General features: G+C 37.7%; 7 protein-coding genes, 1 non-coding gene and 1 pseudogene across 15 annotated transcripts; all 9 read right to left on the reverse strand.

The window, feature by feature from the left end:
* Positions 1-2,747: 2,747 nt before the first annotated feature.
* Positions 2,748-2,856, reverse strand: LOC140856738 (small nucleolar RNA R71). Its single transcript, XR_012140342.1, has one exon. It is a non-coding gene; the product is annotated as a small nucleolar RNA R71 (small nucleolar RNA).
* Positions 2,857-13,105: 10,249 nt separating this feature from the next.
* LOC105040665 (GDSL esterase/lipase At5g45910) lies at positions 13,106-16,326 on the reverse strand. Its single transcript, XM_010917307.4, has 5 exons — positions 16,038-16,326; positions 15,734-15,949; positions 15,485-15,633; positions 15,133-15,409; positions 13,106-13,805 (listed from the first exon to the last, which is right to left on the reverse strand). The coding sequence occupies exons 1-5, from the start codon at positions 16,309-16,311 to the stop codon at positions 13,579-13,581; spliced, it is 1,143 nt and encodes a 380-aa protein (XP_010915609.2). The 5' UTR covers positions 16,312-16,326; the 3' UTR covers positions 13,106-13,578.
* A 3,939-nt stretch (positions 16,327-20,265) lies between these two features.
* LOC105041482 (GDSL esterase/lipase At5g45910-like) lies at positions 20,266-22,947 on the reverse strand (annotated as a pseudogene).
* Positions 22,948-27,838: 4,891 nt separating this feature from the next.
* LOC105040664 (GDSL esterase/lipase At5g45910) lies at positions 27,839-30,199 on the reverse strand. Its single transcript, XM_010917306.4, has 5 exons — positions 29,896-30,199; positions 29,585-29,800; positions 29,330-29,478; positions 28,868-29,144; positions 27,839-28,437 (listed from the first exon to the last, which is right to left on the reverse strand). The coding sequence occupies exons 1-5, from the start codon at positions 30,128-30,130 to the stop codon at positions 28,208-28,210; spliced, it is 1,107 nt and encodes a 368-aa protein (XP_010915608.1). The 5' UTR covers positions 30,131-30,199; the 3' UTR covers positions 27,839-28,207.
* An 18,431-nt stretch (positions 30,200-48,630) lies between these two features.
* Positions 48,631-52,700, reverse strand: LOC105040663 (GDSL esterase/lipase At5g45910). The gene is made up of 5 exons (XM_010917305.3): positions 52,418-52,700; positions 52,094-52,309; positions 51,852-52,000; positions 51,469-51,745; positions 48,631-49,124 (listed from the first exon to the last, which is right to left on the reverse strand). The coding sequence occupies exons 1-5, from the start codon at positions 52,650-52,652 to the stop codon at positions 48,868-48,870; spliced, it is 1,134 nt and encodes a 377-aa protein (XP_010915607.3). The 5' UTR covers positions 52,653-52,700; the 3' UTR covers positions 48,631-48,867.
* A 6,618-nt stretch (positions 52,701-59,318) lies between these two features.
* On the reverse strand, positions 59,319-62,364 carry LOC105040662 (GDSL esterase/lipase At5g45910). Its single transcript, XM_010917304.4, has 5 exons — positions 62,086-62,364; positions 61,645-61,860; positions 61,409-61,557; positions 61,029-61,302; positions 59,319-59,766 (listed from the first exon to the last, which is right to left on the reverse strand). The coding sequence occupies exons 1-5, from the start codon at positions 62,312-62,314 to the stop codon at positions 59,549-59,551; spliced, it is 1,086 nt and encodes a 361-aa protein (XP_010915606.1). The 5' UTR covers positions 62,315-62,364; the 3' UTR covers positions 59,319-59,548.
* A 5,730-nt stretch (positions 62,365-68,094) lies between these two features.
* LOC105040661 (malate dehydrogenase, mitochondrial) lies at positions 68,095-78,033 on the reverse strand. Its single transcript, XM_010917303.4, has 7 exons — positions 77,682-78,033; positions 77,405-77,578; positions 77,143-77,311; positions 76,964-77,025; positions 76,706-76,830; positions 74,704-74,821; positions 68,095-68,524 (listed from the first exon to the last, which is right to left on the reverse strand). The coding sequence occupies exons 1-7, from the start codon at positions 77,937-77,939 to the stop codon at positions 68,384-68,386; spliced, it is 1,047 nt and encodes a 348-aa protein (XP_010915605.1). The 5' UTR covers positions 77,940-78,033; the 3' UTR covers positions 68,095-68,383.
* A 1,922-nt stretch (positions 78,034-79,955) lies between these two features.
* On the reverse strand, positions 79,956-89,545 carry LOC105040660 (uncharacterized). 5 transcript variants are annotated; one of them, XM_010917301.4, is made up of 8 exons: positions 89,051-89,545; positions 88,729-88,970; positions 86,949-87,045; positions 86,552-86,735; positions 86,364-86,445; positions 86,246-86,291; positions 86,056-86,158; positions 84,378-84,981 (listed from the first exon to the last, which is right to left on the reverse strand). In XM_010917301.4, exons 1-7 carry the CDS (start codon positions 89,459-89,461, stop codon positions 86,096-86,098), a joined length of 1,125 nt encoding a protein of 374 aa, XP_010915603.1. In that variant the 5' UTR covers positions 89,462-89,545; the 3' UTR covers positions 84,378-84,981; positions 86,056-86,095. The 5 variants fall into 5 exon arrangements, with proteins under 5 accessions (XP_029119082.1, XP_073110664.1, XP_073110663.1 ...); XM_010917300.4 differs by lacking the exon at positions 84,378-84,981 and having other exon boundaries at positions 85,117-86,158; positions 89,051-89,544; XM_029263249.2 differs by lacking the exons at positions 86,246-86,291; positions 86,364-86,445; positions 86,552-86,735; ... (1 more) ...; positions 88,729-88,970; positions 89,051-89,545 and adding an exon at positions 79,956-81,304 and having other exon boundaries at positions 84,572-84,981; positions 85,724-86,094.
* Positions 89,546-91,734: 2,189 nt separating this feature from the next.
* On the reverse strand, positions 91,735-112,764 carry LOC105040659 (transcription factor GTE4). Of its 4 annotated transcripts, XR_003800192.2 has the most exons (6): positions 110,839-112,764; positions 110,694-110,739; positions 110,486-110,608; positions 110,287-110,363; positions 102,224-103,532; positions 91,735-92,258 (listed from the first exon to the last, which is right to left on the reverse strand). XR_003800192.2 is itself a non-coding variant. In XM_010917299.4 (5 exons), the coding sequence occupies exons 1-4, from the start codon at positions 112,435-112,437 to the stop codon at positions 110,302-110,304; spliced, it is 1,791 nt and encodes a 596-aa protein (XP_010915601.1). In that variant the 5' UTR covers positions 112,438-112,764; the 3' UTR covers positions 91,735-92,258; positions 110,287-110,301. The 4 variants fall into 4 exon arrangements, 3 of the variants coding, with proteins under 3 accessions (XP_010915601.1, XP_010915597.1, XP_010915598.1); XM_010917299.4 differs by lacking the exon at positions 102,224-103,532 and having other exon boundaries at positions 110,486-110,569; XM_010917295.4 differs by lacking the exon at positions 102,224-103,532.
* Between the last annotated feature and the right edge of the window lie 31,415 nt (positions 112,765-144,179).

A 144,179-nucleotide genomic window follows, 5' to 3' on the forward strand; every position in this document is an offset into this window, starting at 1 on the left:
TGAATTTTCTAAAAAAATAAGTGATTTTGAAAAAAAAAAAAATAGATATATTTATAAAAAAAATATTAATTTAATTGAGTAATTTAAACATCAAAATGAAGAAAAATTTTTAAAAAATTTAATGTATATTTTTTTCAAATTTTCAGATAAAAATCGGAGCAAAAATGGAGCTAAAATACTCTAAAAAATAGAAAAAATAATCTTCGGTATACGGTGGACCGACCGGTCGGTCCACAGAGCCAGGATGTGGTCCATGGGAATAGTTACATGGTCCACAGGTGCAATTCACAGCGAGAGAAAGATCTTGAGTGCGATCCAACGACTGAAATTCAATCCGACTTAGATCCAACGGTTGCTGTTCATTGCTGGTTTATAAGAGGAATCTTTTGCATGATCTGATGGCCAGAACTTCATCAGAACCCAGATCCAACGACTGTGATTCGATCTGACTTTGATAATGATTAAAACTATGAATTTTGATCAGATCTGGACGGTCCGTAGCTGATCCGATGGTCAGGAATATTTCTAAGGAGATTAATATGATTTCTAAAGATTTTAGGACTCCTTTTCCTATCAAAAAATTATGAAAAATTCATCTATAAATAGGAGGTCTAAGAATAAGCTTTGAGAGCAGAAAAATTGAGTAAAAAGTATAAAAAAAATAAAAAAAATTAAATAACTTTAAGGATCCAAAGAAAAGAAGAAGAAAAATCGATTCGCTCTACGGAGTACGATGGAAGACGGAGAGATCATCAACCATCTTCCCAACGAGGCTTGGCTGATCAACTTTAGATTCCTGTTATAATTTTATTTTTATTTAATTTTATTATTTCTTTTAAATTTTTTGTACTTGAATTTTAATTTTAATTAATATAAAATTTATTTTCCTACACTTTAAATTTTTGTCTTTTATTTTTTGCTTGTAGATGCTAGGATCTAATTAGTAGATCTTAATACCAATTTATTTTTATATTTTTAAATTTTTTATTATTTATTTTTATTGTAAGTAGATGTTAGGATCTAGTTAGTAGATCTTAGTATCTGATTTATTTTTTATAATTTTAATTTTTATTTTCTGACATAAATTACTTTCTCCAAAATTTTATTTTTTTTTTATAAAATCAAAGATTTCAAATCAAAATCTTGCCTTCTCGTGGATTCGATCCGACTCACTACTTTCTATATATTTTTAATTTTTATTGAAATCAAAATTTGATTGATAATCACGGTGTCCTAACGACAACATCTTAATCGTATCAAATTTTTGGCGCCGTTGACGGAGAAGGCACCAATTTTAATGTTTGATTTCTTTGATTTTCTTATGACTATTGCTTCCTAATTTTTTTTATCTTTTTATAAAAAAAAATTTAAAAATTCAAAAAAAAAGAGAGATAGAAAGCTTCCAAGTTGGTGAGATCAATCCTAACCCTAGCCTTAACTTTTTTTTTAGTATTAATTACTATTTTTTTAATTAACCTAAAATTCATCCACATAAACCTAATAAAAATTACATGACAAGAGTAGAAACTTAATTTTTAGGAGCATTCATCATTGTAAATTTATTTTTGGTGATTGCTGGAGACAAGGTAAGCTTTCAAGTTTTATTAGTTTCATGCATCAAATTTAGTTGCATAGAACCCCTTGTTTGAAATTGATTATGTATATTCATCTCAAATCAATTTAAGGACAACACCCATAACGAGATAAGGTGGAGATTTCATCACCCTCCCTTGGCCCAAAAATAACTAACCAGCATCCCACATAAACCTTAGTCTAACTAAAATCAAGTAGACATTGGCCCGTAGTATTAATCGAGTTTAGTTCTGAGTATTATGGTCAAGTCAAGTGCAAAGTAAGTCTGGACTCACTCCTAAAACTAGTCTCTAAGGTTAGAGGTTATAAAGACTCAGCCGAAGTGAATTTGTGGTTATTTAATTAGTTCCGTTAGCTTATCTGGCCAATTCAATTGGTGTCTAAGGCAAGCAACGGGGGGACCCCCACAATCCCACCTCTTACCTGGCTAGTTGAAGGAAGTGAGAACAAACCCAATTTGCATTTAAGCTAAGCCACTCTACATCGAATTGTTAGGTCTAAGAAACCCATAGGTGTCTAGGTTTAATTATTTGCTAACTTGATTGTAATTAACACTAAACCACAACTAATTCTTCCCACCTTACGTATCTAGGTCTAAGGCTCTTTCTTTTTTCTCTCTTCTTTTTCTCTTAAAAAAAATAAAATAAAAATAAAACTTGAATCATACATTAGGGTGTGCACTGGTATATACATGGTAGAAGATCTCTCTATCCTGACCTAGTTGAACCCAATCCTGAGATTGAACGGTTGATTCATATTAAACCTGAAAATCAGATGGCTGGAGATCCTAGAGAACCACCTAGGCAGATGAAGGAATATTTTTATTCCTTCCACCTATAACTCATCGATTTGTATCCACTTACCTGATATCCCTGCAAGCCACTATGAGATCAAGTCGACCACAATCCAGATGCTTCCATCTTTCTATGGGAATACTAATGAAGATCTTTACAAGCATCTGGATGAGTTCTTAAAAATTTGTTCCATGATGAAAATTCAAAATTTTACTAATGATGCACTTAGATTGACCTTATTCCCCTTCTCAGTTAAAGACAAAGCCAAGTACTGGCTTGGCACAATAGGGAGACCAATCCAAACTTGGACTGAAATGTAGCACGAGTTTCTTAAGAAATTCTATCCCATAGGTCGAACCAACACCATGAGATGAGCCATCACTGGATTTGCTCAGCTTCCAGGAGAACAAATTCATGAATCATGGGAGAGACTTAAGGAACTTCTTAGAAAATGCCCACACCATGGTCTATCTAAGTGGCAAATTGTTCAAGCTTTTTATGAGGGTTTAGGTGACCAATACACACAGATGGTAGATACATCTTGTGGAAGTGCATTCATGAGTAAAAATGAGGATGAAGCCTACACTTTATTTGAAACTTTGAGTGAAAATTCAATCAATCATGTTTCATTATCTTCCTATAAAAGATCAATCCTTCACCAAAAGTGGACAGAAATTTTCGAGATCAAACAAACAGACTTTAGTCCTAAGGTCAATCTGAACCTAATAGCCCAAAGATTAGATAAAGTCGACCTTCTTGCTCAGAAATTTGATCAGTTCCTAGCATTAGGTCAACAATCTCCTGCACAATACACACCACCACCTAATTATTAGGAGATTTGTTCTATCTGTGCTAGCCCGACCCATCATGTGAGCGAATGTCCCACGGCTGTACAATTTTCATCTTTCATTCAAAAACAAGTTCAAGCTGCCCAAGGTTACTCCAAACCTGTCAATGATCCATTCTCTAATACATATAATTCAGGCTGGAGGAACCATCCTAATTTTTCTTGGAGACCCTAACAGACTCAGGCTCAGATCCAAATTTTTTCTTTGCAAAACTTTTAGAGTAGGCCTCCATACCAGAATTATGCCTACAATAGAGGTCAGCCCAGTCAATCTATCCAGCCACCATATCAAAATCAGCCACCATACCCACCTCCTCAACGGACTAATCTAGCTGATGATAGATTAAACCAACTACAATAATTGATCATGATCCAACAACAATCTATCGCTAGACTAGAAGTACAAATAGGATAATTAGCTGAGTCCACCATGAGGAGAGAATCAGGTCAACTCCCAAGCCAATCAGTACCAAATCTTAGGAACAACCCATCCACTCATCAACCACCTGAACCTAGTCATCAATCCAATGTCCCATCTAAGAATTCTCAATTTGAAAATATTAAAGTAATTACTGAACTTAAAAGTGATAGGATTCTTAAGGACCCATATCAAGTCCAGGTGAGTGAGGCTAGTACTGATGCTAGCCAAAAAGAGAATTTAGAAGAGAAGATTAGTACTGAGACTAGCCCAATAGAAGAACCTGAGCCCAGTACTGATATTGATCTAAGTGATAAGGAGAAGAGAACGGATAAGTTACCCAAGATATATTTACCAAAAGTTCCGTTCCCTTCAGCCCCAGAAGCCGGTTCTTTCATTTTAAAATTACCTCTTCCAAAACTGAAATTGCCCTTGGTCACATCTGAGTATACATGTTTAAAATCAACTGACACCTTTTCAGCACCGATTACTTCAAACTCAACTCCTAACCTAAAAACTCAATTCATGAGCATTTTAGAAAAATAAATAGGAGAAATTCTCAATAAACAAGGGTCTGTGAATGGGTTTGTGAACTATCTTTCTAAAATTAAGAACGGAGATGTGAACTACTTTCTAAAGATTGATAATAAAATATTAAAATTTATTATAGACCATCTTTCTGAGATTGACAATCTAAAATCATTAGAATTTATCAATCCAATATTCGATATGAGATAGGTGAGAGAATTAGTATGGTCTGGCTGAAGACGGTAAACTTAGCGCTTCCTGAAAGGTAACCCAGTTTTTAAGTTTTCAATTTTTGCTTTTGCCTTTGCTTTCTTTTGCATTTTATTTAGGATAATCGAGTCTTGCTTTGTGTCTTTTGTAGGAATCTGAAAATAATCTTGGCTAAGTTGGGGAGAGAATTAGTTTTGAAAAGACTTATGGATCAGGTGATATCTCTCCTTTTCTTTCTCTTTACATGCACCGTTCATTTTTCCTACTCCATTGAGGACAATATTGATTAAGTTAGGAGAAAAAATAAAAAAAAAAAATTTAAGTCCTCAAGTAAGTTGGTATTTAGTATTTAAGCATTTGATTATACTTAAGAATCAAGTTAAACCAAAAATTTTTAAAAGAAAATTGATGTACAGATCAGAGAGTTTGTAAGATATTGAGAGATCAAGTATTAAGAAAACTCAATAAAGAGTTAAGTTTAGAACTTAAATAATTTTTTTTGAGTATTTCTAATTTTTTTACCAGCAATAAAGAAGAGTTTACTTCTTATAGGCTTGTGTAAAGTAACTATACATTTCTTCGTATATTCAAAAAAAAAAAATTTCAAGTACTTCATACTGAGTAACCGGGCCTCTTTGCCTAAGCAAGTATTGAGTTTCGCGTCAAAAAGTATGAAGGGCAAAGAAGCTTTGTTGTAAAGCTAGTTTTAACTCATAGCCTGTTTGATTCGAACAAGTAAGTTCGAGGGATATTTTATACCTAGTGCCCTAAAGCCATCTGGTTTGAGAGTCATTATCTGAAAACTCACTACATGGATCAAACAGAAAGCTTAAGGGGTTAAGACACTCAATAGCAGTATAATATTTTTTAAAAAAAATTAATCAATAAATAAAAGATAAAAGTAACAATATACTTGTCCATATGAAGATGAATGATTTGAAGATAAAGGTAGGGATAATTTAAAAAATTTCAAAAAAAATTTAGTATTCTTAGTTTAACTCTCATATTGACTAGTATTAATACCCCAATGACATACCTCATTCATATTCTACTGAACATCAGTGGTCTTTTTAAAAATTATTTGATGAAATTCGAGATTTTAAGTTAAATAGTATATAATTCTAAATTCTTTCTTTACTCGAGGACGAGCAAAGTTCAAGTTGGAGAGTGTGATAAGTGGTATATTTTTATATTTATTGTAGATATTTTTGATAATTTATGGTACTAACATCTTCTTAAAAATCTTAATTTCATGAATTTATTAAATTTTCTTAAAAAATAAGTAATTTTGAAAAAAATATGAAATTAGATATATTTATAAAAAAAGATATTAATTTAATTAAGCAATTTAAACATCAAAATAAAAAAAAAATTTAAAAAATTTAATGTATATTTTTTTCAATTTTTCAAGTAAAAATCGGAGTGAAAACGGAGCTAAAATATCCTAAAAAATAAAGAAAATAGCCTTCGGTGTACGGTGGACCGGTCGGTCGGTCCACAGAGCCAGGGCACGGTTCATGGGAATAGTTACGTGGTCCACAGATATGGTTCACAGCAAAAGAAAGATCTTGGACGCGATCCAACGGCTGAAATTCAATCCGACCTAGATCCAACGGTTGCTGTTCATTGCTGGTTTATAAAAGGACTCTTTTGCACGATTCGATGGCCAGAACTTCATCAGAACCCAGATCCAACAGCTATGGTTCGATCCGACTTTGATAATGATTAAAATTATAAATTTTGATCAGATCTGCACGGTCCGAAGCTGATCCGACGGTCAGAAATATTTTTAAGAAGATTAATATGATTTCTAAGGGTTTTAGGACTCCTTTTCTTACCAAAAAATTATAAAAAATTCATCTATAAATAGGAGGTCTGGGAATAAGCTTTGAGAGCAGAAAAATTGAGTAGAAAGTATAAAAAAATAAAAAAAATTAAATAGCTTTAGGGACCCAAGAAAAAGAAGGAGAAAAGTCAGTTCGCTCTACAAAGTACGATGGAAGATGGAGAGATCATCAACCATCTTCCCGACGAGGCTTGGTTGATCAACTTCAGATCTTTGTTACAGTTTTATTTTTATTTTATTTTATTATTTCTTTTAAATTTTTTGTACTTAAATTTTAATTTCAATTAATATAAAATTTATTTTTCTATACTTTAAATTTTTGTCTTTTATTTTTTGCACGTAGATGCTAGGATCTAATTAGTAGATCTTAGTACCAATTTATTTTTATGCTTTTTAAATTTTTATTATTTATTTTTATTGCAAGTAGATGTTAGGATCTAGTTAGTAGATCTTAGTATCTAATTTATTTTTTATATTTTTAATTTTTATTTTTCGACTTAAATTACTTTCTCTAAAATTTTATTTTCTTTTTGTAAAATCAAAGATTTCAAATCAAAATCCTGCCTTCTCTATGGATTCGACCCGACTCACTACTTTCTACATATTTTTAATTTTTATTAAAGTCAGAATTTGATTGATAATCATGATGTCCTAACGACAGCATCTTGATCCTATCACCTCCTCAGCGTTGGCAGAAAAGTTGAGGAGAAGATCAGGGTGCTGGTCTTGCTAGCATCGCTTTCTCCTTCGTATAAATCCTTGATGACTGCTCTTCTAGTAGGGAAGAGCACCATCAAGATGGACGAGATCACCGCGGTGATTCTCCAGAACAAATTTCTCAAGAGGGAGAACCTAGCTTTAAGCTCAGGCGGCAACACAGCTTTGATAGTTTCTGGAGAAGCAAGAGGCGACAAACAGGGTGACAGAAGATCGCGACGAGGGTAGTCCAAGTCCAGGATAAGAGATGTGAGCAAGATCAGATGTTATCGGTGTGACATATTGAGGCATCTAGCCAGAGATTGCTCTCAACTCAAGAATCGAACGAGGGCTACTGCAGTGACGGTCAGTAGCGACTTAGAGGGTAATGCTCTGGAGATATCTGACAAGGTATCTACTTCTTTCCAACGGTAGATTTTAGATTCTGCATGCACCTATCATGTATGTTGTAGAGATGAGCAGTTTGATTTTCTGGAGAGCAGTGAAGGCACTGTTTATCTACTAGATGGATCGAGCTGAGCGATTAGAGGCATCGGGATGGTCAGCTAAAGGACACATGATGGTGCAGTGAGAAGATTGGGAGAGGTCTGATACATATCCGATTTCAGATGCAATCTGATCTGACTGAGTAGACTGGATTCGAGAGACTACAAGAAGGTAGCTGCTGGAGAAATCCTGAAGGTGTTCCACGACGATAGGATTGTTTTGGAGAAAAAGAAGAAAACGAGAGGACATTACTATCTGACTGAAAATCTAGTGCGAGGTGGAGCTTCAGGAGCCAGAGGAGCCCAAAGTGAGGTGGAGCTCCAGATGGAGGTGGATCGAATACGAGATGCGAGACTCGAGATAATGAGAGGCGATATCGCAAGGTGAGATTTCTATTACTGTAGGATAATATCCCAAGTAGATCTTTGTTCAGAGTGGACACAGTCCATGATGGAGGTGGGATCGAGCGGCCTAGCTTGACTCCCATATTTGTCCATCCATGAGATAGTAAGCATGCCCCAGGACATGGGGGTGAGACGGATCACAGGCTCTTAAAGATAGATGAAGGCCGAATATCGAGTCGAGGTAGAGATTGTTAGAAAATACGCCTCAAGATTTGGTCCACATTGAGCCCACAGTGAGATCCAAGATGAGGAACGGAGTCCAACGAGCCCAAAAACAGTCCAAACGGAGAAAATAAGCACACAAGAAAGCTCGAAGAGATGGCACGACACACGAGGCAATGGTGGCCGGTGGCGAGCTGACGGAGGCAGCAATGGGGCCACCGAGCTCGACAGAGACGCGCGCGCGTGCAGGCATGCACGACCCAGCATGAGAGCAGACCCAGCACCGACGAGCGCGTGGGCCGACCCAGCACGCATGGGTGACTCAGCACCCCTGCAGGGTCCACCGTGGACCGTGGGGCACTGAGCGGTCCATGGGACTGGCATGGACCGAACACGCGATCCATGCATGATTCAAACTATTTTTTGCATGATCCGATGATCCAGATCGCAGTCGGTCATGATAGGATGGCTGAGGTTGATTCTGGATTTGATCAGGTGATCTGTGGTCCTAATGTTTGCAATCGGATGGCTCTGGTGCGAGTCGATCACGATCGAACGGCTACGGATGATTCTAAACTTGATTGGGACTCTATTACCTAGTATAACAGTATTTTAAAATTTTTTGAGTCTATAAAACTTCGATTGATGAGTCGTTAGGTGCGTTGGGAAGCTGGTGACATCTTGGTTGTATAAAAAGACTTCAAGAGAGATTTCAGAGAGCTTTTGTAAGGATTTTGGGACTTTTTGTTGAGAGACTCTTGTACAAGGGTTGAGTGGTGAGTTCTTCTTATATTAATTTTATTTTATTTTCTTATAGTAAAATGTACATACCCTATGGAGATAGGCTTAAGGTTGATCTACGTATTTATATTGTATTTTTTATTTTATTTTTTTTCTTCTTGTTGCATCTTATGGTATCGGATCCTGACGTAATATAGAGAGTTAAGAAAACTATATAAAAAGGAAGTGAGGAGTAGAAATGAGGTTATGAAAAATTTACTGAGGCAGTGATGTAGTGAAAAAAAGAAAAATATATTCATAAAAAATAATATGACGTGATATATATATTTTTTCATTTACCAAATCAAGGCATCTATATCCTTTGTGAATAATGCTATATTTTAAGAAACAACATTTGGATGGTTGAAATTCTAGTTTATTAGACTTGTATAATCGAAGTCAAGAAAAATATTAGCAACCAAGAGCTCATAAATCAGAATAATTTAGAGATTTTTTAAAAAAACTTCTCACATGGTGAAATTTTAAAATAAGAAACAACAGACATTCAATTTTTTAAATATACGCAGTAGAAAAAATTGCTAACCAAAATTTATAAAAAAAAATTTATGAGCAAGAAGTGTAAGTCTGTTTTTAACTATATGATAGTATTTTCTTTCGATAATATTATTTTATTCTAGAGTATGAGGGTAAGAAAAAATTGATGCCTTATGCCATATAAAGATAAAAAATACTTAAGAGTATTGCTCTTGAATTTACCATCCCAAACGGAGTAGAAGATTTTAATTTTAGTATTAAATAATTTTTTAATTTACTTTAAAAGAGATAAAATTATCAAAAAATTCAGATTAATAGTGCATAGGAAACAATAATGAATAACATAAAAAATCATCAACAAATAACACATAATAAGAAAAATTTGAGCATGAAAGAGCATGGGAAAGCCCCCAAACATCATAATATGTTATTTTAAGAGGACATTGAGAAACTATAATAAATAAATAGAATGATAATTTTTTGATTTTTTCTAATTGGCAAGATGAACATAGAGTTTGTCTTGATTTATTTAAAATTGAAGGAGAAGACAAAATTGAAGATTCGATATCATGAGATGGATGGCCAAGACGACGATGCCAAAGATCAATAGAGACACGATGGCTAACATGGGCTGCAGGTGAATGAACTTTTACATCTTCTATAAGAAAATGGAAGGGATAAAGTCCATTCTCAGTCATTTCACGATATAATATCATTCTCGATTTCTTGTCCTTCACAACAAAGTCAAATTCATCAAACAAGAAATAGCAGTTATTATCATGAAAAAATGATTTACGGATAAGAGATTTATAGAGGCTTGAGGATAATGAAGAACATTAGACAATAATATTTATTTTTATGATTAGTGATGGAAGATAAACCAACATGAAATATAGACAAATCTTATCCATTGCCAATTTGGATGCTGTCAAAACCACAATATTTGGATGAAACAAATAACTTGTTAAGATCAACAATGATATAATGAGTAGCATCAGTATAAAAATATCAAGTATTATCATTAGTGAGTGAGAAAGCAATAGCTATAGCTATAAGTTTCTCTATAGGATGGCGATCTTAATATGCATAATTCATAAGATGATAGCAATCGATGGCAATATATCTAATCTTATTGCAAATTTGACAAATTGGTCAAGTAGACTATAAAGAGCGACCATGTGAGAAAAAGAAACGAACATACTCGTTAGGAGATGACAAAATGCCATCACTTAAGGGGTGGTTGGGTCATCGACCATTGTTATAATACTAATTATTCCCATGATGAGTAGAACCACAGCTTGGATTGAATGCTTTAGTAAATCTTGAGGTAATAAATGCAATTATAGGTTGCATGAAGACCTCTTATGTGAAACTAATTTTTTCATAGATTAATAAAGTATAGAGTTCTTCAAGAGAAAGAGGATAGATGCGAACGCGAACTCGAATAGAAGAAAAGAATGGATGATAAGATGAAGGAAGCCCATCTAGAATATAGATAAGCAAATTATCATCATTTATTGATGATCCATATACAGCTAACTTGTCAGTAAGAATTTTGAATTATTGGAGATAATCTTGCATAGAGGATTATCCCTTCTTAATATGATGCAATAGCCATTTCATAATCATAATATGAGAAGGAGCAAGGGATACAAAGTGATGAGAGAGAAAATCTCAAGCTTGCTTAGTTGAGATGACTCTAACTATATAAAGAAGAGCCGATTCTGATAATGTAGCATTGATCCAAGAAAGAATATCTGATCACATTCATACCATAAAATATAGGTTGGATGCATTGGGGAAGGTGATGGAAGTGAACCATGAATGAAGGGCATAAGCTTATGTCCCCGTAGAATTAGTTCAAAGAGGGACTTTCAAAAGAGATAATAATTGCCATCAAATTTGATTGGGATTAGATTTGAGATATTGGATATGACAAGGGAGGTAGCAACTGAGGATTCGACTTCGGATGAAGAATGTGATGCTACCGATAATGTTGGGATAGAAAATTTTGATATGAAAGGAAGGGATCACAAGGAAGACAGTGATACCAAATTATGGCTCTGATACCATGAAAGAAATATCATAAAATGGCTAAAAATCTCAATTGATTTCTTGGTAATTCTTTGAATATATATTAGTATTTCTTTGAATATGTATTAAATATATATAGCATATACACGTGGAAAAAAAGAAAAATATTTTAGCAATAATTTTAGCAATAATTTAAATTCAAAATTTGAATGGAGAAAAAGTATGAGAAAAATAAGGAATGGATTACAACAGTAATTTAAATTCAAAATTTAAAAATTAAATTTTGAATTGAGATAATTTTTATTATGTTATTACCAAGGATATCAATGACTATAGACGAACAACTCTTGCAAAGGCTTTGTTCCTAACTTTTTTTTTTTTTAATGAGAAAGAGACTAATGGGAAGGTAGTCTCATTAGTCACCTTTTTTTTTTTTTTTTTTTTTGTTAAAAAAGAATATGTACATACAAAAGCACCTCCCAAAGAGGAGAAGGGATCATGGAAGGTATAATTAGAAGGACCAAAAGGCCCCAATATCATAGGGCTATAGAAGAGGAAGGAAAAAAAGTGAAAACCTTCATCTGAGAGAGTAAAAAATACTCGTTGGGTAGAGATAAGAAGAGTAATGGAGACTCGGAAGAAGAACAAAAGCAACAGATGTTATCCAAAGCTGCAAATCCCCATCATTATCTCACAGACGGGCAGCAAAAGAAGACTTCCACCTTCAGCTTGGAACAAGCAGATGCACAGGATGAGAAACTCAGAAGCAAGCTTAAGGCATTCTTAAGCAGGAGGTGTCAAAGAAATAAATTTTCAGTGCTGCAGAACTCCATCATCGTCTTGCAAAGAGAATTGAGCAAATAAATTTATTATTGTAGGATTCAAAATCTGGAGTAGAATGAATCGAGTTGTATGAGATTGGACTGGAGCGATCTTTGCAATCTGACGAAAACTTCTTCAATCTACAAAATCAGTCAAAAAATTAGATAGAGATTCTTCAATTCTTGATCCTCCGATATTTAAATTAGTTCGAACCTTGAAAACAGAGATGGAAAAGAGTAGAAGAGCAAGAGAGATTGAGTGGAACTGGAGGAGAACTGGATGGAAACTAAGAGTCTGACCTAATTTCCTATCGATAAAGTCTCCCCTAGTTTTAGAGAGCAAAACTTATCGATGGAGGATCCCTGACCCTCTATTTATAGAGGGGCTGAGGAGGCCGTTCCAGAATTTGTTAGGCTATTGGAGGAATTTATTGGGCAATTAGAGAACCACCTGTAAGTGAGCTGATGTACAGCTGTGTATATGAGCTGGACATGAGATCGTGGTCAGTTGTGGTTTGATTGAGGAAACCATAGTGGACATTTGTAAAACGATTATGTCCATCACTATAATAGTTCGTCTCGGTAGATGATCGGAGTGAAATAGAGATGTCATAATATTCATCCCTGGTAGTGAAGTATCGGGGTTCAGGTCGGTAAATATCCGATCTAAATATTTCTTTATTAACTGAGATGTCATCCGGACATAATGCAAGGGCGTCCTTCATTCAGGTCGGTAAAAATCCGAGCTGAATATGCTAACTGATCAATTAATCTGCTAGGACCTGGCATTTTCAGATTGATGTTTTTTTGATCTCATATGATTATGCCATATGTCTCGAGGCTGATTTAATGCACCAATAGAATTAAACTTGAAATTCAATCAGCTCAAGGGTGGTCTATCAAGTGGCACAATCAATTTTGAACAATTGAGGAAGCAACAGAAGAAGCCACCAGTCGAGCTGACACGGTTAGAGATCTTAACTTATCCGACAATTTACAAAAGCTTGATAATTCTTTGTGACTACAAAGAATAGACCACTCATTGAACTGATGAAGAATTTTGAAGATCAGTGATTGAGGCTAAGAGGTCTTTGTTTCGGCATTCCCCTTGCTTTACCATTTTTTTTAATTGCTACAGTAATATAAATTTGATCATTACATGTGCTCGGTATTCATTGTAGGTAGAGGACCACGTGGACTAAGATACAAAATAAACAGAAACAAGACCATGCGGTAAGCACGGTATAGGAACTTACAAACTTATTATCATGCGTCACTTCGCCGTAACTAAAAGAAAGTGTAGTTCATCAAGCCTCATGGAGCAAGCCGATCGAGCCACATGCCAGGAGAAATATGAAGAATATAGTCGATGCCAAATGGTGTCACAATTTCTTGTTTATTTTATTTTAATTAGCTAAACTCGTATTAATGTCCATACCGGTTCTAATGGAGCCGAGCACTCATGATGGGTGGGTCAGTATAAGGACCATGGAGCAAACCCATTGCAATGGAACGGTGGGCAGCTTCTGTTGAATGGATGCCATCCCAACTTACGTAAGTTGAGGGATCTTTACAAACGTTATAACCTGGTTGACCACAAATAACTGTTGAATTAAAATTATATGGGCCGCCACCTCCACAACAGGCTCTTGATACTCCATTGCTGAATCCTGCAACAGGATAAATAGTTAAGAGAGGATATTTTTGCTAATAAGATTATAATAATGGTCCCTCCCTGTTTTTAAGAGGATGTTTTGTGTTTAAACATTTGGAGTAACTTATTTCTACAATAGTTTGACGTGGACAAACTTTTAAGCATGCATGTTTATAAAATGATGCAATTTAGACTGCTCTAACGGTTGCACCCATACACCAAATCATGCGTCTGGTTTCTCTTAAATGTGAAAGGCATATTTTATAGTACGTAAGACTCAAGCACCATTTTGTATCATAACACGACAAAAAATAAAAAATAAAAAAATAAAAATAATCAGCTTTTATGCCACGTTTGTGTCTCACAGATCGATCCAATTGGCTCTTAACAAGTGCTATTAAGCATAAAATGACAGCTAAAGCTTTTCTTGGGGTTAATCCACCTAGCCCACTTGCACCAGCGCTCATTATGAACAAGTTAAGCCAGGTTATCAAGCATAGCTGATCTTTTACCAAAAGAAAGCATAGAATTATAAACATAGCCCAACATCATAAAATATGACAGCACAAAGAGATGGGCCACATCAGGGAGCAATCTGTCATGATGCTAGCCCGGCCCAACCCAGCCCTTGTATCATAATAAACATGTCCAATAAGACAATAACAAAACAGACGTTCATTTAAAATTCTACGCATTTAGTTTGATAATTTTTATCGATATATAAAAAATACTGACATTAAAATTTTAAAGACACTTATATATAATAGAATTAAAGGCACCTATATATATCATTAAAATAAAAATTTTATCTATATTTTTCTAAAAATATTGGTCTATAGCGATATTTAAGAATGCCACTAATGATCATTTTTGTTGTAGTGATGTTTAAAATTTTACATTTAATTTGAGAGTTTATAATATACTCTCTATCTGTTAAATGCTAAATGAAGGAAAAATAAATTAGTTTTGATATGGTTGCAAGAAATCTAAATGAAGAGGGTCTAGTTTTCCATTTGGTCAAATATTAAATAGTTTTTCTCCACAGAGAAATCTAGCTACAGATTTTCTTTCAGTCAAACATCAGCTAAAATCAAGGTTTTGTTGGGCTCTGATTGGGACCGTGCTGACCTTTCACTTCTAGCAGTTACGCCCTAGAATGACTCTGGCATCCTAGCCACATCATGTCTACCTTCTTTCAGTTTTTGGTTAAAAAAAAAAGGATGTAATAATAATGAAAGCACCACCTATCCCTTAAAAAAAGTAACCAACAAATCCATCCATGCGATGATGATTGATGAGGATCTCGATTATAGTCTAGTTTTTATTTCTACCGGTGGACGCACCGTAGCGTTTTGGATGGCGAGCCAATCGAATTGCCGCACCATAGTAATCCGCGTAAGTGAACCTTAACCGTGGGTATTTGATCCGAAGCTGTTCCAATAACCGACGCAGCAGCTTGTTGTGGTATCTCATCAAATCGTTCAACTTCTTCAGGCATCCAGTCCGGGGGTCGTAGTCTTCTTTGTTAGGACTCTCGTAAAGCGTGAGAAACGCCCCGTAGCAGCCAATGGGTGGATTCCCGGGCACCACCAGATCCACTGCCCCATGTTCGATCAATCTCTGTACGAAAATGTGATATAATAAATAGCCATTTGGTAAGTAATATCAGTCCCGTAGTTGAGAAAGCCTACGTACCTCGATGGCCATCGAAACTGTTTCAATGACTTTGGGCACGTATGATCTCACTTCCTTCAAGCTCCTCTTTACGCTCAAGGGAACGTTGTAATCATTCCCTCCAATCTCTCCGACCATGAAGAGAGATTTACTGAAGTAGTCCTTGCAACCTGCAACCATGTCATATACAGCAGTACTATTATGAATCCAACCATGAGAGTAACATATATATATATACATAGGTGGTGCTGGTTACAGAACGAAGACAACTTCTAGTTGAGTTGCAGAGGGAAGGCTTCAACTCTTCGAACCACCGAAGCTGGACGCCCAGGGACTGATTGACCCTAGCGACAGCACCAAGGCCTCTCCGTCGGAAGAATTCAATGTCAAGTGCTGTGGCACCCGAGACGGCAAAATCGGCTCCATGACGGAAATCTTGGCCGCGAGCCAAGGATGGTGGAAGGAATGGGAGCCCGAAAGCCTCAGCTGCATGATAACAACGCAAACGTGAGTTCGGTTCCGGGACGACTCGTTCTGCTACCAAGCTACTTAAAACCAATTAAGATGGGGATACCAATGAAGTCTATGATCAACCGTCCATCAGAGAAACGACCCGTAGGGCGACCAAAGAAGGTCATGCCATAAGGGAGCCTGCCGATCGGTGCACTAGCATTTAGGATAAGCAAGTTGCCAGTGTCGGATAGGGAGTCCCCAAAGTTAAATATTGAGGTGTACGGTTGTGGGACAGAGAAGGAAAAGTGGAAGTATGACAACAAGTGGAAGAAGATAAAGATGGAGAGGCTCATGGTAACAGTTGAGAAGAAAGAAAAGCGCTCACCTTTGTGCATGGCTTCGTTCAAAAACCGTGTCCTTAAAAAGCCCTTTCTTCTAGTTCAGCTGTCGCCTTCTATCCTTAGCAATTGGAACTTTGAGGATCACGTAGTCATTATTTAATTTGATTCTAACCAAAGATTGGGACTCACCATCAGTCGCCCAGTAGACCAACGTTCTTCTACACGTCCATGGTTGCTCCACTAGTGTACGTGGTGGTAATGCGTATTTCAATGACAAAGCAATTAGCAGATAACAACGCAGGCGCGAAGATGTGGAGTAAATTAGCCAAGAAGAAATGAGTTAATAATTGATACCCGATCGCCTTATTTTCGAGAGAGAAGGGGATTGGGTAGGGTTGGAAGGGGGTGCCAAGAAACGATAAAATTAAGCAGAGGTTAGAGAGTAACATTCGATCTTCCTACTTTCAAGAGAATTGGCTTAAAAATCCGTATTCAGAATAAAAGAGCCAACCAAAAAGCTGCCAAAACCTTGACAAATAACAAACTACCATTCTGGATTGAAAGCGTATCTGTGACATGAATGCCTTGCGTTGATGAACCTTCAACACGGTAAGAAACTCTTCTTGTGCTGGTCAGATGGTGTTGGTGGCGATCGATCTCTGTGTGTTTCTGAGAAATCGGGTAGGTCCCAGCCACTCCGCCCAGCCTGCCCCACCCCACCTAATTAGGCTCTCTGTCTTTTTAACTTCTTGACTGAGAACTGAGAAGGTGATCTGGCTCTTTTGAGTTCAAATTACGGGACTGTTTTTTCCACTATATGGGTAGCTGGCTTGTATTTTGGGAGAATTACACGGAAACCACCTCAATTTTAAAAAGCTTCAAACGGTCCTTCAAGTTTAAACTGTTCCAAACCATCCCTTTCAAACAAAAAAAAAATAAAATAAAATAAAAATAAAAAGTTTAAACTGTTCCAAAACCATCATGTGGAACCTCCATTAGCAGACGTTACCTTATCATGACACCACCAAAATACTATTGCCCTCTTCAAAGTGCAGATGAATAAAAAGGTTTGGAATGCTTTGAAATGTATGCAGTGGATGATTTTTAGCTATGAGCCATATGCTAAGAGTGCTTTGAGATCTGTACAGATAGATGAATATTTTTAATGCTTTGCAATCTGTGCAATTATGGTGATTATTAACTATAGACCATATACGAAGGATACTTTGAGATCTATACAAGTGGATTAATAAAGCAATTCCGTATACTTTGAGATTTGCACAACGGGTGATTCTTAACTATACATCATATATTAAGAATGCTTTGAGATCTATGTAGGTGGATAACTTAAGATGTTCGGAGTGCTTTGAAATCTATGCAGTGGGTGTTTTGTCACTATCGGCCATATATTAAGGTTGCTTTGGGATCTATGCAGGCACATGAATGAAAGAGTCTGAAATACTTTAAGATCTATATGATGGGTAATCTTTTAATCTGGATCATGTTTGAGATCTGTATAAGTAGATGAAGGAAGGTACTCAGAGTGCTTTTACTTTTGTATGGTGGATGATCCTTAACTATAGGTCATATATTAAAAATGCTTTGAGATATATACAGGCAAATGAATGAAGGTACTCAGAGTGCTTTGAGATCTATGTAGTGGATGACTAATTGCAATAGATAAGAAGAAATTTAAGTATATTTAAAGCATACAAGAACCAATGAAAGTATTGGCTGTGCTATTCTTGTCAATCCAACAGTATATCACAAATTCAATTGTCGAAGTACAAGGAAGGTGATGCCATTGTCTTTTTAATTTTCTATCCACTTTGAAACCTAGTTGGTTGAGACTCGAATCGAATTTTGAGAAAGCTACAAAAATGATGGCTGCTATAGTTAATGTAGACGTAGAGATTAGATCAAGCTTAGAAGATCCAGAAGGATCATCAAACTCAATATTGACTACTCTAGTTATTATAAGTATAACTAAATCAGGTGCAAGAATGAGATCCGTCGCATAGGAAAGTCAAATTGCACATCAAATTTTTGAAGCCTATACAACTTGGCTATATAACGTCCGATTAAGATAATATTTTTAAGTCAAATTATCTTTTAAACTCTATAGTATAGCACTGCTCTTTAAAAGGTGTAATACACTAAGCAATTAGCTATAAATTTCAGCATTTGGGCTCCAAAATGAATCGATTAAATAAAAAAAATTATTTAGAATAGATTTGACTAGATATATCTCCCAATTTGGAAAGAATTAGATAATGACAAAGTTATAATATAGAAATTAAGATCTACTTCTTGCAAAAAAAAAAATTAATGTTTATTTCCACTAGTTACATCTATTTTAAATAATTTTATTTATATTCAAATTAGAAGAGAAATTTGATTCGAACTGTACAAAGGTAGATCTCACTACAAATAAAGACTATTTGTCTCAATTTACATTTTACCTATGAAAGCAATAGAGACCTAGACCGTACTTTTATTATTTTTTTTAGATTTTTCTAAATCTTTTTTTGAGAAATTCAAATTAAGCGAGTTCAGAAAATTCTTTCTTCTTTTAGATTAGTTCATTAGAAGACTCGAATGATAAAATTAATCAACTTGAAAATCAATCAAATTTAGAAAAAAATCTGGAGCAGGAAGAGTTTCATCAGATGGATGTTATCTCAAGTTTTAGAAGATTGAGGAGCTAAACCATGTAGGAGAGGCTTATGCAAAAGTCACGGTAGAAGTGGATGTCCATTGTGATGATTTAGTCATCTTTGAGACTAATGAGTAAAAGCATATAGATATGGCCTATGAAAAAAAATGTGCAGCATGTGGAGGTTCCTTGCAATGATCTAATTATCCATAAGCTAGTTTTGGGGCTGCCTAAGTGAAGGCATGTGAATGTAGCTAAAGTTTTGTCACCGATTTCACTTGCCAGCATGTCATAACTTATAACATGGCGAGCAATAACTGCAACTATTAGCTTGATATGAGATGGTATCAGCTTAATATATACTCAATGAAATTTTAGTATACTAACCATGAAATCAATGCTAAGAAAAAGCAACAATGGTTTCCTTTTCTAATACATTAGACAACTTTGTCTGCCACAGAAGAACAAAAAAAAAAAACGGTTAGGGCGTGGTGGTGGGGCTAGGAAGAAAAAGGGAATAAAGTTTATTCTCCACTGTGAACAAGTCCAGTAAGTATCCCTTTCTAGCTGATCCGGTATTTTTTTTGTTAAGTATTTTATTATCTTTTTTAGGAAAGGTGGTAAATCATCAATTCATTAGAAAAAGAATTAGAATAGAGACGAGAATGCTGAGCAATTAGATGGGCTGGCTCCGAACAAACGGGGGGAGAATTAGAAGGACGTACGGGGGATGGATAGCAGGATTAGAAAATATACGAGATTGGTAATACTAACTATTTGCATATCCATCTCATTTTAGGCTTACGAACATAGACCCAACACAAAACAAATCATTTTCTTCCCACGTTGTCATTGTTCATCTCCATATTGTGACTTTCTTAACCCATATGTAGATGGGCCAACAATGATTCTCGAACGCATGATTGGAACATAAAAAGTAAGTTATTAAGTATCAGTTCTGACCATTTATTTTAATTTATGCTAGTAGCATAAAAAAGATATGTCTTGTCCTTTGATTTTCTTTTTTATATTTTCTTAAAAGGCAGCCACAACCACATGCCAAGGACATCAATAACTACAGACGAACAACTCTTGCAAAGGCTTTGTTCCTAACTCGTTTTTTGTTTTGGCATTCCCCTTGCTTTACCACTCCTTTTTTTCTTTTAATTGCTAAATTAAATATCAATTTGATCATTACATATGCTTGGTATTCGTTGAAGGAACAGGACCATGTGGATTAAGATACAAAGTAAATAGAAACAAGAACATGCGGTAGGCACAGGAGCTTACAAATTTATTATGATGCGTCACTTAGCCAAAACTAAAACAAAGTGAAGTTCATCGAGCCTCTTCGTGAATTATTATGAAATAGGTCCACGGCAATCAAGTTTATGATAATTCCACTTCTGATCGAGCCACATGCCCGGAGAAATATAAAGAATATAGTCCATGCCAAATAGTACAACAATTTCTTATTTATTTTATTTCAATTGGCTAAACTCGTATTCATGTCCGCACCGGTTCTAATGGAGCCGAGCACTCATAATTGGTGGGTCAGCAAAAGGACCATGGAGCAAACCCATTGCAATGGAACGGTAGGCAGCTTCTGTTAAATGGATGCCATCCCAACTTACGTAAGTTGAGGGCTCTTTACAAACGTTATAACCTGGTGGACCGCAAAAAACTGTTGAATTAAGATTATATGGGCCGCCACCTCCACAACAGGCTCTTAATGCTCCATTGCTGAATCCTGCAACAGGATAAATAGTTAAGAGAGGATGTTTTGGCTAATAAGATTATAATAATAGCTCCTCCCTGTTTTTAAGAGGATTTTTTGTGTTTAAACATTTGGAGTAATTTATTTCTACAAGAGTTTGACATGGACAAACTTTCAAACATGCATGTTTATAAAATGATGCAATTTAGACTGCTCTTTAGCGGTTGCACCCCTGCACCAAATCATGAGTCTGGTTTCTCTTGAATGTGAACGGCATATTTTAGAGGACGTAAGTGTGCATTGTCTGAAGGACTAAAGCACCATTTTGTATCATAACACGGCAAAATAATAATAATAATAATAATAATAATAATAATAAACTGCTTTTATACCATGTTTGTGTCTCACAAATCCAATTGGCTCTTAACAAGTGCTATTGAGTATAAAATGACGGCTAAAGCTTTTCTTGGGGTTAATCGACCTAGCCCACTTACACTAGCGCTCATTAGGAACAGGTTAAGCCGGGTTATCAAGCATAGCTGATCTTTTACCAAAAGAAAAGCATAGAATTATAACATTGTCCAACATCATAAAATATAACAGCACAAAAAGATGGGCCACATCGGGGAGCAGTCTGTTGTGATGCTAGCCCGGCCCAAGCCAGCCCTTGCATCATAATAAACATGGCCAATAAGACAATAACAGAACAGAACGTTTAAAATTCTACTCATTTAATTAGAGAAGTAGTGATATGCTGTCTACCTTCCACATGCTAAATTAAGGAACAAGAAATTAGTTTTGATATGGTTGCAAGAAATTTCTTTCAAAATGAAAAGAATCTAGTTTTCCATTTGGTCAAATATTAACAAGTTTGCAAAGCTTATAATTAGTTTCCTAAATAGCATTTTTCCGCAGAGAAGTCTAGATACAGTTTTTCTTGCAGTCAAACATCACCTAAAATCAAGGTTTTGTTGGGCTCTAATTGGGACTATGCTGACCTTTCACTTTAGCAATTGAGCTCAAGAATGACTATGGCATCCTAGCCATCTCACGTCTACCTTCTTTTTGTTTTTTTTTAAAAATAAATGTAATAATAATGAAAGCACCACCTATCACTTAAAAAGAAATTAACCTAGAAACCAATCCAAGCGATGATGAGAATCTTGATTATAGTCTAGTTATTATTTCCACCGACGGACGCACCGTAGCGTTTCGGATGGCGATCCAGTCGAATTGCCGCACCATAGTAATCCGCATAGGTGAACCTCAACCGTGGGTATTTGATCCGGAGCTGTTCCAATAACCGACGCAGCAGCCTGTTGTGGTATCTCATCAAATCGTTCGACTTCTTCAGGCATCCAGTCCGAGGGTCGTAGTCCTCCTTGTTAGGACTCTCGTAAAGCGTGAGGAACACCCCAAAGCAACCAATGGGTGGATTCCCGGGCACCACCAGATCCACTGCCCCATGTTCGATCAATCTCTGTACCAAAATGAGATATAATAAATAGCCATTTGGTCGTTGTAAGTCATATCAGTCCCGTAGTTGAGAAAGCCTGCGTACCTCGATGGCCATCGAAATTGTTTCAATGACTTTGGGCACGTATGATCTCACTTCCTTCAAGCTTCTCCTTACGCTTAAGGGAACGTTGTAATCATTCCCTCCAATCTCTCCGACCATGAAGAGAGATTTACTGAAGTAGTCCTTGCAACCTGCAACCATTTCATAGACAGCAGTACTATTATCAATCCAACCATGAGAGTAGCATATACGCATAGTTGGTACTGGTTACAGAACAAAGACAACTTCTAGTTGAGTTGCAAAGGGAAGGCTTCAACTCTTCGAACCACCGAAGCTGGACGCCCAAGGACTCATTGACCCTAACGACATCCCCAAGGCCTCTCCGTTGGAAGAATTCAATGTCAAGTGCTGTGGCACCCTAGACGGCAAAATTGGCTCCTTGACAGAAATCTTGGCCGCGAGCTAAGGATGGTGGAAGGAATGGGAGCCCGAAAGCCTCAGCTGCATGATAACCCGGGACGACTCGTTCTGCTACCAAGCTACTTAAAACCAATTAAGATGGGGATACCAATGAAGTCTATGATCAACCGTCCATCAGAGAAACGACCCGTAGGGCGACCAAAGAAGGTCATGCCATAAGGGAGGCTGCCGATCGGTGCAGTAGCATCTAGGATGAGCAAGTTGCCAGTGTCGGATAGGGAGTTCCCAAAGTTAAATATTGAGGTATACTGCTGAGGGACAGAAGGAAACGTGGAAGTATGACAAGAAGTGGAAGAAGATAAAGATGGAGAGCTTCATGGTAACAGTAGAGAGAGGAAAGAAAAGCGCTCAACCGTGTGCATGGCTTCATTCAAAAACCATGTCCTTATAAAGCCTTTTCTTCTAGTTCAGCTGTTGCCTTCTACCCTTAGCAATTGGTACTTCGAGGATCACGTTGTCATTATTTAATTTGATTCCAACAAAGATTGGGACCCACCATTGTCGCCCGCTACACCAACATTCTTCCACGCTTATTATGTATCTGACTTTCGCAGATGGTGCTTGGTTGCAACTTTTGGAGACGGGACTGAGATGCTGCTCTGGCTTCCGTGGGTGGTACCCCATTTTAAATTTTGAATTCTTCATCGTTCAAGAGTTTGACCTGGTAGCATTACTTCACAAACATACACGTTCGAAATTTATTTTAATATAAATTAGATAAAAATTTTTATTTCATATTTTAAATTAAAAATAATTTTTTATTTAAATTTAAATTAAAAATAATTTTTTATTTTAAATATAAATTAAAAATAATTTTTTATTTCTAATTGAAATGATCGTTATACCATTAGACGCTCGTACAGTTATACAACAAGATAGTATTATTTTATAATAATATAATATTAATTTATAATATAATAGTATTGTCTTCTAATATCGTAGTATTATTTTATAATATGTAATACAGTACTAATTTATAATAAGACAGTACTGTTTTCTAATATCGTAATATTATTTTATAATACGATAGTATTATTTTATAATAAAATAATATTATTTTATAATAATATTATATTATAATAAGATAGTACTGTTTTATAACAAGACAGTACTGTATTATAATAAAAAAATACTATTTTGTAATATCCTTATATCATAATAAGATAGTATTATTTTATATTAAGACAGTATTATATTACAATAAGATAATATTATTTTTTAATATCATAATATTATTTTAATATTGATTATAATTATAAAAATAATTTAATTATTTATATTAATTAAAAAATTACTTTTAAATGAAATTCAGTTGGAGAGTTATTTTTGAATTTATACTCAAATGAAGAGTTTCCGCATTTTACCTTCTGTTTTAACTTTGTCTTGACGATAAAAGAATTAGCGAGTAACAACTGGCATGCTCGAATATCTTATCGAGTAAATAAGCCTAGAAGAAATAAATTAATAATTAATTTTTAATGTGCCACCTAATCTCGTGAAGGCTGAAGTCAACTTTATCTTGGTATTGGACGCAGTGCCGAATAGATCCAACCGAACAACGGAAGAGCCACGTATCTCCCCTTCAAAACATTTAAAAACAGTTAACATCCATTTAGGGCGTGCCCACCTTATCAATTTAGGAGCTGGTACATCCAACCTCTTCGGTCATTATTGCACAATCGAAATGATTATCACCATGTACGCAGCACAAGATCCATTATCAAGTAATTAACATGGGGCACTAAGCCCACTCTATATAAAGGGATAAGCAGGGACCTTCGGGTACGTTCTCTCACCCATTCACTCTCTTAAAATTCCTCATCTCTCAAACTTTCCATTGTTTCCCTAGAAACTAACTGATTTTAGCATAAAAGGATCCTTTGCTGAATAAACTTCAGCAAGGAGACTTCCTTTTCTTTTTTCAAATTGGCTAGGCTATACCAAGCGATCCATCCATTCCAAGCTCAATTTTGTTTGCCACCAGTAGTTTCCACCAACTCTATAGCCCAAGTTCCAAACTTGAAACCTAGTTACCGACCTTACCTCTTCACCTCGATCTTTGACCGACCTCAACGCCTCAATTTGGATTCTAGCGATAGCAATACTTATTTGCCTTTTTGAAAGAGAACGGGCTTGAGGGAGTGGGGGGAGGGTGCCTAGAAACGATAAATTTTAGTTAAGATAGCAATATCTAATCTTTCTATTTCCTAAAGAAGCTGCTTAAATTGGTAAAGACATGGATACAAAGTTGAGAAGGTATGATCTAGCAGGGATCCAAGTCCATCCAATCACCCTCCGAGCAAATTAGGAAAGGTGATGATAAAGTTTGAGAAGATTCGAACTCAACAAAAAATTATATCCTATGCCACGTGCATTACATAGTTTGTTACTATGAGCTCCATTCATCACATGCTTGTCTCGTGATTGGTCCAATATGCTTGACATGATGCACGTCGATGCATTAGGTGTAGGATATAATTTCTCTGACTCAATACTATATAGGATTGCTTAAATAAAAACTTCCTAGATCATAAATTTGTATCAGAGTATAACTCCATGGTTCCGTTAGTTGGCCTAAAATAATACTAGAACATGCCATGCGTTTCACGTGGTATAGAGATAGAGGACCTCCTAGCAGAGCATCTTGCACCGGTTAAACTTTTTTATGATGAAAGGAGATCGGACCCCTATTAAGTGCTAAAATCGCGAGGATATAGCTAGAAAACCAAAGGTGGAAGCAATTGATGCTTTGCTATTATTAATCTAGGCAGTCGCAGCAAACAATCTCCCCTCCAACTTGTTTTGTTGCGTATTCAAATGATCAAAATGTCGAGCAAAGGCCTACTTCTAATTTTGCTTGTAATAGTAGAAAATCATGAGTTAAATAAACAAAGATCATACTATTTTAAATCAATCCAAGAAAGCTAAACTTATCCTCTTGAAAAATCCAAAAATAACTAAAAAATTATAATCATAGGAAGCCAATAACCATTGTCGCAATATAGAAAAAAACTATATTTGCTAATCAACCGCCAGTGATGAGAGGCTATCTATATCATATATCTTTTTGGTGAAGGCAAGAGAAATGAACCCCAAATATGACAGTAACCATCCAAAAGCTATACAATCATTGTTCTTATCTTTGATCCTTATATCTTTGATTATCCTTAGACTATATAAAAGTGTCTTGTTTTTTTAATTTGCAATACACAAAGATAACCCTAACAAGATTACACTTTTAAATACGTTTTTCTATAACAATTCCAATTAATTCTTTTTAAAAAGCTCAAAAATGCAAGATAAAGTGATTCCAATATTGATGGCTTAAGAAAAATCTGATTTAGTAAGAAAAAAAGATCTCAAATTTTTCTAGGAAAAATATTTTCGTATGACTAGATTCTAACAAATTTCAAAAAATTAGGTAGAGATACTTCTAAATCAAAAGAAAATTATGAGATATAATACACTAGAAAATTAATATTAGTTACAAATTAATTATTTCCTAGCTTTTAAAAAAATTAAGACTACAATATATACTTTTTAAATTTAAAATATTTATCATTGATATGTATTTGCTTGTATATTCTAACAAGCAAGAAGAAAAATAGTGGTTGAGAAATTAAGAAACAGTTGTGAAAATTCAAAAGCAATGCTATACGGTTCCATTATGTGCACACAGATAATTTTTTACCATACAGCCATAAAAAATTGGTGCTGTTGGAGGGTGGTATATCATCCAGGCCGAAGACATAAAACGACGAAGCATACTGGGTTGTCATCACAGCACTGTCAGGATAAATGAGTATAATCCCAACGGCACATATGTCATCTCAGAATTGTGAAACTTCTGAGGGGAGTCATAAAGCTACATCGGAAGAGGTCATTCAATATATAATAAGGCAACAAAAAATTCTAAACTCAACCTTCTAGATAGAGCTTCTTAATGAAAAATCCTGTCGAACCTAACTTCAATCATCGATCCTAGCTTCGATCGATCCCAATTTCGGAGGTTAATCCAGACTGTCCATCAATTTCTATTTCAACCACACATCTTAATCACCAGCATCAGAATGATCCTCATCTCCACTTACAATGCCACTTACCAAGTCAAAGCTTAGCGGCCAAAACATATCCCATCTGAAAGTTCCACACATTTTTTCAAATTCAAAGCGGTCCAACTGACTCCGAAGCTAATAGGGCAGGTATTACCGCCGCATCCCGAACTCTCGATCCCAAATCTCGCCATGCCACATTCGAATCAGGCAGAACAAATTAGAAATTCCACGCCTAAATAGCTCTTGCCTCTATCTATGAATAGAGGCCTCAAAGGGACCCTCTAGGTACGTACCTTATCTTTTTGATATATATTTTTTTTTTATTCCTTAGATCTGACTTGAGAGTTGAAGGATCTCCGTCGGAGCCAACTCCGGTCAGAATTTGTCTTGCTGATCACTTCTCTGAAAGGACGCACTTCAACTCCAACCATCCCAATCGATAGTCGAATTTCGACTGCAATAGTGCGACTTACAAATTTTTTGCTAAATATAGCATGTTAGTAACTATGCAACTATCTTATCAAAAATTGTGGACTCAATTTACCCAAACAGTAGATTGTGGATTCAATGTATTTTTCATCTGCATCTAACAAATACCTTGAAGTATTTTGTATATACAATTCTGTTTCTTCGAACAAAGAATAAGAGAGAACTAGATTTAATCAGCACTTTAAAAAGGATGCCCATCGAGGAAGCGGGACGAGAGATAATTAAGTTTGCATCATGATTCGTTGTTCAAAAGAAAATGTTCTACCTCACAGAACAGTATGAGCAGATGTAGGGGTGCAAACCCAGGACTATTTTTTCTCAACACTTCCTATCATATGTAGAGCCCAGGAGACGAAATCCAAAATGAGAGACGACATGTAGATTACTAAGTGGGAGCATAGAAGTTTCGATAAATAAGAATTGGATTTGTCAGCTCTAATATCATCATGATAAGATATATTCTGTCTAAAAATCCAAGTGTTTAGATGAATTGGTCCATGAATGTATAAGCACTACAAGAGTTCTTAACCAATTCAATATGAAATATTATTCCATGTCATCAGCTAGAAGATGTGTGACTGTTCCAAGATGTCTTGGAATTGTGAATTTGTAAACAAGAACTATTATACGGCAGAAAGAGATAAATTTTTCAAAACCTTTTTTTATTAAATAGACTATCATAATCACCAATTGGTGGAGAAGATGCAATGATATTGCACATATATATAGAAATAGTAAAACTCTAAACATCAGAAAGAAGCATGAAGCAACAAACGTGCCCAGCATTAAAAGATCAAACAATATCAATTCGTCATAATATCACTAGTGGACGACAAAAGCAAAATACATTAGCAAAAGTCAACAAATCCAACAATACAACCAATAGAAGCCAACTACTTTCTTCATGAACAACAAGTAGACAGAGCCTAATGATTTTATTTTTCGATGCATCGATGTTTGCAAACTGAACCAACGTGCTTTTTTTTTTTTTTCCCTCCAAAACAATTTGCGCCCAGGCATGGTTGATATAGCTTTCAGTTTGGGAGCCGAGGGCTCATAATGGGTGGGTTGGCGTAGGGACCTTGGAGCCAACCCGTGGCGATGTAGCGATAAGCAGCTTCGGTTAGGTGGATGCCGTCCCAAAATATGGACTTGGATGGGTCCTTACATACGGTCGCACCTGGCTCAGCACACCTGGCTCGTGGATTGAAGTTGTAGGGACCTCCACCCCCGCAGCAAGAAATTAGAGCCCCATTGCTAAATCCTGCAGCAACTGAATGCCTCAGAAAGCAGGGTATATATCTTCGCTCAAAATGTTTAGAAGCACGCGTGAGTGAAACATCGAAAGTATATACTTAAATTGATCGAAAATTTAAAACTCAAATCCTTGTTTTCATGAAAATTTAATGCTAGCCACTTGCCTACGTGTGAAAAGCAAGAATTACTGTCTATAAATTATAATTTTATGGAAAATGAAGATGAAATACTTTCAAGACAAAATAGAAATGTGCATAAAATTGAAACAGGGACTTAAAACATGAAGAAGTCCTAATGGTTAATGTTTGCCAAACGAGGGACCAGGAATTAATTTCCCCGATGTATATAAAATTGGGTGCCTTTATGCACCAGACGTGTCATCTTGTGGAGTGACAGGATGGTCTAAAAAATTATTTTGGGAATGGAAGGAGACTTACCAAAGCGTTCGGGTGACCGTACAAATTGAATGACTGGTTCATAGAAGTCGGCATAGACTATTCTGACCTCCGGATATTTGCTCCGGAGATTTTTTACCGTCCGACGAAGCAATTTGTTGTGATATCTTGATAATGCATTTAGTTTCTTGAGGCATCCAGTCCGCGGGTCATAGTCTTCTTTGTTGGGACTAGGGAGCAACGTCAAGAGCAACCCAAAGCAACCCGATGGTGGCGACCCAGGCAAAACTAGGTCGACAGCTCCCTGGTTGATTAAAATCTGCATAAAGTTTGCCACAATAGCCACTCAATTGACCAAGGACTACAAAATTGAGAAACGTCCTTTTTCTCCTAAAAAAATGCAACCTCCAATAAAATTATCTGGATCAAACTCTCATGAAGGAACACCACCAACGTTCAACCTAAAAAATTATGGACCAGCTTTAGAATCTGTCAGGCACGCACCTCAGTAGTCTTCGAAATTTTTTCAATGACTTCAGGCACGTATGTCCTTACTTCCTCCAAGGTCCTATTGGCGAGAAGGGGAAAGTGGTAATCATTCCCTCCAATCTCTCCGACCACAAAGAGGGATTTACCGAAGTAGTCCTTGCACTCTGCAATGCATTTCGTTTAGCTCCATCAGGAGTACTGCCGAGTATGAGATAAATCATAGATGGATAGCATCAGTGAGAAAACTTTCATCAATTACGCGAGTATAACCTTTGAGCGTGGTGCAAAGGGAAGGCTTCAGCTGCTCGAACCATTGAAGCTGGACGCCCAGAGAATCGTTGGTCCAAAATATGCCGGCGAGCCCTCTCTGTTCCCAGAAGGCTACGTCAAGTGCCGTGCAAGCCGTGACGGCGAAGTTTGCTCCCTGTCGGAAGTCTTGGCCGCTTGCTAAAGATGGCGGCAGCAATGGGAGTCCAAACGCCTCAGCTGCAATGGAACAAAAAACGCGAATAGTTTAACACATGGGGATGGTTTGGGGACATGGGGGTCAAGTTATCAAGGTATAAATGATGGAGGGATACCGATGAAGTCGATAACCAAGCGTCCGTCGGAACAGCGGCCGGTGGGGCGGCCAAAGAAGGTGATGCCATAAGGAAGCCTGCCGATGCCAGGAAAGGGCTGGGCACCGGTGATGAGAAAATTACCGGTGTCGGCGAGGGAGTTGCCGAAACTGAATATTGCATTATAGCGTGCAGGAAAGGAGTAGGAAATCTGGAGGCACGAGAAGAAGAGCAAAGTCAGGACCGAGATCTTCATGGTTGGGGGAGAAAAGAAGAAAGAAGTGATGGGGATAGAGGATTGATGGGCGTGCACGGTCACGTGTTGCTTTTATAGCCGCATCGCGTACTGCTATTTATTCGTCTCGTTCCATGCCAGCGGCAACTACAAAAGTACTTTGCCCGTGGCTAGTTAAAGTCGGTCCCCAAGTTTGTCAGTTGGAGAGCGTTGACTTTGTATTTTAGGATTACTGCTCAGAGCAATGCGAACGTGGAGTCGCTGACTTCTGGTTGAAGTTTTTTTTGTTTTTATTTTTGGGTACAGCTGGTAACAGTTTTTCACTCGACGTTTTATATGCATTAGAAACGCATCCAAAGTCACAGTCCAAAAAAAAATTTATAAAACCTATGTACACCCATTAAAAGATTTACAGCATACGTGCCGGAGTATTCCCTATAATTAAACTATTATTCTCAAAAATGATGTTAGAGCCCCAAGACGGCATGTTGAAGAAAAATCAACACAACCGCAAGATAGAAAAAGAGAAAGTTGGACTTAACTTATAAGATAGAAATATTCAAATTAATTATATGATTTTTAGTATATAAGTAATATAGATAATTTAGAGATAGTACATTATGTTCGATGATTTGGATTATTGTTGTGAAATTTTATTATTGGATATAAATCTGAATGGATTTAAATGAAGATTCATTTGAATATGGTCAAATCTAACTCTCCCTCTCTCTCTAACCCCAAGCGTTTGCAATTAGACAACTCTTGATCTACCACGTGCACTCTTGAGACAGCGAGTCTTGAGGTTGTGTCGTGCACTCTTGAGACACCAAGTCTTGAGGTTGTGGTGGACACGTCTCCATCATACCCTACGCCTAAGGGTCTCCGCAGTATTTAATAACAACGTGCTGCGTGAGGCTGCGTATGTACGAGACTATCCATTGAGCGTGCCGCGCGTGCATGGTGATGGGACACTGGATTTGGAAAAAAGAAGTTTTTGAACGCTAAATATTAATGCATAATTAAGTTCCTCTTGGACCTCGGCGTGGTATCAAGAGGCTGTGGGTTAGATTAGCGAAATAGATGGAAAAAAAAATTTATGGTATTTCAAAAATTATTATAATTTTTTTATTATTTATTTATTTTTAATCATTAAATAAAATTTTAATTATTAGATCAAATATAGATCATTTAAATTTCAATCAGTCAAAATACTGATGTACGTTGCTGGTGCGGTAAAAACTTCAAAGACTATGGTTATTTCAAGTTTCATAATTAAGTCGATCTTCTATTAAAAAAATGCTAAAAACCTCTTTTGTGCACTACGAAGGTGGAGGAGGGGATGATGATGGTGGGATGGTATGTGGCATAGAAAAGCCACATATAGGACTGTTCATTCGATTTTAATCGATCCAATCCAATCCAAACCAATCCGATCTGATCCGAAAATAGAATGATAGAAAAATAAAAATCAAAAACCAATCCGAATAAAAGAGGAACTAAATCGAAATCAAACCAAAATTTCGATTCGATTTCGTTATTCGATTTTTTTATAATTTTTTTTATTTTTAATTATCTATTTTTGATACAACATATTCAAATAATTATTGCTAATTCATTGTGTGTTTGTTACGTTATATTTAATTAAATTCAAGATCTGTTAAATATGTTGATCGTTAATTTTTTATATTAAAAATCAACAATTGATAAGTAATAGTATATGAATAATTGATAAATAATAAATAGATAATAAATAAAATATAATATATCAAAAATCACATCATCTACAATACAAACAAGCAATCAAGCATCACAACAAATTATAACAATAGAACAAATCTAAATATCCAATTATCCATCTATATAGCTAACAAGTTCTCAACATAGTAAACAACATAAATTAAAATAAGAGTTAGTCATCATTTTATAAAGTTGACCTAGGTTGACTTCGATTTTTGGTTTGATTTTCGAGATTTTTGATTTTTAATCGAATCAAATTGAAAATGAAATTCTTGAAAATGAAAATCAAAATTCGAATCGAACTATATTCAGTTCGGTTTTGGTTCAATTTTTCATTGCGGTTTGATTTTTTGATTCGGTTCAAGCTGGTTTTCAGTTTGAAACTAAATTATAAATAGCCCTAGCGATGGATGCTGGGAGGCTGGTCGGGAAACTGTGAGATCAAAAGCGGATGAGCGACATCGGGGTGGAGGGGTGGGGTACGGAGGCATAGAGAATCTGCAAGCACTGCGATGGGGGGGGTGATCGAGTGCGGAGGAGCGGCATTAGGTGAGGGGGGGTGTGGCAGCACGGTGGTGTGGCATGATGAAGTCACAGGCGCAGGGGTGACTGCAGGACCGACGATAGAGGAGCAGTGCTAAGGGGTTTAAGGGGGGCAAGCGCAAAGAAGCCAGGAGCACCATGGAGGGGGGGAATCGAGTGCGGAGGAGCAATGCACAAGGGGGATCATGGGATCGAGGGCAGAGAGGCGACGTCGAGGGGGTCAGTTTGCAGGGGGTGGTGGCACAGAGAAGTTGCGAGCACCATGGAGGAGGGTGGGGAACCTAGTGCGGAGGAGCAGGGGGTGGGTGGTACGGAGAACCCGTGGATATCGAAGAAGAGAGAACCGCAGGCATGCACGAGTGGTTGGGGATAGGAGGATCGAGTGTAGAGGAGCGACGCCGAGTGGAGGGGGGATGGAGGAGAAGTGGGCAGGGACCACGGAGGAGATGCGGGTGGCACTAGGAAAGAGGGGTGGCATGGAAAAGCCATGGCCATCAGGAAAAGGATGGAGGAACCATGGATAAGGGCCCATAGGGGAGCCGTAGGTGGTACTGGGGGTAGGGGTGGCACAAAAAAGCCATGGAGAAATAAAGGAGAAAAGAAAAATAAAAATAATAAAATATATTTTTTTTTAAAATAATAAAATATGTGAAAAAAATAATTATTACGGTCAATCTCCTGCTGCGTTTGTCATCGGTGAAGAGCATCTGCAAAATAAAATTCATACTGACAGAAATTATGTCTGGCGGAGATCCTTCGATGCTTAAGTTAGTGAAAAATGATAAACAGCAGATAGAATTTTGAATGATAGTGTCTTAGTGCAGAATTGCCTTATAAATATTATTCATTTACTTCTCTTTTATAGGTGATTCAGATGTAACCGTTGAGTATATGGTCCATTTTTTATGGTACTAAAAGGCAATTATCCCGATTATCGGGCCATAATCATGAAATCAATGGACTGTTTATGCCCACTAATGATCATGACTAGTTGATAACCGTTTAATATGGTTAGACACGTGGGTTTCGCACATTCCGGCATTATGTGATTATGGAATGGATGGTCATATCCATCACTGATCATGTTCTGACCATTATGTACTTTCTGCGCTGGCAGTTTCAGATAAGCCGACTATATGTCGGCAATAATAGTATGTCGGTAGTCGTGAAGATCCGAATGAGCATCGATCGGAGATTAACCAAGTTATCATGGTTATTCATTGATGGCTGAAAATAGCCGACTATCGGTCGGTCAACTAATTTTAGTTGGCATATTGTGTTTATGAGACCGATCTAGAGTCAAAATTGAAGGTCGATTGAATTGTCCCAATAGTTGCCCCCTACTCTCAAGTCCAAGATAGTCTGACGTGCATGTTGTCGCATGATCTATTACGTTGGATGAAGAGAATTTTCACGTACTGTTTCAAGCTCTGATTCGACTGCTGGCATTAATAACTTTTTGAAATACGAGAGATCTCTAGTTATTTTATCATTTCGATAACTGTGAGGTCATCATTGGGCCACCATTTCGAAAAGATAATTTGACGTTTAGAAAATTCGAATGATTTGATTATGACTAATAGATTTTGATCACGTATCCAGATGTCATTGGCTCTGTACTATTCATGCAGATAATGATGAGATGGCATGATCTGAGAATAGGTGCGTCGAATCATCCGATCAATGGTCGGTCTTGATGTAGCCACATGTCGACATCCGAGGAGATCCTGATTTGAATGATTTCATCTGGACCATTAAGGGATCCTACATATACAAAATCACTTTCATCTGGACTCTACTTTTGTATTTATCACTTTTCTCTGCAACAGAAGGTTTTGCCCCAATACTAGGAGCTTTTCGAGTTCTGTTCATCTTTGGCTCCAGGTCGAGTTCTCCTTTCCTTCTCTCAGGATTTTTCTTCTCCTAAGATTTTTTTTTTCTTTTTTTTTAGTTCTCATCTTCAATGGCCAGTAAGAAGGCTTCATCTTCTCGAGATAGTCGATCAAAGAATCCAACCGATGAATCTCCTTCAAATCAAGAGACAGAAGTCTCTTCTCTATTTAGGTCCAATGTTGAACGGCTCCGAGAATAGTACTGTATTCCAGAGTAGTATCAACTTTTTGCTTCTGATCCAGACGGTCGGGTGAACTCTCCTCCTCCGGATTAGATCACATTTTATGTTGAAAACCTTCGGACCGGTCTTCGATTTTTGATTCTGGAGTTCGTCCGGAATCTTCTTAATTATTATGGTCTCTGTTCTGCTCAGCTGACTCCAAACTCTATCCGACTGATCATTAGTTTTACTTTGTTATATCGTCTTATCTCGACTGATCCTCATCCCTCTTTATTTCAGACTTTCTTTATTCTCCATCCTCACCCTAAGGCTAAGCGTTGGTGGTTTTTCAACCCGAGAAAGGATCTTTCTTTTATCTCTGATCTTCCATCGTTCATTCATGGATGGAAGAACCAATTTTTCTTTACTTCTTCTTCATCATCTTGGGGTTTTTCTTTGTGCTTGGGTGAACCGAGAATCGGCCCCAACGAGAATATTCGGATGGATTCTGTCGATCAGAAAGATTTTCTCCGACTAAAAGATATAAAAGTTCCACCACAGCGAGAGCTGATGACCGAATAGGCTCTTTATGATACCGGATTTAGTTTGGTAACTTCTTTAGGTATAATATAGTCGATCATTTCACTCTTCCTTCTATCCGTTTTTGAACTTTGTACTGATCTTTTTCTTTTGATTGTAGCTATGTGGACAAGGACACGAGTGTCAACTGGTGACATCCATTTACATGCTGCTAAAAAGAGGGCAACGACCGACACTGGATCTTTCCGACAGTCGAGAAAGAGTCAGGTTGATTCTCCATTGGTACCGGTAAAGAAATCCGACATTCCGTCTGAGACAGCTCCCAAGCCGATCTTAGCATTGTCGGCCCCGACAATGCTTCCTCCGACTGAAGCACCATCTATTGGAGTTGAGATGGCGAGAGATAAAGAAGCCACGATAGAGCCATCAGCAGCTCCATTAGTGGAGGTTCGGGCCGAATCAGCAGTCACAATTGAACCTGAACAATTTGCTACCGCACCTGCCGTTCCTCCAATAGAGCGATCTCGAGGGCAGTCAAGTACTGACTTTTCGATGGCCTCAAGCACGCGTCCGCCGACTGGAGATCGGGGGAAGGTGCCTGCTATTTCTGCCGACAATGGGTTGTCTGCGGGCCTCCCCACCTTGTTTGACATCAGAATCTCTGTCGATGAGTCGGCCTTGGCCAATCCAACATTGGCCAAGCAGCTCATTGAGGCTGCACTTCTCTCTCTCTCTCTCTTTTTGATCTGACTTATCTTTTTTTTTTCAGTTGGCACACGATATGTATGACTTAAAAAGTGGATATCGAAAAATCATCGATCTTCGTTGGACGTGGATGGATAAGGTGGCGGTCGTCACCGAGGAAAAAACTGCTACTGTCGAATAACTTCAGAAGGCAAATGAATGGAAAAAGAAGCTTTAGGAAGAAGTCTCCTATATGACGGCCAACCTACAATCCTCTAGAGCCGAACTTGAGTCGGCTCGCCAGAACATCACATCTCTCAAATCTTGGATCAGGAGTAAAAAGCACTCTATCAGTCAGCTCCAGAGAAAGAGAGATAGATGCATTGAAGAGCTGAAAACGAAGTGCAGAAGGCATCAGGCCACCATGGAAAGGATGGCACTGGCTGATGTTGAGTCAGCCTCTGCGAAGGCTGAAGCTGAGTCAGCGAGAGACGCCTTGAGTTTGGCTATCAAGAACTTCAAGAATTCGAAAGAATTCAAGGAGAAGAGTCTTGAGGATGGATTCACCTCCTACCGTGTCGGATACGAGGACGGTCGAAAAATTATATTCAGACTTGGACTTGAGCAGCATCATTCCTCTTAGTTCGGATGAAAAGGCTATTGAAGAGAGTGCCACACTGACTGAAGAAGATGCACCGACTGCACCAGAGCCTGCTCCAACTATCAAAGATGTATCCGAGCAAGGTGATGAAGAAAATGACTGGTGATCGGTGTAATATTTTTTTTTTCTTTTTGTAATCAGACAAATTTTGTAATCGAACTTTGATTCAATTTTGTGACCCTCTCTTCAATGAATGAAAAAAAAATTTTAAATACAAACTCTTTTTGATATTTTTCTCTTCGTACTTTTAGTGTTGTGGAATCATAGTCAGACAACCGATTATCCATCGGTAAATCGGATGTTCAGTAATAACTGTAGTAGAGTTTGTCTATTAGCGAATGTCGGTCGACATACCTAACCTTTGGGGTATTTGGATAAATGGTAATAAGTCGAATATCCTTCGACTGACCGTAGTCAAATCGATATGTCTAAATATTTGATAGATAGTGGTTAGTCGAATATCATTCAACTGATCATAGTCAAGTCGGTGTATTTTTTATTCGATCGAGGTCGAATCGATGTAATATTTCACTTAGTTAAATCTAAGTCGACATAAGTAGTTATTTGACTGGAGTCAGTTTTTACAGTGAAAAACTGAGATATACTCGGTATGTCAATTTTTGTAGTGAAAAATCAAGATGTAGTCAGTAAAAATCGATCGATTATTTGTTGGCTTGATGTCATTTTGTAGATGTAGTTGATCGAAGCTTTCATGATTCTGAATTTTAATATTTTATTCTAAATATTATACATATAAATAACTTTATTGAAAATATATCTTTAAATTATCGGTATTCCAAGTCTGAGGGATAGTTGTTCCATCAAGAGTTTTCAATCGATATGCACCCGATCAAAGTGTCTCGGTTATTCTGTAAGGTCCTTTCAAATTTTGAGATAATTTTTTCAGATCCAGAGGCTTTGAAATTTCTGCCTTTCTTAGGATCAAGTCTCCTAGATGGAAGACCTTTGATTTAACTTTTGCATTATAATACCGAACTATTCTTTGCTGATATGCTGTCATTCGAACTTGAGCTTGCTGTCGAACTTTCGAAAGTAAGTCTAGATCGGCTCTCCGATATTCTAAATTGCTCGGCTCATTATACTGTTCAACTCTTGCTGATAGTAATTCGATCTCAAGTGGAAGCATCACTTCCATTCCATAGGTCAGGTTTAACAGCGATTCTCCAATCGGTATACGAGGAGTTGTCCGATATACCCATAAGATAGGATACAATTTTTCTATCCAGAACCCTTTAGCTTCATTCATACTGGTCTTGAGACTATGTAGGATTGTTCGATTTGTCACTTTCACCTCATTATTGGATTGTGGATGGCCGACTGATGTGAATTTATGCGTAATGTGAAATTTTGCATAGAACTCTTTGAAGTTCTGATTGTCGAATTGTCAGCTATTGTCAGTGATGATGCTGTGTAGTAGACCGAATCTGCATATGATCAACTTCTAAATGAAATCTTCTATCCTACTTTCAGTGATTTGTGCCAAAGATTCAGCTTCCATCCATTTGGTGAAGTAATCAATGACAACCACTATAAATTTTCTTTGATCAGATGCCAGAGAAAAAGGATCGAATATGTTGATTCTCCATTATGCGAAGAACCATGGTGCAACAATTGATGTCAGCTGACTGACCGGTTGATGTTGTATATTTACATACTTTTGATACGATTCATATCTTCAGACGAGTTCAGCTACATCTCTCTTCATGACGGGCCAATAATATCCTTGTGGTAAGACTTTATAAGCCAAAGATTTATCCCTCAAGTGATTTTCATAAATCTCTTCATGAACCTCTCGCAGTGCATAGTCGGCATCTACTGGTCTTAAATACTTCAGTAAAGAAAAAAAGAACGATCTCTTATAAAGTTGGCCACTCATCAAAATATATTGTGAGGCTATCCATCTAAATCATTTGGCTTCTGAAGAGTCAGTGGGTAGAGTTCTATCAGTCAAGCACTAGATGATCAGATCCATCCAGCTTGGCTCATTATTAACTTGTAGCACTTTTTCAACTTTATCGATGCTTGGTTGTTCCAGGCATTCGATGAATATTCGACCTAGCAAATTGAATGAAGTAGTTTCAAGTTGGAAAAGTATGTCGACTCGAGCATTCTCTATTCTTGGAATGTGAGAGATCTCAAAATATTTTAGAGTCGATATAAGATCTCTCACCTTCTGAAGATACTTCATCATAATGGGATCTCAGACTTCAAACTCATCCTTAACCTATCCGATAATCAACTGTGAATCGGTGAAGACCTTTAGGCTGTCAATATCAAGCTCTTTAGCAATCTTCAAACCAGCTAGGAGAGCTTCATATTTGGTTTGATTATTTGAAGCTTTGAAATTAAATCGAAGAACATATTCAGTTACAATCTCTTCAGAATTGGTGAGAATGAGACCGGCTCTACTATCCTGTGCATTAGATGCTCCATCAATATGTAGCATCCACGCTGATGTCAAGTCGGACTTGGGAGTTTCGACTTGCTTTATTTTATTGTTGGATTCATCTTCAGGATTATTATCAGGTATGGTACATTCGACGATGAAATCGATCAAAACTTGTGCCTTCATCAATGGATGTGGACGATATTGAATATCAAACTCGCTGAATTTTATTGCCCACTTCACCATTCGTCCTGAAGTATGAAGTCGATATAAAATCATCTTTAATGACTGATCTGCCAAGATGACAATGGGATGTGCTTGAAAGTATGGACGAAGTCATTGCAATGATATGATTAGAGCATAGAGTATCTTCTCCACTTTTGAATATCTTATTTCGATATTATGAAGTACCTTGCTAGTGTAGTAAATAGATCGTTGAATTCGATTTTCATCCTCTTAGACGAGTACCGAACTAACTATCTCTGTCGAAGTTGTCAATTAGAGATACAAAATTTTTTCCACCTTCAATTTTGTAACTAGTGGCAGAGATGCCAGATATCTTTTTAGATCTTCAAAGGACTGTCGACACTCGTCTGACTATGAGAAATTTTTTGCTTGTCTCAAGGTCATGAAGAACGACAAATATCTTTTTGCCGACCTTGAGATAAATTGACTAAGTACGGTGATCTTTCTGTTAAGTTGTATCTCTTTCTTGAAGCTTGGATGCTTCATATTGATGATAGCCTTTATTTTCTCGAGATTGGTTTCAATTCCTCATTGTGACATAAGAAATCCAAAAAATTTTCAAAAGTTACTCTGAATGCACACTTGGTCAGATTCAATTTCATCCGATGTCATCGAAGTATGCCGAAGACTTCTTCCAAATCTTGGATATGATCAGAAGTTTGGATATTTTTCACCAGCATATCATCCACATAGACTTCCATATTTCACCCGATTTGTGTCTGGAATAGCTTATTGACTAGCTGTTGATAAGTAGCTTTGGTATTCTTTAAACCAAACGGTATTACTTTATAACAGTAGATGCCTGATAAATACATAAATTTATCTATAGAAATATTAATTTATGGATCAAATTATTTTTATTTTTTAAAATTGATACTTCTTCATATATTTTACAGGAAAGAGGTAACCAATATGAAGAATCCAATCTGTAAGTTTAAAAAGATCAAATGAGATCAAATATAAAATTAAAATAAAATCAAAATCAAAATTAAAAATTTATCGTATCAATTCATAAACTGGTGGTCATAAGAAGCTTGGGAATTTGATGGGCTGCTAGCTGGCGCATTAGGTGCAGCTTCATACAAATGGGTGATGGTTCACGTGCATCCATCTACATGGGCCATGGTGCATTTAAAGCAAGTGGAAAATAACAGGATGCTGACTGGGCTTCTTCATGCGAATGTGGGAGCTGATGCAGGACCAAGCGAGCGGTCAGAATGAAACGTGGAACCGTGGGCTTCATGCGAGCGGGCGAATGGATGCGCGGCTTCATGCACTCCACGCAGAAATAAAGTCCGAAACGTCGCAGTCAAGATTAAAATATATATATATATATTTAAAAAAAAAATTTAAATTTGAACAGCTTGCCTTATCCTCTTTTATCCCTCAAATCTCATCTATTTATCTCCTAATTCTTATTTTTTTTTAGTCCCACATCTAAAACTCATAAAAACCTCCTACCTTCCGATACTTATAAAAAGACCTCAATACTTTCACTCTAAGATATCTCTCTCCACTCCATAATTCTTGTAGAAAATTTGTGTGATAGACAGACATATTCATCTTTTAAACTTTTTACCTATCTTGTTCTCACTTTTTTCCATCTTTCAAACGCACGAAAAAGAGAGTCAGTCAGAAGGAGGTTGGCCACAAGCCAAGAGAGGGAGAAAAGCTAGGTTCTGCAAGAAATTTTATTTTTTGTTCCAACTCCAAACCTTGTTAATAGCTTAGGAGTTAAAAATTTTTGTATCAAAATTTTTATTTAACAATAAATTAGTTGTTCTCTTTCTATTTAATTTTTATAATTTTAATTTCTACAATAGGATAATTTAAATTTTTGTATCTTTTAATTCTATAATTTTAAATTTTTACAAGTTAAATTTCAGCAAGTAGAATTAGATTATATTTTAAATTTTTCTTCAGGCTAAACAATCCCTCTGGAATCAACGATGCAGCTAGACCATGAATAAAAGCTTTCTTCTTTGAATTTTTCTTTTCAAGTTTGTAATTTTAGAGTCCTTCTCTCTTCATCTCTCTTCCCAAGAGACTTGATGGGCTATTATTGGGTCAAAATTTTTTCATAGTCCATACTTGATTCGGTGCAAGAGTAGATGATTGACAGAATGCTCATAATTTTCTAAATCATTTCTTCTCTTTTCTTATGAAAACCTTGATGGATTATACTTGGGTCAGAATCTCTTCATAGCTTATACTTGAACAACACAAGAGAAGTGAAGAAAGGAAGAGTCTCTTAATTAGGATGAAAATAAAATGCTTGATGGATCATAGTTAAGTTAAATCTCTTCATAATTCATGCTTGTTCATATTTTACACCTTAATCAAGGGACATTATAAGAGAAACCATATGAATGCTCTTTAATTTATTGGTCTAGTGGATTCAAAAATCCTAGATCTTTTAGATAATTTACCTTTTATATTTGATTAGTTTACTGCTTTAGTAGTTTGTAATTCAACAAATAATCTCTCTTCTTTTTCTTTAAAGCTCGCTTGAGCCGGTATTTGAATACAGTTTAAAACTCAATTCCTCGTGGGATCGATCCGTACTCATTGGAGGTACTACATTGCACACCGTACGCTTGCGGTAAATTTAAGACACATCAATGCCTTTGTCAGTTATGAAGGTTATGTGCTCCTCATCTTCAGACACCATTCGATTCTGATTATATCCTGCAAAGACATCCATGAAACTTAAAAGTCAGTGTCCCGAAGTTGCATCAACTAGTTAGTCTATCTTCGGCAAAGAAAAACTGTCCTTCGGACAAACTTTATTTAGATTCATATAATCGATATAAATTCTCCATTTTTCATTGATTTTTTTCACCATCACTATATTAGCGAGCCAATCAGAATAATTAGCTTCTTTGATGAAGCCAGCCGTGAGGAGCTTGTCGACTTTTTCGTCGATGACCTTCTACCTTTCAGAAGCAAAAGACCTTTTCTTTTATCTCACCGACCTGACTTTTGGATCAATATTTAGCCAGTGGGTTATTATCTCCAAAAGAATGCCTGGCATATCAGTAGCCGACCAAGCAAAAATATTAGCGTTTGCTTTTAGTAGATTTATCAGTTGTTGCCGCTCCGAATCAGACAGCTGCAATCCAATTTGAACCTTCTTCTCAGGATCTTTTTGTTTTAGCAGGATGAAAATCAGTTGTTCGGCTGGTTTATCCCTTTCTTCATTTTCTCTTTGGTCCAATTTATCGATGGATAAAAAGTCTTCAAATTGATTATTTTGTATAGAGATGAAGAAGCAGCATCGAGCAAGCTGTTGATCTCCATGTATTTTTCTGACTCTATTTTTTTGTTGGGAATTGAATCAGCAAATGGTATGTTGAAACTATTGCTCTCAGGGCATTAAGTCCAGGTCGTCTGAGTATGGCACTATAAGTCGAGGAAACTCAGACAACTGTAAATGTCAAGAGAATAGTACTCTATTGTAGATATGTTCCTACGATTAATGGGAGAGTGATTTCTCCTTCCACAGTAACTGTATCTCCAGTAAAATCGACTAATGGCATCGAGACTCTTCTGAGTTGATTAGTTGGTAGTCATATTTGGGAGAAGTCGAATAAAAAAAATATCAGTTGAGCTTCTATTATCAACTAAAATTCTTTTTACATCATAGTCTGCTATCATCGTCGAGACAAAGACAGCATCATTATAGAGAGTTTGAATTCTCTGGATATCGTCCTTCAAAACAGAAATTACATTATCAAGTCATCGTTTCTTCGTCGACTCTTCTTTGAAAGTTGTCCTCCGATTCTTCTGTCGTCCAAAAATCATATTGATGACTTCCGTCTTTGGTCGATTGTTGATCATTTCCTCAACTTGTGGCTAAGGCTGTTGGTCGATGGGAGGTTGAGTCAGGCGATCTCGTCGTCACTTTTCGAGGTAGCCTCATCAAATCAAGACCTCTATTTCACCCCTAAGTTGGATGTACTGTTCGATATTGTGCCCGTGATCATGATGAAACCGATAGTATTTCTTTCTGTCATAGCTCTTCGGTGGTGCTTTCATTAGTGGGGGTGTCGAAGATACCCCTCTCCTTCGATCTCCATCAAAATCTACGTACAGAGAGCAGAAAGAGGAGTATAGAAGTTATACCTATCATAGCTGTTTGGCTTTGGACTCTGTCGTCAAGGTGAAGCTCGTTTGTTGGTGGTTGACCGATTTAATTCGATCGGAGCTCCATTTTTTTTCTGCTTCTTTTTCTGATCTTTTCTTTTTGTTTGGCACCGGTCAGAAGCACCCTCATAATAGGTCCAGAAGCTCAGCATAGGTCCAAAGGAGAGTTTTATCTAGAGAATAAATGAATCTGGATCTCCTCAGATCCCTCTTCATGGCCGATATGGCCATATCTTCATTGAGGTCTCGGACTTCAAGTATGGCCGCGTTGAAATGAGCCACAAAATCTTTCAACGTCTCTGTCTCACCTTGCTTAATGGAGAAGAAACTGTCTGATATTCGTGGCACCTTTCGGCTAGTGCTAAAATGGGTCACGAAGGAATGCTCGAACTGCTCGAAGGAGTTAATGCTCCCTGGTTGAAGTCCAGAATATCAGGCTCGAGCAGACTTTCGAATAGTCATCGAGAAGTCGATGCATAAGAGAGTGTCGGTTGTCCCCTGGATCATCATTAGAGCCTTATAGCTCTCCAAATGGTCGATTGGATTAGTGGAGCCATCGTTTGGCTCCATCTGCAACATCTTGAATCGAGACGGAATCGATTTGTCCGGGATGTGTTGAGAGAGAGGTTGGACAGTGTGAAAGTCGAAGTCGTTGGAGGACTTCCAACCTTCCACCTAAAGTCGGATAAGTTGGTGGTCGATCTCCTTGAACTTGCACTTGTAGTCGTTGAGCCGTCGTTGCTGGGACAATCCGGAGGTAGAGTCCCCAGAAGAATTTGAGGATGGAGAAGCAGAAGGTGTATGCGGTCTTTTCCCCTTCTTGATATTATGTACACGAAAAGAAGAGGGACGACGCCGCGAAGGATGGGTGGCACGATGGGAGTGCCGAGAACATGATTGTCCGTCTCAATGAGAGTGCCGAGACGGTCGCCGTTCTAGAGACGAGGAGAATAAACGCCATGGAAGACAGTGGCTGTGCCTAGATGGCACCGAATGAGCCACCGGCTTCTCCACCGATAACTGCTGCTGCTGTTGTGTTTGTTGCTGTTGGAGGCTATAGATCACCTCCGTTAATACCTTCATTTGCTGCATTAAGACAATAATTTACGTGTTCATAGTGACTATAGGATGCGAAGAGCTGGACTCTGCCAATGAAGGTGGGAGAGGAATATCTTTCCGATAGAAAAATTACCTCACAGATTCTGTTGAATATTGAGCTCTAATTTTTACCATGATTGCTCATATTTTTTTCTTCCTGGCACGTCAATCTATTGCAGCCAATCCCCTGCTGCATCTGTCACCGATGAAGAGCACCTACAAAATAACGTCCACACTGATCAAAATTATGTCCGACAGGGATCCTTAGATGCTTAAGTTAGTGAGGAGTGGTGAACAACAGATAGAATTTTGAATGGTAGAGTCTCAGTCCAGAATTGCCTTATCAATGTTGTTTATTTACCTCTCTTTTATAGATGATTCAGATGTAACTGTTGAGCACGTAGTCCCACTTTTTGTGGCACTAAAGGATAATTATTTTGATTATCGGGCCATAATCATGGAATTAATATGCTGTTTATGCCCACTAATGATCGTGACTAGTTGATAACAATTTATAACGGTTAGACGCGTGGATTCCGCATATTCCGACATTATGTGATCATGGGATGAGTGGTTATATCCGCCACTGATCATATTCTTACCATTATGCACTTTCTGCGTTAGCAGTTTCAGATAAGCCGACTATATGTCGATAATAATAGTATGTCGATAGTCGTGAAGATCTAAATAAGCATCAGTCGGAGATTAACCGAGTTATCGTAGTTATCCGTTGATAGCTGAGAATAGCCGATTATCGATCGGTCAACTGATTGTTAACCAACATATTGTGTTTATGAGGCCGATCAAAAGTTGAAATTGGAGGTTGGTTGAATTGTTTTAATAATAATATATAATATTTTAAATATATTTTATAATAAAATATTATAAAGAAGTGCTACAATAAAATTCAAAAAAATAGTATCCCAATAGCGTCCAACCTGAATTTGCCTATTTACAAGAGCCCTGGATAGATATATATATTGTGAGTATGATATCGGGTTAGGGTTAGACCAAGGCTCTCATGACATGCTAAAATTGGTCCCAAAATACTTCCCAATTCCCAAGCGTCCGGTTGGGGCCAATTTGTATATAAAAATGTTCAAGCTGGGTTTGCTGTGGCATAGGCTCGGGGTTGAATTGAAGGTTTGCGCTTTATTTTTCTTCCATTTCCCTTTTCTGCCAAAGTCGCACCCACCCACTCGGGATAAAACTATGTTCTTTCCCTCACGGCTGCTAAAATGTAAAAGAACATCCAGAGAAATAGATTGACCTGTTTTAAGTGTGTACTCGTTATCCACCTGTACGTACGTTTCTTTTTAAAAGAAAAATTTGTGCTCATATTTAATGACTACAGTGTGTGCAAACGTTTACATTTATTTAACAATATGGGTACAACGGTTCAATAAAATTTAAAATAATTATTTTAGGAAAAAAGAGTTCTCTATACAAAAACAAAAATAAGTCGAGTTTTCTTCTGTGAGTAAAGCAATGGAAAACCAAAGGACATCTCCATTGGTAAAAAAAAAATAAGGGACAAGGCCTAAGCCAAGCACGAGAAGGGTGGAAGCCTGAGATGGCCCATCTTAGATCAAAACATGTTTGATGATTTTATTAATCTCTAGAATCTGTTGACTGCAATCACATCTTAACTATTTTCCAAGCATACTTGCAATAAATGAGAAGCACGTACATCTTGTAACCCTATTTGCTCCACGTTTAATGTCAGGAAACCCATGTGCATGCATTCAAACAAACAAATCTAAAAAACGAACAGTTTGTGCATCTTTCAATCCCATTTGATCCTCGACCACTCTTAAACCACAACTTGCATTCAAGTCTAAACAGATCCTAGATTGTGACCATTCCGTTAGATCTACTCTAATCCACAAGTCAATATATATATATATATATATAATGCCATAATGCAAAGTCGTGTCTTGATCTCCAATCCATCTATTGGATGCTGGCAAATCAAAGAATCATTCAACACACTTATGTGCAGTATGCTACTAGTAATTGTTGCAACCCAAGTTGACAAAATTCCTCATCCTGTTGCAGCATTTTAGGGGTTTAAACTTTAAAAATCGCATAGGTTCATATTGCACATGGGCCCTTGCAAAGCAAAACGGAAGATCAGCATGGCAACTCTGAGTTCCGCTTCACATCTTGTGGCACCCATTAGTAAACTCCGGATAATTAAAACCTGCATCCTCAACTAGTTTTCACAAAAGACTTTCTTTGGGAAAGAGTCAAAGCTTTAAAATATTACATGTTAACAACAAAATTTTAAATTTTAGAGGTTGTTTTTGATAAATAGTGAAATATCAAAATGATAAAAGATTTGCTCATAGAGTGACATTCGGTAACCTCCTTTGAATGGTAATGAGGTGCATCGTAATAGCCTTATAACTTTTCTTTGAAAAGTATGTGGTATTGATAATTCTAAATAATCTCATCAGATACCTATCATCGACAGCGACAGCATTAGAATTGCCCGCTTTTATATGGTCCCATTGGACGTACCAAACCACCATGGCCACTATTTGTTTGATGGCAGAGATATCCCTTCTTCACGCCACACTCAACATGGTACACAATAATAAAAATCATGACGAGTGCGTAGCACAGCTTCACGTGCACAATGAAACTGTTGCACCTGTCTTCCATTTTCATTTCAACGAGCAAGCAACCTGCGCTAGTATAGCGCACTCTACTTAATTCTTAAATGATGATAAAAAAATTAATAAAACACTAATCTTTGATGATCGGGAGTAAAGCAAGTAGAGATTGGTGGGAGGTGGCAGCGAGGAGAGCGGGATGAAGAGCCCAAAGCCTCCCACCTGGTTGAGACTCCTGAGAATGGATAGAGGAAAAAATCAGAATAAAAATAGAAAAAATCAAGGGGATCAAAAAAAAAAAAAAAAAAGTGGAAGAATTAAAAGGCAAATTTTTTTCCTGTATAGATTGGTCATTTTTTTTTTCTTCTTTTTTTTTTTTTCATTTCTTTCTCTTTTTCTGAGATATGTAGGAAAGAAGGCACTTAAGGAAGATCGGAGAGGAGAGCTAATGCCAGTGATAATAGAAAGGAAGGCGACGGTGAAGACCGATAGAAAGTAGTGGCAAGGAGAGCGGGGAGAAGATGGACATCTCTCTTTTTCGGAGATCTGTAAGAAGGAAAGTACCTAAGAGAGATTTGAGAAAGAAAATCGATATCGGTGACGATGAGGAGGAAGGTGACTGCGGAGACCGACGGGAGGTGATAGTGAAGAGAGCAGGGCAAAGAGTCTGGAGCTTCCGATCCGATTGGGACTCGTAAGAACAAAAATAGTAGAGGAAACATTAGAAAAAAATATAGAAAAAATTAATAAAAATAAAAAAAATATGAAAAATTTAAAAGAAAAGACCTTTTCTGACAGATTGTTTAATTTTTTTTTTTTTCTCTTTTTTTTTCTTTTCATTTTTTTCTCTTTTTCAAAGACCTATAAGAAGGAAAGTATCTCAGGGAAATTGAAAGAGAGGGTCGATGCAGGTGATGATGAGAAAAAAAGTGACTGTAAAGACTCATGGGAGATAGTGACGAGGAGAGCAGGGAGGGTTTGGAAAGATTTGAGAAGCTCGAGAGTAGGGAGGTGGCGGTGATAGCTCGAAAAGTTTTGAAGAAAAAACAATCAGGAAGATTTGGGAAAGGTTGAAGAAAAAAAAAATAAAATAAAAAAATTATCTGGAAGCCCCAAGCCCGACGCATTGAGAGGCCACTGGCTTCGTCTTTAATGCACCGTATAAATGCCATGGACATGTTTGTATGGGGACTTAACTACGTCCGCGACATATATTGATTAGCATCACCTAGTTTTTCTTGTGTTATATCAAGCTTGATTTGATGGCTTATAGAGTATAAGTAATGCAAGGAAATTGTAAAACATCTCATGCGGTACATGACTTGATCACACACACGACACAAATGAAGGCATTGAAGCTCTGTTAACGACATTCAGTGAAACAACAAATTTAATTGGTCACCCAACGGGCTTGAGCATTGCTTGTACGCTTTTCCTTTTTTTTTTTTTTTTTTTTTTTTTTTTTGTGCTTGCTTCGATTTTTGCAGAGCCAGAGTGGCGGACCCCGAGGAAATGGCACCTTATACTGGAAGGAAATTATGGATCAAGGAGACAAAGTGAGTGGAAGAAATGAGAGGCACAAGATAGCACGATGGCTAGAGATTGCTGTGATTTTTGGCTCAATCTGACGTCCGGTCAGCCTGATCTCATGCACTGGTGAACCCTTGTCTGGCCCAACGAGGATAGTTAAGACTTGTGATTGGGTTTTGGTACGCCAGGGAGCCCCCTTGGCAACTACAAACACTGAAATACCAGGACCAGAATATCTCGCGAGGACTACAACAACAGTGGTGACAATTAGAATTCCCCTGTTAAACAAGTAAATAAGTCACCAACACTTACAGTCTTATTATGTGGATTACAATTCTACTTGGAGAAGGGGGAAAAAAAAAATTGAGCCAAGGTGCTTGGCTTCAAAATTTATAAAATAAATACAAAAAACAAAGAACATCGGATACTCTTTTCTAGAAGTATTTGTTTTAAAAACATTTTTGCTTCGGCTGACTAATTGATACATAACATGTTTTATTTTTTTGATGAGAAGGTTGCGGAAGATTTTGGAGAGCGGAGGTTCATAATTGGTGGGTCGGCGTAGGGACCTTCCAGCAAACCTTTGGCAATGAAGCGGTGAGCAGCTTCGGTATAGTGAACTCCATCCCAACTTGCATATGTTTCGGGATCATGGCACACGGTTGCGTTCGATGTGCCGCACCTCGCATCCATGTTGACATTATATTTGCTGCGATCCCCGCAACAAGCTTTCATAGCCCCGTGGGTAAATCCTGCACCAATCAAATAAGTTAGGATGGTCTCTCTTGCACGCTACAAACAATTTGTTGGGCTAAAACACTAAAAATGCAAATAGGACTACATACCAAGGAGATGTCCCTTTTAGGTTTAAAAGCCTAAGGACTAAGGAGTTACCTTTCCTTACTTTCTTTTTTTAATAAAAATAAGTCATCTAGTTTAATATCTTCTAAGCTACTTGCATCTTGGAATGTATCGTTCTTAAAGTTCACTCTTCATTGAACCAAACAAAAATAATTCTTGGAAACATATCGTATTTGCAAGCTTGGAAGGAATTTTTTTCCTTTTATTATAGGGTTATAAATAACTCAGTTGGGCTTGTAACTTGATCAGGTCTCAATCATTTTAGCAGTCAATAATTAGACTTGATCCAAAAAATTGGGCCGACTGACCCAACCCAACCCAACCCATCTGAGCCCATATATCATGGAAGTCCAATTTAGATCAACAAAAACTAGCTCATTCTAAATATATTTTTCAATTCATTGAACGGACTCTCATTTTAACTAATTCCTCTCTATTCATCTAAATAAATCCATCTCCTGTCTCCTACTGTCACTTAATTATACTTAAAAACTTCATTACATATTTTGGCGGATTTTCTTATACTATTCTCAAATATATCAACATATATTTTGAAAATTGTAGTTTGTAAATTTAAAGCTAAAGAATGATCAATCTCTTTGATAAAATCAAAAAAATGAATAAAAATTCATCTTTAAATTATGTCTATTTTTATTGAAAACTTTTAGTAATTTATATTTTAATTATCAACTATTGTATTTTAAGTTATAAAATAATAGCTAAATGCTTGATCCAAATATCTAGCCTAACTCGGTAACAACACGAACTTAAATATTACTAGTTGTGTCAGATTCATACTTGACGTTAACTCGAGCCAACCCAATCAATTAATAGGTTATATCAATTCAAAATCGAGATCTAAACATAAAATCAGATTATGTTGGGATCAAATATGCGTCGATCCAACTTGACCCCTCAACAACCCCACTTAATTTAGCTGTGAATGACATAACGTAACTACTAAAAAAAAGTTAACGTCTATTTGAGAATTCAACTATTGAAGAAAATGATTGATGCCTAGGTATCACCATATATCTCTATGTCAAGAAAAGGAAGAATATGCAAAAACTATGCTTTTTAGCTATGGTGTCACCCTTCTTCCTCAAAAAGCTATAGAGGAAAACTTAGAACTCTCCACCCTTGCAAGGAAACTAAAAAGCTATGGCGGCACCTTTTCTTCCTCAAAAAGCTATGAAGGAAAGCATAGTACTCTCCACCCTCGCAAGGAAAGTAGGAAACTGTCCCGTTATGGTAGGTGGGGACAACCGCATGTGATGTTATTTTCCACAACGTATGACATTCGGGACTTTTTGATTTCATACAGCTTGTTGTCGCATCATTTCTACGTCTACAATTATTGATATGTTTTTATCTTCTTGAATCTTTTCCTATATTATCTGGTGGTACTTTTTTTTTTTTTGGGGTTAGGTTATCTGGTGGTACTTTGGTAGACATGGAAAGCATGAAACCTTATCTATTTTGGCCATGATGTCTTAATTTGTGGTATGTTCCGAAAGTTGGTACCAACTTGAAATTGGTCTGCAGTGGATCATAAGGCAATTACTGCCACCCAGCGGGAAGTCTATCCCCCAAAGTTTTGCGCTGAGGATGTTGATCGAATCCTCATGATCCATGAGGGTGTCGATCGAATCACAAAATGCATTTTTTTTTTCCCGTGAAGCGTGATTTCGCTGGTCATACATCCTGTATTTTATAGTAAGTAAAACGTTCATCTAATTGTTGAAAAATGATAGAATAGATGTCTAAGCTCATCCAATAAGATGCAACGATGTTATTCATGAAAATAACCGTTAGATGTACCTAATAATTCAATTTTTAAGAAAAAGAATAAAAAGGAAAAGGATAGGAGGAGCCTCTAGGCCCCATATCATCTATTAAATATAGGAAAGTTTTGTAATATATTACGTTACAAGATTTGTCTATAATCTATGTTATATCATGGGATTCTATGAGCTTTCCAACTTGGTATGTGAATATTTGTTTTTTGTTTTTTCATGAATATATTTATACGAGAATGGTTAAATTTTACTCGATTTAGCCCCAAACAAATTTGTAATGATGCAGGCAGTCCCAATCGGTGTACCATGTGGTCCATGTCACGTGATACACGCTACACGCATACTAGGCAGTAGGTAGCCAGAAAGGTAATCATGTCCAAACCCCAAGTAACGAGCTCGCAAAATTCAAAACGGAAATCTAGACCGTAAAACTTACCAAATTTATTAGGAGAGAAATTAAATCGAATTGCTGCACCATAGTAATCCGCATAGACAATCCTCGTCCATGGGTACATCTTCTGGAGCTTCTCCAATTCCATCCGGAGCTTTTCATTGTGGTGCCAAGCCAAACTGTTAAATTTCCTGATGCATCCGCTCCGGTGGCCGTAATCCTCCTTCTGACCGGTACCATACAGCTTCATGTACAACGGGAAGCATCCTATGGGAAAAACCCCCGGCACCACCAGATCCACCGCCCCGTGGTTTATCAACCTCTGCATAGTTCAAATTTGATGAACCAAACAACCACGATTAATCCATTGCCAAAATTACATCTAGATGGAGTAATTAATTAAGCCATAGTCTATGCTTCACCCTTACCTCCACACCCTTTATAATGCCTCCGACGATTATGTTCACGTTGGCCCTCACGTCTTGGATGTCCCTGCCGGCGAAGAAGAAGGCGTTGTAATCGTTTCCTCCGAACTCGCCGACGACAAAGAGGCATCTACTGAAGTAGTCCTTGCATTCTGCATCCAGTTTAGATATAATTTTGTCAAATCTGAGGATCGAGAAGAACTCAAAGATGCAATTGGTAGCAGAGAGGTTTTATGGACAACAACCTTCCGGTGAGCTGCAGAGAGAGGGCTTCATGTCCTCGAACCAATCGACCTGGTCGCCGAGGGAACCGTTGACCCATACGGTGCTGTCGAGGCCCCTCTCGTGGAAGTAGCCGAAGCTCATAGCCGTGCCTCCGGTGATGCCAAAATTGGCTCCCTGATGGAAGTCGGTGTTGTGAGCTTTAGATGGGGGAAGCAGTGGGAGCCCAAAGGCCTCGGCTAAATGATTAGAACACACAAAACAAAAGATTAGCAATTGGTTTCGTGACAATCATTTGAGCCTAAAGAAAAATATAATTATGAGAGGGGTAGAGTTGGAGTATATACTGATGAAGTCTATCACCAGGCGTCCGTCGGAGCAGCGGCCGGTGGGGCGGCGAAAGAAGGTCATGCCATAAGGGGGATGGGTGGTGGAGAGGATGGGATTGGGCCCATTGACGAGGTGGTTACCGGTGTCGGCGAGCGAGTCGCCGAAGCTAAAGATGGCGGTGTAAGGTTCGGAGACGGAGAAGGAAAGATGGAGACAGGAGAAGAGGAGGAAGAGGAGGATTGAGGGATTCATGGTGAGGGAGGAGTAAACGCAGGGCAATCGTGGAGACGGTTGAGCCAGGCTGGGGGACTAGCTCTTATAGCGCTCCGCGGGTTTTGTTCCAATGTGTATTTTTTATTCCCACCAACTCAAGTTCCAACTTTACTTCCAGTTGTACCGAAAAAAAAACAAAGAAAACGTAGCTCCTAACCAATAATTTCCCCTTGATTAATCCCACGTTTCCACCAAACCTTAGTTTAGAAACTCCGGCAGGTAACGACCGAGGAGGTCGCCAGTTGTCATAGTGATTTAACTACAAGCTTGCTTGAGAGTTAGGGACTCTACGAATCACATGCTCCACAGCTTAACCGGCGAAGTACTTGACTCGATCGCCGCCACTTACGACCCCCCCAATTTTTTTTTCCTTCTTTTGGGGGAGAAAATGATGGTTGACTAATCAAACTTCAATTTTTTGAAAAGGACAGTATAAACTTTAATCGTTAGTAAATATATTATTGCTGCTAAATCTGTATTGAGAATCTGAGGACGGTTTGTTTATGACCGAGGTGAGATCCAGGCTTGAAAGTTGGGATGGGAAATTGGTGGAAAAGATTGATAGCAACTGAATCCGAGCTCAAATAGTTTACTTGGCATCATCTGATCGTTCTGAAAATAGGAAGGAAGGTCTGCTTGTCAAAATTTATTGAGCAAGATCTTTCCATGCTTAGGCCAATCAAATTTTACAAAAACAGACAAAAATTTAAAAATGACAAAATTTTAAGAACGAGAATGGGTGAAAAAATATATTTGGAGATCTCTCCACCATCTTCTCACAGAGAATAAGATTGGTGCCCATTACCAAGATTGGCAGAATGTGTATTGACTGTTCTTTAATGGTTTATACATTCCATATGTGGGGGATAATAACTGCTCTAATCATACAATAATGACCAAACTGCCTAAAAGGATGGTAGCCACTCTTAAATTGGTGGGATTGTGGTCATGCCTTCAATAGGCATTAACCATCTTTAAATATGTTTGAATCGGATATACATGGCTCTTCTCCATTTTCTTATCAATTGGATCAAACCGGTATTACAGCCAATACCCAGATCATGTTAACTTCAGTTAACAATGGGATGATGTTGACTTCAGCCAAAGCTGAGGTCAGGTTAATTTCAGCCGATACCAAGATCAAGTTGACTTCAGCCAATACCAAAGTTAGGTTGATGAATATTTACCACATCATAGGTAATCAACAAACATATGACCAAACATACATGAAAAAGCGAGAAAAAAAAAAGAAGTTGAAGTTTTTTAGGCTGCTAGGATTTGGATTTGAAAACAGATGAGTTGTACTACAGGTGCAAACTTGAACTACTCGTAAGCTATTCGAGCTCAAACTTAATCCAACATCGACTAGATTTAGTTATTATTGAGCTTGAATAATTCGAATAGTTTTTCGAGTCAAACTTGAGTAGTGGGATATTCGGCTCAAAAATTCACGAACCTATTCAAATTTATATATTTTTTTATAATATTATTTTTTATTTATAATAAATATATTAATATATATACTATTAATAGGATATGGTTCAATTTCGAGCTCAATCAATCTCAAATCAAATTTCGAGTTTAAATATTTTAAATCAAGTTGAGCTCGAGCTTCCAACTACTCGATTCGACTCGGCTCAATTGCCCCTCTAAATTGGACCACTCACTTGCTTGAACCTAGCACGATATTTCTTTCAAGCTTTGGATGGAATCTAAGCCCGAAATAATTAACCAATCTTAATCTTGCTTGAGCCCCGCACGAATTATTTATCAAGCTTTGGATGGGATCTAAGCGTGCAATAATTAACCAGTCCTGACCTATGCCTAAAATAAACCTAACCCAATTCAAACATGAATGATCTTGTCCCGAATAAACCTGAGTTTACCTTGATCCAAATAAATCGAGATATCCAAAGAGGTCAACGGGGATGGTGGTGCCAGAGTTATAATAGTGAAGGTCGTGGAACTGGAGGAGGAAGACCAGGGCGGACTCGCTCTCGAGGAAACAGTGAAGGTCAACAGGCCATGAGTTGATGTGGGCCTAATGCTATGGGCTAGGCATGGAGTATGGGCTTCAAAGCCTGGCCAAGGCGAGGCATGCCAGAGGTGGGTTAAGAAACAGTCATCCCAGGCCCGACCCAAATTCTTTTGGTCCAAGCTCAAACCCCAGCATAGCGGACTTTGTGTCGGCCTAGGCCTATGTACAGTTTTAGTCCTCCTTGGCAAAACTAATAGGCTTCCAGAATACAACAGGTCTTACAGAACACAACAGATCAAGTTTTGATTAGGGTGAACAAGTTTTGATTGCGTAGGAGATGAACATAGATTTTCCTTGTCATCCAGTTCACGAGGGCCTTTGATTTTGAAGCAAAGAGAAGGGCCGTGTAGTAATTCACAGGCATCCTATTCGGCCTTATTAGTAGTAAATCATGCACCCAAGCTTTAGACAATGGATCTTGGAATCCTTTGTTGATAACGTGTCCTTGCTCAATTTTTAGTTTTAATCTTTGAAAAAAAAAAAAAGATGCTCTTCTTTCGATTCAGTAGACTGAAGATTTTTCTTTGCAAGCAAAACAACTTTGTTTCATTTTTCCCTGACAAATAATGTCAATATTTTATCAGCAATGGCCCCACTTTTAATTTTATAAGATCATTAGGCATATGCTCTTTGTTGTGGGCACATTATTTTAGCCAACGTACACTTGATGATAACGGTTGCAAAATAATATGAGTCCTGCACGCTTCAAAAAAATTGTGTAAATTGTTCAAAATAATATAAGTCCAACCTTTTTGACTGCCGGCTTTCTAATACTAATTTTACGATGCAAGAGAAATGTTAGCATCAGCTATCCTACAACATCTTTGTTCCTAAAGCTGCGGCGAAACCACGGAAATACGTTTTCGGTCCGAGTACGGCAAATGAAACGTCAACAAGGCTATCCTTTTGGTTTTATTAGGCTTTCTACAGTTTCACGGAGATATTTTGGGGAGATTATTGCGGACAAATTTCTCCAATTCCAAAGAATTTTCTACTTGTTGTACGATCCATTTTCCACACAGCTAAACCAAGGTTTTTGAATGATAGCTAGACTAAGGTTTTTAAATCTCAATATATTAGTTATCCATGTGAATCACTGAGATCAAGATAAAGAGATACTTTGGTTTACCTGAGCCGTATAGCGAGGGAAAAAATTAGAGAGAATGAAGATCTTCATTTTTTTTTTTTCCTTTTTCATTAGGAACGATTTAGAAAACCACATATTATAATCGGTATATAAGATAAAAATATTGATTAGATTCCATGTCAATCACAACCGCCCCATGTTAGACATTTATCTTTTCTTAAATTGGGATCCAACTTGTTTCAATTTTGTTTGAGCATGAGATCTCCTTTACATATGCATATTCGACATTCATAAGGCATTACAATTGCCATAAAATCTTATTTTGTAAAACCTCAAATAATGTATTTAAGTACCGGTTTCAAGATTTATTAGTCACAAAATCTACTTCAAAATAAAAATTTCAAAATATTAATTGATTTCAATATATCTTATCGGGGGATGCCTGATATTGATATAAAGGAAGATCTCAGCCAAAATGAAAATCTTAAAGTAGACCTAATTTTTATATCAATTTGTTAGTTTTCTATGCTTACATACATCAGTAAACAATCGAATATAAAATGGCATAAAATTTTCAGCCAGTAGGTAATGAATAAAGAACTTCCGTACATACTCTCAACTCTCTAATATCAATCTCTCAATAAGAAATACACATCCCTCATAAAATCTCTTAAAATCCTTAAAGAGACACTCCAGCTGCTGCAAACTCTACCGTCACATTGTAGAGTTCGTCGCAAGCTTTTTATAAAGCTCAAGAACCCCTAAAAAGGATAAAAAACCATCAAGATACACTCACTTAAATTGGAACCACTCTCAGCTGTCCAATCGCCATTCTGATGCATAGATACCGTTGATCGCCGCCTTTCTTTCGCTGGCCTACGCATTGGATCCAGTCTCCACAATAATCCTAGCACGCCCTTAATGCCAACCATCCGATCGCGGCGATCGGATGGTCCAGATGCCTCCTGCCTTAGTGCTCTGGTCCAGCACTAGTTTAGCCTCGATTCGGGCTGGTTCAGCCCAATTCACATCGGTTCAGGGCTGGTTCACAATAGTTCAAGGTTGATTCAGCTAATTTTTTATCGGTTCTACATAGGTTTTTCATCGGTTCTTCACTAGTTCCATCCAAGTTTGGCCGATTTAGCTCCAAATTAATCGGTTCACCTCCGATTCAAATCCAATTGAGCTCAATCTTGTGATTTCTCTATCAATTCTTGAGTCTTGGACTTCCATCAACACCGCTGCAGTAGTCTTCATTCGATCTTTGAGTCATGGACAATCTCTGACTTGATATCCCAATTCACCACATCAGTAGCATCTGATCTTGCTCAAATCCCTTCATTTAGACTTGGACCGCCTACCATGCGATCTTTTGCCGTTTCATCCTCTGCCACCGCCACGTCCAATCACCACCAAAGCCGAGTCACTGTCTGAACTCGAGGTTCGATTCTCTTACTTGAGAATCTCATTTTGAAGAAGTGCAGAAGTGACCTCATCTATCTTGATGATGCTCTTCTCCACAACATGAGTAGTCACTAAAGACTCAAATGAAGGGGGAAGCAACGAAAGTAAGACCAATGTCTTGATCTTCTCCTCAACCTTCTCACCAAAATGGAGAAGATCAGTGAGGATCTTCTGTAAGTTGCTGAGATGCTCTAGCATGCTCTATCCATCGCTCATCCGTAGCTAGTAGAACTACTTCCGAAGGAAGAAAGCATTGGTGTGAGTCTTCGTCATGTACATCTGAGTTTCGATCATATCGCTGTTGGAGAAATCTTGCTAAGCACATGGATCACCATATCATCCGTTAAGTACAAGCGGATCGTACTTATCATCTGCATCTGGAGCCACTTCCAATCCTTCTCCTCCATGGTGGTCGGCTTTTCCTTATATAAGAGAGCATCAATTAACCCTTACTAGATGAGCACATCCTTTATCCTTGCTTACCATAGGAAGAAATTACTCTTTCCATCATACCAATCGATCTTTACCTTGATTGAGTATGTTTTCTCCATCTTCTCCAACTTTGATCAATACCGCCACAATCCGAACAACTCCATACTCTGATACCACTTGATGGAGAATCTTTTATGAGTGCGGAATACAAATCTCCGCTCAAGATCACAGTGCCAATGATAATGTCAATACCAAAAGAGAAAGAATGAAGAAAGAAGTATAAAACACAATCAAATAATATGGATCAACTCAAAGCTTATCTCCACATGGCATAAACTTCACTATGAGAGAAATCCACTAATACAAGAGAAGATCACACATTCTTAACTCTGATACATCAATCTCTCAATAAGAAGCACACATTCCTCACAAAATCTCTCAAAACCCTCAAAGAGACCCTCCAACCGTCGCAAACTCCATCACCACATTGTAGAGCTCGTTGCAAGCTTTTTACGGAGCTCAAGAACACATAGAACGAATAAGAAACCATCAAGATACACTCACTTGAACCAAAACCACTCTCAACCATCCGATCGCCGTTCTGATGTACAGATAATGTTGATCACCACCTTTCTTCCACTGACCCGTGCATCGAATCCAATCTCCACAGTAACTCTAGTGTGCCCTAAATGCCAGCTATCTGATCATGCCGATCGGACGGTCCAGATGCCTCCCGCCTTAGCCCTCTACTCCAGCATCGATTCATTCTTGATTCAGACTGGTTCAGCCTGGTTCAACCTTGATTCGGACTGGTTCAGCTCGATTCACATCGATCAGTGTCAGTTCACCGCGGTTCAGGGTGATTCAGCTAATTTTCAACCAGTTCTACACTGGTTCTTTATCGGTTCATTTTCAAATGTGACCGATTCAGCTCCAAATTAAAGGGTTCACCTTCGGTTCAAATCTAATTGAGCTTAATCATATGATTTCTTCATCAATTATTGGGTCTTGAACTTTCATTAACCAATCAAAATTGAATTTGAGATGTCAAATCCAACAGTGATCGCATCTGATTTTTGTATTCCTCCCTTCTCTGATTGCGGTCCTTTTTCTGAAGACGGCCTTCCTTTCCTTCATGCGTGTTTCATGCGCTTAGACTCTCATAACAAGATCTTAACTGCATGCCAGATTTGTTTTGGGTTCTGGCAGGAGCTTTTTTGCATCAAAAAAATTGGCTCAAAAGAAAAAGAAAAAAAAAAAAGCAAGAAGAAGCTTAGATGCAAGCATAAGGTATCAAATAACTAAACTAATATCTTTACGACAATATAATGTGAATTCCTGCAATGTACCAGCGTGCGAGTTGCGTCCGACCGTCCACTTTTTCCCTTCGTTTCCTCCCCACTCCCCCATTATAAGTTTTCATTACAAGAGCAAAGATTCGAGTCCATTTTCTAACATTTATTTAATATATTTTTATATTTTTTATTAAAATATATAGAAGATTAAAAATTTATATGCTTCTTTTAGTATCTATTCACTATTTATTCATATAAATTTTATTATTAATTAAAAATAAAATAACGCGTGTGATATTCTAGTTTTCCACATACAATACAACGCCATGTGCAATGAGCCCAGACTTTCCTGACAACCTGAACAATTTACACGTTATTGGTTAAATGAATTCCATTCTCAGTGAACGAATTAAAAAAAAAAAATTACTAGATAGATTTGAACAAAACCTATATCAATAAATAAAAGAAGATTAATAACTGGGGATGCTTCTCCGAGATCGAGCAACTCTTATTGTTTTCCCCTGATGGGTTGGCATGTTGATCCCATGCGACCTCAAAGCTAGCTGCTCATGATGGGTGGATTGGCGTAGGGACCCCTCAGCAAGCCCGTGGCGATGTAGCGATTAGCGGCTTCGGTAAAATGGATTCCATCCCAACTCGCAAATGTGGAGGGATTCTGGCATACGTTCGACCCCTTTTGACCGCACCTGCGGTCTAGATTGACGTTGTAAGGGCCACCTCCCCCACAACAAGCCTTCAGAGCCCCATTGGTAAATCCTGCATCAATTATTGTACAAGAGTCAGAAAGGAATATCTTTTTTTTTCTTTTGGGTAGAAAGAAAGGAATATCTTTGCACTATACAAACATGCTTTGCTTGGGAGACTCAAAAGTAACATTTATTTACATAAGAGGATTCCCTTTTTAAATGTCCAAGTTCATGGGACAAAGACTTATCTATCTAGCATTCAACAACTTTATTACCATCAATTTATTTTAAATTATGTTCTTCATCTGTAAATTGAGAAACTTATCCGAAGCTGATGGACTGTGGAGGGTTCAGAGGAGTCCTCTGTATTCATTGATGGTAAAAATGGTATAACAAAAAAAAAGCCAAGACTACGTAACTTCGTGTCCAAATATATCTAAGAGTTAAGATGAATGTAGAAATTTTTTTTTTTTTTAATCATCGATGAACATGTCTGTATGGAATATGTCTAGAGAGATGCATGTATGCTCACTGGTCTAGGATGACGGCCAGACCTAACCGAGACCACTATTTTTCACTGCTGGACCACATAGGCCAATTTAACTGGGTGTCAGGATCAGGTAGACCTGACCCCTCTGCACGCCTCGCACCCCTTATAAAAAAGACCTCCATTCTTTTGGTTTTTTGCGCCTACGTTCGGGCAAACGCCCTTTTCTCGGCTAAAATAATGTTGATTTGAGAACCCAAGGAACTTGGTTGCCAGGATTTTTAGCATTTTGGTTCTTGTCTGGATGGGGCCCTTGCAAAGTTGGTATTATGACAAGTAGTACTGCGATGAGGACCATTGTGAGGAAAAAAAAAAAATGTCAAGAATCTTTCTTTCTGCAAGAAATAAACAAATCCGGACTGCTGGGGACCATGAGCACATGACGGTCACATGCATAACACAGAGAGTTTTAAGCTGCTCTGCTCCTCGTAAAAGTCGTCATCATGTCATGCAATTGTCTTTTTTTTTTTTTTTTTTGGTAGTATGCAATTGTCTCTTTCATTGGCTGTATATAGACTTGGATTCGGCGTTCTTCCGAGACACAATTGTACCAAACCGGGCAGACAAGGACCCAATGTAATTAATAGCTATGTACGTCGTGTGAGCTGCTGTAAACCAAAACCTGCTCCCACTAAATGAGATCTCGCCATGACATCAGTTTTATACTTTTGGTTGGCATGGTCACATCATATCTAGTGATCTAATTTGTTACGCTAGAACCAAATGGGAGCTTGCCACGATCATGAAAAGGGAATAATGTGGAAACTATGGAGGAAAAAACTCACCATATTTTAGCGGATTCATCACAAAATGCATGGCTGCATTATAGAAATCTGCATACATGATCCTCGTCTGCGGGTATCTTTGCTGGAGATAACGCAGTTTCATCTTTAACACTTGATTGTGGTAGAAGGCCACACGGTTGTACTTCGTCAAGCATCCGAACCGGTTGTAGTCATTTTTGTTATTACTTTTGTACAGCTGCAGGTACAGTGGAAAGCATCCGATGGGTAGAATTCCAGGCACCACCAGATCCACAGCCCCATTGCCGATCAATCTCTGTATACAAATTCAACAAACACTTGAACAAAATTAAAGCAAGCAATAGTGATTGCATTGCTTGGTGATCAAGATGTGATATTCTTTACGTTTGGAAGTCATCTACCTCGAGACCCTTTACAATGCCATTAACGATTTTGGGCGCATTTGCTCTCACTTCAGCCATGCTTCTGCCCGAGAACAAGAAAGCACTGTAATCATTCCCTCCAAACTCTCCAACGACGAAGAGAGATTTGCCGACGTAGTTCTTGCAGGCTGCGTTTCATTTCCATGTTTATGATTTTCTCAGTGAAGAGAGCTCAAATACGCAAAATTGGTGAAAGAAATTTCACGAGTCATCACCTTGGGGCGTGCCGCAGAGGGAAGGCTTCATATGCTCGAACCACGAGATCTGGGTGTCCAAGGAACCGTTGGTAAATATAGATTTTGCGATACCTCTTCGCTGGAAGAAACTGTAGTCCAGTACTGTGCCGCCGGTGGTAGCGAAATTTGCTCCTCTACGGAAGTCCTGGCCAGGCTTCAAAGATGGTGGAGGCAGCGGCAGCCCAAACGCCTCGGCTACATGATTAGACCAAAAACCAAGTTTATAATCAGTGACCAACCATCACAGTCGGTCTCAATAAGCTAAATTAGAAATTTTAGATTTAAAACCAAATAAGTAGAGCAAGTTGCAAAGAGGGAGGTTTATCCTCCGGTTAAGAGGAGGTTTTGCCATCATTTTTTTTTAAAAGAATTAGAAGAAGAAGAAAAAAAATAGATAAGAGGGAGAACTTTTAAGTATACCAAGGAAGTCGATGAACAAGCGTCCATCAGAACATCGGCCGGTGGGTTTGTGGAAGAAGGTCATGCCATAAGGCCACTTGGCCGTGAGATAAAGGCTGGGGTTTTTGACAATGAGGTTACCGGCATCAGAAAGGGAGTCCCCAAAGCTAAAAATTGCATCATAGCTTTGGGCACAGTAGCAAAGATGGAAGCATGAGAAGAGGAGAGAGAGTAGGAGCGAAGGCTTCATGGCAACAGAGGAGGATGGGACAAGCTTTCTCAACAATGTTGTGGTAGGCCTGGGGTGTCCTTTTTATAGCGTTTTTCCTGTCCTACATGTCCTCCCCTCTGCACCTTTTTCTTTATTCCCACCGCCTTGGCTTGGAAAACTCCTGTCGGCGAAGCTGGCGGATCAAGTTACCATCTTGAAGCATTTAATAGATGTCTTATATCAAAAAATGAATTAAATAGATTTCCCCTCACCTGCGCAACGGCTAAAAACATGCAAAAACGGTAAAATTTTGCCCATACTCCGAAGGACCATTTAGTAATTTAGTCATGACCGATCTCAAAATTTGGGCTTAGATTTTCAGAGACGGACGTTAGGCAGGAGTCTGAGTCTCTTTGATTTCTTTTGCTTGGATCCTCCAAAGCTATATCTGTAAGCTTCAGAAGGTGTCAGGATCATTTTCGAATCTTTATTCTCTAGCTTTCGCGATCTGATCAGTTTTTAGGAGGTTGCATCACATGCTAACGTGTGGGCGGTGGTATGCTAGTTGGCTGCGAATATATCTCACCTTGATGGACGCAATATTTTAAGCAAAAGGTTACGGCAGCAGATAGCTCTCGCTGACGAGTCAAAATGAGGCTGCTCTTCCACGGCCCCGATGATTGCCTGCCTTCTGTGTGATTTCGTGATGATTCGACCGTGGAGCAGGGCCCACACGGTATAGGCAGAACTAGAGACAAACACCATGACGGTTCAGTCTTGGATTCACGAAGCCTGGTTGCACATTGGATTTCTCATGCACAACCACTCATCCCCAGCTACTGTCGCACCAATGACTCACCGACGTATGAGCATTTTCATGTTTGCGGACTTGCAGCCTCATTTAGATTTTGAAGAGCAAACTTTGACATGCCAACAGGCAGCCGTGGAAGAGTTGGGATCCTTTGAGGAATGTGTTTTGCACCTCATCGAGCAAGCTGTATACTACTTGACGACCATAACGTTATTCAATCATATGGATGGACGGTGTTGCTGCAGCTTTTCTGGCTTGGATCGGTTTGACAAGAGGCAGATGGCGATAGCAAGATAGCGATACCAGTATTTATAAAACAAGTTCTGGATCAAAGTTGATTCTGATGGAAATCTTTTAATGCTCAGTAGAAGTGTGGAATAAATGAAAAGAAGTAAGCGAGAAGGATATATATATATATATATATATATATATATAAAAGTGTGTGTGCGCGCGCGCATCAGCTTACTTTGAGGATCTCCTGTGGATCTTCATTTATATATGGAGGTTTGAGGGGCCATGGTTAAGGCAGGAGTACGGAGGCACTACTCATACCTTATTGGATGCGATATGCCTAATATCACTTGTCTGATTTGGCAGGATGGAGGAGTAGTTCACTGCCTTATCTACTTGCTGTTAGATATTTACAATGATTATGTGATTTAGAAATCCATACAGGACTGAAGGTCAACTTTGCCCGTTATATTGACTAAGATCGACCTCCGATGATACATTGAGTCAGTTAGGTTCAGAGATCAGCCCATCCAAAATTAGCATCATTGTAATTGGTCCGAAACAGAATTTTTTTATCTCCATAACAGTTGCCCTTCACTTTCAAGTCCGAACTTAGATCAAGTCAAATAAAAGAGTGTAGAGCAAGTCGGCCTCTTTAGTCTTTGATCTTTTGCCTAGCTCCCCAAGATCTTTAGATTCTCTACTATAATGCCCTCCAGTGGTTTTTATCATCCTAGCTGCTAGTCAGCTCTCCGTGGGTTCTTCTTGCTTAGATAACTCTAGTAGTTAAGGTGGTCCCAACTGAGCCTTATGCTGCTCCCTCCTATGTCTAAGGAACTTATCCAGTTGTCTGATACTAAATAAACTCCTCAATCTTATTTTGGAGCTAGATACATTCTTTGGTATTGTAGCCATAGTCGCGGTGATAAAGATAGTACTTGTTCGGATCATGCCGATCTGGCCTGGCCTGCATCCTCCATACGCTAGGTCATTACTCTTTTATTTCTATTAATGTCTATGCCCTAAGGGCGTTTAAAGGGTGTAATTGGTAAATCTTCTTGACGGCAACATATTCCGCCAACCCTCGAAAGAACTCTTGGGTCGTTGGTTCTGCGGAGGAGTTCTGGATCATTGACATCAAGGTGGAGTCTCAGGTCATTATCGACCCTTCCAATGATCTTCTTGCCTTGAAGATGCCTTCTTTTCTTCTTCTTTCTTTTCTTCGGCTGCAACATCAATCAAGGTCCCATACAACTTGTAGGCTTCCTCGATGTTAGCATACTTATCTGCTCATGCTAACATCTCGATGAAGTCTTTAGGATACCTTTTCTCTTCGATGAGAATAGGGACGAACACTTGAAGTCCGCCTTTTAGGACGGTCAAGACGATCGATTGATCTAGATCGTGCACCTCAAGAATAGCTATGTTGAAATGACTCACAAAAGATCAGAGGGATTATCCTTCGCTTTGCTTAAGATTGACAAAAAAATCAGGTCCCCGATGTTGTCCTTCTATTGCTTATAAAATGAGCAACAAACAACCTACTGAGTTAGTCGAACGAGTAGATAGAGCCCGGCTTTAAGCTTAAATACTTGTATTGAGCTATCTTTTTTAGGATGGAGAGGAAGGCTCCATATAAGATCCTATCAATTGCCCCATACAAAAGCATCATAGCGTCGAAGTTTTCTAGATGATCTATCAAGTTAGTAGTCCCATCGTAGGCTTCTAACTGCGGCATCTTGAAATAACTGGAGATTGGGTCATACATGATCCTAATACTGAAAGGTGAGTCGATATTGAAATCAAATCCATCATTTTGAACTAAGACTTGATTATGCAATGCTTTGATTCGCTAGTTCATTTATTGAAGCCTATGGTCGACATCAGTGTCTCAGACCGTATAGGCTTCTGAGTGCCATGATAGAGATTGGCTCGAGGTGGAGCCCTTTCTAGAATGGGGGATTGGAGATCATCTCCTTCCCCATTCAATACTCCTAGGCCAACTGAGTCGAATCTGCCTTCCTTGCTCTAGGCTATGCGGGGGAGGTTGAGATGGTTCCAACTGTAGTGCATCCTACGGTGTGAGGTTGGTTTACTACATTACTTGGACCGTCATGGTTAATGCTTATACCTATTTAATTAATAGACTAAATTGATCGAGATCTACCCCCACAGTCGATTGGAGTGGAGGAGGTGGAGCTTGCGGCTGCTAGGCTTAGTGTGGGTGTTGGTCGGGTTTTCAACTAGCCTAGATGTGGCGGTGATGGCACGGTGTGATGAGGTTCCTTTACACGGTGTCATGATTTTTGGTCTCTTACTCCTTCCTAAAAATGGGTCTGTCCCTTCTTCTATCACTAATCTGTTACTACAGGTCTCCTGGTTCAGGTTAGCTTGGCTGGAGGTAGACAATGACAACAAGACACTGGTAGTAATACCCGCAAAATAAGTTCCAAACCAAAGTTGATTTCGACGGAAATCCTTCGATGCTCAAGTTAGAAGTCTGAAATAGATGAAAAGCGGTAAACGTGAGGGATATGGTCTGCTCACCTTGAGGATCCTCTGTAGGCCTTCATTTTTAAATAGAGATTTGAGGTGTCATGAGAAAACGGCAGTGTGGGGGCACTACTCCTGTCTTATTGGATGCGATATACCCAATATCACCTATCTGATTTGGCAGGATTCAGATGGTGGTTCACTATCTTATCTGTTTGTTGTTAGTTGTTTTCAATGATCATGGGATTCAAAAATTCATGCAGGATCGAGGGTCAGCCTCGTCCGTTATATCAGCTAAGGTCGGCCTTTGGTGATATATCGGGTCGATCAGATTTGAAGACCGGGCTATCCGAAGTTACCACCACTATGATTGGTCCAAGACAGGATTTTTTTATCCCGTAACAGATGGCTATCGAACATTCAATGCATCGTGCAAAACAAGCACCGCATAAATAGAATTCAAACCCACTGTGGAGGATAAGGTTAATTGTTGGACCATGTGGCCCTATTTGCCAAGTAATCATCAGCAGGTGCCATGGAAGCCATTTCAATGACGAAGATACGGTGTCTCACAAAGTAAGTCGAGCCTCGAATAAGATTTATGCCCATAGGAGCCGTCACACCGAGTAGGTGGCCCTCACCTTTAAAACCACAACTACTTGGACGTTACCAAGCTTTTAGGCTAACATGCTCCATTTGGAACCATTCAGCCGAAAGAACATAAAGTTTTGATTGTCCGTCCCGTTGTCATGTTGGGTAAGGACATAATGTTCTCACTTGCCACAATTATTAGGATTTCAAACAATGACGACTCATTAGATTCTGATACACTATGGCCAGAGATGGGCAAATTGAAACTTTAAATCCAACCTACCCATGTTACTTTTTGAAGATTATTTGCCGTCAAATTATTTTGTTTTTCGCGGGTGCAGCCAACCACTACAGGAATCCACAGCTAATGCATTCTTATTAGCATATGCAATGCTCATGTATCCCGTTGACTATTCCTTCACTGTTTTCGCTGTTTCTTATTAATCTTTTATTTTCTTCTAAAACACAAAATAAAAGGGCCTGCGTGGAAAGACTCTGCATGATCCTCACCCGGAGAGAGTGCATGAACGGAGGAAGTTGGGGAGCGACGGAGGAGAGCGCCTCGTAGCAGGGCCCCTTCGATTTAAAACACACGCAAAAAGAAAAAAATCGTGGATCTTTTTTTAATCCAGTGGGATTGGGGTCCCGTGAACTACCGCCCACCCAACTCTCCTTTCCTGCCCCTCCATCCTCTCTCCTACTGCCTCTGTTTCTTCCCGTGAACCACCCCCCCAACCTCTCTGCCTTTTTGCTCCCCCTCCTCTTTCCCGCCCCCTACGTTTCTTCCCGTGAACAGCCCCTACCCTCCCCCCCTCCCGGCTCTCCTTCCTCTTTACCGACCGGGTCTTTGAATAAAAAGGGAGAGTTTGACCAGGAGCAGTCAGATTGAGTACAACAAGACTTGCTGTAGCTGACCCAAACTAAGCGCACTCAAGCAATAAAACCATATAGCCATGCCATTTCCGCACCTGATCTGACCTTAACTGAATCGAGCAGCGAGTCATCAAACCAGGAGAACGTAAACCGAACCATAGCAACAGCAAAAGACCCATCATGAACCAACCGCCCGTGTTGATCTGTTCCATTCACTTACCTTCTTTGCAGAAAGCCAAAAACCAAAAACCCAGAAGGATGCCACATTTCCTCAATCAGCGCCACCACGGCACCACGGGGTCTCGCCGGAACGCCCCCGGTCTCTTACAACGGTGATTTATTCGAGTGGCCACCGTTGCATGATTTTTTAATAAGGTGTCTTATACTAGGAAATTTCATAGCGCAGACACCGACAAGCATGGGTGAGCAATAACGCACCGTTAACTGTAGCAACCATCACGTCCACAGGACCACATCCAAATATTAATACACTACTCGACAAAGGATAACAAGCACGTCAAGGATCTAAATAAAAGAATGCTAAAACAAGACGCAACCCAGAAACTCAACAGCACGGCCGAAGAAATCCAGTCAGCCGCGAGAAAAGCAGGCCAGAAGGGGGCCGCCGCCCTGAGACACGGCCTCACGTAAGAGCTTTAAAATGTGTTCGTTTAAAAGGTCGTTTTCCATGTAACCTAATACTCCAATAGTCCAAGCTTAGGTGAACTAAATTAATAGGCTGACAACTTGGACTTCAGAGTGACAGGTTCAGAAAACATCAAGCAAAGTTTGAAATTCAGGCTGGCAAACAACCAAAACCTTGAACGAGGGCCCATACCTTAGCACCTTTCTTCAATTTGCAAGACTTAACTGACATAATTAGATCCCACGGAAGGCCATGAGCCTAACTGAAATATTTCATTGTTCCTTTTTCGCACAATTCGCATGACTTATTGACTAGTCAAAATCTAAAATACTAGTTGGCTTTGATCTGACACCCAAACCAAACACCAGAGTAACTGGTGAGATAGACATGTGATGATGACCTTCCATTAAGGCACATGAAAAACCGATGGGCTTAGGAGAAGCTAAACCCCCGTATACATAGACTAGTTCTCCTGGACGAACTTAATCCCCTTCTCTATGGACGATTTGAGCTCAGGCTTGAGACTCTCTAAGCCTTGCTTCTCGTAATCAGAAAGGGATCCCAATCCAAGTACTTCCTCTGCACCATTCTTTCCCAGCCGCACCTGTAAAACAAAAAGGATGGAGCAATTTTTAAGAGATGCAAGTTGGCTCAAATATCATGACCTCACAACCGATAGCAAAGATTATTTCTAGTCATTTTAATCACCATAAGTTTGGTAAAAGAACGACATAGGCATAGGTGCATTAAAACACGAACTGGTTGTAGAAAGATCGTAGTCTGCATGATAAATCGCACAGAAGCATACTTCAATGAAACTAGAGGATTTATAAGTGCAATTTGTCATCAAGTATTTAAACAAGTGCATCAGGAGTTGGGAATCAGGTCCGTCAACCTGTTTGCTTCAGTGCTTAAAAAGCTACTTGGAGATGATTGCGCCAATTGTTGTATCATTGCACTAGGTCAATGGTTAGAGTATATGGCAACCAGAAAGGACTAGATGACAACTAATACACGTATTGTTTCATAGAGAACTACAAACTCCTAGTTACAACAAAAGGAAAGGGAGGTTTGCAAGGATTCCTTTCTGGGGCAAAAAGCAAGAAATCAGGTCTAAAGGAGATTCGATGGGAAACTATTTTAACTGGTTAGCTGTCTATGCATGCACGTGTTCAGATAATAGTTGCACGCTGTGTATGGCAACTGGTCTAGTGTAACATGCAAGCCACTATATCAAAAGTAGTATGAAATTTTGATGCCGGCATATTGCTGGTGAAATTAACCTTTTCATGGCTAACCACAAGGGAGAAATATCACTGAACTCTATACTTTATGCATTGGAAGCCTAAAAGGCAAAGTGCAGAACATTGTTTGGCTTTAGGTTGAAAACTGCCACTTCCTATTCTGGATTTTTTAGACAAATGAACTTTGCTCCAGAATCAAATCCTATCACGCGTACTGCACCATATTGGTAGGGAACCACGCCAGCTTACCAAGTATTGGTAACAAAAACTGTACTGTACCAACACTACACCATTTGCACACCAATATGGGCACCAAAACCAATACCTAAAACATTGATCTGAATCACATTGTTTTACGCACATAGGATTTCTTTTCTTATATGCTTGTAATGCCACTTTTTCACCTGCAGAGTTTGTTATTTATGTAAAAAATCGGCGCCTGGATGCCCTAGTTCAGTACATCAAAGTAAGTTAACAATTAGTTAGCTTGCATATCCTCCAACAGATTATATGTTGTCCAGAAGGTGTAGTTGCTCATACTTGGGGTTCAAACAAAAAGGCAACAGTTCTAACAAAAGGCCTGCCAGCAATAACAGACCATTCAAGCATCATGACATGATGTTATGACTAACTTTATTAAACAGTTAGAAGGATCATCCTATGTTTTGTCTCCCTTTCCAGCCTGAATACAACTTTTTTTAAAACGTTTTTAGCATATCAGCATAATTTGCGAAACGTCATGCAAGGGTCCAAATTATTTTTTCATGCTCACGTGCTACAGCTTTTATTAATTAAAACGGTTGAGCTTTTTCTTTTCAGATTTTGATCCTCTCAAAAGGTAGAACTACTCTTTTTTCTTTCTTTTTCTTTTAGTTGGACAGAGGTGGGGAAGGTGGGGGGCCAGGGTGGGTATTGTCTACAATGGTGCAGCTCTTACTCTTTGAGACACCGCACTGATCAAGGTCAAAATGAAAATTGGCAAACTCTTTTAAATCTATAGGAAAAAGGATTATAAAGAACACTTTTTTAAGAATGAAGATAAATAATGACCAAAGTTAATCTCTTCAAGCATGAACAGCAACAATAATTTATGAGCATAAAGAAACCAAAGACTAGCACATTTAATTATATAAAAACCAGAACTTAATATTTGAGTTAATTCATTAAAGTTTCTTAATAAATTGGTAAACCAATCTTTTGTTTATTTCTAGTCAAGAGAATGACAATAAGAAACTGCATTGATATATTACTTCAATGTTAGATACCCTCACAGATTGAAAAAGATAAATGATGAACCTGAAAAGAAAGTCAAAAAAAATCAGTGAAGAAATTATAGGGTTTTTGAAATTTAGTCACCAAAAAAAAGAAACATTACATATTAAAAAAAATTCCCAAATATTGATTCAGTTTTCTTCAGCTAAATGATGTACACCTATTTCAGTATAGCTGCCTATTTTATTTAACAGAAGATGCCAGAACTTCTGAACTGACCAATGATAGCCGCTGGATTCGTTAATGGAAAATCGGAAATCATAATAATCTAATAACTGCCACTTGTAATGCATCTTTATGGTGTATCTTATGGGCCATTACATTAGTTCCAATATATCTTTTCTTTATAATATATATATATATACACTTACGTCATGAAACTAATAACACCAAATATGTATTGTTTAGCATCTATATTTTTCCTTATCCCATACATTTCTATTGTAAACATCCATCTAAAAGCATTCTTGATGTATTCATTGTCAAGCATTTTTTTATTTATTATTCAGTAATGATCGATCCCATCTTGCATTCCCATCAAGGATTTATCTTACCTAAAGTGACCAATAGTCTGTATACAAGCACATTCCTCACCACACTGATCTCATACTAAACTATTAGCATTGCAACTAGGGGTGTGTGGTTATCATCATAAAATGTTATCCATCTCGGGTACTCCTAGCCCAAGTTGCAAATCTGTAAATTATACTGTAGTCAATCTCTTGAAACACGTGGAAATCTTGCTAAGGTGGACAGTGTAACCTGGCAGCCTTGGTAAAATTAAGAGCCTATTTTATGGGGCAAACTTCAATCTACAGTTCTACACTGCAGGTCCAGCTGTGGGGAGGGCCACATTCATGTTTGGATGCCTGCAGCTAGACAGCAGCCTTCAAGAAGAGATGCATGTCTCCTGTACTGCTACATCTCATCCCATGCCCAAGGCAATCGCAGGATGAGCTGCAAGGCCTAAAGCTGAGTCCCCTTCGTACTCGAGACCATCCTAAACACCTCCACGCTTACTGCACCCTCCAAGCCATGCTCCAACTCTGGGCAACCCCTCACCCACACTGGCCAGAGACACCTCTCTCGTATCAGAGTTCCAAACCCTCAACCATCCTCACCCAAACCCTACCCCAGGCCTCCTCCACCCACTCACCAGATCTCCCTCTACACTCTGCCAGACCTTCCCCAAGCTCCCTGGCCCATGCGGGTGGAGGCAGAATTTGCGATTAGAGGGGCATTATTGCTACTTTATTGATGATTGTCAAACTAGTCACAATCTTCTTCTATCATTCATGAAAATTAACACATTTTTTAAGGAGGTAATGTATAATTGCATAAGGATGCTGATAAATTAACCAATTTTTTAAAATAAAATTGGTCTAAGTTTAATCATAAAAAGTTTCTTAACCAATTATAAACTTTCCTTTTATTGAAAAAAGACGTTAACTTTTTCAAAAACAAGTTTATTGACGCAGGACATGATCTGTTAAAGGAACTCTTGAGTTTCTCAATTTCAAAAATTTTCAGAGATGAATTTATTAAAAAAAAATATCAAATTAAAGATTATTTTAGATTAATCATTTAAAATAAGCACATACCATCCCCGAATACAATATGCTTAAAAACATGCAATCTCTCTTGGCAACTGTCACATAAAAACTGAAAAAGACCAACAGTAGAACAAAATTTTTATCTATGTACATGATATTAAAAAAAGTCTAAACATTAGTGCATCAATGGTAGACTCACGGATCGAGTTCGCAACAGTCATGGACACGATCTTAGCAAATAAAAAGCCCGAGAAGGGAACCAGAAATATGTCTCCTCTCAACCAGGAAAGAGATCAAGGTGTGGGAAGTTGGAAACATGAAACCAGGGCAAAAAAGAAGCTCTCCCATTGATTGGAAGGGACTGAACCACACAAAACCAAAGAAGATTATCCAAGTTCTATCTTTTCTCTTCTTTATTTGAGCAGAATCAAATTTTGGGTAGAGTTCCAGGTCCTCTTTACTTCTGAAAATGACTGGATTCTCTACTAAACTTCACGAGATTATGCCACAAAGGCAATTTGAAAATCCAAGGGCCCAACTTCAATCCCATGTTAAAATAATATAGAAAAAACAAAAAGAAATATAATAAAATCTACAGAAGCTCTAAAGGGGGCACCAAGTGCCAGCATGCTGTGAAACATAGGATGAGGGAAGAGGGTTCCAGGAATTTTTGCTGAGCAAGGGGTATGTGCCCCCCATCCCCCTCGCTCTGCCTCTGCTAGCCCAAGCCTCGCCATGGACCCCCTCAGCCCACTGCCACAGGATCTCCCTCCAAGCTTCGTCGGACCTCCCCCAACCTCCCTTGCCCAAACCCTGCCTTGAACCCCCTCCACTTGCTACCATCAAATTTTCCTCTCATCTCAGAGCTAAGCCTCCCACTCACCACCACTGCCACAACCCCCCACCCCCCAAAGCGCCGGGCAATGCTGGAAGCCAAGCCTCCTCCATCGCCACTCCCCCTCCTGTTCTCCTTATCCCTCTCCTCCACCACCCTTCCCCTCAATCAGCCATTTTGCTCGCCTCCCCCACCACCACCCCTCATCACCTAGCAAACAGGCAAGATTAAGCCACCGCAAGTTAAGAGCTTGCAACTCAAGATGCATTACAGCTTAAGCTGTAGTGCAACTCTACCTATAGGGATCCAAACAGCCCCTAAATGCAAGTAAGCTGAACCTAAATGCATGCCAGAAGAGATGCAGCTCATGCCCATGGAAAAGAATCCAACAAATCATAAAGTCGTCGCTTCAAAGCTTGACATGATGATTCTACGAAAGATGGAAGAGTAACCCAACAGCCTTGGTAAAATTAGATGCAAGTATAGTGAACCTAATATTTACTGCATAGTAGAAAGGATCCAACTCATGCTCATGGAAGAGGAGAGCAAAGCAGAAGAAAGGATCCAAGTCATGCCCATGGGAAAGGATCCAACCCATGCCCATGGAAGAGAAGGACGATGATGAGGATGATGAGGCAAGTATTACAGCATCCTTCCATCCCTTTTACACAATGACAAGTGCATTTTGCTACACTTAATTATATGTCAATTTCAAAATTATATATAATGCTTTCACTAAGGGAAAAGAAGTTTTTTTTTTATTCATCATCTCTTTCAGAACTGGCATTCAACCATCAAGCCTGCTGTTTCATGCAAAAGGTCAGAACTGCTAGCCCTTTAAGAGCCATTGCATAGGTTCAAAAGTCCCAAAATGAGGTCCTAATTTTATTTTAAAAATGACTTGGGTAATACTTTAGAGATCAATTTTTGACATCTCATTTCCTGTCCTACTTTCTTTTTCACATACCTAAACAGCACATGTCCTTCATACTACTTTTCTCTAATGTATTCCATTAAACCTCCTCACATTTTCCATTTTCATTGACTAGTACATTAATACACACAACATACCTTTAGATCAATATAACCAAGAGGAGGAGGAGGAAGGAAAATTTAACATGTTGAGAAAAAGTGATTAACAATGAAATACTAACCATGATAATCAACAATATTTTCGATCACTAGATAGACAAATACTTCCACATTCAACAAATAAAATTCATGTTAGCATAACTTAAAAAATCATAATCCAGAACAGATATTTTAAGAAAATTTAATATCATAAAACACGACATAAGCAAGCTTCAAAGATAAGAACTGCAAAAGTCCAGATACGGAAGAATCAGCTAGACTTCCCATATTTTGTTTCTCATCGAAACGTCATATGAAAAAAAATATAACAGACATACCAAAAACATGTTTGGAAAGCGAAATCCAAGAGGTGGCATGTGCCTCAACAAAAGAAAACATTTGAAATTCATAGTGAAAGTGATTTCTTTTCTAACAATGATTTAATCATACAGAAGTATCAAAAATATATTGACTTCATCTTGAATTTTCATAGGTCAGACCTTGGGGCATCATTAAACATTGCAAATCCTTGGCTGCTACCATAGAATTAGTAGTCACTCAACTAAGCAGGCAGGTTGATATAATGATTCAAGTATTGGTATGTAGCAGAAGTGGTATTCCTAGCTTCCTAATCACCTATAAGATCCCAGCAATTATGGATCGAGGGCATTTTAACAATCTTACAAAAAATAGAATCGCAGAACAACGAAATGGTAGCACGTTAAGCATAAATCAAAACATATCAAAGGATTTTTATGAAGATTGGAGCAAAAAAAAAAAAAAATACACATAACTTTATCGAAATTACCTTGGAGGCAAAGAAAGGAAGTTCAGTGATGCTTGATTGCACAAAAGAGCATTCCACAATATCTGGAGCCCCATTGAGACCCTTCAAGCATGCATCAGCGAAGATGGCACCAGCATAGCTGCACCAAAATGCTACCGCTCATGTCCCAGACACATAAATTCCATATTTATAAACTAACTCTTAAATCCAAGCACCGAGCATAATAGGAAAGATGTGAATTCAAAGCAAGGAGCATAAAAGCAACATTCAGATGAAAGGACCAAAAACCTATAGTCTACAATATGTTGACTAAAGAATTAGATAAACTGTTGTTTGTCTCATTCAACAACAAGACTTATTGATTATCTGATTTAAAAATTAAACTATTTTTGAACCATCTGTTACTGTTATGGCCAGAGTGTAAGATACCAACAGAAAAGAAAGGCCAAAAATGATATATTACAATGATTGAGGAGTTATAACCAGTAAAAAATATTCTCTTACAAGAAAAGATAGAAATAGCACAACTACAAAAAAGTAGTAAAACAGTAACTACTATTGTCTGCTTGACATCTCGCAGAATGGGAGAACAGACATACAGACAGCACAACTACAAAAAAGTAGTAAAACAGTAACTACTATTGTCTGCTTGACATCTCACAGAATGGGAGAACACATACACACATACATACATACATACATACATAATATAATATAATATAATATAAAGGAGGAAGCATAGCTTCTGATCACATCTGAACTGTCCTACAAGTGAACAAAACAATCAGAAAAAATTTAAACACATAACTTACAAGTATATATGTGCTAGTATAAACATGATCCAAGAGTGATGGAACCAGCAGTAAAACATCTAAAAGATCTAGTGGAAAGATATTGATAAAGAAGTTCCTTGAAGAGGACATGAGATAGCACATGCAGATGAAAAATATAAGTGGTCATTGATTTGAAGACACGATTGATGCTGACAACACAGATAACCAAAAGGGTATGGGAAACAAAACAAAATAAAAATAAAAATACATTCTAGACTGCAGTCACCTAACAGGATATAGGATGGTCATTGATTATTTCTTTTTTGGTTAACCTACAATGTACAGTTCTTCTAGATAAAATTTCTGCCAGTGCACAAAAATAATAAATGAACAATTTAAGGAGCAGTGATATAAGTTACTAACGAAATCCAAGTTCTTTTACTATAAATTTTGTTGCTGAAGTCATCAAAACTTTTCTTGATAAATGTATAAAAGCTGTTATGAACATAGTCTGGGCAGCAATTTCAAATCTTATACTTAGGACCACATCTGAGATGCAAAGTAAATAGCCACTCGACCATCCCACACTGAAGATTCTTTATTTAGTGACTTAGGTTACCTAGAATCAAAAAAGTATACAAAACATATCATGACATCTAAAAAATGAGAAAAAGAATAGGAGGGGACAGGGGCTATGATTAGCTAAAATGCAAGAAAAGAAAAGGATATAGCCAAAACAAAATAAATATAAAATAATGAAACCAAAATAATAAATGTGTAAGAAATTATTTGCCCTTACTCATTATGCAAAGAGTTCAAAGTAAAACAGATTTTTGATAAAGCTGGCATCCATTTTGATTTACCAGAGGATGTACATAGTCTATAAGAAAAATGATAAGCATTCTTCCAGATATTCAGAATATTATAAAGACTCACCACTCATCAATACTAAAATGTCAACATCATCTGATCCACAAATTTCATTCCTTTTTCATGATTTATCTAAACTTCACATTTTATGATTACAGAGGAGTAATGCATAACAAGCGCCCACTATGTCAGCAATCGAAAACAAAATTCTCAGACACTGTCCAATTATATTTAGATAAAACACAAAATAACGAAAGATCAATCAAGCTAACAATACAGACATTTAACAATCCATGTGCAAAATTCATATAGATAAGTCAATCATAGTTGCACAGTTAAAGGACGCTTTTAAATCACAATGAATGGTTCTTCAGACTTACGCCATGGACAAGGTTGCAGAGCCTTTTCCAGCCTTTGCTTCCACCACCTCAGTCCCTCCATCTTGTGTTCTCTTAGTCAGAGCCTTGATATCCTCATCAGTTAAGGCGTTGCTTACTGGAGTAGCCTGCCAAGCAGAAAACAAAGTAATGTGTCCGATCGCATAAGAGCTCCAAAGGAAGAGAGTGATAATAAACAACAAATAACAAAAGACCCAAAAATAATGGTAACAGACATACTCAAAAAACACAGACAATCACCTGGGAAAATAGAGGCAGAATGGTTATACCGGCATGCCCACCAACAACAGGAACATCAACCTCTGCAACGAATAATTTTCGTCACCTAAGAGCACAAGATTTTTGTGTGTGTGTATGTGGAAGACCATCAAATACGTATAAAAAATGACTAACAATTCAAGCAAAGGTGAAAACTTTACCCTCCACTGGAACCTTTGCCTTTCCGGCATAGAAAGTCTTAGCCCTGACCACATCGAGGGTGGTGACTCCAAAAAGCTTCTTCTCGTCATAAGTCCCCGCCTTCTTGAACACCTCGGCCGCAATCGGCACCGTCGAATTCACTGGGTTGCTAATCATATTAACAAGAGCCTAATTTTAACCAAGAAACAATATCCATGTTATATCCAAGGTAAAAGAAATAAAAGAGGAAAAAGAAATGGAATGAAGTGGTGAGTCGCATACGTTAGGGCAATACTTGGCTATGGCAGTGCAGAGAGACTTGACAATGCCAGCATTGATATTGAATAGATCGTCGCGGGTCATGCCCGGTTTCCGGGGGACGCCGGCCGGGATGATGACGACATCGGAGCCCTCTAGGGCTTTCCCGAGCTGCTCCTCGCCCATAAATCCAGCAACCTAGATCAAGAAATGAGAAATCCAAAAACCTAGATCAGAGATTTTGTAGGCTTGAGAAGGGAGAAGGAGATGGGAAATGGTAGAAGAAAAATGGACGGGGAACCTGGGCACGGGTGTTGATGTGGCTGACGTCGGCGGCGACGCCGGGTGTGCCGGCGATATCGTAGAGTGCAAGGGAGGAAACGAGGGGGTTGAGCTTCATGAGGAGGGCGAGGGGCTGACCGATGCCGCCGGCGGCGCCGAGGACGGCGACCTTGCGCTCGGGGCTGGACTCGACGGAGAAGAACCGACGGGGGAGATGGGAGGAAGCGGCGCCTCCTCTTCTGAGGGCGGTCTCCACCGATCGGAGGAACGCTCCCATCCTTTTTTCGTTCTTGAGAGGAGAGGAGGGGAGAGATAGAACAACAAAGGTTGGAGAAAGAAGAGAAAAAGACCGGCACTAGACATGAGCGGAGGCGGAGAGAGAACTGATGAAAAGGAGCGATGGCCGCTGTCACGTGAGGAGAGTGATAGGGTCGCCGCGAATCGCACTGTATTCTTGGGGGTTCTGCGGGCTAACCTCTTCTGAGATTGGAATACTCCATCAATAACCTAAACGAGTGGTATAGAATTATAGAAAGCTCCGTGAATTCTTGGTCGTAAGTAGCATTAGTGAAATAATTAGTTTTAAACTCGCACGTTGTATACAGATTCTAAATCATTTTATTAATTATTTTTTAAAATTAATTATTTTTAATTAATAAATCAATATAATAATATAATATTCATCTAAATTATTGATATCAATTCATATTTTTGATTACATACATAAATAAACTTTAATCATATCATTTAATTTGTATACGGACTTCAATTCAATCATTTAATACAATAATATTTTTTTATTTAATTTAATAATATTTTATAATTTTTTTTGATCCACGTGACATTCATAAATGATAAATTAATGCTTACGTGGACAGCTTAACTTGCTAACATACTCTCAATTTTTACTTTCATATATATATATATATTAGTTTTGAGACTGTATGTTGTGTGCGGATTCTAAATTATATTATTAATTATTTTTTTAAAATTAATTATTTTTTAAATTAAATTAATATGATAAAATAATGTCCATCTAAATTTTTGATATTGATTCATATTTTTTATTTCATGAATGAATTTTAATTATACAAATATAATAATATTATATTTTAATCATGTGTTTATATATATATATTAGATTACTGATTTACGTATCATAAAATTTCAAATTTTTCTTACCCCCACCCCCCGGCCCCCCGCCCGGCGACAAAAAAGAAAAGAAAAAAAAAAACAGATTTTCATGCTGCTAGTGTCGTTGCCTGATAATATCCTAAATCCACTTTACAATTCGTGACTGCACATGATTGCGCTTATTTGCAATAGAGTGCGCATGATCACGTATCTCAAAGTATGATCCGGTGGTTATATATGCATGAAAAATTGCAATGACCTCTTTGGACGGAAGACCTAACCCCGTCCGACTGTTCAAAAAGATTATCTGCATGACCATCTCTGTTTGTATTGAGAAAATTATTATCAGAAGAGTACGATGGGAATCTTATATTTTTAAAATTCTATAAATGCCATTGCAACTTAATATGAACCTACTGAAACTGAAATTATTATCGGCCATTGTCTGTTATAACAATCACTATCTGTTTCTGAAAGCAACAAGGCTAAAATAACCTAAATTTTATATCAATTTTTAATCAAAATTATCATGTGCAGTCTGCAAACTGCATGAATCGAAATTAATCCTTTTTTTTTCCACATGGATATAATTAAAACTTGTACAACAATATCAGCTAACATATAGAAGTCCTATAACATGATAAAATAAATAATACTTGCGTTTACGGAGTTCGGTGCTATATGGATTTTTTTTTTTTTTTTTTTGAAAACTATGATCGGTGAATATTCATTTATCTCTACTCAAAACATGTCTAATTTGGATTGAAATCCAGTTCAATTAAAAGTCAAATGAATTCAATTAAAAGTCAAATGAATTCTCTAGTTTCACCGTATGGCACAGGTTTTTCCTGTCAAAAATATGAATTCAGAGAAGTCTGGACAGCTATCTTCATTTGTAAACTTATTCCCCGATAACTTGAAATATTATGATATCTCTTCATATCTTTCAGACTAGTTGGCTATGTTTTCCAAGAATTCTACAAAAACAACGCTATGTTTTCCAAGAATTCTACAAAAACAACGGGTCAATAACAGACAAGTTACCAGCCTGACTTTGTAGAAATGTCCCAAAAGAGCTAAACTCCTGTAAAAACACCTTGAAAGAAAACTGGAATTCTATCAGAAGAAAAAATGTAGCTTGAATAGATGCTATGAGAAATGGTACTGAAATGGTGTTACAATACACACATACATACATACTTATATGTATGCATTCAGGAAAAAAAAAACAGTGGTAGTAGGTTTCTTTGCGAGTCCCTTCTCATTTTTCACAGAGGCTAAAATGAAAATGAAACTCATCCAGCTACATAAATATGCATTAAATTATTTTCATTCTCATGGACCGGCCAAGCTAATAAGGGTGTTCCTGTAGGCAAACCAATTGGCATGTGGTCCAAGATAGCAAGCCCTGCTTGTCTTCAAATCAAAGGTGAATGTAATGCAATCTATGCTGAATAAAAAGACACCGCCACCATCATAGCCAATAGGTTTTGCTACGCGCAGCCAGCGACCCAGGATCCTCCAAGGAATTTTCTTTTTCAGGTGCATCTTGGGATACAAGGAAGCAAACAGCCCTAAGTTACATTCAACAATGAACTCAATCGGAACGGAATGCATCACGGACCAAGAGAGTTTGTTCATAATCCATAGAAGAATCTTCCCATCCTTGATCGTCGTGTAACTCAACTTCCCATCCCATTCTCCAATCCTCCCTTTCTCATTGGCATCGGTACCAGAAGGCAATGGAAGAAGACCACTGCACTCCTCTTTGGGATCAAACCATAGCACATCAGCTCCAAATTTCCAGTACAAAGCTCCCATTACAGTCACCGTTCTTCGGTCCAACAAAACCTTGCCATCCAATATAATTCTTTCCTTGGATACTTCCCACGAGCCTGTATCTGATGATAAAACTTCAAACCTGTATTCAGTGACTGGATTGTATATATCAAGGGATGGTGAGACATCAGGAACACTGAAGGGTACAACCAGCTTATAACTTGCTGCAAACTCCTTCACATCAACTACTAGTCCAAAGCTACAAGGATAGTACACGCTAGAGTGCTTTAGTTTTGGCACGCGTCGCCAATCCTTCATCACTGGATTTCCCACGTATAACTCGAGCTGCTGATCCTCCACTGCATTCGCTACGTACAAATCTGAGGGGCGCCTGTTGAAGCACAAAACGCCGAGGATTCCATCGCATGAGGCGACCACCGTCCGCAGCCTCGTATTGAACTGGTTGGAGAGGCAGGGGAAGCCAACGGACCTTTGGTCGCCATAGATTTGGACAGCCCGGGGCCCTTCCACCTTGAAGAGAAGGCGAGGGGAAGCACACGCCCATTGGAACTGGAGGTGGATGAAGTGAGGGTTGCTCGATATTGAATGATGCCAGCTCTTTGATACACACTTAAATCTGGACAAAGCTTTTGCGGGAAGACGAGGGAGAATGCCTAACAGGATGACATCTTCACCAAGGCGTGCTCGTTTGGGCCGTTTCATCGTATGCTACGAGGAAGAAAAGCATGCATCCAACATTACATATTTATTTTGTTTTCTAATCGACATAATTACAAGACTACCATTCAAAACAATAAAATAGAATAAAATAAAATTTTAAAAAATAAAAAATGTCATGATCATGTGTTATTAGAGATTCACAAGCATTCCTCCTTACATAGGCCGAGGACGTTCTGAACCGTGGACAAACGACTAATCATATCCTCCTCAAGTTTATTTTGCTCTTCTAATCAGATACTAAAGAAGAGCAATATAATTCCCTACGATAACTCATAATAATCATTTTTTAAAGAGAATTATTCCTAATAGTCCTCCACATGAAAGTATAGCTTTTACTTTTACATCTAAAAGAAAAGAAAGTATAGCTTTTACTTAAACTTATATAACTTAAAAAAAAAAAAAAAGAAGAAAAACAAAGAAATAGATCAATGCTATAAGAAAATTGTTTAGTTTTTATATATCATAGGTGGCCCTGATTCTTTTTAAAAAAAAATATTATTTTGTCACCGATTATAGATTTAATCAACACAAACTAAAATTTAAAATTATGTCATACCAAAACTTTGACTAAGCAAAGTACCTACATAGGAAATGTAGAATGGGATGAATTCTCTGAGAAAAGCTTGCTTCTCTTCAAAAGGATCCAATTCCTTCTCTTTTCTGGTGTCACGGTACTTTCCTTATTCGCAGCTTATATATTTGTATGGTTCAAATAGACGGTCATAAACGTTTCTACTTAAAGAGGCTGTTTGATTTGCTAATTTAATCAAAATAACTCATTCAAATATATTCAATTTTGGATAGATCCAATCTTTTAAAAAAAGTAGGTATCATTGGTGAGAGATCAGATTGATTTTGGTTGACATAGTATGTTATAAAGAATCGGCGTTCAGAAGAAATAAAATCATAGTAGGAGCTAAATTTAAGGAAGGATCAGCACCAAATATCATAAACCGAATCATTTCTATCTTATAAAATCTAAACCTCTTTTTTTTGAATTTTCTATAGAGAAATCTAGAAGACTTAAAAAAAAAGGTACGAGGATATTCTGTTACGATTTTTGTTCCACATTCCTCATCTTACGTCGGCTGCTATGATAACGAGAGGAAAAGCGTTTTTTTTTTTCTTCGATAAACTTAACGGAGAAGATGGCTCCGTTTCCCTGGCGCCAACGGCAAAAATTTTGGGCCCTTGCCCGGGTGTGGACGAAAACGAGCATCGTAAATGGTAATAGAAAATCCGCACCCCTTAACTTTTTCCGAATAAATTACAAAGATCTTTTTAAAAATAGGTAAAAATTATTGGTACATTCAGTAATTTTTAAAATCTACGACCACAATTTTAACATTTTAGTCAATCTTACATTCTAACCCATATCGATAGATAATCTATTAAAGTTAACTTGATAATCTATTAAAGTTAACTTGATCACCTTACCATGCCATTATAAATTTTTGAAATAATCAAAATAATTTTAAAAAAATAAAAAAAGAACGAAAGAAAATCTACCCTTCTATCAAATCTAGTCTCTCAACTCTCTGCTTCTTTGACTGATCCGACCACCAACCGGGCTACTGTCACTCTCGCGCCACCTACCGCATCGTTTTCTGCCTCCTCTCAAGTGATTCCACTTCGTCTCCCCCTCCTCCTGCCACCCCTTCCTCCTCATCTTGAACGTAGCCGCACCACAAACTGGTTGGAATCGTCGATTCTCCTGACCGCAAACTGAGCCCAGACTGCCTGCCCGATGATTAGACCCCAGCCACCCATAGGTGGGTGCATCAGGACCATCCCGCTATCGGCAAGCACGCCATACTGCTAACCGAGCAGGCTCTACTACCGCACGTGCTGCTCCGGATCTCTGCCACCAACACCTGCGTGCTCCGCAAATCGAAGAAGTGGACGGCCACGATCCCATCAACAACCAGTGACCCCATCTCCACCGTCCGCACTCCATCGAAGGCCTCCATCTCCACTCGCATCGCCGCCACCCCAACGTACCATGTTACTATGCTTAGAACCACCGCCCTTGTCGCCATGCCGTCCCCCTCTACTGCTAGATGAGAGAGAAGCCACATATCGAGGGAGACAATTGGTACGGCCTTCCATCGAAGGTCAAGCTCTTCCTTGCCCGCCACCCCCTCCCTCTCTGCTGCGACTCCTGCTCCGGCATTACCGCCATGGTCTCCTCCATCTCCCACTTCTGTGCCCGTCCTGCCGCCACTGCCTTCTTCTCCGAGTTCATGTCCTATCGCCCCACCACCTTTTGCCCCACCGCCAACTCCCTCCTCCCCTCCAAGACCTGCGAGCCCCTCCCATGCCGCCCACCTCTCTCTTTCTAGATGACCGAGAGGAATGTTACTCAGTAACACCAAAAAAAAGGATAATTTGATCATTTCATAAGTACGAAATTTTTTAGACAACACCATTATTTTTTGAGGTGTAAGTGTAAATTTTTCAAAATACTAGATGAAAGTGTAATAAACGTAAATCTCAAGAAGATTTTTATAATTTATGTAAAATAAAATCTCCAATTTAAAAGTTTATATAATTTTAAAAATATTTAAATTATGTTGCGCATGGCGAGGAGTTCTATTTCATGGAGAAGTCCAGGTGGCGTCGGAAGTTCTTAGCTTCCTGTCTTTTATTCTTTTAACTCGGTTTGCTTAATGCAAACTTACTCTAGTTACTATTTTCCTTGAAGAAAAAATGCATAATATGTTAAAATAGGCAAATCGCATACACATACATGTCCTTCATGTTGCCATGACATAACATGCCATGATGTTGGTCAACATGTGACGACTACATCTGCTGCATTCAATGGCATGCCTATGTGGGCAAGTTAGTTCAAAGAATAACGTGATTTAAAAATCTCACATTCTCAATTCTAAAAAAAAAAAAAGATTAATTTTCACAACCTCATTTCATGTGATGGTTTGACTCTATCGCCATTGGTCATCTCTTTTTAGAGGTTTCATGGATAAATTAGCCTATGTCTTGTACAAAACAATAAAACTGTCTCGAGCCTCTACCAACATAACAGCATAGGAGAAGATCAAAAAGACAAAACCGGAACATGTTTTTGCTCACAAAAATTTTATAAAGATAAAATTAAAATGTCAGGTTTTCCATCTATTCTCAGAACAGCAATGTCTTCCATTAATCTTCCATACAATTACTACTCAACCATAGCAAGCAAGGGAGCTAATGGATAAAGAGAGAACATTTACCTATCTAATACTAACAATGTACCTTGGAAGTGAACCACCCAATGATGTGGAGGGGTGCTTCGATGAGCTGGATCGCCAGCTCCACCAATATTGTCATACAGAGGCAGCACATACGGACGTATGCATGGCAGCAACAACCTATCATTGTTATCAAACCAAGCGGCTGGCACTCGCAGTCGCAGCACATCCTCCTCCTCTATCCTATTATCCTCCTTTTACTCTCCTGTGCGGTTTAAGCAATTTGCTTCTCAAATCCTTGTTTCTTTTCTTTAGCTGGTTCTCCTTGCCGTGCCTTTTGGTTCTGCTTGCAGTAGTGGAGAGTGGTGGAGATGCTTTCAGTCCTCTTTCGCGACGGAGAAAACAAACACGTTGTTTTATTGCCTATTTGTCTTCGCAACACAACCATAACCCAAAAGGACGATGAAGAACAGGCTGCAATAAGGTAAGATTTCGTTCATGGTCAGATGGAGATGGCAAGCGAGCAGCTGCCGGAGGAGGCACAAGATGACACCATGGAAACAATAAAATAAAATAAAATGAATTCTACACAAAGGTAAAAGCAAAGCAGAAGGAGAATTAAATGTAGTCAATTGACGTGGCTGCATAATCTGACATGAATATTTCAATCATCCAAACTACTGCAATGCAAATTTGACGTCCCAACATCTCTTTCCCTAAGAATAATAATAATTTTACTACGTTGCCACGGCGACATCTTCAATTCTTTACCAGAAAACAGGCCCCGTTTGAAGCGAGAATTGCTTTTCCTTGGTATTGGACACAGTAGATGGAAAGGTCATGGAACAACAAGAGTTTTCTGAAATTCATTACAGCAAACCATCATAAGATTTTGTGTCTTTTTTTTCACAGAAATTCCAACAAATACTCCATTACATGTTGGCTATAAAGAATGTTTATCTAACGGCCCGCAACTAATCCTGTGCTGATAGTTTACTTGATACCAATCCACCAAGTACCCCCATATCAAATGCAAAATCTGCATCGACTGTGCCAAAAGGGGGAGAAAAAGAAGAGTTCTTGTCAAAAGCCTGAGGTACATCAAATGCATCACAGTGATTACATGCTCAAAGTTGAGACCAGCCCTCATCAAGAAAGACATGAATTGTCAACCACCCCCTTGATTCACATCTACCTAAATGAAGTCTACACATACCTGAGGTACAGAGAGTCAGAAATTACAGTCAGCTGCGGAGCCCATTTCTAAGTCTGCTCTCCATCTGAAATTAGTTCACCTGTTTTGGCAGTGAGAATAGAATATCTTTTCCCCAGTCAAAGAAGAGCTACTAGGGGTGCAATCCTCTATGCTACTAAATGGAATAAGAATTCATAGAATTCCTATCCGAAGATACTTTTATGCGTCTAAAACGCTATCCATATTCAAGTGTAAATTTCACACAACCAAGTGTTGCCACAGGAATAACTTTTATCTTGATTTGCACAGAATATGAAACTGGTGGAGAGGCAAAACGTTTTGCAGGATGGTACCATTGGATGTCACTCTCACTAGTCATGAATGCAAAAAAGACTAGCCATTCAAGCTCGAGTTCTCTCTCTCCATGGCAATGATGTCAGCCAGCCTATCATGCACCTGTTGCAGAACCACCATGTCCTTTGAGCATAAATTATTATCAAACATAGAACATGTGTGATGAAAGTTCGAGTTGCCTAAACCAACCTCGGAAAGATCAATCTTGGCCCCACATTTTGGTGTACCATCATACCTGGGTCAGAAACAAAATATTGTTTACAAATAGAACTACATATTAATCCTTAACTAATCGCAATTGCCTTACCAGTCACGGGGAATTCCAGCTTCATCGCGAGCTGAATAATTGAACGGGCCCTTCAACTCCACATCATACTCGTTCAACAAGTCTACAAGGTCATAAATATTATGTGAGAATATTGTAAAAGGAGGTTTGCTGTACAGATAAAGCATCCGTAAATAAAGGTGACGTTTGTAAATAAAGGTGGCATTTACCTTTAAAAGCAGCACAAGGAATTCGACCCATCTTCTGACAGACTAGGTTGAACCAATACACACCAACTGCAACATGTGCAACTTCTTCCTCGGCAATCTTTGCCACAATGTTAGATGTCCTGTGATCCCCAAAACCGACCAACTTCTGCACCAACCTAGGTCCAGCATCAAGGCCTCTAGCCTCCTGAAAGGGTTCTAAATATAATCAATCATCCCATACAAGACCAAATTAAACAAAAGCAAATCTCTTGGTAATTCAGTTGAAAACAACATGGATCAAGCAACGGAAACATAAGATAACCCGTGCTTGGTTACTCAAAAAGCAACAGCTATTCAATATTCTTTTTCCTTATCAAATGAAGATATACAGACCCAATCTCAGAAAGGTGGGAACCACCTGCACTAAAGGGATCACTGCCAAGCGTGCAGCAACATCTCCAGAGGATTTCTCACACTCCCTCCACAGAAGATTATGAGCGGGCATATCTCCATACCTGAAGAAAGAGATGTTAAGCATGATGGGATATCTAAACCATACGACAAACTTAAATAGATCACGAATTTACAGGATGCTGCCTTGCTAGGACTTCTCCCCCATCCATAATGCAATCATCATTGCAAGATTGTCCTTTTGCAGTCTAAAGAAATAGTAAAAATCAATATCCAAGAAATATTCTATTTAAATTTTTATAAGCATGTTGACAGGTAACCAGTGTACTTGAAGGTAACACTGATGCAAAAGAAATGCAGATTTTCTTCGAATAAAAATTACAGAAGATAACACTAAAGATTATTCAATCAAATATTAATTTTTTTAAAAAAAATCAACAAGTTGGTGTGCTCTTAAGAATTGAAAGGTCAATGTAACAAAAGGCATGGATCTTCATATAAACAACCTGGATTCATGTTTACCAAGAGTATACTGTCTCTTTTGTTCTAGCTGAACAGGATTCAAGATGGAATTATCTGATTAAGAATGGTAATCTTCCTTTAGGATGTCACCATCCACAATGATATCATGATTAAATAATATGGTCTGGCCACTTACATCATCAAAACAGTTTATATTAGATGAAGTTTAACCCTACTGATGAAAAATAATGATATGTTGGTCTTCTCAATGTTTTCTACAATCAAAAGATTTTTTTCAGAAGAAATGATTTATTTCCTTCCGTATTTCCCATATGATGGCTTAAGAACAAAGTTCTTCATCAGACACATTGACAAATCCACAAAGCCATCAAACAACAGCATCCGCAAGAACAGCAAAATGAATGCAATCCAAATTCCTGGACCTGTTTTGAACGTTGTGGCCTCTAAATTTCGCCCAGAGGTGCACACTTATTCCAAACATGGGAAATAAGAAGCCCAGTAAGATCATGATAAGCTAAATGCTTGCAGAACATCATAAAACGGTTATAGTGTGCATATGGTGACCTCTCGTCTCCGCTGAATTCATTACTGCAACCTCATTTGCTTTTTCTTGACTATATGAAACATTCAGACAAATATAGAGAACAAGTACATATATTCAAATTAAGATCCACAAAAAACAAATGAGGAGAACCCCTCTTTATATGCAGGACGAACATGAAAAACTATCGCTGAAAAAGATAGATATATCATTTTGCATTTGCAACCTTTAATGCACCAACTGTACAAGGACAGCCTATCTATCCTCCACACTTGCATCAGATGCACTCACGGATCAATGGTAAGTATAGATAAGTAAAAAGATCAAAACAAAACCATTTTTGCCTCAGCCTTCATGCCGCACTTTGAAAACCAAATGCTAAAATCCATCTGCATTTATGATCAACTGTTCAAATTTTATAAGGGAGGGGATTATACCCTATCATTCTTGTTGGTTAGAACTTGAACATTAATAGGATTTATTTGCATGACAGACAAAAGTTTCAGTCACCAAATATCCATTTAAATATAAAAAGAACGAACAAGGATTAAGATATCTACTTGTATTCGATTTAAACAAACTAGTGCTATCCAATAACAAGCTACTGCAAATGCTTTCTTAATACATCATCACCCAGTATCTTCAAAGGTTTCAAAGAATAAAATGACGATGCTAACGGTGCCTCGAAAGACAAGCACCTGAACTTTATTAATTATGCCTAAAATTACCAAAGCAAAATAACATAGCTGATTAGCTTCCCTACCTGAAGCCAAGCTCAGCTAGCCTCTGCGAGCACCACGCGAAGTGCCGGCTCTCGTCATCGGCCACCCGAGCAAAGTCAGAGAAGAACTCGTCCCCTAGGGCATCATGGAAAGGGGAGAAACGCGCCACGGTGTCCCACGCCAAGTCTATCGCGTTCAGCTCCACATGCGCCAGATTGTGGAGCATATAAGAATTGAGCGGCAGGCCCAAGCTCTTATGCGCGGGTATTTCCTTCGGCGAGACCTGCGACCAAACAAACCTAAATTATTCGACGAAATACTTCAATAAAACTAGAACAGGAGAGGACAGAAAAGACTAGGTACCAAAATAGGTCTGTCGGGCCTGGCGGGACGGTCGGGCGGCCGAACGACTCCGACGGGGAGGCCATGGCGGCGCCACCGGGAGTAGGCGAGGTGGGAGAGCCTGGACTTGGCAAGGGGGTCGGGGGTGGAGAGGACGAGGGCGGCGCACTCGGCGAGGGAGGCGGCGGAGGCGGTCGGAGCGTCGTCGAGAAGGGCGCGGTCGGTGGGTTGGCAGGGGCCGTCAGGGCCCCAGGTGCGGCACTCGTTGGTTGGGGCCTCGCGCCAGCTCTGGAGGCCGGACCAGAGGCGGGGAGTTGGATCCGGCGAAAATGAATAGAATGCCCTCCTCGTCGTACCGACCCGTGGTGGGCGGAGGCGGACGGGAGGGTAGGAGAGACGGTGCCCCAGCAGCACCCGTCGTACCGCGAACATTCTGCGTTGAGATAGGTTTTGGTGGTTTTGGTTGGGCGAAGGATCATGGCCTAAGACGCCACATACGTCCCCGACTACTGGTTGCCACTACAGTACTGTCGAATCGTATCATAGTCGGTGGTACAACAACCGGTTGGCTCTAGCAGTTGAGATCGATAAGATCTGGACGTCAGGCCTGCACAGGCGTCATTTCTCCTAATATCCTAATGAGTAATTCTTGATGCAACGTACACGATGTAATAAAATTGACATGAAACGTACCATCAAATCATATTAGATCGTATAATATAATTAATGATAAAATAAATATTTATTATTTTTTAATTTTTTAAATTTTTAATAATAAAAATATTTTTTAAAATAAAAAATATTATTATTTTTTTAATATTATATATATATATTTATAAAAAATTATATATATAATTTAAAATAATATTATTCAAAATGACATAAATATGTATAAAAAAATATATATATATTATTTAAAATTTTATATAAAAATATATAAAAATATATATTATTTAAAATATTATATATATATATATATATATATATATATATATATGACATTCTGAACAATATATATAACTTTTTATATTATAATATTTTAAATAATATATATAATTTTTAATATTTTATATAATTTTCTGTAAATATATATGACATTTTAGATGATCGAAAATCATATATATTATCCGATAAAAAATTATATAAAATATCAAAAATATATATATATTATTTAAAATATTATATATATTTATAAAAAATCATACATATTAAGATGTCATATATATTGATAAAAAATTATATAAAATATTAAAAAACCATATATATTGATCAGGATGTCATATATATTCATAGAAAATTATATATATTATTCAAAATATCATATATATTCATAAAAATTTATATAAGATATTAAAAAAATATATTTATTATTTATAATATTATATATATTTTTAAAAAATTATATATATATATTATTCAGGATGTCATATATAAAATATTAAAAAATTATATATATTATTTAGGATGTCCTATATATATTCATAGAAAATCATATATATTGTTCATGATACCGTATATATTCACAAAAAATCATATAAAATATTAAAAAATTATATATATTATTCAAAATATCATATATATTCACAGAAAATCATATATATTATTCAAAATATTATATATAAAATATTAAAAAATTATATATATTATTTAAAAAATCATATATATATATATATATAATTATATATATTATTCTCCATGTCATGTATACTCCCAGAAAGTTATGTAAGACATTAGAAAACTATATATATTATCCAAGATATCATATATATTCATCAAAAATTATTTAAAACATCAAAATATCATATATATTATTTAAAATATCACAAAAAAAATATAAAAAATTATATATATTATTTAAAATATCATATATATTTACAAAAAATCATACAAACCATCAAAAAATAATAATATTATTTTTTATTCTATAAAAAATATTTTCATTATTAAAATTTAAATAAAAAAATTGAATATTATTAAATATCTATCTATTTATTAATTATACTATATAATTTAATATAATTAAATAAAATACTCTACAACAATTTTATTACACCACGAACAGTACACAAAAAATTACTCATATTCCTACAGGTTCTAGCACGGCACAAACGGGGCATCAATTAAAGCAACAGAATTCATTAGAACTAGTTGGTTTGGAGACTGGCCAAGCCGAACGGCCTAGATGCAAGGAACAAATACCAGTACACTAGGAAGACTCGAACCAAACCAATTGCCGTTTTTTTTTTTTTCTTTTTGGGTAAAATATAGGAGCCATGGCTACGCATTGAATAAGAACAAAGTGACTACACCAGAATTCATATAGGCAAACAGGAAAAACAACAGAACTGTAGACAGTCCGTCGCGCTTCACACGAAAGCAGGAGAAGTACATTTAAAGTGGTAAAACACGTTGTTTTAAAGAGCCCGACCTATATATAAGAGAACCAAAAATATACTGATACATGATGATCATCGGTCAAAACACAATCCCAGATCAATGCAATTACAAATTTCTCATAAATATAATTTTAACACTTTCCAAACCAATGGCCACCGTTCGCATCAAAGTAGCAAGCACAGGAAAAACAAAAAATTTGCTGCTTACCTAAGAGACACAAAGCAGATCGCACTGCGTACATCAACAGAAAAACAAAAACAAAACAAACCTATCCAGTGCGCTACTAATATACAGCAATTAATGAGTGATTCACGCAAGCCCAAACACGGTGCAGTAGATAATTCACAATTGATCGAGAAAAAGGGCACAATCAGTCTTGTTTATTCCCACATTCCCTAAATTAGTTCCTATGTTTCTAGGTCACTGGCACCACAAAATCCACCTGGACTTGGGTCATACCTCACCAGCAAACTGTTACGAATTACAGATACACTGGCTAAATTACCCGTGACCACTGATCAGACTGAAGGAGAGCATTCCCCTCTACCCTATAAATCACATCCTACAATACATACAAAGTTGAATGAGAAAGGGACCATAAATTAAGACAAGTACATATCCTTCCACAATGCCTTTGCAGCTTCCACCAGCATGCTAAGAACCGCCAGGAGCCTAGCTACAGTCCTGCAAATCTTTAAGAAACAATGAAAAGAACAGAAATGTTTTCCAAAGGAAAAGCTGGTGCCAAGCAAACAAGCCACCGTCGTTTATGGGCCAATATCATACAAAATCCATCCACATTCCTGATTTGCCGTCAATTTGCAGACAATATCTGCAACAGAAAATGAGATTATATTGCGACAGCAACAAATATTAAGATAAACAAATTAAAGTGATCAAGATATACATTTCGCTTAAATTGTCAGATCACTAAAGCTATCCAATTGCGAGTAACTAGAATAGAGACAACCAGGAGGAATGAAGAAGAGTAAAAAACGAGAACATAATTTCTTTTGTTAAGAAGAGCGAAGTGGAATAGAAAGAAAGCATGGCTTTCTATTTAATTTCAATCTGTGCAGAATAATACCTATCTGACAAGATTTCTTAAAAAGTAAGAAAGTATTACAGGAAGCAAAGATCCTCTTTTTTCCTTTTTTTTTTTTTTTTGAACCTGAGGGACATACGTGATTTCTTTAATATGGTGAAGGCAGCATTCGAACCCTGCTGTCAACAACTTCCAGCAACTTAACCCTGTCAATAGGGGCACCATCACAAAGAAGAAAACTCATCTCCAGGCACTCATCTATAGAAGCGGTAGGAGTGCTCTAAAAGAATTTTTGCTCAAGATTTATTCTTAATCTGTTAGCCACCATTCTATTCACTACACACACACACACAAAAAAAAAAAAAAAAAGGAAAAAAGAAAAGGGTCCCAGTGCACAAGGCTCCTGTCACTGCAGGGTCTGGGGAGCATGAGTTGTATGAAGTCTTACCCCCACGGCTCCATGTGCAGAGAGGCAATTTTGGTGTTTTAAACCTGTGGCAGCAGGTCACAACCGATGCGCCAAGGCCTGCCCTCATTCTATTCATTACAAAAGCAAGCAAAATTCCAACTAAATGGCAGCAACAATATGTTCATACTTCGTAGAATATGACATATCAATAAACAAATCCTGGCCCAAAGACAAATATGTATGCAAATACCCACATGTAATCGCACACGTGCATTACAATGTATTTTATGTTGCTTTCTTGAGATGCACTGTGAAAACAGTTCAATTTTGACATTCAACATTTGTCGTTATCCACTCTCAGAATAAAATGTAGCTTCCATTTTGTGCAAGAAACACTAAATTTTCACATATATAGATGAATAATAATTATCCAAAGCAGGAATCAGTATTGCTATGCAACAACCACATAACGGCTCTCTCAATTCTTTGGCATTTGCTTCCTGTAAATTGAAAAATAACTATGTTTAGATCATTTCCCACCTCTTTCCATTAATATCTAATGATATAGCCCTACTGGTTAACCTTCCTACATCCTTTTAACCTGGTCTTCCAATCCCCTGTTCCCATATGTTTGGTTCCAATATACAGCATTTTCTGCGAGGATTATTTATTACAAATCATTACCATGAACTTCCATTATCACACAGAAATATCCTGATTCCAGATCTTAATACAAGTTCATATTACCACACTCACCAAGTCATTCGCCAAATGCTTTTCATCAATTCTAGTTATACTGACATTGTTTCAGGTCCATCATCTCTCCCTTCATCATTTACATCCATTCTTGATAAGAAACAATTCCCGCCATACATCTGCTATCTGAAAGCACATTCTCTCCCTTTCACAAGCATGGAAATTCATGTACCCTCCATTATTAGTTTGCGACCTCATTCAGCAAAATGTTGAATAAAACATTATTGTATTTCTACTATTCACCAAAAGTTAATAATCTTTGTTGAAATCAATACAATACCATGAATGCCTTATGTGTTGAATGTATAAAACTCCTCTTACACCCCTCCTAACCATACTATTCCCACCAATAAACATCAGAACTCATCCCTGTTAAGCCTTTTGCATGGACCAGCACTTTACAACTAATGAATTATTTTATATTTCTCGTATTTCGTCAATTGCAGCATAACCTTTCCTAGTTGTGAACTTCTCGAACCTCTTTCCCCAACTTCTATATCTAGTACATGTTCCATGCATTAGACTTGATGAGTAATTACCTATTTGGAGCTGCAAGTCTCCATAATGGAGGATTCTACATCATATAATTAATATTCTTCAGTTTCTTGTAGAAATGGCTGGTGTAGCAATGTCAAATTCAAGTGATCCAAGCTTACACAATGTTTTTTTATCTTTTAGAATGAATACCAAAATGCCTAACCTAATCTTGATAATAAAAATGCTGAGAGCCCTACAGTAGAATCATCCCAATCAACCAAGCAGAAAATCGCATATTTCTTATTGTTAGAAGCCACATCACCCTTCACAAACCCTGACCATCAGCATGCAATTACCCAGATGGCCAGATCAACTTTGCTAATACCTCCTTTAAGAGGGTTCCGCAAGGCAACAAACTACTAAGAGGGCAAAAACAAAACGTAGCTATCTGTAAACACAAGATCAGGGAAACAAACATGATAGAATATAATGATGCAAACTATTCAATACGATCACATAGTTAAGACTGTAATGTTTTTCCGAAGCAATGCCCACTCCATCAATCTAAATACAGCTGGGTAATTGATATCATATTCCTTAAGTTTTGAACCCCCAATACCATCATGTAACACCTCCTACAAACACCCCCCCCCCCTAAAAAAAAAACAAAAAAAAAAAAAAAAGAAGACCCAACCAATCTGAAAACCACAAGTAACAGAAAAAGTCCTTCCAACACCCAAAATCAAATTAAGATGATCCTATTTCCCATACCTGACCAACAATTCTGACCAAGAACAAAGAGTACCAGAATAAAGAATAAAAATAATGTTTTTTTCAAAATCTCAAGCTTGATTTATTTCACTTAAAATACACATAATGCAGCAAACTTATGCCTCAAATGACACTTGGACATAAATCATACAATATCCTCCAATAATAAATGCCTGCCTAACAAATTTATCTGCAAAAACTATGTTTTGAATCAGCCAACCAAATTTAATTTTTATCAAAAAATAAAATATCCATATTTGCATTCTTCAAACATCTAGAATAATGAGAAGAGATCGTAGCCTCGTACACTAATTCACCTAAAAAGAGCATGCCAGTCAGATCTGACATTACTATTCAATCCAACTATCAGAAAAACTCAAAATTAATAAAGAACATACAGTTTTGAGATACTCAAATTCCAAGAAGCCAGCATATAAGAGCACCCCACATGAATTTAACTGTTAGTTAGCATGATATACACAATATGCACTGCATCAATGCCTCACGGCACAAGGCACTAGTATGACACCAGCTGCATAATGATACTTGCTGCCATTCCAGCCAGTATGTACGGCAAGCCAAGCACTGGCACAACATGTGCTGTGCCAGTGCCTAGCCTGCATACAGATGGCACGGACGATATAACTATGGTGTGGTGCAAGCAAATTTAGGCTGATCTATCAATTTAATATATAGGCTAGGGTTATAATCTAAAGAAGCAGTAAAATGAAAAAATCTGATTCATAAATCTATTCCCTCTTCGAGAACTTGAATTTCAACACTTCCAATCACTGTGATCAACAACAGAACCTAATTTATCAGGTTTTATCTTCTAGAAAACTATATTCCAGCACTAAAATTGGCACAAGATGAAATTTGCAAAAGAAAGACGCATCCATTGCAATTATTAACAGCAACTCACAGACATCAATCTCATTAACTCATGTACATTACTACACAGACCAATGCACGGGAACATGTACAACATACATCCATGTACCAACAGCAGACGAAACACAGGTACATGCACACAGCCACCTCTCCCCACCCCCCACCCCTTCCCAAGAGGAAAAAAGAAAAAGAAAAATGTGCAAGCACACCTACATGCAAGCACACAGGCAAAATAAAATAAAAAGGATGATAGAACAAAACTTGTCATCGTACCAATTACTGCAATGTAACTCCTCAATGTTGTAATAGCATGTAGTTCAACCTAAGAAATAGACATAGATGCATTCCCCATCCACCAGATTAAAGAAGACCAAAACTTCATAAGCTGCAACATTCTCCTAATGGTAATTCTTATTACATGCTAGATATCAATTAGTAAATTCAATATATGGTTATTTTTTTCTAAAATATTCCCTATTTCTCAATTATCTTTTAAAATGACATTTAAAAAATTTCAAATCAGAACCGCCAAATAATATGAAACTAGGCAAAACCGTCCAAACATTATGTCCTCATCTTGGAACATAGTAATTCAAGATCTACAAGAATAAATCTTCTTACAAATATTCAAGGTTAAGGACACAGCAGCCCAATTAAGTGTGGACCTAAGTATATATAATAAAGACTCAAGTTGATTTGAATAAGAAATCCATGGCTTATTTTTTAAAAGCTAATTCACGGATTAGTTTAATTCCTCAACCAGTTAGGCAATATTTTTTCACATATTCTTTGGTATGGGCACATATATGGGTATAGGAAAGGATTTTGGATTCCATAGAGACCAAAAACAGCTATTGAAGTACACCAATATTTAATGGACAACTCACATTGGACTGGTGCCATATACATACAAAAAGATTATAAACCGACAATAGAAAGTGTCCACGAATCCCCTGAAACTATTTACTAATAAGCAAATCATCCAAACACCACAAGTGTAGGCTTGGCCTCTCAAAGGGGAAAAGGACAGACAAGATAGTTGAAAATACAAGTAAGACCTTGATACAGGGTGCATGTCTGAAAAAACAAACAAATAAATAAATAAAGGGTTCTCAGGAATGAGGAGAACAGAACATTCAGGGCTATCATTAATCCTATAGACTTGCTATATCGATTCTAGAATCCTCCCAACTCTAGACAGATGCTTAAACCTTTTGTCCAAACTGTGTAACTTACAGTGACGAAGCACGTACATCCTTCCTAATTTTTCATTGAGCCTCACCTCCACCAAGTCTACAAACCAAAACAGCCAAACCCCACTGAAAAAATATCATGGTCCCTCACATAGCCAACTAAATTTGAAAATCAAATCCCCTAAATCTACCATTAAATTGAACAATTTGCACATAAGGAGCCTGCAATCTAGGAAATGTAACATGCCTTCTGCACCTGAAATCATGAGTGGCATTCCACTTCGGTCGCAAGAAAGTAAAAGATACTGACTTTAGAATAACAGAAAACATTGAGAAATCTCTTTTGCTCAATTTCAACAATACAACCGTAGGCCAGAATGTCAACAAAAAAAAAAAAAAAAACTACGTCCCTTCTTTTTTCTGACATAAATTACAGAATCAAGTAACTGAATCATTGCAATAATACACCCGAACAGCCCTATGATTATCTCTATTCGGTAGCAGCAACCAAGGCATACCCGTTAGTTCCAACATGTGATATCGCATTTGCTTCCCCACCTCACAGTGTATTACTAGCTACCTCCTTTAACCTTCCCGCACCTAATACAAGTTCAGAGTCCAACATAATCATTGCATTTTTCACATAATCACGGGTCCAGATCCCTTCGATAGCCAGCAAATGTTTATGGGATTTAGCCATTCAATGTCAAAGAAAGAAGTCCCCAAGAAATTTTCCACTAATGAGGATTGTAAAGGGCCTGGACGCTTAGAAGTTCAGGAGTTCTAACAGCTGAAACCATCTATCATTATTAATGCTATAAACATAATTGTTCACTGAGGATATCAACTATCATCAGCTCATCATTTCCCCCCAATTTGTCTCTTAATATGAAGACCCCAAAAAAAATACTACACAAAATGCCATATATTCATTTTTTGAAGCCACCTCCAAAACATGGCTTAACCTGATGTTCTACCAAAAAAGGAAGAAGAAGAAGCAAAAGAGTAGGTTTACCCTTAACAATTTCGAATTTGATTCCTCCTAGGACCTCTCCTACAAATTTCCTTCAACCAAGTGGAACAAATATTTCTTGTCATGCTTGCATCTCCTTCCACAACATCCATTTAGCAGGAAGCATGAAACGATATCCAAATATTATTCCCAGACTATGACAGGCAGAGTAAATATAAAAGCAAAAAGCACAGAAGAATACAAAAGGGCAATACAGTCTTGAAAAATCCTTTGGGGTTTATCATATTTAAGATCCTGCAAGCTTTAGAAAGTTGTCTAATCATACAGGAGACAATCTTATAATTTAGAAAATAAATAAATTGCTCACAGACATCTACATTAGCTTGTCTACTACTGGAAACCTTCATGGTGACGCAAAATCAATTTCTTCAACAACAATAGTCAGCCTTTAGGAGTAATTTTCTACCAACTCTGATTTAAAACAGGTTCCCTAAGTAACAACTGATGTTATAGCACCTTCAAGCCATATTACCTTGAATCTTCACCACCATATACCCATTTCCATGGAACTGGCCCTAAATAAAGACAACCATAGTAAGATAGCCAAAGTGATTTTGTAACAAAATGTCCATGCTCAGAGAAAGTAAACATCTCACCAAAAGACAAGCTTCTTTTCAAGTTTTTCCACATTTGGGCCTCAAATAAACAAGGAGCATGATGCTCATAAAGGAAACACTAAAGAAGAACATATGTATTTTAAATGTTGTTATTGGTGTCACCTTATTTTTATGATTCTATATTTCTATCTCTATACAAGGAATGTGATCTTCAATATTTATTACTTGCTTCACCTTATTTTGATGATTCCATTCACATGCACACCACCTCACCATGGCAGGGTTCACCTAGAGCCTAAGAACTGACTCAGAAATCAAAGCATATGACTCACTCAAAGAATTGTCTTCTCTATCATAGAATTATGAATATGCCATAAAGGCTAGCACAAACAAAGCTGATTTCATTTAGCCAAGCTCCATGTGTGTGAAACTCAAGCCTGTCCCACACTGATGCACGAATATACTAAAGTAGACAGAAAGTCCATCATTTGACCTCAATGCCTTTCAAACTTTTTGATAGCCTCAGAATATACCGTTGCAATAGAAAACCAAGAACTGTGGAATAACCTATCAACCTTGAGAATCTCTTTAACCGAAAACAATTGCATAAATTGTTTCCACCCTTGGCTCTAAAACCCATACAACGAGCCATCTAAATCCTTATTACCTTACTAGTTTCATTCTTTTTTTACTTCTGCCATGCACGAAACTAGGTACCAAAATATTTTAATAAACCATCAAATTAGCCAAAGAAGCTTATGCTTTGCTCTGTTCTATGCTAGCACTCCATAACATTCCAGACTTCATGCAAGCTCAAGAATCCCTCAGTGATATATCAATTATTATCTTCCTCACAACATTTTTGTTACTCCCTTTCAAGTTTTTCTTGGACGTTCCATGACTTAACATCACTGATTTTCTCTAGCAAGGACTTCAATGCTTGTTTTTTTCCATTACCTGACTGCTTATTCTAAGAAGAGTGTTCACAAAGGTCATGAGAGGCAGAGGCAGAGACAGAGATATGAAAGAGATCATCCTACTTCTTCTTTTCCTTTTTTTTTTTTTTAAAAAAATCTCTTAAGACATCTAAGTTCACTCCTGCTTCATGCAACTATGATGAAAATTCATACTCTTTGACAGATTTATCACAATGTAAGTCTTGCAAAATAAGTTAATCCAATCTTCATTTCTTCCCAAAGAGAGACAATTGCAACAAAAAGAACATCCTAAATTTGTTGCCCATACACTAATGCCTCTTCCATAAAAGAAAATGGAGAGCACAGGCACCTTGACGTAACACGATTACTAAAAGAATGCTAGTTTCATCCGACATAACTATTCTCCTACTAAAATCCAGATGAATAGATTAGATCAATCCTATTTACAACTGCAAAAATTCTATTTTAATTATTCCACATTTTGCCACCCCTCAACCTCAACTCAAGAAACTATTCTTGACTTTCTTTTATGCTCCACAACAGATAATTTTCAGGCAATACTCGCTTGCTCATTCCACATTAATTCTACTCCAAAGTTTTATATTGCATCATTTCATGTATTTTCAGCACAATGACCAAAAAATTCCCCAGTCTATTATCCATTCATGCCCATATATATTCATGTATCCTCTTCAATAAAAGGCCCTTAGAAATCACTTTTCCAATATGAAAACAAAGTTTACAAATATGATGCTTTTCCATCCACCTCTTTGTTTTCTAGTCACTGCTTTGCCATGAATGTAGTTCTTTTGCACAAAGATCTACCTATATATAAATCCCAAACTAGGACCATAAATTATTAATTCAACTCTATAACTAGTTGTTACATGCCTAACGTTATCTCAAGATCATGTCAAATTCAACTCAATTATGCTGCTTCTCATGACACATGCGAGCATGCCAAAATCATTGATCAAAAATTTATTTGTCTGAGCAAGCTTTAAATTGAACCACAAGAAAAAGCCAAGAAGACAAATTAGACAAGCAAAATGAGATTTGAAGAGCTTATTTTCACTATTTACATATCCTAAGCACCAACTCAGTCAATCGTTCCCATACTCCATCTCAAAGCCTCTCCTTTATAAAAGTCTTCTCTTAACTTGTATTTAAAATCAACAACTCCTACTCTACCAAAATTGTTGCTTTATTTGTCATTTGGCAACTTTCGCTTGCACCCCACCCCCTCACAAACAAAAGCATCCTTCAAGGGGCGTTTCTAACCATAGACAAGGCCATGGGAAATGAGTAATAATAGAGAGTTGAGGATGTTGGAAACATCCATACTTCCACCCACCATATCTACAACCCATAACTGCCATGGATATTTCTCAAGCAGCACAAACTTAGAACATTGATTAAGGAAACAATGAGTGCATTTCCTAACATCAATGACAGTAGAATCCATTGGGACCCTGTATAAAGCAAATCACTCTTCACATCTTCATACATGACTTCTCAAATAAATCCACTTAAAGCAATACACATTAACTAGTCATGATTGAAAAATTATATATATATATATATATATATATACACTTCTGTTTTATATTGTCAACATCAGCCACCACTAATGGCCTCAATTGGTTGTGCAATTTTCAGCAAGAATGCTAATAATATATATATATACTTCTGTTTTATATTGTCAACATCAGCCACCACTAATGGCCTCAATTGGTTGTGCAATTTTTAGCAAGAATGCTAATAATAAAGAATTAACATGAGATACATCCAAAAAGAAATCAAATATAATTATGATACTGATAATTTCACCCTCTATTTTTCAACATTAATAAGACTGGGCCTCTATTATGCATACATATATACATATATGTACATATATGCATATATATACATATATAAAAATACATACATATATACATACATAAAAATACATACATATATACATACATAAAAATATATATACATGTATACATAAATACATATATGTACATATATATACCTATATGTAGATATATGCATATATGTATACATGTATATAAATACATATATATACATATACGTACATATATATACATATTGTAGATATATGTATATATGTATACATGTATATACATGTATGTATGTATGTATGTATGTATTCATGTATTCTTTTATCTCGCAATGGCAAATTATGTATGTCAAACAAATAGAATAATGCTGCTTAGGACAAATACTTGTCCAGATTGATCAATGGCAAACACAAGTACCAAAGATAGAAATATGAAGGAAGACTAATTACCCTGATTTCATCCCATGACAATGTTCTAAACAAGGATCGCGGTACCGATACCGATACCCATACCGGTGCCAAGCCGGTAAGGTACAGTATCGGTACCATACTGTGCCGACACACGGTACGCTTCGGCATACCGATTCGGTACCGGTACAAATTTTTTTTTATTTTATTTCTTTCTTTTTTAGATCTCCAAGTTATTAATTCATAATTATAATCCCAAAATTACATTATATTGCATATTATTGACATATTTTGGTTCAATTTTTGAGTTCGGTAGCGGTACAGAAAATCTTAATCCAAAATTTCAAATATATATTTATTTACATTATATTACAACTCTATCATTTTAAAATTTAAAAAAAAATGTATAAATATGTATTAAAATATATCTAAACTTTTAAAGTAAAAAGCACAAAGAATGATATACTAACTTCGAGATCTGCTCTGCACTTAATATCTCGTCGAATGTTTGTGACGCTCGTAGATATCTGGATCATTGGTATAGTCTGAAGAAACATCAGTCCTTCCCTCTAACCAAGAAACACTATACTCCTGAATATTCATCCCATAAGACATCATCTCTGAATCGTAAGACATCTAAGATCTCTCACTCAAACTCTGACTCTGAGAAGTATCCTCAAAATGATGGTATGGCTGTGAAAGAGCCCATCCAAATATGCCGATAGCAAAATCTAATCCGTAAGATGCTTCAGGCTGCACAGAATAGTAACCACTAGAAGACGATGCCTCGAATGCACCATATCCATATGGATCATAAGGTGACTGCGAGTAATAGGATTCAAAATGCGAGAATGATCCAGATACATCCATAGATCCTACTCCACATGCAAGATCATCTGCAGCTACATCGTATGCTGGACGACCTCTAGGAGCCCGTCGTCTGTATGAAATTGGCTCCTCACGGTCTCTACCGACTCGTCCACCATGATCCCTATCTTGTGTGACATGTGTAAACTGAAACTCACTGGTGAATCGAATATCATCCTGCGGCTATCTCATAAGCAGTGGTCTCCTGTCCTTCAGTTCCTTCCTGATCATCAGTTCCATGACTACTAATACTAGTACCATCATCACTCTCTCTGATCTCTGAATCTGAGCCAGATAGCTCCTGTACTCTCGAGAGTGGTGGACGTGCAACTGTCTTTTCTTTTCCTCTCCTTGTGCCCCTCTGTGACTGAATTTTCTGTAATTGAGAGAATGGATGTCTTGTTGCTGACTGCCGATTTCGTCTAAATATTTCTCGCTCAAACCTCTGTGAGGATGTATCGGACATCGAGTCATGTGATGAATAAGTCCTCTGTGTCCCCTTAGGCTGTTACTGATCAACTAGAATCTTATATGGAATATTTCTTTCTGCCCATTGCTCTGGATCCATCCTGATCTCCCTAACTACCACACTGGCTGATTGTGGAGAGAACCCCGGCTCATCAAGCTCTGATTCCTGCTGCTGACCTGCAAGCCATCCAATGATCGGATCGTCATCCTCGTCAACATAATCATCTAATGTTGGATCAATATACTTCGATTGTACTTCCTCCTGAACGCATTTTAACCTCAACCTCAAATTACAATGAACATATACAAGATCATTAAGGTGCTTTTATGTCAGATGATTTCTCTGTTTACTGTGGATAAGGACGAAAGTCGATCAATTACGCTCACAGCCACTAGCGGAGACCGTCTGAAAAAGAATGCGGACAGCCACGCCTCTCAAACATTCTGCAGACATTCCAAAATGAATCCACCATTCAGCTACAAAAGCAAAATTACATATCAAATTTCATGATATTATTAGACATATGATGTCAATCTATGCTGCTCATTATTGATATGTAATTTATCTAGATTCATGTTCTTTTTGCTTACGACAGCTAATGGGACTCCAAAGCTGTCTGATCCCTCTCTAAACTATTTCATCTGTAAAAAATATATTTATTAAATTTATAAATATATCATTGAGCACGGATCGAATTCAGTTGAATAATAACATGTTTTAAACTAACATACCTCTTGCAGATATAAGGATACGATTTCTAAATCGAACACCATCTTATATATCATATTACAAAGAACAGCAAGAAACTCGTTACCCATATCTATCCCAAGAATGGTATACTGAAATTTCGAATTTAAATAGTAAGCTGCAGATAAATTTCATAATTGATTAAATATACTTTTACAAGTATAAAAAAAATATTTTAAAATATTATTGAATCCGTGCTTACCGACTAGATATAAATCTCTATCCATCTGATAGTCCCAACGGCACTCAATGATGTTAATAAATTTCTGAGCATGCTTTGAATCATTCTCACTGATCTGTTTGTTTGTCCTCTCCATCATGTAATATAAGAAGCCCATCTGGAAGTATCTTTTACTATCCACGACTCGAAGTATCTCATATAATGGCTTAATAGCCTTCACTATCTTCTCAATCCACTGCCAAAATGATTGATCCATCACCAAGTTCTCCACATGACTTCCATCAGTGCCGGCCCTTGCATATCTGCTCTCCTGCCACTCGACACTAACAAACATCTGACGTAAAACTGCTTTTGTTCTGAAGAAGACTATCAAATGCTATGTAGTTGATAGCAAATCGTGACATCCGGTCTCAAGACCTCTCCCCCAATATACGTCTGCATCAATGAAAGGATCCATGTGTGATTGTAGATGAATCTAATAATAGTCTGGATAATCTTCACTACCTACAGCATCCTACGAATCTTTTCAGTATCCATCAATATAAGATCAATGCGATGTGCAGCACATGGAGTCCAATATATCTGCGACCGCCACTCCATCAGCAACTCTCCGACAGCCTTATATTGTGGCCCATTATCTGTGATAATCTGCACGACATACTGCTCACCCACTGAATCAATCACCTCCTCCATCAGACCAAGGATATATGTGGCATCGTGCATCTTATCTGAAGTATCAATTGATTTGTGAAAAAATATTTTTCCATCACAATATGTCAAAAAATTAATATTTCTCCTTCTAGTACGATCAATCCAACCATCACACATCACTGTCAGTCCGTATATAGGTCATTTATTCTTGTAAGAAGCAATCCATCTCTGTAGATCCTCCTTGTTACTGTCAAGAAGCTGACCATAGATGTCCTTAGATTTTGACAGATCTACACCCTGACCGGCAGCCTCTATGGCTGAAATGATAGATCGACAGTAAGGATTGCCTGCTGCATTTGCTAGAATATGACTGAAATGAAACTATGATCCAATAGCTCATCACATATCCTTCTTCTTATCCTTTTTCACCATAGATCAATCCTCTGCTGCTGTTTCGAATTCTTATTGAAAAAAAGTATGTGGATCCAAATCATGGATGGTGGCTCCTGCTGGAGTATCTCTGAAGGACCTCCTAATGCCAAAAGCTCCCAACAAAGATGATGTGCTGTCTGCTCCCTCTACCACCGAGCTCTCTAACTGAGGTAGTCCTAAATTCGAATTCTCTCCCACCAGTTGCTGATCCAAATTCAGATTCGTAACATGATAGTCTAAATCGCTCTCTATATCTGGCCATCTCCTCTTATCGATACTAATCATCCAAGCTCGTCTGAATGGTAACCTTAATCTATACCTCATCATCTGAAGCAAAGCCTCCTCTGACTCTCTAGAGTGATAGGAAGGTGGCTCTGCAACTCGACGATCCGCCTCCATCCTCTTCTGCTTTGTCCTTTCCTTCGCTGCTTTCGAATCAGCGAAATACTTTTTCATCAACTATCGGACCTCCTATAGACATTTCCGACACGTAGACACATCAGGATAACCACCAGTCAGGTGCTGCTTCAACCTAGTCATCCCTCTTTCTTTGAATTCTATGTTGCACCATTTGTATTTTCAATAATGCCGAGCTGAGAGCATCTCGCCATAATCCCAATCAATGTTATGTTCTGAATCTTTCTTACTTATTTCTACAAGTATAACAAAACACGATAATTTAATAATTATTAAAAAATATTATATATAAATTTAAAAAATCAATAATAATTTTAAAACTCATAAATTCAAAAACATATGTTATATGCTTCAAATAATATTTTTGAATTCGCTAAAATATAGTACTAATTTTACATATTTTTTTATTTAATTATATTTTTTTATTATTAAATAATTATAAAAATATTTTTTAATTTCAAAAATTTTTTAAAAAAATTGAGGTTAGATTCAAGTAGCTTGAATTATTTTAAACATGATTCAGAATCTCAGATTTTACATTTTTTTTTGAATTTATTTTTTTAATAATTTTTTAATGAATAAATATATATATTTAAAAAATATATAATTAATAAAAATCAACGATTTTAGTATCATCATGTAGATCTTCCAAAGATCTATCACATATGATCAAATTATACCAAAATCATAAAATTTTGGCATAATTTTTTCTTCTTTTCTTACTCTTCGTTCTTATCTTTTTTTAGCCATAAAAATATAAAAAATAAAATATTTACTAAAAGAATAATACATTACCTTACTCTCGGTCAAAAATCATCGTCTCCTCGAAGAAGTGCTCCAATTGGATGAAATTTTTTCTTTTTTCTAATTTTTTCGGAAGGCTTCGTGTCGTTAAAAGCCTAAGAGCGCTTCTCGAGAGTTCTGAGAGAGCTCTCGGATTTCTATCAGAGAAAGAATCCTAGCTGCCACAAAATGACAGCCCAGGTCCCACCACACCCCCCACCCCCATGTGATATGTCCGTACAGTTCGGTTCAATGCCGAACCATACCGAACCGAGCCATACCGCTCCATTTTGGGCGGCATGGCTCCGAACCATGCCAAACCGCCCGGTTCAATGCGATTCGGGTAATTTTTGAAAAAAAGGGCTGAACCAGATCGACTGGCCGCCGGTCCAGTTCGATGCGCCCCATATCGGGCGATTCGGTCCGGTACAGCATTCTTTGGTTTCAGATATACAAATAGTAGCTTTGAGAAGAATCGAAATGTATCTTATTAAATTACTGGAGGAGAAAAAGGGAATACAAGAGAAAAAAAATAAATTGTAACACAAAGCATACCCTCAGTGATCACTTTCCGGTTAAGCATTCATCATGTTTAGACCATTTTTCATAAATGTAACTCACACTTCAATTCTACACAGCAGATTTAGTTACTCATGACCGATCATCCCATGTAACCTTCCTCCTTGTTTCTAGCATTTATTGATAAATCAAGTCAGCAAGAACAAAGTAGCAGCCTCTAATGTAAATGCAACGACAGTAGTTCTTGCCAACTGCTGATTTACATCTCACTCAAATCCAAAAAATTACTAAAGCTTCTTATTCCTAAAGAAGCAACTCTTCTTAAGAAGAGTAGAAAAATGCATCTAGGAAAGGAAAATTACTATCAAGAATATTAATAATCTACCATATGAATAACAGCAAATCTTATCAGCAAATTACTGCTGAAAGAAATATCTTCATTTTTGTGGTTCTATGATACTCAGACTATCAAATCTAAGAAACCAAAACACCATGCACAGGCATATACCCCCTATGAACATAAATTTGCTATTCCAACCATGGTTTCCAATCCTAGTGGGATGTCCTGTGGGATACCGGGACAAGATGTTGTCCCAAGTGGGATAGGACCATCCCGCCGTCATCCCAATGTCCCATTTGGTGCATCCTAGGACATCTCTCATCCCCAATGTTAGGATAGGGTGGGACAAAGGCACGTCCCCTTCTATGAAAAAATCAGGACAGTCCCGTCCCATAGGATTTAAAGTCTTGATTCAACTTAAAATATGAAATAAACATGGCCGCTACATGGCTTCCCCACCAGAACAAAGACCTAGAAAAATCATTCAAAGCAGCATTCAACCTTCCGGTAAAACATGCATCGTCTGGCAAACATAGTAACACAACACAATCTTAGTAGTCAAAATCTTCAACCTAGGGCAGCCTATCTGATTTGGAATTGTTCTAAAATCTCAAACCTGCACCCGCTTGCTAAGTGTTTCCTGCAAAAAGTGTTTCTAAAATATTCACTTACTTGCACCCCCTACAAAAAGTGTGACAATTAAGCACCCAACTTAGTTTCTCTCTGCCAGCAAAGGCCTAATCAAGGATCTTAGGAAAACCTATGAACTTGCAATGCATGCATACTCATCCCATCCGCATGTATCCAATGAGGTTATTCCACTTGCTATGTTGAAATTCTTCAAGTGTTTCTCATCACTCCACCCATGCCAGAAAGACCTAGATCCTTAACATACCTAGCTATCAGATGCGAGGTATTAGCAATATCCTTGGAAAGACAATCTACCTTTCGAGCATGTGAGAAGGGTTATCTCCAACTATTGGAATACACATAGATACTCATCCCATTCGCATGTATACAATGAGGTTATTCCACTTGCTATGTTGAGATTCTTCAGGTATTCCTAATCACTCTGCCCATGCCAAACAGACTTAGATCCTCAACGAACCTAGCTATCAAATGGGAGGTACTAGCCATAACCTTGGTGATCAATCTACCTTTCGATCATGCAAGTAGGTTTATCTCTAACTATATACGTCTCCACTCCTCTTTGAGGGCTCAATTAGTGTCACCATAATATTTTTACCTTGAAAAATCCAATAAATGATGCTCTGATGTCACTAAGCATATTGTTGTCATTCTATATCATTTATTATAGGTCTTTATACATGTAGGTTCTATTCAAGAACAGGTAGCATGCTTGTAAGTTTCAACAGAATCCCAGAAATACCAAGCAGAACACCCAAAATCATTCTACAGTTTACAAATTGGCCATCATGCTTCATAAATAAGTTTCCTCCACACTTGGAATTTACCAATTCATCCTATGAATTATGATAAATAAAAGAAAGAGAAATTTGCAATAACCAGAAACTGGAATGCACCAAATAATTCCCATAAAACATTTAAAATAGATGGGGGCAAGTAATTTCAAAAATTTTAAGTTTGTGAAATCGAAACCACTTGCCCATAGGTTGTATGCCAATTAAATCAGTCACACGAAGCTCACATACCAAGCATATTAAAAAACCTAGTAGCAGTAGTATATAATAAGACACTTCATTCTAAAAACTTCATTCCAGTCATAACTAAATAGCCCCATTTATATAAACTTTCATGCACCAGTGGTCAAACTTTTTCCTACTTCAAATTGTCATATCATTCTCTTAGCAGCCAGCCATGGTTTAATAATACTATGAATTTTTTCATCTTTTCTCTATCATCTGCTGCTAATTAAAACATCAAATTACATGGACAACCTAAATAAATTTTTGACTAATTTATAACCCAAAATTGAACAGGATTGCCACCTCCTAGGTGGTCTGACTTCTTGAATTGTAACACGCTTCCTCCTACAACCAGATATGCTCCATACTAACTCCTAAGACAGGCTACTTAATTACACGGACACTCTTTTGACCTTCCCTTGATGGAGTGTCTAATATTAATACCATATGCAGAACCCTTAGAAATATGAGAACATTCATTAAATGCCAAAGATATAAGTGCTTTCTTAGGTAATAAATTACTGCCATTCCTTAGTGACACATGAACTAGAAAGTGATACGGACACCCAACAGCTTCAAAAAGTGTCCATATTGTAAGACGTGCATAGAAAACATGGTAAGCATATACTTCGGTGGCGTTTGGTGCATTACATAGGTAATGTTGCTATCGTAACGTGATTACAGAGGGAATATGATTACCTGATAAAATTATAGAAAATCCTATATTGCAATGTTTGATATGTGCAGTAATATTGTTGTAAAATTACAAGAAATTCTACATTGCAGTGTTTGGTATACAATTTAGATTACATGGAATAGAAGCTAATTTTTCCAAAATATCCCTATCCTTATTGTTTATTATTTATTTTCTAGAAGGACAACTTAATTTTGAGATCAACCATTTTTCGTAACATCATCCATTATACTTTCTTTTCTATTTTCACCAACTGGGACTATCCATAATTTATTTTAATTTATTTTGATTTATTTTGATGGGAGTATTTTGGTCCCGAAGTTATTTTGTTGCAAGATTACAGGATTGCAAGATTACCTATAATCACATAGCCACCTCCCCCTAGGCAATCAGATTACCTCTTTTTGAGGTAATACTGCATTACATGTAATGCAACATTACCTGTGAAAGTAACGCAACAAACAGTGTAATCTGATTATCTATTGCAAACTTACATGTAATCCTATCAGGATTACATGCTACCAAACGTCCTCTTCCTGCAATCTACTGCGGAAAAAAGGCATAAGGATATGAATCTTCTAGAACTTCCCAAAAACTGATATATCAAGGAAGGATAACAATCATATCCAAGACAAACCAGTGGACAAATTACATATGCATATCAAACTATAAGAAAAATATTAAGCAGACCAATCCAATTATCTCAGTTCAAGCTTCAGGCAGACACATGGCAATAAACCACAATGAATCGTAACTTAAACCATACCTGCATGGGATCTGTTCATGTTCTAGGTGAGTGTTCCGCATCCGATCCATATGCTGAAGAACTTTCACTGTCAGAATCTGCAATGACTCTTAAGATAAGTACAATACCTCCATTTAACTTCCTATATGTCCAAAATAATCATAATTAGATGATATATGACCTAGATCTTCTTTTACACACTTCAAAGAAAAGTATTTACCACTGGATGAGGATCCTGAATCACTGCTAGAGCTGCTTGAACTACTAGATCTACTGGCATTATCCCCCTTCTTTTCTTCTCCAGCTGGTGACGAAGAAGCCACATACTTCTCATCCGTCACTACTTTCCAATGTAGTCATGATCGTAACATGAGATGATCATGTTGCTTAACAATACCCAAAAAGATGCATATTCACAATAAACTTACCTGTCTTACTTTTGTCAGGCATTTCCACTCTGATAGGATCTGGAACCTGTGAAAAATCCGAGCAAAGCATGAGCACGCAAACTTGGTCCACAAAAAAAATAAATAACCAATAAAAAAGGGAACAAACAAATTAAGATATTAGTACCCCTTCATGCACCATTTCCCTGGTATTATGCTCAGCCTGCCTAGCTAGAATCGCAAGCTCCGCCTTCCTCTTGTTCTTGCTCAGACTCTTTTTGTAATTGGTCACGAATCTATCAAGCTCCCAGAGCGTCTCCACATCCACGCTATCTATATCCACTTCAATTTCATCATCGTGATGGTTGACAGAAGAATTCCTCTTCTTGATTATCTGCACAATGATCTCTAGCTTCTCTGGTGGCAGATTCTGTAGGTTATTGCTCAGCCTTTGCTTCTCGTCGAATGTCATATCCCTCTTGTGTGGATCCTTCGCCTTCGGCTTCTTCAAGGCAGGTGGCCGGCCAACATGCGGGGCATAATTCACCGGCTTCATCTTTGAATCTACTGCCACAGGACAAATGGTGGAATCTGACCTCTCCAGAGTCCTCATGTCAAGCGGTGGAGGCTTCTTGGGTGCAGGTGGCTGGGAAAGATAGGCAAACTCAGCTTCAATGGCAGGCCACCGCTCCTCAAATATCTGGGATAGCTGCTTGGCCATGATGTGAACATCCTGCCCCTCGGGATTGTATGTCATGGCGTTGCGGAAGGTGAGTCTCACATCCTCGGCAAACTCCCTGGGGGATTTGTACCAGTTCGTGCAGAGACGGGACTTGACGGTGCCCAGGTCCATCGGGTGTTTGATGATGCTGAAGTAGTCATGGAGACCGAGGGCCTTCACATCAACCGGGCTGTTGAATACCCAACCATGCTTGTGCTTCATCATCTTCGAAAGCAGCGCGGCACAGCTCTTGAAGGCCTGGTTATACAGCTTCTTTTCAGCAGCTTGAGCGCCGTAGTCCAGCTCCCCTAAACTATGCTTCTTGCCCCCATTAGGCTTGGATTTCTTGTGGCCATGAGGCTCAGGTGGAAACTTCTCTTTCCCGAGGACAAAGTCAGAGTTCCGGTAATACTGGTTGGCCTTAGGCGTCCGCTTCTCCTTCTCCACGCCCTCGCTAGGGTTGTTCTCGGTGGCAACGGAGATACTGAGCTGGCGGCGGAACGGGACCGAACCAGGGGTCTTGCTAGAGATAGGGGTCTTTGGGTCAGTCACCGAGAGCTGGGAGTGGGTGTACCCGGCAGCCGGAGCAGAAGAAGCTGCGGCGGCGGCAGAGGCAAGCACCTGACGGGTCTCAATCTTCTGGGAGAGTGCACGGACCTGCTCGAGCTCGGCGGTGAGTTTGCGGCGGAGCTCCCGGATCTCCTGCCGAGAACGGGAAGCGAGACTGATGGTGACGCTGCGGCTGTGGCCGTTCGGCTGGCTCCGCTGAGCACCATCGGGGGCCTGGGGGCGGTTGAGGCTGGAAGCATCATCGTCGGAGGCCACGGAGGATGGGGCAGGGGGCTGCAGCGGGGGCGGGTGGCGGGGAGAGCTGGCAGCGGCGTCGGCTGCTGTGGCGGTGATGGGGGTTTGGTCGGAGGAGGGCGGGAGCCGGGGGTTGGATGTGGGCTTGGGGGTCCTGTTGTGGGATTTCCGGGTGTAGACCTTGTTGCTCTCCGCCCATCGCTGCTTTTCCCACGAGCCATCACCGCCGGCGCCGCCCCCAACCAGAGGCCCAGACGCCATGCATGTAAGTAGCCCACGGAAAGGGGCGGAGAGAGAATTTTAGGGTTTTTTGTTTCCTTGAGCAGGGGATTTGGGGTTAGGGTTTTGGGAGCAAGAAACCCTAAATCTAAGATAAATCCATGGGAGGTTACTGGGATCCAAGGGATAGGATGCGAGACGGGATCCAAGTATCGAACGGAGGGAGATAGAGAGGGAGAAGATAGGAGGGGTTCGCGTTTACCTCGATTGGGGGTGAGAGGGTGGAGGAGCTGGCGATGACGCCAACTTTTTTGAAGAGAGAGAAAGCCCAAACGGTCTTGCGTCTCCCCCCCGCGTGTGAGTACGCTACTGTAGATCCGGTTCTTGGACGGTCCGCGTTATATTGGAGAAGAGGACTCAAGGTGACGCGGTGGCGCACGTGGTTGCCGATCGGATAGCCCAGGTGGTCCGCACTAAGCCGGGCCCAAAGTACGCAACCGGGACTTGGAATTTACGCACTAGAAGGGAGGCGGCGTGTTCTCTAAGATTTCACCCAAGCAAATTGAATCTAGCTTATCCTTAGGACCTCGGAAACAGTAAAGTATGCGGATGATTTAAATAGTGCATGCGTCCTCTGAAATGAAAAAAAAAAAAAAAAAAAAACAGAAAGATATTCATTGCAACAGTGATATTATATTAAATTTATAATAATTCAATTAAAATTTAAAAATTAATATAATAATATAAATCATCATAAAAATTAATAAAATATATAGCAATCGATAAAATAAAAATATTTTTATTGAATTATGATAAATTTGATGTATCACACTGCTACAACGAAGTTTTTTTCAAAAAGAAGGAATGAATGAAAGAATCATTTTCAAACGCTTATTTGCAGGAGGCTTAGGATCTTCTTGTCAGAAAAACTATCTATCTACAAGTGATTGGAGAATATTATGATGCAAATAATACATTAATAAAGGAATTTGTGGAAAAATATTGCATATATATATAATGTTTTCTTCTTCTGCTATAAAGCACAAGTTTTTTTCAAATAATTGTGATGCTAGTGTTACATGTGTTGCCCAAATATAGCTACCTAAGAGGAGAGTGAATTAAATATTTTAAAAAATAAATGACTAATGTGCAGATTTGAATAATTTAAACTAAGTAGTGTGCACACAATAAACAATATAATCTTAAAAGTAAAAAGTAATAGAAAGATAAAATATTTAAAGAATAACAGCCGTAAATACAAGCACATAAAGTTTATAGTGGTTCGGTGTCAAACTCAGCACCTACGTCTACTCTCCAGGTAAATCACTTGAGAATTCAACTATAATTCACAACTAGAATTATGGTCCGATTGTTTTTTAGGCTCACAATCAAATCTAGTTGATTTTTTTTGATTCACCAATCAATACTGTACAAGATTGTTTTTTGGGTTCACAATCAATTTAGTTGATTTTCTCTGGATCATCAACTAAAACCTCACAAGTGATTGTTTTTCTCTAAGCTAACAATCAACCCAGATTGATTTTCAAATAGGCTCACCAATCAAAAGCTTTTTGTCCAACTCAAAGCTTGGAGCAATCTAAGTTTCTTTCCAAAGAAACTTGAAATATAATAAGCTCAGGAAATGAATACAAAAGATTAAGTTTAGAAAAATAAAACTCTCTAAAGAATCGGAAGAAATCCAAATAATGATAGTTGATCGCTTGACTTCCTCTTGAATGCTTGAGTGATGGTGAGACTTCTTGATTCTTGACTTGATCACTTTCTTACTTCAATTCACTCTTGCTCTCACTTGCCTGAGGATGATTTGTAGCGGAAAGATAAAGGATAACTTTGAAAACAACTCCTTCTCTTCTCTTTTCAGCTCACTCCTTTGGCTTTCTCAATGAATACTCAATAAAATCTCCAAAAGCTTATCAATTCTTCCCCAAGGGTTCTCTTTTTATATTCCTGAGGTTTTCCACCATTCTAAGATATCTGGAAAGACTGCATTTAATGTTCTAGCCATTGAAAATGAAAAACTAGCCGTTAGGAGCAAGTTGGAAGCAAAACTATGCAGATCTGAAAACTAGCCGTTAAAGTAACTTAGTCGACTAACTTTTCTCTAAATCCACTAAGTCTTTTACTGGGTCAACTCAAAATTCTCTAACTCGACTCAGTAACAGACAACTGAAAAATGGACTTACTGTCTTTTACTGCCATCTAAGACTGACTCGACTAACTTTCTGACTGAGTCGATAAAGATCCTATCTTGGTCAACTCACCTGATTTTGGATCGATTAAGTATTCTGTTTTCTAAAACATGACTTTCTGTCACTAAGATTGAGTTGGCTCAAATATCCACTGGATCGACTCAGCTGGTGTGCCAAGCATGCCATGAGGTCTTTAACAGTTTTTCTTCTCCAATTTGATTTCTAGACTAGACTTGCTTTTTTAACTTGATTTTAATCCTCATTGACATTCCTTTTAAGGTGTGTCTAGTCTAGAGTTTCTTCATTAAGTCTTGAGTGATGGTTCTTTTGTCTAAACTTGAGAAATCTTGAATATTTTATTTTGAGTAAGTACTAAGAACAATAAATCTGCACATCCTCATAAACATAGTTAGATTTTATAACTTACACTCAAAACTCTTTATCATCATCAAAATCAATCTTTGTGTCAACAATCTCCCTCTTTTTTATGATAACAAACTTTTGAATATATGCAAAATAATATATAATGAGTTTCTAAAAAATTATACATTTATAAAGTATAAAACTACTAAATAATAAAAATATACTTCGTTCTAATTAAGCTCAAGTATGTACTCAATAATAACTCTCTCTCCTTTTTTGACAGCATCAAAAAGGATAACTCAAAAAGAGATAATCAATAAAATCAATAAAGTAAAATTTTTTTTAACAATCCAAAAATATTAAGCTCTCCCTTAATATTATAATCAATTGAGTTTAAAAATTTTTTAATTTAAAATTTGCTCTCCCTTACTATATGCCAAAATTTCTTAGTTTCATTCCTTGCTTACTCTTGATACAACAAAATTATTTTTTGTCCTTATTGAATTTTGTATCTCATATCCAAATTGATATCACATTATGAAAAATATTATATTATAATAAAATTTTGATGTAATTTGATATATCAAATTTATTTTCTCTATTTACCAAATTGTCTCCCCCTTATTGTCATTATAAGTGTTTACTATAATTTAAGATACCAATTGAGTTGGAAAATATTTCTTCAAAAAATTCAGTTTATCAAACATAAATATATCAGTATTTCAAATTATTCTCAAAATCTAATCATGAGAGTTCATAAATCAGTTTTATTCAATATATCTTCAATCATAATCAATCATAATACTCAAACGTCATCAAAATCAATAAGATAAAATATTGAATCATTTGACATGCAATCAGCAAATACTCAAATCATACATCAATATTTTAGTATACTTTCTAATTGAATGGTAGGAATAATTATCAATTTATGAAAACCAACTTATCTCTAAGAGTTTTAACTCCTTCATCTTCCATTTTGTGTCTTAAACATCCACAATTAAAGTATCATTCTCTTTTGGATTAGAAGGATGTCAGGTACACCTACACTCACAAAAATCAAATATATTTTGGTACCCAAGCTAACTTGAATTCTTTGAGGTTAGTATCAATGGTTCTTGTTGGAATTCAAATTTGTTTAATCTTTTTATTCTTATATGCATTAGCCCAACAATCAAATGATTTATGTCCAACTTTGTTACATTTAAAGCATGTAATAAATTTTTTATCAAAATGATATTTGTCAATTAAAATTTTTGAAGACTTTAATTTTGCAAAGGAGTTATAGTTAGCTTTAGATATCATATTTTGTTTATCCATTAACATATGCAAATTTTGTGAATTAATGGAGAATTTTTCTACAATCGAGTTTAGTTCACTTACTTCATTTTTCAAAGTTGCATATTTTTCTAATAAATCTTTTTATTTAACTAGTAATTCATTTTTTTCATCTACTATGGGTTTTAGTCTATCTATTTCTTTTTGTAGACTTTCATTTTGTTTCATTAAGTCATCTTGTTTAATTTACAAATCTTTCTTATCTTCTTCTAATCTATCTTTATTTTTACTCAAATTTTGATTTTCTTTCTTAAGTTCTTTGTTTCTTTTAGATAGTCTTTTAAAATCATTAAATAATTCATAGGATGCATCATGTAATTCATCAAAAATAAAATCATTGGCTTGAATTAAGCTTACCTTTTCATTGTAAGCCATCAAACATAAGTTTGTCTCTTCTTCACTTGAGAATGATTTTTCTTCTGAATTTGAGCTTTCACTAATACTCTAATTAGCCAATATAGCTTTCTTTTTTAATTTTTTTGAGCTTTTTTTTCAGTAGGGGATAGTCCTTTCTATATTTTCTAAGTTGATTCTTTTCTTCTTTTTGTCTTCTAGGTTCAGAATTTTTCTTCTTTATCATGAATATCATGTACCTTCTTGTAATCACCGCATCTTCCAAATCCTCGGTAGATTCACTTCTGCTCTCTTCAGTGGTCGATGAGTTGAGTGCAAGGGTTCTCTTTTTCATCTCTTCTTTCTCCATGCTTTGGTTCATATTGAGCTCATATGTCATGAGCGATCTGATTAACTCTTCCAAAGCAAGCTTGCTAAGGTCCTTGGCTTCTTGGATTGCTGTTACTTTTGTTTTCTAAGTTTTTAATAAGAATCTAAGAATTTTGCATATGAGATTATTGTTAGAATAGTCTTTTTCAAGACTCTTTAACTCATTTATAATTTTAGTAAATCTTATAAACATATCACTTATTGTCACATAAGGTTCCATTTTAAACAACTTATATTTATGAATAAACATGTTTATTTTAGATTTTTTGACTTGACTTGTACCCTCATGGGTCACTTCAAGTCTATCTCAATTTTTTTATGGATAAACATGTTGATATTCTATTAAATTTATTATAATCTAATACATAATATAAAATATTTACGGTTTTAGCATTTAATTGAGCTAGCTTCTTATCTAGCTTGTTCCAATCTTTTTCAGATTTAGGCATACACATATTGTTGACAATCATTGTGAATGTGTGACGACTATTGAGTGTGACACTCCATATGTCATAGTCTTGTGTTTGAATAAAAATTTTTATCCTAACTTTTCAATAAGTATAATTGGTGCCATTGAAAAAAAAAGATCTAATGGTTGAATGTCTTCACCCAACAAAGAATCAAATGGGTCAAGCATGAGATGTTTAACTCTAGAATTTTAAATCAAAAAATTAGAGCACTTGCTCTGATACCAATTGTTGCTTAGGTATGGCTACCCAAGGGGGGTGAATTGGGTATTTCAAAAAATAAATGGCTAATATCCAGATTTGAATGATTTAAACTAAGTGATGTGCACATAATGAATAATATAATCTTGAATGTAAAGAGCAATAGAAAGATAAAAGATGTAAAGAATAATAACAGTAAGCACAAGCACAAACACATATATTTTATAGTGATTTGATATCAAACTCAGCACCTACATCTACTCTTCAGGTAAATCACTTGAAAATTTAACTATAATTTACAACTAGAATTACAGTCTAATTATTTTTCGAACTCATAATCAAATTCAGTTGATTTTTTTTGACTCACCAATCAAAAGCATACAAGATTATTTTTTGGGCTCACAATCAACCCAGTTAGTTTTCTCTGAATCACCAACCAAAATCTCACAAGTGATTATTTTTCTCCAGACTAATAATCAATCTAGATTAATTTTCAAATAGGCTCATCAATCAAAATTCTTTTATCCAACTCAAGGCTTGAACCAATCCAAATTTCTTTTCAAAAAAACTTGAAATACAATGAGCTCAGGAAATAAATACAAAAGATTAAGTTTAGAAAAATAAAACTCTTTGAAGAATCGGAAGAAGTTCGAATGATGATAGTTGATCGCTTGACTTCTTCTTGAATGCTTAAGTGACAGTGAGGCTCTTTGATTCTTAACTTGATCATTTCGTTACTTTAATTCACTCTTGCTCTCACTTGTTTGAGGATAATTTGTAGTGGAAGAACAAATGATAACTCTGAAAAATAACTCCTTCTCTTCTCTTTTCAGCTCACTCCTTTGACTTTCTCAATGAATACTCAATAAACTCTCCAAAAGCTCATCAATTCTTCTCCAAGGGCTTTTGGCTTTCTCAATGAATACTTAAAAAACTCTCCAAAAGCTCACCAATTCTTCTCCAAGTGTTTTCTTTTTTTATTTTTGAGATTTTCTACCATTCTGAGACATCTGGAGAGGTTGCATTTAGTGTTTTAGGCGTTGAAAATGAAAAACTAGCCGTTAGGAGCAAGTTGGAAACAAAACTATGTAGATCTGAAAACTAACCGTTATAGTGACTTCGTCGGCTAACTTTTTTTTGAGTCGACTAAGTCCCTTACTGGGTCGACTCAAAATCAGTAACAGACAACTCAGTAATAGATGACTGAAAAATAAATTTTCTATCTTTTGCTGCCCTTTAAGACTGAGTCAACTAACTTTTTGACTGAGTCGACTAAGATCCTATTTGAATCGACTCATCTGATTTTGAATCGACTAAGTCTCTCATTTTTTAAAATATGGCTTTCTGTCATTGAGATTGAGTCAGCTCAAATATTCACTGGGTCGATTCAGCTGGTGTGCCAAGCATGTCATGAGGACTTTGACAGCTTTTCTTCTCTAATTTGATTTCTAAGTTAGACTTGCCTTCTTAACTTGATTTTAATCCTTATTAACATTCTTTTTAAGATGTGTCTAGTCTAGAGTTTCTTCATTAAGTCTTGAGTGATGATTCTTTTGTCTAAATCTTAGAAAATTTTGAATCTTTTATTTTGAGTAAGCATTAAGAACAATAAATCTGCACATCTTCATAAACATAGTTAGACTTTATAATTTGTACTCAAAACTCTTTGTCATCATCAAAATCAATTTTTGGATCAACAACATGCAATAAGAATAAATTCATGGTTGTAATAATTCAAAGTTAAAAAATATTTTTTTATTATTTATCATATTTTTTATTAAAAAGTCTTCTCTTATATCTCTTGTTCGAGATAACTGGATCATATTTTAATAGATTGTTGCAGTCAACTCCCTATCGCTTGTCGTCGGTGATAAGCACCTGCAAAACAGTATCCTCATAGATCAAAGTTGTGTTCAATGGAGACCCTCCAATGCTTAAGTCAGAGAGAAAATTGGTAAACAATAGATTTCTGAATGTTGAGAGTAGCAGAGCTCAGGCTCAAAAGTATCTTACTGGTGCTGTTCACTTACCCTTCTTTTATAGATGATTCTGATGTAACCATTGAGTATGTGATCCCACTTTTTATGGTGCTAAATTATTGAACTATAATTATGAAGTTAGTGGGTCATTAATTCTCACTAATTACCGTGACACGTAATCGATAACCATTCATAGCGGTTATAGTATGTTGAGTAGATTGGTTGACTATATATCGGTAGTATTGGTATGTCGATAGAAGATTTGAGCGAACCATCGGCTAGCAGTTCTGATGTACCGATGGTCTTGGGTCGGAGCTTATTCAAGTTGTCTGCTGTTGATCGGTAGTAACCAAATGTTAGTCAGTTTGTCAATCATGAGTCAGTGTGATTTGTCCAGTCAGTCGAAGCATAGTCAGAGTTGTATGTTCGGTCGGTCGATCTTTGTCGAGTCAAAGTCGAAGGTTAGTTAACTTGAGTCGGAGGTCGATTGACTTACCCTAATAGTTGTCCAAGGTGATCCACCATATGCCACCACGTAGTTTTGTCATGTTGGACGAAGGGAGTCATTTCGTGTCACATCGAATCTCGATTTGACTGCTAATTTTTTTGAGATATGAGTGTCGGCTGTTTTGTCATTTCGATGAGTACAGAATCATCATTAGACTATCATATTGACAGGATAATTCGGTATCGAATGTCAGTACCAGACGTCATTTCGAAAAAATGATTCGACGTCGGACGATATGATTCTGACAAGTAGATCTTTACCACGTGTCCAAATATCATTGGGTTGGAGCTGTTCATGCAGATAATGGTGACGTGGCTCAATTTGGAGGAGGTGTGTTGAACCATCCAATCAATAGTCAGCTTAGATGTCACCATAGATTATTTTGGATTTTAAAAATAAATAAATGTATAGATGCTTGCATGATAAGATAAATACTTGGAAAACTGATATCATTATAAACACAAGATTTACGATCTGTTTGATTTGATCGAGGATACTTTTGTATGAAATAATAAATTTTATATTAAACTACTATGTATGAAAAATGAACAAAAGATATAATAACATAAATATCAAATCCCTTTTTTTAATAAAAAAGAGACAACAAATGCCATCATCAAATCATAATCATTTTCTCATACCGAATTACTAAAGGGAAGTGACCTAAAATTATTATTTTTTGATATAAATACTCTCACTTGTATTATATTAATATTATATCAATTATACTAGATAATTGATATTAATTATATTAACATTTTATATTAATATTTTATAAATATGTTAAAATATTGATTCATAATTTCCATTTAATATATTTACTTATAAAAATTAATAATTAATAAATAAATAAAATTTTTATTCATTATGAATAAATCAAATATAGGATTATTAATAATTAGTATATTTACCTATACATAAAATATATTAATATTTATTTATAATAAAAATATACTTTTTAGTATATATTATAATGTTGATTTATATTTTTTTTAATATATTAATACATATATTAATGAATATTAATTACTAAAAAATAAATAAAATTTTCTTTTATAACCAATAAATCTAATTTAAGATTATTAATAATTAATATATTTATCAAATATATTAAAATTTATTTATAATAAAAAATAGATTTCTAATATACATGTTTAATTTAAAAATATTTTTAATTTATGTTGATTATTTCAATATTTGAAATAGCTAATATTTATAATGTTTATACAACTGGGTCATCAATGATCGACAAATAAATCAAGAAAAAGTGTCATTACTTGAATTATTCATTCAAGAGCATTATTAAAAATTAAACATTATTTTCATATAAGATTTTCTCAATCGAATATAGTAATCTTTTTTTGATGTCATATTAAGAAGTATTTTTTTCCATCAGTTAAACATAATAAAATTTATTTTCCTCCATAATCATTTTTTTCAAATAAATGATTTTCAAGAATCATTGAATTATCTCATAATCTATCATATCTCAACCAAACAAATCCTTACATGAAGATTAAAAAAAAAAAAGAGTTAAGTAAATTTTAGCCATCCCAATATATGAATTATCAAAAAATTTCATAACTTGCTACCAATATTGCTTTTGTTTTGAAGTTTTAATCACAAAGTGAACTGCTTTAGTTAGCATAACCCATAACTAGCTTGATTTGTCGTGCTAATTAGATTTATAATTTGCCACTACAGCAAAAGTAAAAAAATAAAAAAAAAGATGACCAAAAGAGAGCTTGGTTACTTTTTAGAAATTCTCAAGTATCTATCTATTTATCTATCTATTATCTATAATAAGGCTATGGGAGAGAGAAAGTTTTCCATCTTTATGAGGAGATCTCTCTGACATGTATTACTATTTATCTTTTTTTATAATATTTTCTGAGTAGTGAGAGACAAAACTGCTGAAATTATATCTGTCCTCTTTATTCATCTTAAATTACAGAATTATCTAGTGTTAAATCTTATAAATTGTAGCAATATGTTAATTACTTATTTATTGATGATTTATGTACATCAGTATTATTGATGTCCCTATTCCTTTGATCTTTCACTTGCTGTGTGATTTTTTTTTCTTATAGTTTATTGTAATCTATCTTTTAGGTAGATTTGTTTAGCATGCTCTGAATCTGTTCTTTTCTCTTTCAATTATGTGATTTGATTTGTAGGAGAGAGAAAGTTTTCCATCTTTGTGAGATCTCTCTAACATGTATTGCTATTTATTTATTTTTATAATATTTTTTGAATAGTAAGAGGCAAAACTGCTGAAATTGTATCTGTCCTCTTTGTTCATCTTAAATTACAAAATTGTCTGGTGTTAAATCTTATAAATTATAGCGATGTATTAATTATTTATATATTGATGATTTATGCACGTCAATATTATTAATGTCTCTATTTCTTTGGTCTTCCTCTTATTGTGTGATTTTTTTTCTTTTCCTTATGGTTTATTGTAATCTGTCTTTAAGGTGGATCAGTTTAGCATGCTTTGAATCTGTCCCTTCCTCTTCCAATTTATGTGATTTGATTAGGGTGTCTTATCAGATGCTTATTCTTTAATGATTCTAGCCACTATATATAGTTGATCATGGGGGGTGGTGAGTCATATTCTATACTTTTTATCTGGTGTGTTATCATTTTTCTGTTCATTTTTCTATTTCTATTAGTGGGGTTTATCAGTATGGAGTATTCTTTGCTTGATGAGCTGAATGCTACTAGGGATGATTGGATGATAAGGGTAAGGATCTGTAGGATGTGGGAGTCTGTTAATCTGAAAAACAATAGTGACTTGATTAGTTTGGATATAATTTTTATTGATGAAAAGATGATGTTTGATGTTGTACAGTGGCATCGATAAAAATTTTTATTTAAAATTATCTTTGATTAGTTTAGTAATTTTAAAATTATATTATTTAATTGTAGAAAAATTTGATACATACAACAATAAGAAAGAATCAAGTAAGCAGGTTTAGGCATCTATTGGCTGAGGGTTCTATTTTTGGTCTAAAAAATTTCAAGGTTATTGGTAGCACAGGGTAGTATCAACCAATTTTGAATGATTACAAAATTATTTTTTGGTTATAACTTCAGTTAAAAAGATAAAAAAAGAGATTATAAATATTGCGAACCATGGATTCCAATTTATTACTGCAGAATTGCTTGATTTGCGGATCAATGATAATAGAGTCCTATTAGGTGTATTCTACTCTGATTTATACATTTGTGATTTATTCCTTTTATCTCTAATGTGTTCTTCTTGCTTGGTTAATCTTTTTTTTTCTCCTCCATGTTGTAGATGTGATTGGGTGTTTATCCGGCATTGGTGATATTGAGATTATTGGAATGTATCGAAAAAAGAGAGATATTGAAGTATAATAAATTAGTAAGATATTATATCAAATTATGAGTATTTTTCTGTTATTACAAATAAATTAGTAAGATATTTGATGTCCTAAATGCACAGCTCAATGATGAGTATGTTTTCTGTTATTACAGACAAATTAGTAAGATATTTGTTGTTCTATATATACAGCTCAGTAATGGCTAAAATTACTTTATGGGAAAAGTTAGCAGAGAATTTTGATTTCAGTTTCTATGAGAAGAATCCCAGTCCTTTCATTGTGATAGCAATTTCTACAACAGTTAGAAAATTTCAAGGTGATGATACTTTGATTGGATGAGTTTCGTAGGCATTGTGCTTGAATTGAATTCAAAAGATGTAAAGAATCTTTAGAGTATGATTTTAATCTTTTATTTTCTAAACAGGTGAGATTGCCTTTTCTACCACAAGTGCAACAAAAATCTTTATGAATCTACAAATAGAATATGTGGCATCTTTGATTGAAAGGTTAGTGTCTATTTTTAGGATCGAATAGAATGCAGATTTGACAGTATATTTTACACATCTGTTGAAATATTGTATAGATTTTGATGCATGCAACAATAAGGAAGAATCAAATAAGTATGTTTAGGCATCTGTTGGCTGAGGATTCTATTTTTGGTGTAAAGAATTTCAAAGTTATTGGTAGCACATGACAGTATCAACCAATTTTGAATGATTGCAAGATCATTTTTTTGGTTATAACTTCAGTTAAAAAGATAGAAGAAGGGATTATAAATATTGCAAACCATGGATTCCAATTTATTACTGTAGAATTGTTTGATTTGCAGATCAATGATAATAGAGTCCTATTAGGTGTGTTCTACTCTGATTTATACATTTGTAATTTATCCTTTTTATCTCTAATGTGTTTTTCTTGTTCAGTTAATCTTTTTTTTCTCCTCGATATTGTAGATGCGATTGGGTGTTTGTCTGATGTTGGTGATATTGAGGTTATTGAAATGGATCAAAAAAAGAGAGATATTAAAGTTATAACAAATTAGTAAGATATTGTGTCAAATTATGAGTATTTTTTTATTGTTACAAATAAATTAGTAAGATATTTGATGTCTTAAATGCACAGCTCAGTGATGAGTATATTTTCTATTATTACAGATAAATTAATAAGATATTTGTCGTCCTATATATACAGCTCAGTAATGGCTAAAAATTACTTTGTGAAGAAAGTTACTAGAGAATTTTAATTTCAATTTCTATAAGAAGAATCTCAGTCCTTTCATTGTGATAGCAACTTCTACAATAGTTAGCAAATTTCAAGGTGATGATATTTTGGTTGGATGAGTTTCATAGATATTGTGCTTGAATTGAATTCCAAAGATGCAAAGAATCTTTAGAGTGTGATTTTAATCTTTTATTTTTTAAATAGATGAGATTGCCTTTTCAGCCACAAGTGCTACAAAAATCTATGTGAATTTGCAAATAGAATATGTGGCATCTTTGATTGAAAGGTTGGTGTTTGTTTTTAGGATCGAATGGAATGCAGATTTGACAATATATTTTACACACTTATTGAAATATTGTATAGATTTTCAACTGTTTCTATTGGTGTCCAAGCTCTACTCTATGAATAAGATTCCTATGGAGGAATAGATGTTCATTAACAGGATGAATATCAAACAGCTGTTGGAAGCTGATTGGGATATTAATGTGAAGATAATTTTGATAATTTTTGTTTCTTTTCTGTAAGTGTCAGAAGTATCAATGTCCTTACAGTGCACAATATTTTTTTTCAAGAATATATTATTACTGTCCGAAAAAAGATAACGGATATCGATAATTTTTTTGGCTGATATTATATTTTATGCAACTTATGTAGCAAGAAAGTAGTTACCACTGATAGTGTCTACATATGTGATACTTACAATAAGAAATGCAAGTTTCCTTTGATCAAGTAAAATAATTTTTAATCTTTCTAATTTTAGTATTCATGTATTTAGCACTTTTGTCGTTTTCTATTTCGGAAGCATTTTGTGTGTTGTCTATGATAACAGAAGTCTCTTATCAGTTAAGAAGATGAGAGGCCACCATTACAATATGCTGTGATGTGGTGCATGTGTTTTGCTAAATTATAGGTATAAGATACATCTCAAAGTGAAGAATAAAATTGCAGCATCCATCTTCGTTTTGTTTAATATTGATGCTGAGAAGTTGTTTGATATATCAGCTCATAAGTTGTTTAATAGACAAATACCAAACAATAGTGATACTTCTGCACAGATTCACAGCCTTTATGGAAAGAATTTTGTTTTCAAGTTAAAACTCAACAACTATAATTTGAAAGAGGGCTTGAAAAATTTTTGTATTTCGAAGATTTTTGTGTCCGATGAGAAACTTGAATTACAATATAGATCCCAAAAGGAGAAAAAGGTATAGTGGGATTTGATTTGTGGTGATTTGTTTAACACACATATATTGTCAGTTAACTGTTCATGACTGGCTTTGCAGAAATATTTTTTGAAAGAAGATCAGAACTATGAAAAGAGGCGATTGAGCAGGAACAGTTTGGCAAAGAAGGTAGATTCTATAATCATTTTGTTTATGATATTTCACTTTCTTAATGGAAGCAACCTATGGAATTTACTTTAAAAGTTATTTTTTTTAGAAAGATTTTATTGAGGAGTCATCAAACTCTTTTGAGGATTCTGAGGAAGAATATGATGTTCCTAATATTACTAAAGATAGGAAAAGAAGAAAGAAAATTGTCGATGATAATGATATTGATGATGCTGGGAGGAGCTTGCACAACAAGAAGGCTATTTAAAGTTCTGATTAGTTGTTTTAGTGTTCCCTAAATTGGATTTCCTTATCATATAAAATAGTTAGTTAAGAACAGTTATTTTAAGTTTTTTTATTGGGTTTGTTATTCACATAAGTGTATTTATAACTCATATTTTTTGCAACTGTTTGTAGATAAAGACATATTTAATTACAATCTTTTTTTGAGGTCATTTTTATGTGCTGTTGGAATACATTTATTATTGTAGTGGAATATATTTGTGTCCTTTCATTGCGATATTGATATTTTTTCAAAAAATTACATGAACATTTGTGATATGTTGGCAGTATCTTTTGTCATGAAGGTACTTACTTTTGATAGGTAAGTTTGAAATAATATGTTTCTTCACTGTATATCTCTCAAGTCCACACTTTGAAGCATTATAATATGGAAGGTGGTCGTTTGGTAAAGATAAGGTATTTACTTTCAATAGGTAAGTTTGAAATCATAACTTTTTTCAGTTTTTTATTGTACGTCTCTCCAGTCCACACTTTGAAATATAATGGTATTGAGGGTGGTCGTTTAGTGAAGATATCTTTGATTATTTATCATCATTTTATTTTATTGATATTTGTATTTTAATATTGATAAATTGATTGATGTATCTACTATTTACAGGACATGTTGAAAGTATAAGAAACTAATTTTCTTTGTTGTTATAAATTTCAATATTTTTGTATATCACGATGGAGGATATTAGTTTATAATGAAGGTATTTTTTATTATAATTTTTTTCATTCAGCCAACTTTTTGATTTTGTTTGTTTGTCGAGTTCATTGAAGGTCTATTTGCTCACTTCTCTTTTCCTTTCTTTGTCTTAGCTTCGTGCATCAACAGTTCTTTCATATTTTGTTGGCTACCTCATTTATGGCTGTTGCATCGCAGTAGAAGAGAGATATCAAGTTTCAAGAAAGAAATTGTTGCACTTTCAGATTGTTCATTTGTTTTATTTATATAATTCTGTATTTCTCTTATGTTTAAACCCTTGATGATTTTATCGCATAAATAAGCATAAGCTGTTTTATGTGCAGACTATTTTTTTGCTCTTTTAGTCTGCAAATTATCCACACAAAAAATTGAAGTGTAAGATCCACAAAGATAGATTTTTGAAAAGAGTATTTACTATCAAAAATCTGCAAATTATTGAATCAAGTCACAGAAATAAAAAATCTACATAAGCTGAAAGAAATTAATGATATAAATTTAAGAGTGTTATCAATTGACTGGAGTCAGAAGTTTCATGGCAAATAAGAATAATTCTATAGATTAGTTTCAAGAGTTAAAGATGTCATACATGATGTATATGATATATCTGTTTGAGAATGATTTTACCACTAGAGTGAAAGAAAAAGTGACTCCATTTATGTTGAATTTTATGAAATAAAAAATTATGTTTGTCCTATTGGTGTAAAAGCAATTCATGTATCGATCCATTGTTGTACTATTTTTACTGTTGTCATTTATGGATATTAAGAAGTATCAATTTTTATAAATAGTTAGTTCGTTTAATATTTATATTGTATGTTCAAAAACATCAATTTTCACATTAATTTTTAACAAGAAGCATTTAAAATAATGATTCTATTTGATGTTAATCAAATGAATCATCTTTATCCCATAGGTATTGCTAGAAAAGAGTACATATATTTCTAGAAAGAAATGATACGTCTTCTATAATTATGAATATTATTTTAATAATGACAATATCATTCAAATAATTTTGATAAATATATAGCATTTTTTTGGTACAATACTTCATAGTGAGAGCATTATACTGTGTCACCTTATATTATTAACAATAGTCGTACAAATAATTCTTTGTCCTAAACTATGTGATGACATAATATTTATATTCTGTGGTTTTTTTTTCTATTTAAACAAAAATGGTATTACCTTATTAACAATAGTTCTACAAATAATTCTTTATCTTAATCTATTTGATGACATAATATTTATATTTTATAATTTTTTTATTTAAACAAAAATGATATGGCTTCATCTTTATTAGCATCTGTTTTTCTCCATCAGCTATACCTTCTACTGGAGCCCCAAAAATGGAAGAAGTTTGTTGAAGAAAACTTGTTTTTACAATTTTACGATGTTCTATTTCACTCCTACAATTTTACCCCGCCCATCAATTAAGCACCCATCGATCTTTGATTCACATTTCAAAAGTCATCCAAATTTATTTGTCGATAAAGATGCAGATATCCAATTTGAACCCTTCATTTTTCCAATATGTGTGTTCTCTCACATGCTGGATGAATTTGAAAAGATATAAAAAAATATATAATGAAAAATACCTTCACTATAAATTGATATCCTCCACTGTGATATATAGAAATGTTGAAATTTATAACAGCAAAAGAAATCAGCTTCCTATAGTTTCAATATATCTTCTAAACAATAGATATATCAATTGATTTATCAATAAAATATAAATGTCAATAAAATAAAATGATGATAAATAATCAAAGATATCTTCACTAAATGACCACCCTCAAGACCATTATGTTTCAAAGTCCATCCAAATTTATTTGCTCACAAAGATGCAGATATCCAACTTGAACCCTTTATTTTCCCAATATGTACATTCTCTCATATGCTGGATGAATTTGAAAAGACACAGGTTAGTTATCAATTTGTACCTATTAATAGAGGATCCAAAGTATTAATGATTTAGCTATCTTATTATTTGTCTGTTCAACTACTGAGGAGAATTTTTTTCTCTTCATAATTTCTATCTGGATCTTTATTCACGTCTCCTGGATTAGCTTTTATAAATTCTGCAAGATTGCACATCTCTCCTTACAATTGTTTGTAGTCTCTGTACGCTTAGTTAATTTTTTTATTTTTTTTTTGATATATCTGAAGATATTATTGGACTGTACGAAAATTAATAATATTTATTTTAATTTAATTGTGCTATAGGAGTTAGAATGGATCTGATTGCTGCATCCCTGCAATAGTTCATTGCTTCAGTGAATGTTCCCACCAATTCTTTTCTTCTGTGCCATAAGCTAACAGATTTTGTCTGGAGAAAAAGAATGCTGAAAATGAAGTTTAGGAGATATACAACTAACCTACGATGTAATAGGAAGAAAGATGAGTTTCATAATTTACAGAAGGAGAAATTCAGCTATGCTAGGATGAAAAGAAAGATTGCACTGATTCGCAAGAACAATAAACATGATCCTCATAAAATAGATATTTGGCACTATAATTTATCCATCTTTTCAAACAATCAATGAAGTTCAATGGGAGTTATCACCGCCATAGATTGATTCATTAAAAGGGTATGTTAGTTCTATAATTTTAAAGTAATTTTTATGAATTTGTTCTCTATCATTTCATGAATATAGTATACTGATTTTTAAGTAAAGCTATATTTGTTATCGAATATTTTTGCTTCTTCTATTTCAAATTTATATTTGTTTATTATTTATTTATTTTTACAAAAAAATCTTCAACAATATATCAACATCAACTTATTAGTACCAAGGTACATCAAATATTTTCTTTTTTTTGTCTATAATTCTATTATTTTCTTTTTAAAATTCATCTTTGCTTATCTTTTAATCCTGCACATTTGATCTTGCTATTGAAAAATAATTACTCTATTTATGCTGAATCATGCTGAATTTTCATGATCAAATTCATTTGTTGCTAGTGTATTCTCCTAATTTCTCAAAGAAATTGTTTGATTTACTGCATCTAAATGAATGACACAAATGATATAAAAGAAAGATTGCAGTTTAAGATCTAAAAAAATATGAATCCATGATAAGTATGTTTTTCTTCATTTTTCTACATTTCTTCAGTTGATTGAATGAAATTCTTGCTGTGTTCAATTGAAATCTTTCATCTTTTTTATTTATTTTGTATTCTTTAGATTCTTCACTAGCAAAAGATCTAATTTAGGATTGAATTAAAGGTCGATTTTTTAATTTTTTAATCATCAAAATCCTACCATTTTTAGCCAATTTGAAGAGATTTTGTTTCATGTTTCTCTCTATCTTTTGATGCTTTACAACTTTTGTTAAAAATTTTCACGAATAATTTGCTCAAGAGGCATTCATGGTTCTTCCCCATTTCACTCTTCTATTGAAATTTTAAATCTTTTTAGAATTGACTATCAATTTATGAATCTAAATATGTCTAGTAGTTCATAACTTTTAGAATTGGCTATCAATTTATAAATTTGAATATATCTAGCAGTTTATAACCTTATTCATTCCTATCAATTACCACTACACAATAGTAAGAATATGATCCTTTTTGTTGAATTGCAATCTACTCGATTTTCTTTCTAAATAAGATTTTTTTACATTGAGACTGTCTGCTTCAGTGTCTAATTTTCTGAAGTCTTATTACACTTTTAAGTGAATGGGGATTGAGATCAAATGATTTTCATGAAGAAGGTTAATTATAGGATTCTATCTTATTTTGTTCTTTATGATAGTCTTCATTTCTGTTCTAATCACTTTCACTTCACATTTGTTTGATCGACTTCATCTATTTTTATGATTCTATTTTTGAGGAATCCAATTATCTTTGCTTCTATAACAAAAGGGAAAACCTCAATAGACTTTAGTATAAGGTTTATAGATTCATTTTTGCAGAAACCTAGCACTACAGAGTTTAACATGATTTATGTCAAAATTGATGCATATTCTTTTAAGTTGAGTTAAAAGGTTTCACTTGCACAGATCTTTTAAGACTTTCGTCAAATAGTACAAAATTCTCTCAATTTTTAATACCTTATAATGGAATACGACAATTCTTTTTATGGGGTTGACAATTGAGGTTTAGCTCCTATTGCATCAATAATGTGCTGCAAAAGTTTTTTTTTTCCTACTTGTAGAAATGAAGGGAGAGAAGATCATCAACAAAAGCATAATCAGCAAACAGTTATTGAGAATAATTAGATAGAGGACTTCCATGATCAGGAAGAGGATAAGCAGCTTCATAGAGTTCCTAAACAGAAAATCGATTTCATTAATTCCTTTGCCACTACCATAAATCTTCATATGAAGGTAAATTGCTATAGTAATTATTGAAAAACTGATATTTGTTTATTTTAATTTATGATACTTATATATAAATAAAATAATTAATATTATCAGTGATTTAGCTATGGCTAAATATAATTGAATTTATTGTGTTTCATTGATTTTTCCTTTAGCTGCATGGCTTTTAATTCTATTTTAATTTTTCACGACAAGCTGAGCCACTGATAGAAGCCTTCAAGAATATACTTAGTGATGCTTATTCCTTGGATGGGAGATTACAAGCAGCAGAAGTAGATTCTGAAGTTATTTTTTTGTTTTCCCACTCTGTATGAATAAGCCGCATGCAAAGTAAAAGATTTTTTTTCATATTTTTTTGAGAAAGAAAAGGCATTTCATTAGGAGTTTTAAGAAAAATGCAAACAAATAACAGTTCTGATATATGCAAATAACTTTTCTTTCACACATATTGTTTGCAAATGAAAAAGACTCAAAACTAATATTTATATAACAACTTTGATTTATATACCAACCTCAATTTGATCATTATGACTGATCAGGTGTTTTAGATTCCTAAGTACATCCAGAAATCACTATTATAATCCATTTTTAAGTCACGAAAAAATCATAACTTTAAAAAGTTCCTCGAACATTGGACAGTGTCCCCTCCATCTTCAACAATTCGTAGGAAATTATCTTAATTATCGAATAGAAGATATGTAAGAATTTTAAGAGTCAATAGATACACTAATATAAATATCATTGTCATTTCAAAATTCACAACTATCTATATACAAAAATAGATACCAAAAAAAGAACTCCCTCAAAAAATATACTAAAATATCTTCTGCATGAAATTATCTCACTCATCATGCACATGGTCCTAGAAGATAATGAAAACAACTTCCCAACAATTGCTACTTGGTATGTTTAAGTCATCTTCCATGACTTTCAATTCTCAATTTTATAAATCACATTAATTAATCTCACAAAATAATTTCTCTTTTTCATCACTGCTGTAAAGAATTCTTTCGATTTACTTATTCTTCAGAAATATTGAGAAGACTTAGACTGATAAATCTTCAAACAAAGCTTCCGCATATTGATGATTTAGGAATTATTTTCCTTACAAAATTATTTGAAGCAGAAAATTTCAGAGCTTCAATGCTTCTCGGAACTCATCTTTTCTTCAACAAAGATATGAGAGAAGATGGACTATCACATCTTCAAATTGCATTTGGCACAAATTACCCACAGGCTATCTACAATTATGGTATTGCTCTGCTATCACAAAACCTATACAAAGGAGTCCACTTCTTGTATTCTTTGCTACCACTAAATAAAGATAGAGAAATTCTGAGATAAAATAGAGCCAATTTAAAAGAGATGTTAGCATCAAACGCGCATATGAAAATATACTGCATAAAGCTTTGCAAACTTAAAATAGAAGACCATTGGTATCCAAAGAACAAAAATATGATTCGTGGCAATACGGAATTACAAATCAAATGTCTATTTTGTACAATTGATATAGAGACAATGAAAATGAAACATCTATTAAATTAAAAATAGTTTGTTATATCATAGTATAATATATGTCATCTTCTAATTTGTTTTCATATTTTAAAAATAATGTTCTCCATATTCATATGTATAAATTATTTCGATTTCATTTAAATATCTATAATTCAATTCCTCAAGTAATAAAATTGAAACACCCATATTTATTTATTTATTTTATTTCTTACAGCCGCACGAAGTGCAGGGGGTTCACTAGTATTCAACTACATCCATAAACAATCCATCCTCATATGGTCTTTCTTGGATGCAACCCTCCAAAGTCCAAACCAAACAAGACGAGGTGGAAGGGACAACTCGTTAGTGTTGCCTTTATACTCTTTTTCTAATATTGTTAGGTAAAGCCTAATTACTCACAATATTATGCATGTATGTGTGTATCCATTATGTATGTATATGTATGTGTATGTATGGCCGTAGTATTTGGGAGCAAAAAAAAAAAAAAAAACCATTGTACTATGGTTCGAGGCCAAAAGCATATTAAGGTTTAATTAACCCTATAAATTTTTTACTGAATCTAGTAAAGAAGAAAACTTCATTCTCGCCAACCGTGGATACAGCAATTTACCGAACCACATAAATTTTTTGCATCCTATTTATTGTTTCCTTGCTATGTTTTATTCTTCTTGATCTAAGCGTATGGTGCTAAATTTTAAGTAGTTGATATCAGAGCTGAAGTTGTATAGAAATATCGTTCATAAAAGATTGTATTCAAATTTTATATTTGCACTGCTTCGAAATGGCTAGTTCCAGTTCAACAAGACATGAGGTGCTCATATTTGATGGATCCAACCATGATTTATAGAAGTTAAAAATGAACTTAATTTTAGCCAAAGAAGGGTGTATAATTATGATTACAGGTAAGAAAAAAATCTGCAAATATGAGTGATGAAGATTTCCGATAGAAGAATGAGTTAGCTTTAACTGATTTTTTTTTTCGCACTAAATCATTCTGTTGTATTCAATATGCTTGAAGAAACTTCTGCAAAATAAGTATAGAAAATTTACCTTGGATATATGATGGAAAATCGGTATGGAACTGCATCCATTTTAGAAGGCACTTATACAACCTAAGGATGAAAGAGGGGTCCTCGTTCCAAGAACATCAGAATGAGTACAATTCTCATGTTAATAAATTGACAGCTACCGATGTTAGGATGGTGCACATACCATAATTTTATTTTTAAGAAAATATTATAGTACTAAAAGCTTACTTAGCTTAAGAGTTTCTCTCACTTTTTTGGGTAGCAAAATATTCATCTACAAACTGTTTAGCTCCGGTACTCGCTATTCGAGCTGTCACATTTTTTCTTGGTAGATCCTCTCGTTTTGGGCAGTATAAATTATCCATTCTATATACACTAGCCATGCCTTTATATTACCTTGGATGCTTTGCCAAGATACCACTTGAATTATTCCACCTAATGAGCTAATGTTCATAGAAGCATTTCTAATATTGGTCATGTCATTCCAAACATTATGAGTAAAATGATATGTAGCTATCACGCCACGATGTTATAATACCTTTGCGGCTTTGCCACTGGTTTAATGGTCCCCTTTTAGCAAGGATAGTTTTACAAGGAATCATTTTCCAAAGCATTCTCCATCATAAGCAACGGACTCCAGCGAAGACGGGAGCTTTCCACACCCATTCAAAATCCTCATTTCATTGCCCAGTCTCATTATCAACAAGACAAAAAACCCATACATTTCTTTGGGATGCAGTTTACTTCATCTTTTCCTCTCCAAGAAAAATTCACCCTTTCTGTCAAAAAATGCCATCAACTTTATCACTTTCCCATTTCTTATCCAACGTAACTCCGGTCTTTTGTCGCAAATTATCCATATAAAAGGCGGTGGGCAGTATTTTTTGCAGCTAAGCCCACCACAGTCAGCCAGCAAATTTTTTTCCTTCCGCTTTTTTTTTTGGATAATAAAATTTTCTTCCTTCTTGAAAGCTGGACAACATATTCAAAAAAAAAAAAAATTGAGAAATTCTTTATACACCGTGAGCAGCACTACTTTATGGGATTGGTTCACGTAGCCACCGCTTTCTAATGCACATTTAATACCTGTAATTTTATTTTTTCATTTAAAAATTTTATATGATGAAAATATTTCTGTCTTTTAAAAAAAATTATGACATCCTGTGACGTATTATGACTTCCAATACACAGGATATCATAATATGATCAAAAAAATTATGACAACTTGTGTATATTATGACATCTTGCGTCAAATTATGACTTCTTATACGTAGGATGTCATAATATGGCTCAGGATGTCATAAAATGACTCAGGATATCATAATATGGAAGGGGCATTTTTGTCCAACGACTTTCCAACGTGCATTTAATGCCTGCAGTTTTATTTTTTCGTTTGAAAATTTTGAATGATGAAAATACTGCTATTCTTTGAGAAAAATTATGACATCCTATATTATATTATGACATCCTGTGGATAAAAATTATGACTTTCTGAATGTAGGATGTCATAATATGGATATAAGATGTTATAATTTTTTCAAAGAACAAGGACATTTTCATCATTTAAAATTTTAAACGAAAAGCTAAAATTCCAAACATTAAATATGTGTTGAAAAACGAGGACTATATGGATCAATTGGATAAAGCGGTGTACTCTATATCAAATTTTCTACACTGCTTGCGGTGCACAAAGAATTTTCCAAATAAAGCCGAACAAGGCCCATCACCATAAACACATTTTCTGAATCTCCAACCCCCCCCCCCCCCTCTTAACTTGAAGCCGTCCCTGCGCTTCGTGGTAAGCCATATTAATTTCCTAGCTCTCAAAGACTTCAACTTCGTCTGCGTCCTCTGCAAAGCCTTGTTTCCACAATACTTTAATTTCCACAATTTCGGAGAAAATACGAGCTGGTTGGCCCGACCAACAAATGAAAGCAGTAAAGAGAGCCTGGTGAACAGCTTTCTGTTAAATTCATCCGGGACGGTGTTTCAGAGGAGATCAAGAGCCATTGGTATCCAGAAGATGGGGAATGAGGAGTTGGTGAGGAACGTAGGTCGAATTGAACCCCGATCGCTTAGTTTAGGATTGCTTGTCGGATTCTTTCTTGCCTCGTTCACCTACATCTCTGTTGCGGCCAATCGCCTCGTCGCCCGATCGCCGGGAAGCGTGCACCTGCAAAAGGAAGTCTGCGCTGACCGGAGGCGGCTCCGACGGGGACCCTCCGACGGTCAAGTCAGAGAGGTGACTGGGCAACAGTGAAATGCAGACAGAGAGCTCTGAGAAAGTGAGAGAGAGAGAGAGGGAGAGAGGAGCGAGCCTGCGAACGTGGGAGAGACGGGCGGATCGATCCTTTGCACTGTTGCCTTCCCCGGTATATATAGTGGAGCCAGGTATGGCGCCGTCATTAATGGCGCGGACAAGTGAGGAACTGTCAACTCACTGTGGATGGTCAGAGTCGCCGTGGGGATGTCACATCGCCGCGGGGGCTGTCAAATCACCAAGGTTGACAATGCCTCTGGCGGGACAATGCCCCTGGCAGGACAATGCCCCAAAATGGCCGTGCCGCATATTGCTGTCAGAGCTGACAAGGCCTGGCGGCTGTACGGCGGTTGGGAGAGTCAGCCGACCCTAGGTCGGCAGCCAGCAGAGTGGCGTCGGGTTCCTCCGGTCGGTCGGCGAGCTTTCCGTAAGTCGGCCATCAGGCTTCTGAGTCCAGTCGGTCGGGAGGAGATACGTCCGACATACCCTCGGTCGGCGATGGACCGTTAAATGGCCGGTAGTGGCGTCCGTCAGTCGGGCGCTCCCGACCGTCGATCGGTCGGTCCGGTCAGTCGACCGTTCCGACCGTCTATCGGTCGGTACGTCGTCGGTCAGCCGGGCAACCGGTCGGGACGCCAGTCGGTCGCCCGGTCGGTCGGTCGGTATCCCCCAACAGTTGCCCCCTTCCACTCCTAAGTCGGACGGTGAGCTGGCGACTAGGAGTGGATTTGTCGTACGCGAGGATCCGACCGTACCGCCTATACGGTGTCAGGCGCCTCATAAATATCGAGAGGCTTGCTGGCGTCCGTCGCCTAGTCGGCGTCAGACGTCTAGTCCTATCAGCATCAGTTGTCAAGTCGGCGCCGGACGCTCCGTCGTGTCGGATGTCCCGCTGGTGTCAGCGATAAAACCGGCGCCAGGTGTCATGTCCCATCGGGAAGTGGAACCGTCATTCCCGCCGCCCTCTCGGGAACACCAAACGTCGCATCCCGTCGGGAACACCAACCGTCGCGTCCCTTCGCGCCACGTGGCGTGCGGCCATTGGTTCGCGTTCGGTGGAGCGGATGGAGGCGACGTGGCGCGATCTGAAGGGTGGTGCGTCGAACCGTCGGACCGTCGAACGGCCCTGATGATGCCACGCGGCGAAATCTGGGGAGCCTTCGTCGGTCGTGCCTGCATCTCGACCGTTGGGGGGCACTATATATATAAAGTTACCCCCCACGGGATTTTTTACCCTTCTCATTTTTACAGTCGAGACTTTGCCGCTTGAGCCTCCGCTCCAGGTACTTCTCCGCTCTGCCCCCCATTTGTGATTTCTTCCTTCCAAGGGCTCCCATTGTCTTCCCCACCTTCTTCTTCCTTTTCCTGGCCATTTCCTTGAACTCATGGCCAGGACGTCCCCACGAGGTAGTCGGTCGGGTGAACCGACCGAAGATACTCGGTCGTCCCCGGAGGTGGAGGCTTTTTCACTCTCGAGGCCGAACGTCGATCGGCTCCGGGAGTAGTACTGCATCCCGGAGCAGTTTCGGCTGTTCGCCCCTGGCGCCGATGGTCGGGTCAATAGCCCGCCTGAGGGTCAGGTGGCGTTCTATCTGGAGGATCTCCGGGCCGGCCTTAGATTCTCGGTTTCGGAGTTCGTCCGGAACGTTCTGGACTATTACGGGCTGTGCCCGGCACAACTTGCGCCGAACTCGGTTCGGCTAATAGTCAGCTTTGCCCTCTTGTGTCGGCTTTTGCCGACCGAACCTCGGATCTCTCTCTTCCGAGTTTTCTTTGTCCTCCGTCCCCACCCTAAAGCCCGAGGGTGGTGGTACTTCATTCCTCGGAAAGGGCTCTCTTTTATCACTGGTCTTCCGACGTCCATTCACGGATGGAAGAACCAGTTCTTCTTTGTGTCGTCCTTGGCTCCATGGGGGTTTCCCGTCCGTTGGGGGAATCCCCGAACCGATCCGAACGAGAACAGTCGGGTGGAGGCCGACGATCGGGAGGACTTTCATCGGCTAAAGGACATCTCGATGCCGAAGCAGAGCGAGCTCGTCACTGAGCAGGCCTTGTACGACGCCGGCCTTAGCCCGGTCCCCCGTTTAGGTCGGTTTGCATTCTCCCGACATCTTCATTTTCTTTTCTGCCTTCCTCTTTAGCTCTCACCTTTAGTCGTCTTTTTCAGATATGCCGTCGAGGACACGACTGTCGGCAGCCGACATACGTCAGCATGCCGTGAGGAAGAGGCCGGCAGCAGGTGCCGGGCCGTCGCAGCCTCCCAAGAGGCCCCGCGTGGTTCCGCCGAGCGAACCAGCCGGGTCGGAGGCAGAGCCGGTAATAGCACTGTCGGTGCCGACAGTGCTTGTAGATGTCCCGTCCGAGGGACCGTCAGTCGGGGGAGCTGCTTCGCCCGACCGTCGAGCGGCTGATCCTGCCGGGGGCACGCCGACCGACCGACAGATTTCGGAGGTTCGGGAGGACGTCCGCGAACCTGAGCAGCCGACGCATGCTACCGCCGCGCCGTCTGCTGAGACTCGGTCAGGTTCGAGCTTGCCGTCGATCTCCGACGTCAGGGCCTGGACGGCCAGCCGAGGTAAGGCCCCAATGGCGTCGGGCGACGAAGGTCGGTCGGCGGGCGGGTCGGCCGACTTTCCGCTTCCCGAGGGTGCGTCGGGCCTGGCCAACCACGACTTGGCCAGGAGACTATGCCAAGCACTCCTCCTTCCTGCCGACATCGAAGCGATGAAGAACCAGCGCGTCTCCGACATGCTGTCGTCCTTCTATCCGATGATGATTCGGGTAAATTCTCCTTCTCCCTGTTTTTGATTGTAACCTTACGAGTTCGGCTTACTAACAGTCGGCTCTTTTTCGTGCAGTTGGTCTTCAACATATCCGAGCTGGAGGCCGGATATCGAAAGTTTGGGGACATGCGCGCGGCCTGGAGAGACAAGGTCGCGGGCCTCGAAGCCGAGAAGGCCATCCTTGTCGACCAATTTCAACAGTCGGTCGACCGGGAGAACCGACTCGAGGGGGAGGTCTCCCGATTTTCGGAGGAGGTCTCCGGACTCAAGGAGGCCAAGGCGTCACTGGAGTCGGAGCTCAAGTCGGCGAAGGATGACGCTGCCAAGAAGTCCCGAACCATCCGTCGGCTCCGACACGAGCGAGACAGTGTCGGCAAAGAGCTGGAGGCCGAGCGCGAGCAACTCCGAGCAAGTCTCGGGAACCTCGCCAAGGCCGAAGAAGGCTGTGCCGCCGCGCAGGCCGACGCAGATGTCGCCAAAGCCGAGGCAGAGTCGGCCAAGGAGGCTTTGAGTCGGGCGATTGAGGTCTTCCGGGACTCGGAGGAGTACCGCGAAGAGCTCCTGGAGAGCGGCTACCTTTCGTACCAAGTCGGGTACGAGGATGCTCGGGAAGCCGTTCGGAGCTTGTACCCCGAACTCGATCTCGGCAGTGTGGTTCTGCCAGAGTCGGAGGCCCCAGCTGTGGAGGAGATGGCCGGACCAACGTCGGAAGGTCTCTCCACCCGGGCGGAAGCCGAAGACGTCGCAGAGCCGGTTGCCGAGGATCCGTCGGCCCCGACGGCTGAAGTCGGAGCAGAACCGTCGACCAACTCGCATCGTCGTCCTGTCGAGGACGTTGACTCCGACGATTAGTCGGTTTCGTTTTGTCTTATGTTCTGCTTCGACTTGTAATCGGGCTTCGGCCTTATCTTTGTAGACTTTCTTTTATCTATGGATAAAATTTCTTTAAGTATTGAATGAAACTTCTCTTTACTTTCTCCCCTTGTTTGTAATACCAACATGTCTGCAATGTCGAACGTGAGTCGCTGACTTAGTTAAATCACTGACTCACGTAAGTCGGTAGGACTTCAGCAACTCGTGCAGCCCCGAGAGTAAAATGTGCCCCGACTTTAGGTCGGGTTCCGATAGTCGAAGTCGTCGTCCGGCGCAGTGTCGGGGAAATGATAGTAAGTCGGTCCCCATACTCTTGCGTCGGGTTCGGTGTCTTCCGACGTCCGGTGGTAAGCCGAATGTCGTTCAGCCGGCCGTTGGTCGGTCGGCAAGTCGTAGATGCGACAAAGGTCGCGTCGTGTGATAGACGGTGGTAAGTCGAATATCCCTCGACCGGCCATAGCCTGGTCGGAAGACGCGGCAATAGTCGCATGGGCTTTTAGCCTTTCTTCGGTCGGGGCCCGATCGGCCTGTCGGCCGATGGATTCTGCCCGAAAATTCGACCGTGGAAGGAGTATGAACTCCCGTCACAACAGCTGCACCGGCCTTTGGGCGGATGTGTTGCCGAAAGTCGAAGGAGTGTAACTCCCGTTCATAAGAGTCCGTCGGCCCTTGTGAGAGTCCGACGCGTCGTCGAAGGAGTATTGACCCCCGTCATTGTAGATGCATCGGTCCGTGTAAGTGCCCGATGCGTCGTCGGTGCCAGGCCCACATTGGTGCGTCGGGGCTGAGCGCCGATCACCAGTCGAAGAGTTAGAACTCCGATTTTTCAAACTGAACTTGTATTCCGACAATGGAATTACAAAATTCACTGGTAATACAGCTTCAGATTGTCGGCGTTCCAAGTTCGGGGAATGGGTTTCCCCTCAAGGGTCTCCAGTCGATAGGCTCTCGGCCTGAAGGTGTCTGCAACCTTGTAGGGTCCTTCCCAGTTGGGAGCCAGCTTCCCTTGGTCCAAGGGCTTCGACACTTCTGCCTTCCTCAAGACTAAGTCGCCAGGCCTGAAGAGCTTTGGTCTGACCTTGGCGTTGTAGTACCGGGCGATCCTCTGCCGGTATGAAGCCATTCGGATTTGAGCCCCATCTCGTAGTTCGGGGAGAAGGTCTAGGTCGGCCCTCCGACTTTCGGAGTTGTCCGGCTCTTGGTACTGCTCGACCCTTGAAGAGGGTAGGCCGATCTCGAGCGGAATCATCGCCTCCGTCCCGTAGGCCAAGCTGAACGGCGACTCCCCGGTCGGGACGCGGGGGGTCGTTCGGTAAGCCCACAGAACGGAGCCCAGCTCGTCGACCCAGAAACCTTTGGCTTCGTTCAGTCGGGTCTTGAGTCCATGGAGCAAGGTTCGGTTGGTCACCTCAATCTCACCGTTGGACTGTGGGTGCCCGACTGAAGTTAGTTGGTGACGGATGTGGAACCTGGCGCAGAAGTCTCTGAAGTCTTGGTTGTCGAATTGCCGTCCGTTGTCGGAGATGATGGTGTGCGGCAATCCGAACCTGAAGATGATGGACTTTTGGATGAAGTCCTCCATCTTCCGCTCGGTGATCTGCGCCAAGGGCTCGGCCTCGACCTACTTCGTGAAGTAGTCGATGGCGACAACGATGAACTTCCTCTGGCCCGACGCCGGTGGGAATGGGCCGAGAATATCGATTCCCCACTGAGCGAAGGGCCACGGAGCGACAATAAGAGCGATTGGGCTGGCCGGTTCGTGCTGAATATTGGCATACTTTTGGCATGGCTCGCACCTCCGGACCAACTCTGCCGCATCCCTCTTCATGGTCGGCCAGTAGTAGCCTTGTCGTAAGACCTTGAAGGCTAAGGACTTGCCCCCCAAGTGGTTCCCGCAAATTCCTTCGTGAACCTCCCGGAGAGCGTAGTCGGCGTCGGTCGGCCCCAAGCACCTGAGCAGAGGGAGGGAGAACGACCTTTTGTAGAGTCGACCGTCCATGATCACGTACTGCGACGCCGACCAACGGAGTCGCTTGGCCTCCGCGGGATCTTCGGGACTGATCCCGTCGGTCAGGTACCGGACGATCGGATCCATCCAACTTGGTTCGGACGTTAGCTGTTGCACTTCTTCGACCCGATCGATGCTCGGCTGCTGGAGGTTTTCGACGAACGTCCGACCCAAAGAATCGTAGGCCGACGTTGCCAGTCTGGAGAGAGCATCGGCGCGGGCGTTCTCCGTCCTGGGGATGTGGGAGATCTCGAAATACTCGAGGCGTGCTACGAGGTCCTTCACCTTCTGAAGATACTTGATCATGGTTGGATCTCGTGCCTCGAAGTCGCCCTTGACCTGCCCCACGATCAGCTGAGAGTCGGAGAATGCCCGGAGGCTGTCGATGCCCAGCTCCTTCGCCATCCTCAAGCCCGCGAGGAGTGCCTCGTATTCGACTTGATTGTTGGAGGCCTTGAAATCGAACCGAAGGGCGTATTCGGTGACTACCCCATCCGAATTCGTGAGCAGGAGTCCGGCCCTGCTTCCCTGAGCGTTGGAGGCTCCGTCGATGTGGAGTACCCAGGTGGAGATCGGGTCTGGCTCAGAGACCGTATCTCGTCCCGGGTCTTCAGCTCCCGACCCTCGGTCGGTTGTCGGGCATTCGACGATGAAGTCGGCCAAGGCCTGGGCCTTCAGTGCGGGCCTTGGTCGGTACTGAATGTCGAACTCGCTAAGCTTCATCGCCCACTTAGCGAGTCGTCCGGATGTGTCGGGTCGGCGCAGTATGGCCCTCAGGGGCTGGTTGGTGAGTACCACGATGGCGTGGGCCTGGAAGTATGATCGAAGCCGTTGCGCGGAGACGGTCAGGGCGAAAATCATCTTTTCCGTCTCCGAGTATCTGGCTTCGGCGCCGTGGAGCACTTTGCTAGTGTAGTAGACGGGCTGATGAGTTCTGCACTCGTTTTCCCGAACAAGCACCGAACTGATCGCCTCGGAAGATGTGGCTAAGTAGAGATACAAGGTCTCCCCGACTTGCGACTTTACGAGCAGCGGTGGGGAAGCCAAGTACCTTTTCAGGTCTTCGAAGGCCTGTTCGCACTCATCCGACCAAGAGAAGCCGTCCGCCCGATGCAGAATCTTGAAGAACGGGAGGCACCTTTCAGCCGACCGGGAAATGAATCGGCTAAGAGCGATGATTCTTCCGTTCAGCTGTTGGACCTCCTTCTTGGTGTTCAGATGACGCAAATCGAAGATTGCCTTTATCTTCTCAGGGTTGGCCTCGATCCCTCTCTGAGAAACGAGGAATCCGAGGAACTTCCCTGAGGTCACCCCGAAAGCACATTTGGTCGGGTTGAGCTTCATTCGGTGTCGCCGAAGGGTGCAGAAGGTCTCCTCGAGATCCTGAACATGGTCCGGGATCTGCGTGCTTTTTACCAGCATGTCGTCCACGTACACCTCCATGTTACGCCCGATCTGGTCTTTGAAGACCTTATTGACGAGTCGCTGGTAGGTGGCGCCGGCGTCCTTCAATCCGAAGGGCATCAGCCGATAGCAGTAGAGGCCCTTGGGAGTTACGAACGCGGTGTGCTCCTCGTCTTCAGGCGCCATCCGGATTTGGTTGTACCCGGTGAAGGCGTCCATGAAGCTGAGCAGTCGAAATCCGGACGTCGCATCCACCAGCTGGTCGATCTTCGGAAGTGGGAAGCTATCCTTTGGGCAGGCTCGATTTAGGTCGGTATAGTCGATGCAGATCCTCCACTTCCCGTTGGCTTTCTTGACCATGACAACATTGGCGAGCCAATCGGGATACGTGGATTCTCGAATGAAGCCTGCTTCGAGCAGCTTGTCCACTTCTTCGTCGATGGCCCTCTGCCTCTCCGGAGCGAAGGACCTTTTCTTCTGCCTCACCGGTTTCATCGTCGGGTCGATGTTGAGTCGGTGAGTAATTATTTCTGGGGGAATGCCCGACATATCTGCTGCCGACCAAGCGAATATGTCGGCGTTGGCCGTCAGCAGCTCCGCCAGACGGCGTCGCTCGGTGTCGGGCAATTGAGACCCGACCCAAACTTTTCTGTCGGGATTTTCTCCTATCGGGATCGCCTCGAGCTGCTCGACCGACGAACCCCGTTCTTCCTCCTCCCGCTGGTCCAGTTTGTCGATTGTCAGAGGATCCTTCGTCTCGTCATTTTTAGCGGAGATTTGGAAGCTTCGTCGGGCGAGCTGTTGATCTCCGCGCACCTCTCCGACTCCGTTTTTGATTGGAAATCGGACAAGGAGATGGTACGTCGAGACGATCGCCTTGAGGGCGTTCAATCCGGGTCGTCCGAGTAT

The sequence above is a fragment of the Elaeis guineensis genome, chromosome 3 (genome assembly GCF_000442705.2).
Source record: "Elaeis guineensis isolate ETL-2024a chromosome 3, EG11, whole genome shotgun sequence".
In the NCBI taxonomy this organism is placed as follows: domain Eukaryota; kingdom Viridiplantae; phylum Streptophyta; class Magnoliopsida; order Arecales; family Arecaceae; genus Elaeis; species Elaeis guineensis.

Coding starts and splice junctions, on each gene's coding strand:
- LOC105040661 (XM_010917303.4), bottom strand. CDS start 77,939: ATGGGAGCGTTCCTCCGATCGGTGGAGACCGCCCTCAGAAGAGGAGGC. Junction 77,579..77,681: donor ACATCAACACCCGTGCCCAG/GTTCCCCGTCCA, acceptor TTCTTGATCTAG/GTTGCTGGATTTATGGGCGA. Junction 68,525..74,703: donor TTCCTTTCTTTGCCTCCAAG/GTAATTTCGATA, acceptor TTTGTTTTACAG/GTGCGGCTGGGAAAGAATGG.
- LOC105040659 (XM_010917295.4), bottom strand. CDS start 112,437: ATGGCGTCTGGGCCTCTGGTTGGGGGCGGCGCCGGCGGTGATGGCTCG. Junction 110,740..110,838: donor GGGAAATGGTGCATGAAGGG/GTACTAATATCT, acceptor GATTTTTCACAG/GTTCCAGATCCTATCAGAGT. Junction 110,609..110,693: donor GCCTGACAAAAGTAAGACAG/GTAAGTTTATTG, acceptor TACATTGGAAAG/TAGTGACGGATGAGAAGTAT.
- LOC105040660 (XM_029263249.2), bottom strand. CDS start 84,736: ATGTGCTGCGACTGCGAGTGCCAGCCGCTTGGTTTGATAACAATGATA. Junction 81,305..84,571: donor TTGGGTGGTTCACTTCCAAG/GTACATTGTTAG, acceptor TCTTCCTCGTAG/CATACGATGAAACGGCCCAA.
- LOC105040662 (XM_010917304.4), bottom strand. CDS start 62,314: ATGAAGCCTTCGCTCCTACTCTCTCTCCTCTTCTCATGCTTCCATCTT. Junction 61,558..61,644: donor CCTCTGCGGCACGCCCCAAG/GTGATGACTCGT, acceptor AATGAAACGCAG/CCTGCAAGAACTACGTCGGC. Junction 61,303..61,408: donor GCATTGTAAAGGGTCTCGAG/GTAGATGACTTC, acceptor ATTTGTATACAG/AGATTGATCGGCAATGGGGC.
- LOC105040664 (XM_010917306.4), bottom strand. CDS start 30,130: ATGAAGATCTCGGTCCTGACTTTGCTCTTCTTCTCGTGCCTCCAGATT. Junction 29,479..29,584: donor CCTTTGCACCACGCTCAAAG/GTTATACTCGCG, acceptor AATGCATTGCAG/AGTGCAAGGACTACTTCGGT. Junction 29,145..29,329: donor AAATTTCGAAGACTACTGAG/GTGCGTGCCTGA, acceptor AACTTTATGCAG/ATTTTAATCAACCAGGGAGC.
- LOC105040663 (XM_010917305.3), bottom strand. CDS start 52,652: ATGAATCCCTCAATCCTCCTCTTCCTCCTCTTCTCCTGTCTCCATCTT. Junction 52,001..52,093: donor TCTCTGCAGCTCACCGGAAG/GTTGTTGTCCAT, acceptor AACTGGATGCAG/AATGCAAGGACTACTTCAGT. Junction 49,125..51,468: donor TTTCTCTCCTAATAAATTTG/GTAAGTTTTACG, acceptor TGATTGGTGCAG/GATTTACCCACGGGGCTATG.
- LOC105040665 (XM_010917307.4), bottom strand. CDS start 16,311: ATGCACAAAGGTGAGCGCTTTTCTTTCTTCTCAACTGTTACCATGAGC. Junction 15,634..15,733: donor CCTCTGCAACTCAACTAGAA/GTTGTCTTCGTT, acceptor ACATGGTTGCAG/GTTGCAAGGACTACTTCAGT. Junction 13,806..15,132: donor TCGCCATCCAAAACGCTACG/GTGCGTCCACCG, acceptor ATCCTGTTGCAG/GATTCAGCAATGGAGTATCA.